The 144,179-nt window shown below is 44.9% G+C and overlaps 3 protein-coding genes across 5 annotated transcripts in view; all 3 read right to left on the bottom strand.

Annotated features, from left to right (window-relative positions):
• Window positions 1-9,236: 9,236 nt before the first annotated feature.
• Window positions 9,237-34,146, bottom strand: LOC137523060 (uncharacterized). The gene is made up of 3 exons (XM_068243254.1): window positions 33,795-34,146; window positions 15,362-15,646; window positions 9,237-9,620 (listed from the first exon to the last, which is right to left on the bottom strand). The coding sequence occupies exons 1-3, from the start codon at window positions 34,123-34,125 to the stop codon at window positions 9,418-9,420; spliced, it is 819 nt and encodes a 272-aa protein (XP_068099355.1). The 5' UTR covers window positions 34,126-34,146; the 3' UTR covers window positions 9,237-9,417.
• Window positions 34,147-65,621: 31,475 nt separating this feature from the next.
• LOC137521940 (uncharacterized) lies at window positions 65,622-116,072 on the bottom strand. 3 transcript variants are annotated; one of them, XM_068241892.1, is made up of 5 exons: window positions 115,947-116,072; window positions 111,388-111,447; window positions 109,938-110,315; window positions 107,907-108,179; window positions 65,622-66,383 (listed from the first exon to the last, which is right to left on the bottom strand). In XM_068241892.1, the coding sequence occupies exons 3-5, from the start codon at window positions 110,272-110,274 to the stop codon at window positions 66,193-66,195; spliced, it is 801 nt and encodes a 266-aa protein (XP_068097993.1). In that variant the 5' UTR covers window positions 110,275-110,315; window positions 111,388-111,447; window positions 115,947-116,072; the 3' UTR covers window positions 65,622-66,192. The 3 variants fall into 3 exon arrangements, with proteins under 3 accessions (XP_068097993.1, XP_068097992.1, XP_068097994.1); XM_068241891.1 differs by having other exon boundaries at window positions 111,366-111,447; XM_068241893.1 differs by lacking the exons at window positions 111,388-111,447; window positions 115,947-116,072 and adding an exon at window positions 110,757-110,827.
• Window positions 116,073-125,516: 9,444 nt separating this feature from the next.
• The window catches only part of LOC137523061 (uncharacterized), a 22,469-nt gene continuing 3,806 nt past the window's right edge, over window positions 125,517-144,179 (bottom strand). The window contains exons 2-5 of the mRNA XM_068243255.1: window positions 139,564-139,642; window positions 136,137-136,502; window positions 130,694-130,966; window positions 125,517-126,387 (exon numbers count right to left, since the gene is read on the bottom strand). Of these exons, the coding sequence (XP_068099356.1) occupies window positions 126,206-126,387; window positions 130,694-130,966; window positions 136,137-136,502; window positions 139,564-139,612 (870 nt within the window). The 5' untranslated portion in view covers window positions 139,613-139,642 and the 3' untranslated portion in view covers window positions 125,517-126,205. The remainder of the gene's footprint in view (window positions 126,388-130,693; window positions 130,967-136,136; window positions 136,503-139,563; window positions 139,643-144,179) is intronic.

The following is a 144,179-nucleotide window of genomic DNA, read 5'->3' on the forward strand; positions in this document are numbered from 1 at the left end:
AACAATACCAATTGCCTGGTAATCCTGCTGATCTCTCTGCTCAGTAGTTTCTGAATCATACACCTGAAACAAGCATGCAGCTAATCCTGTCATATTTGGGTGAGAGTGATATGCAAGGCCGGTTCAAGCAACAATGGGGCTCTGGGGCAAAATTACCTTGGGGGCCAACCTGACTCTCCCTCCTACAGCATGTTCACCCCCCTGGGCACCTGACCTGAGTCAACTGCCGCCCTTCCCCCAGATCTGCCCCCTCAACTCTTCTGTACAACTGGGGCCCCTGCATCGTTTTTGTCAGCATAGCGACTCACCAGTCCCAAGTGCGCTGCTACATTGGTCCAAGCACTCTCGTCTTCATCCTCACAGGGCCACCTCTTCTCAGTGACCTGGCGCATGTTATTGCCTAATGACCTGTGATAGGTCATGGAGAAGAGGAAGTGGTCAGGAATGAAGACGTGGAGAACGGATGGAGCAGCATACCAGGGCAGTGAGCTGCTATGCTGGCCAAAGGGCCCTGGGGAGCACTAGTCATGGGGAGACTTGGGGGCCCAGCAGCTCTTAGGGGCCCTGGGGCAATTGCCCCCTTTGCCTCTATGGTAGCGCCGGCCCTGGTGATATGAAGGCTGTCATGTTTATTTTCTTTGAAATAATGCAAGTTGCCTGGCTGTCCCCCTGATTGTGTCTCTGATACGTTTAGCCATAGCCCCTGAACAAGCATGCTGATGAGGGTCTCTGACTCAAGTCTGACTGTCCTCGGAGGCTCCGAGTCACTCTGGTGAGATAAATGTCACTGATCTCACCAAAGTGTTACAGCGCCACCCTGTGGATGGAGTTAAAATTGCAGCACTGGAGCCCAGAGAGTGAGTGAGTGAGTTTAGGGTCTGAAATGTTCAGAAAAGACCCTAAAATCTGGAAATAATCAGACCGCCAGGGAGGTTAAAATCAGCTGCCATTTCTGGAAATATTGTACGTTGCTACAGAGTGAAGTGTAAAGGTAATTTTTAATAATAACATTAAATTACATAATAGCATATATAGTATATACATTTTTCACAGAACACTTAGCACTTAATGAAAAAAGATCAGAGGTACCGAAATCTGATTGAATTTTTAATTTTTATCCATATATTACAATTGGGAGCGGCTGTTTTTTTTCTGATCAAATTTTATCAAAATCGAATGGTGTTGGATAGATTGTCAAAGTTTTCAATGTTTTTTTTCCTAATTGGGGACAAATACATGTGTAATAAAGTGGCCCCACACACAATACAATTTCTTTTTTCAATTTGAGAATTGCAATACATTTTCTTCTGATGGATTGTGGCGTTTGAAAAATCTGACCAATGTAACACACATGTGTACATTTTTTTCCCTATTATGGAAAAAAAAGAATGAAAACTCAAAAAAAATTGCTTAGTCTATAAATCAAGAAATTGACATCTAGCCTACACCATTTCATTTTCATATTTTGTTGTTTTTTTTTATACCATGTGGTTTATTTTATGTTTAAAAATTTACAAAAACTTTGCAAAGTAGACATTTTCAAATCACTAGCGCTTAGAAAAGACTGCTAGTGGGTTTCTGGCCTTAAAGGGATACTGTAGGGGGGGTCGGGGGAAAATGAGCTGAACTTACCCGGGGCTTCTAATGGTCCCCCGCAGACATCCTGTGTTGGCGCAGCCACTCCCCAATGCTCTGGCCCCGCCTCCGGTTCACTTCTGGAATTTCTGACTTTAAAGTCAGAAAACCACTGCGCCTGCGTTGCCGTGTCCTCGCTCCCGCTGATGTCACCAGGAGTGTACTGCGCAGACACAGACCATACTGGGCCTGCGCTGTGCACTCTTGATTACATCAGCAGGATCGAGGACACGGCAACGCAGGCGCAGTGGTTTTCTGACTTTAAAGTCAGAAATTCCAGAAGTGAACCGGAGGCGGGGCCGGAGCATCGGTGAGCGGCTGCGCGGGTACAGGGTGTCTGCGGGGGACCATTAGAAGTCCCGGGTAAGTTCAGCTCATTTTCCCCCGACCCCCCCTACAGTATCCCTTTAACCACTTGCCGACCGCCCACAGCCCATGGGCGGCGGCAAAGTGGATGCCTTAAGGACCGCAATACGCCTTAGGGCGTTGCGTCCTTTTCCTATGCCGGGGGAGCGATCGCGTCATTGATGACGCGCGCTTCCCCCGGCAACCGGCTCCGCCCACCCGCCGTAACATCCCGCCGGCCATACGGAAGCGCCGGCGGGATGTTAACCCCGCGATCGCCGCTACAAAGTGTATAATACACTTTGTAATGTATACAAAGTGTATTATACAGGCTGCCTCCTGCCCTGGTGGTCCCAGTGTCGGAGGGACCACCAGGGCAGGCTGCAGCCACCCTAGTCTGCACCCAAACACACTGATCTGCCCCCCCCCGCCCACTGATCGCCCACAGCACCCCTCAGACCCCCCCCTGCCCACCCCCCAGACCCCTGTTTGCACCCAATCACCCCCCTAATAACCCATCAATCACTCCCTGTCACTATCTATCAACGCTATTTTTTTTTTATCTCCCCCCCTGCCCCCTGCCCCCTCCTGATCACCCCCCCACCCCTCAGATTCTCCCCAGGACCCCCCCCCAGACCCCCCCCCCTGTGTACTGTATGCATCTATCCCCCCTGATAACCTGTCAATCACCCATCAATCACCCCCTGTCACTGCCACCCAACAATCAGCCCCTAACCTGCCCCTTGCGGGCAATCTGATCACCCACCCACACCAATAGATCGCCCGCAGATCCGACATCAGATCACCTCCCAAATCCATTGTTTACATCTATTCTCTCCTCTAAACACCCACTAATTACCCATCAATCACCCCCTATCACCACCTGTCACTGTTACCTATCAGATCAGACCCTAATCCCAATCACCCGCCAACACGCTCAGATTGCCCTCTGACCCCCCCTTATCAATTTGCCAGTGCATTAATTACATCTGTTCTTCCCTGTAATAACCCACTGATCACCTGTCAATCACCTGCCAATCACCTATCACCCATCAATCACCCCCTGTCACTGCCACCCATCAATCAGCCCCTAACCTGCCCCTTGCGGGCAATTTGATCACCCACCCACACCAATAGATCGCCCGCAGATCCGACATCAGATCACCTCCCAAATCCATTGTTTACATCTATTCTCTCCTCTAAACACCCACTAATTACCCATCAATCACCCCCTATCACCACCTGTCACTTTTACCTATCAGATCAGACCCTAATCTGCCCCTTGCGGGCACCCAATCACCCGCCAACACGCTCAGATTGCCCTCTGACCCCCCCTTATCAATTCGCCAGTGCATTAATTACATCTGTTCTTCCCTGTAATAACCCACTGATCACCTGTCAATCACCTGCCAATCACCTATCACCCATCAATCACCCCCTGTCACCCCCTGTCACTGCCACCCATCAATCAGCCCCTAACCTGCCCCTTGCGGGCAATCTGATCACCCACCCACACCATCCGATCGCCTGCAGACCCGCAGTCAGATCACCTCCCAAGTGCATTGCATCTGTTCTCTCCTCTAAACACCCACTAATTACCCATCAATCACCCCCTGTCACTGCTACCCATCAGATTAGACCCCCATCTGCCCCTAGGGCACCCAATCACCCGCCCACACCCTCAGACCCCAGCCCTGATCACCTCGCCATTGCATTTACTTGCATCTATTCCCCCCACTAATCACACCTTGAGACACCCATCAATCACCTCCTGTCACTACCTGTCACCCCCTAGCACACCTACCCATCAGATCAGGCCCTAATTTGCCCCGTGTGGGCTCCTGATCACTCGGCCAAACCCTCAGATCCCCCTCAGACCCCCTTCTGATCACCTCCCCAGTGCATTGAGTGCATCTATTTTCCCCTCTAATCACCCCCTGAGACACCCATCAATCACCTCCTGTCACCCCCCTAGCACTCCTATCCATCAGATCAGGCCCAATACAACCTGTCATCTAAAAGGCCACCCTGCTTATGACCGGTTCCACAAAATTCGGCCCCTCATAGACCACCTGTCATCAAAATTTGCAGATGCTTATACCCCTGAACAGTCATTTTGAGACATTTGGTTTCCAGACTACTCACGGTTTTGGGCCCGTAAAATGCCAGGGCGGTATAGGAACCCCACAAGTGACCCCATTTTAGAAAAAAGACACCCCAAGGTATTCTGTTAGGTGTATGACGAGTTCATAGAATATTTTATTTTTTGTCAAAAGTTAGCGGAAATTGATTTTTATTGGGTTTTTTTCACAGAGTGTCATTTTTCACTAACTTGTGACTAAAAATAAAATCTTTGATGACCTTGCCATACACCTAATGGAATACCTTGGGGTGTCTTCTTTCTAAAATGGGGTCACTTGTGGGGTTCCTATACTGCCCTGGCATTTTAGGGGCCCTAAACCGTGAGGAGTAGTCTAGAAAACAAATGCCTCAAAATGACCTGTGAATAGGACGTTGGGCCCCTTAGCGCACCTAGGCTGCAAAAAGGTGTCACACATGTGGTATCGCCGTACTCAGGAGAAGTAGTATAATGTGTTTTGGGGTGTATTTTTACACATACCCATGCTGGGTGGGAGAAATATCTCTGTAAATGGACAATTGTGTGTAAAAAAAAATCAAACAATTGTCATGTACAGAGATATTTCTCCCACCCAGCATGGGTATGTGTAAAAATACACCACAAAACACATTATACTACTTCTCCTGAGTACGGCGGTACCACATGTGTGGCACTTTTTTTACACCCTAAGTGCGCTAAGGGGCCCAAAGTCCAATGAGTACCTTTAGGATTTCACAGGTCATTTTGCGACATTTAGTTTCAAGACTACTCCTCGCGGTTTAGGGCCCCTAAAATGCCAGGGCAGTATAGGAACCCCACAAATGACCCCATTCTAGAAAGGAGACACCCAAAGGTATTCCGTTAGGAGTATGGTGAGTTCATAGAAGATTTTATTTTTTGTCACAAGTTAGCGGAATATGACACTTTGTGAAGAAAAACAATTCAAATCAATTTCCGCTAACTTGTGGCAAAAAATAAAATCTTCTATGAACTCACCATACTCCTAACGGAATACCTTGGGGTGTCTTCTTTGTAAAATGGGGTCATTAGTGGGGTTCCTATACTGCCCTGGCATTTTAGGGGCCCTAAACCGTGAGGAGTAGTCTTGAAACAAAAATGACCTGTGACATCCTAAAGGTACTCATTGGACTTTGGGCCCTTTAGCGCAGTTAGGGTGCAAAAAAGTGCCACACATGTGGTATTGCCGTACTCGGGAGAAGTAGTATAATGTGTTTTGGGGTGTATTTTTACACATACCCATGCTGGGTGGGAGAAATACCTCTGTAAATGACAATCTTTTGATTTTTTTACACACAATTGTCCATTTACAGAGTTATTTCTCCCACCCAGCATGGATATGTGTAAAAATACACCCCAAAACACATTGTACTACTTCTCCCGAGTACGGCGATACCACATGTGTGGCACTTTTTTGCACCCTAACTGCGCTAAAGGGCCCAAAGTCCAATGAGTACCTTTAGGATTTCACAGGTCATTTTGAGAAATTTCGTTTCAAGACTACTCCTCACGGTTTAGGGCCCCTTAAATGCCAGGGCAGTATAGGAACCCCACAAATGACCCCATTTTAGAAAGAAGACACCCCAAGGTATTCCGTTAGTAGTATGGCGAGTTCTTAGAAGATTTTATTTTTTGTCACATGTTAGCGGAAATTGATTTTAATTGTGTTTTTTTACAAAGTGTCATTTTCCGCTAACTTTTGACAAAAAATAAAATCTTCTATGAACTCACCATACTCCTAACGGAATACCTTGGGGTGTCTTCTTTCTAAAATGGGGTCATTTGTGGGGTTCCTATACTGCCCTGGCATTTTAGGGGCCCTAAACCGTGAGGAGTAGTCTTGAAACGAAATTTCTCAAAATGACCTGTGAAATCCTAAAGGTACTCATTGGACTTTGGGCCCTTTAGCGCAGTTAGGGTGCAAAAAAGTGCCACACATATGGTATCGCCTTACTCAGGAGAAGTAGTATAATGTGTTTTGTGGTGTATTTTTACACATACCCATGCTGAGTGGGAGAAAGATCTCTGTAAATGGACAATTGTGTGTAAAAAAAATTAACAAATTGTCATTTACAGAGATATTTCTCCCACCCAGCATGGGTATGTGTAAAAATACACCCCAAAACACATTATACTACTTCTCTTGAGTACGGCAATACCACATGTGTGGCACTTTTTTGCAGCCTAACTGCGCTAAGGGGTCCAAAGTCCAATGAGCACCTTTAGGCTTTACAGGGGTGCTTACAATTTAGCACCCCCCAAAATGTCAGGACAGTAAACACACCCCACAAATGACCCCATTTTGGAAAGTAGACCCTTCAAGGTATTCAGAGAGGGGCATGGTGAGTCCGTGGCAGATTTCATTTTTTTTTTGTCGCAAGTTAGAAGAAATGGAAACTTTTTTTTTTTTTTTTTTTTCCTCACAAAGTGTCATTTTCCGCTTACTTGTGACAAAAAATAATATCTTCTATGAACTCACTATGCCTCTCAGTGAATACTTTGGGATGTCTTCTTTCCAAAATGGGGTCATTTGGGGGGTATTTATACTATCCTGGAATTCTAGCCCCTCATGAAACATGACAGGGGGTCAGAAAAGTCAGAGATGCTTGAAAATGGGAAAATTCACTTTTTGCACCATAGTTTGTAAACGCTATAACTTTTACCCAAACCAATAAATATACACTGAATGGGGTTTTTTTTAATCAAAAACATGTTTGTCCACATTTTTCGCGCTGCATGTATACAGAAATTTTACTTTATTTGAAAAATGTCAGCACAGAAAGTTAAAAAAATCATTTTTTTGCCAAAATTCATGTCTTTTTTGATGAATATAATAAAAAGTAAAAATCGCAGGAGCAATCAAATAGCACCAAAAGAAAGCTTTATTAGTGACAAGAAAAGGAGCCAAAATTCATTTAGGTGGTAGGTTGTATGAGCGAGCAATAAACCGTGAAAGCTGCAGTGGTCTGAATGGAAAAAAAGTGGCCGGTCCTTAAGGGGTAGAAAGCCCTAGGTCCTCAAGTGGTTAAGGCTCATACACACATCAGACCATAGTCTTTGGAAAATGAAAGATCACAGACCAATTTTACCCCCTTCCATGTAGTATGAGAGCCATACTCTACACAGTCTATTCTATGGAACTGAACTCCCCATCAGATAAAAAATCGTTGCAAGATGCTGCACACACAGATGCTGTACAGACACAAAAGATCAGTATCTGCAAAAGATCTGTTCCTGCCAAAGATCAGTTCCTGCAAATTGCATTCATAGTCTATGAGATCTGCAGATCCTCATACACACCTTGTTTAACCTTCCTGGCGGTATATGCCGCGCAGGAAGCTATATCAGCATCTGGTGGGGCGATTTGGCCCATTTAAAGTGCTGTACGCGCAGCTAGCACTTTGCTAGCCGCGCGTACAGCTTGATCGCCGCCGCTCTGCTGCCCCTGCCAGAGCCCTGTGCTGCCCGGACCAATGAGTTCCAGGCAGCACTATGGGCTGGATCGGAGGCGTCTGACGTCAGGACGTCGGCTGACGTCCATGACGTCATTCCGATCGTCGCCATGGCGACAGGAGAAGCCAAACAGGGGAGCGCATTATATACGCGTTCCCCTGTTTGTTATTGATGCCGGCGACGATCGCACTAGAGGGACACATGCGCCCTCTAGTGGTGTTTCATGTAGCTACCACTCTGGTAGCTTTACATGAAACACAAAATTAAAAAAAAAAAAAAAGGATTTCTGCTTGTTTGGCAGAAAAATTAAACCGCCAGGAAGGTTAACTGACATTCATCTGCAGATCAGATCCACCCGGATGGATTTTCAGATCTGCAGATGATTGTCTGATCTGCAGATGATTGTCCATTAACCACTTAACATCTCAGTCGTTTTCAGCTTATGCATCCGAGCAATGTTCACCTCCCATTCATTAGCCTATAACTTTATCACTACTTATCACAATGAACTGATCTATATCTTGTTTTTTCCGCCACCAATTAGGCTTTCTTTGGGGGGTACATTTTGCTAAGAGCCACTTTACTGTAAATGCATTTTAACAGGAAGAATAAGAAAAAAAATGAAAAAATTCATTATTTGTCAGTTTTCGGCCATTATAGTTTTAAAATAATACATGCCTCCATAATTAAAACCCACGTATTGTTATTGCCCATTTGTCACGGTTATTTCACCATTTAAATTATGTCCCTATCACAATGTATCGCGACAATATTTTATTTGGAAATAAAAGAGCATTTTTTCCGTTTTGCATCCATCACTATTTACAAGCTTATAAAAAAAAAAATAGAGAGAAATATTTCATCTTTACATAGATATTTAAAAAGTTTAGACCCTTAGGTAAATATTTATGTGTTTTGTTTTTTTTATAGTAATGTTTTTTTGTTTTTTTTTATTAAACATTTTATGTGGGCATTTTTGGGAGGGTGGGATATAAAAGTGTTTTATTTGGGGAAATATTGGTGTATTGTAATGTTTTTGGGCATTTACTTGTAGTTTTACTTTTTGGCCACAAGATGGCAATCTCGATTTTTTTTACATGACGTCACTCTAAGCGTACAATGTACGCTTAGAGGGACACAGCTTCAGAAAGAGCGAAGCTTCCGAGAGAAGCTGTCGCTTTTTCAGCGGGGGAGAGGAATCAATGATAGGGCTTCATAGCCCGATACATTGATTCCGTGGCTACCGACTCCGCGGCCGGGAGTGCGCGTGCACGCGCGCGATCGGCCGCGGGAGCGCGCCTGTCCTCCTTGACGTTTTTATACGTCAAAGAGGACAAAGTGGTTAAACAAGGTGTGTATGATGATCTGCAGATATCATAGACTATGAATACAATTTGCAGGAACGGATCTTTTGCAGGAACAGATCTTTTGCAGATACTGATCTGTTGAATGTGTACAGCATCTGTGTGTGCAGCATCTTGCAGCATCTTGCAAAGATTTCTAACTGCCTAACTGTCCACCCCCCTGCACAAATTCCCTTCCTAATGCCTAACCCTAATTGTGCCGCCCCCTGCACACACCCTCTGCCTGACGCTTAACCCTAACCACCACCCCCATGCACAAAATACAGAAGAAAATCCAGCAAAAATGGTAATTTCTCTTGTCGCCAGTCTCACCGGCTCAAAAATAGAGAAAACACCCTGCAAAAAACAATACTTTTCGGGCATCCCCTGGCTCCCGAAATTTCCCTTTTGGCTCCAGCTTGCTGATATTTTCAAGTAAAGTTGATGGCCACGCCCGATTTGTCCAGAAGCTGCATGCGCACTATTTGCCTGATACCGCCGATGCTATCCTTTGCAGCTTGGTTTCAGTATGCCAAATCTTGCATTGCTCGGAACATTGGTGTACACAGCAGTTTCTATTTCTGTATTCTTTAGCTTCTGTTTCCTTAAACTCCACACAAGGATTAATATTATTAACAGCAACAGTATTAGTACCGCTCCAAAAATCCAGCCGTAGAGATGTATTGTCTGTGAGTCAGTCAAAGGACCTGTACGGGAAAAAGCATAAGTGTAATTATAGAAGGAAATACTGTAAATCAGATTAAATTGCTTGCTCATGAATAATACAAATATAATTTATTATAAGGTGGAGCCTGAATGTTATTCCGAAATCCTTTTCACCGGAAACTTTCAAAAAGACGGGGATATACACAAGATACTTTTTTTTCAAAAATGAGAAACTTATTCGAAATGCATCTTCTCACGGCCCCTGACTTCAGGGCAGGGTCGGGCCGAGGCAGAGGCGAGAGAGGCTCCAACCTCAGGGCGCAGTGTAGGAGGGGGTGCACAACTCACTCGACTATCATTCCCCTATTGTGTCTGAAGCAGAGAGAAATAAGAAAAGGGGATACATGGCAGTGTGGCTGGGTATTCAGCAAAAACATGTTTTTTTGGATGCCAATATATTTTCGTTATCAATGCTAAAATGTGTTTTATTCCGCCCGTATGTTTTTGTGTATACAGTATTCCCATCTATGTGAAAATTACACATTTTTTGTGACAAATATGGCAAACCTCATCAATGGAAACTACCATACCTCCCCCTGGCATACTGCAGACAAGAGGCACCCAGGAATGGTAAAAGGTAATAAAAACAATAAAAAATATTCAGCAAATAGTATTTGCACTATGGCAACATGTTTTGTGAGTAGGACTAACTTCCTCAGGCCAAAAATCAGCACCTAGGAAGTGAATTGAAACGCGTTGCAGTAGTGCAAATAAAAATTCCTGATTACTCATTTATCATTGTGTCATCCTTTGGTAAGCCACCTCCCACTTATTATTTTAATTGTTTTCAACTAAAACGATCCGTCGTGCAGGACAGACGTTCGGAATACACCAGTGGGTGCTGCAGGGGGCAGTGGTGCATGTGCAGGCGCCAATGGTCTGGCGGGGAAGTGGTTGATACATTTTACTATTCCTGGGTGCCTCTTTTCCCCGTTCTATCTTTCACCTCCATTGGAGGACGGTATTCCTGCTGGCACACTTTGTTGCCATATACATGTTTCCCCCAAATGTTCCCAAGAGAGTGACCTCACTTACAAAGACCCGGGTACCAAAGTGGAGATGGTTGTATTTTCTGCCTGCCTGATTGGTTGGTAGCCCTGAATTGCAACTTCATTCTGTGAGTATCATTCTCATATTTCCTGTAGCCCAGTATATGTCAAATACTACCTACACCATCCGGGCTCCCGTTGTCTCTGCGTTCTTCTGAAGGTTCAGTTTGACTGTATCATTCCTACCAAATCTCCCAGTATGCATTGCACAGCTGGTGACATTCTGCAAAGGGGGGATAGAAGATGGAGGCTTCCATATGGGCACGCCCTCCCTCTCCGTAAAGACCTGCTGCATCGCAAAAGCCACACAATTAATGAGTCTCCCTGAGGCCTTATTCACATTGTGTTCCGTTCCTGTGTTTATCCACGTTTGGTGTCTTTTGACGTGTTTTTTGTTTCCGATTCCCGGTGATTACCTGCGCGCTGTTTTTTTTTTATTTTTGTGAACTACTTTTCTAAGCGGTTTTGCTGAGCAATTGTGTTTTTCACTTCTTTGATCCGGAAAAGAATAAATACTATCTATTTATTCTTAAAAACACGAAAGCAATCAATGCACAAAGCGATTTTGTCAACATTTGTGTTTTTCCTATACCTTCCATTGAGGCAAAATTGCCTAAAAATTGGCCCACGCACCACTTTTCGGAGCGGATTGGATACGAACCGCTCATATGTGAACTGTCTCATAGAGATTAATGGTGTAAGCGCTTTCAGGGCGTTTTTGAAAAAACGCCCGCGCTTAAAATTGGCCAAATATGCCTCTAGTGTGAATGAGCCCTTAGGGAGAGGATCGTTTAAAATGTTTTTCAAAATGTACTGCTCAAATGCCTTTAACCACTTAAGCCTAACTGGATGAATATATTTGTCCAGTGTATTTTTGGAGAGTGCACCATCAGTTTGTTACTAAATGAGGCATATGTGTTATCATTTTAACCGTGAAGACTTATAGAATAGAATACAGTTGTAGAATACATTTTGGTGTGTCTTAAAGCTTGGACTCACGTCACATAAAAAAATGGGTAGGGACAAACTCATTCTAACATAAAAAAGTAATTTTCAAAATTATGATCAAGCTTGGGAAAGTCTTAGCAAAACTACAAGAGACATGTGTGGTAACATTTTAACCCTGATAAGTTGTAGAATAGCCGGTTCAGCGCCGCAGTGCCGAAAATCTCATGCATCCGAGCAACGTTCACCTCCCATTCATTCGCCTATAACTTTATTGCTACTTATCACAATGAATTGATCTATAGCTTGTTTTTTCCGCCACCAATTAGGCTTTCTGTGGGTGATACATTTTGCTAAGAGCCACTTTACTGTAAATGCATTTTAACAGGAAGAATAAGAAAAAAACGGAAAAAATTCATTATTTCTCAGTTTTTGGCCATTATAGTTTGAAATTAATATACGCTACCGTAATTAAAACGCATGTATTTTATTTGCCCATCTGTCCCGGTTATTACACCATGTAAGCGATGTCCCTATCACAATTTATGGTGCCGATATTTCATTTAGAAATAAAGGTGCATTTTTTCAATTTGCGTCCATCACTATTTAGAAGCTTATAATTTTAAATAATATAATAACATATTCTCTTGACATGCATATTTAAAAAGTTCAGACCCTTGGGTAACTATTTATGTTGTTTTTTTTTTTTTTTTTAACTGTTTTTTTTTTTTTAATAAAAAAAGTGTATGTGGGTAATTTTTGGTGTGGGAGGGAAACTGCTAATTTTAAATGTAAAATAATGTTTTTTTTTAATCAAAAATGTATGTGGGTGCAGTTTACTATTTGGCCACAAGATGGCCACAGTGAAAAAAGTCCTAGATGCGAACCAGCTCGCATCTAGGAACTAAAATGCTGAGGAGTTGTTTCCTGGGGGCAGAAATACCGCGCTCTCTGGAGAGAAAGCGTCGGTATTTCTGCGGGGAAGTTAGATCGGTGAATGGGAATTATATTCCCATTCACTGATCGGGGGGCTAGCGGCGGGCAGCGGGAGCGCGCGCGGGGGCGCGCCCGATCGCGCGCACGAGCCGGCGGCAGCACCAGTGCCTATCTGGACGAGGAAGCTCGTCCAGATAGGCCGAACTGGATAGAGTTTAGAGAGTTTTAGGGTTGAGGCCCATGTCTGATGTATTCTTTTTAATCACAAACTGAAACAAAAGCAATTAAGTTTTCGCATATTTTATACCAAAATAAAAGACTTGTAAAATGAAAACAAAGTGACAGAATATAAAAGAAAACACATGTATTGTTACCTTAGGAACTTCACTTTTTAAATATGTATACCATGAAGGTATATTACTATTATTTTTGCAAATAAGGTCTCATAAACATGGATAGTGTACAATGAGAAATCAAAAAACAAAAACACACCTTTATTTCCAAATACAATATTGTTACCATACATTGTGCTAGAAACATAATCTAAATGTTGTAATAACCAGGATGGATAAGCAATTAACATTTGTGGGTTTAACTTATACTTAGCACTGTTTATTGTAAAGCTACTGTATATTGGATGTAAATGGAAAAATAGTGTATTTTTTCTTTTTTATATACCTTAATTTCCCTTTAAAATGCATAGAAAATAAGGTAATTACTAAACAAAAATTTCATACACTAAAAGCCTAATTTGCCCTGAAAAAAAAAACAATATACAGATAATTTAGGTGTGATTAGTAGTAATAAAGTTATTGACAAATGAATGGGAGCAGTACTGATATGTGAAAATTGCTCTCGTCCTGAAGTGGTTAATATGTGTGAGCAGTAGCAGTCTCATGCCATGTTCTCATAGGTCTTCCAGAGGGTTATATCAGCAATGCATTGTGGTTCTTTTACTGATCAGAGGACAGTTTGGGGACTTCTTTGACGTGTTTATTAGGGATGGTCAAGGAGAGGCAAATAATTCTGAGTAGATACAAGATGCTGTACATTGTGTAGGCAAATTTATGAAGCTTGAAAATGGACCAATCAAATTACACCTTGGCAGGATTTGATTGTCTCATTCTCAGCCTGCCTACATTCGCATACACACTTTGCATAATCTTGCATCAACTTAGAATCAATTGCATCGCATTGACCATCCCTAGTGTTTATGTAATAAGCATAGTTATCCCTTCAAAAGACATGTGAAACTAAAGTGCTATCATGGGGGAGTGGCCTTGGCACCTACTTCTGCATTCCATTCCGGTCAAGAGGTGCATCTAATACTGCATCCAGGGAGGGGAGGGGGGGTGCTGGTCACGTAATACTGCTTTATGGGTGGGGTGGGGGCATGTTCCCCATGTTTGCCAGGGCACCATTTTAGCTACAAATGGCCATTTGCTTAGCATAGGGTCCCATTAAAGGAAAACTTAAAGTGAACCGAGCATCATTTTTAACACCCAGTGCAGCTCTATAGCAAATTAAAAATGCATTCTAAAAATGTGGTTTATTATTAAAACAACCTTTTGTTTTACCTCATCTTTTTACATTTAAGGGTTAAATTACACACTTCTTGCGTCCCGTGAAAGGACCTGCAGACGGAGATCAACAGATGATGGAAGGCTGATAAGAAATCACCTCATTAGACTTAATTGACCACAAACAAACCCTGAGCCTTCCCCATTGTACTTCAAACAGAAAACATAAGATGCACTTGAAGAATTTCACACCTAGCCTGGATAAGACATTGTAAAAGCAGCAGGAGTTTTTGAACTCCTGAAACATGGCAGCCCTTTCAGCTATTTGAAGCCAGGAGCTGCTTAAAATCACTTTAAGTGTAAAATAAAAAATGATATTTACTCACCCGGGGCATCCCTCAGCCCACCCAAGCTGGATGGCGCCCTCGCAGCCCCACTCCGATCGTCCTGTCCCCGCCGGCGGCTACTTCCGGGTTCGGCGACAGCCGCCGACAGGCTGGGAACGCGGCTGATTCGCCGCGCTCCCAGCCGCTATTATCACCCTCTATGGTGCTATAGCGTATATATATATACGCTATAGCAGCATAGAGGGTGATATAGCGGCTGGGAACGCGGAAAATCAGCCGCGTTCCTAGCCTGTCGGCGGCTGTCGCCGAACCCAGAAGTAGCCGCCGGCGGGGACAGGACGATCGGAGTGGGGCTGCGAGGGCGCCATCCAGCTTCAGGGGGCTGAGGGATGCTCCGGGTGAGTAAATATCATTTTTTATTTTACACTTAAGTATCCCTTTAAGCTCAATTCATTGGATTGGTTTGGATTTGATAGGGAAAATAGGTGCAATAGTATTCTTTTTTTTTTCTCTCTGACCTGGGAGTCAAACTCATGACCTCATGCTTCACAGTCAGGGTCAGTTCCTTTGGACATTCTCAGCTGACTACAATAGTATTCTATGATGAGTAGGTGGAAGGTTACAGTTTATATGAATAGGGAGCAGTAATTTATCTTCAAAGTAATTGCTAGAACATCGATGTGGATTATGTTTGCTATGTTGGGGTGAGGGTGGGATCCTTGGATATTGATGGGTGGCTGATAGTCAGATGTTGCCAATATTCACAGTACGAAGCACTAGACAATCAGCCCTGGCGCCAAAACCAGCAGTGCTGAGATGTCAGTAGACTGGAGGAGTTGTCTGCCTCCTGTGTGAGTCAGCCTGCAGTGCGGTGTTACCTGATACTGAAGTAGCAGAGGGGACTGCAGTAGTCCTGGTCACTCACCTTTGGTACTTGGACAGGGGACCTGTATGCTCTTGTTCATCAGACTATGTCCCATGTAATGGAGTAGGCAGACAGCAGTCACATTCTGCTGGTCAGGGCACTTGTTGGCCCCCATGTCGAGGGGGTTACTTATCCAGAATAAACGTTGTTTTTTTTGGTGGAACCCCGACTTGCTGGTCCCACACGACTCCCCATCACACTCCCAGGCCAAAATGACATTTTCCACTTCTTTTACTCTTGTGCTGCAGATTAGATTGCTGTTGCTGGTGGATATGTTGATTTGTTCTTTAATAAAAATAAAAGAAAAATAATGTTAAAGAGGAACTCCAGTGAAAATAATGTAATGAAAAAGTGCTTCATTTTTACAATAATTATGTATAAATGATTTAGTCAGTGTTTGCCCATTGTAACAGCTTTCCTCTCCCTGATTTGCACTCTGACATTTATCACATGGTGACATTTTTACTGCTGGAAGGTGATATCAGTGGGAGTAGCCGCTGCTTTCTTTTTTGGCAGTTGGAAACAGCTGTAAACAGCTATTTCCCACAATGCAACGAGATTCACAGACAGGAAACTGCCAGGACCATGGTCCTGACATCACACTGTGGGAGGGGTTTCACCACAATATCAGCCATACAGAGCCCCCTGATGATCCGTTTGTGAAAAGGAATCAATTTCTCATGGGAAAGGGGGTATCAGCTACTGATTGGGATGAAGTTCAATTATTGGTTATGGTATCTATTTAAGGGCACATATACATCTTAGAAAGGGGATTTAAAGGAAACCTAACCCAAAGTAAACCTAATGTGGCTAGTTTAAATGTACCTGGGGCTTCTTCCAGCCCCTCCCAACAGGGACGGATCTAGGGGGGGTCTCTTGCCCCAGGCGCAGTTTGTTGAATTGTTAAAAAGGCGGCAAAATTTGGATGGGGAATGGCAGTTTAGGCGCCAAAACCTGACCTTTAGGCACCAAAACCTGACCTTTAGGCGCCAAAACTGGATGGGGAATGGCAGTTTAGGTGCCAAAAACGGACCTTTAGGTGCCAAAATTGAATGGGGAATGGCAGTTTAGGTGCCAAAACCTGACCTTTAGGCGCCAAAACATGACCTTGCCCCAGGCGCAAATTGGTCTAGATCCGTCCCTGCCTCCCACCCCCGTAGTCCTTCTGTGCCCTCACATACATCCCTTGCTGATACAACAAGGGTGAAAAGGCGCCCTGGACGGAAACTTATTTTGAAGGACCCCCAAAGTGAAAATAAACTAATGAAATAAACAATTGAACTGTATCTATCTTCCTTCTCCTAAAAATGACTTTTTAAAATATTCCACAGTATTTATTTTATGCTTAAATCTACTTTTTAAGTTTTAAAAGTTCTATTCTGTTTTTGCTCAATGACACATTCATAGCAGTATGCCAGAGCTAAAAATCTATGAACTATTGACCCTTTTTATCTCTTTCCTGCTCTCAGAAGCCATTTTCTGCTAGGAAAGTGTTTTAAAGTTGGAATTTCTTATCAGTGAGGGTCACACGGTAGTCACTTCCTGTCTGAGTCAGGACTGAGTCAGCCACTTACATACCTGATATTTAACTCTTTCAGGCAGAGAAAGAAAAAAACGAACACAGCATAGTTATTTGTGTACTTGGCACTATACATACACATGTCTATCTCATCATGTCACATGTCACCTCGGGAATCCTTTAAAGCAGGATAAAATAGAAAAAGATAGAGGTGGCTTACCTCTCAAACAACATAATCAATATGCAAGTTACATGAAATTACGGATGCTTATTACATTTACAAACTAAATTAATTAAAAAAAATTTCCTGAAATTTCACATTACGATTTTGCATCTTAACTGCAAATTGCAATGCAAAATTATGATTATGCCTCATGGCAAAATTAGTGTGCAAACTTACAAAAAACTTGCCTTGAATGATGAGCGGATTTACGCCCATACGTAATTACACATCGTAATACGCAATTGCGCATCGTGATGCCAAAATTCGGTGGCATAGCTTAATTCATTTCGTAAGTAATTGTTACCATTTGTAATTACACATGAATTTACGCGTAATTTACGGGTAATTTCGTGCCGATTTGGCGGTGAATAGCAAAGTCCCATACATGCTATTGCTACCACAATTGCTCCATATGTTAAGCAGAATAGTGGGTACAAGTAACAAAAAAGAATTGTTCAAAAAGACCTTGTACTTTTTGATAAAATCGATTTTAAATATACAAAAAGAAATGGTTTATAAACTTTCATTTTTCTGTGTTTAAAAAACATTTTTCTTTGCATTTTTAAAATCGATTTTCTCAAAAACTACAAGGTCTTTTTGAAAAATTATTTTTTTCACTTGTACCCACTACTCTCCTTAATATATATAGCAATTTCGTTAGCAATAGCATTGTAAGGATTGATCATGCAGATCGTGGTCGTGACTAGAACCAGACTGGCAGATCCACGATCTCTGCATGGCAATCCTTTAGGTTCAAACAAAACCGGAAGATCACACTGAAATACAGACGTCTGTACAACGGAGTAGGAATGATAAATGTGTTTATTAACAATTATGCAATGTGTACTAACACAGATCACCAAACACATACAATCTATATACAACCTACACGTGGTGCACCACAACTAACTGAACCTATAATTTATCTATACAGAATATATACAAAACATACAATGATACATATCACACACTATTTACAGGAGCATATAACCAAATCAGCATACCAGAAAATAGTCAGACAGGCAGTAATCAAACCAGGCAATCAGAATACACGGTAATACAGACGGCAGGCATATTATAAACTGTTATAAATCACCTTTTTTCCGGCACCAGCAAACTCATCAGCAAGAGTTGCACACACGACTCATCACAGCAAGCAGGAGATAGACTTTCTCAGGCTTCTTCAATATTCACGTTATTTATTCAGAAAACAGATATACAGATAGATACAGTTCATCATATCCTAGCCACGCCAATCTTCATGTTGCGTTACAGCTTCTTGATTACCTTCCTAGTGACTGTAATCAGGTCTTCTTAGATCTATTCTAAGTTACATCTAGACTACCTATGTACAGCATACATCATATCAGATTACATATAGAATGGAAATACTTAGAGGTCCCAGTCAGCATAGCGGGAAAGTAGGAAGCAGAGCAGGAATCAGAATGCCCTCTGTCCGCCCATCCCGGGTCTTTAATACCAACTAGGAAAGTGTTAAATGTGACCTCATCTTCGCCATCCCCCAGACCAGACTATTGGCTGAGCCCCCTCGTGGTGTCATAATACCCACCTACTCGAATTAATATTTATTGATGCTTTTGCCTTACTTACAAGAATTTGGTATTTAGAAAACATGGCCCATGTTTACTGTTCTTGTGGTGTACATGTTGAGGTCAGTGTGGGCCTGTGGCCTTCTTTCAGGAACAGCTTCTTGTTATGTTCTAGTTCTGCTGACAGAACTGTAGATTTTCTCTCTAAAGAGAAAATCCCCTTAAAGGGCAGATCTGCACCCCAAGCCTTTTTGACTAACTCAGTCCAAATAACTGAGGCCTACTTAAATTATAACAGATACATATCACACACTATTTACAGGAGCATATAACCAAATCAGCATACCAGAGAATAGTCAGACAGGCAGTAATCAAACCAGGCAATCAGAATACACGGTAATACAGACGGCAGGCAAAAAATAGTCGGATAAGCAAGGGTCAATATCAGGAGTACAGAGTACAGGTTCACGGAACACAGGAAGTTTGGCCAGAGTCACAACACTGCAAGGAAACACACAAAATGATCTAGCAATGTACGGCTAGGAAGTCCGGCCTTAAATATGCAGCACATTGATCAGGTGACTGGCCAGAATTACTTCACAGTCCATCTGCTGGTGAGCCGAGGAGTTGCACAGCTCCCTGCATATGAGAGCCATCTGCTGGTAGACAGCGGAAGTCCACATCAAGTTCCTCAGTGCTGCCACCAGCAGGATGACAAAGGCACCGATCATAACAAGCATATATGGAGGCTTTGCACTTCACCACCAAAATTGACACAAAATTACGCGTAAATTCATGCGTAATTACGAATGATTATACAAAGTCAATTGAATTACGAATTTGCAATTATGTATAGGCGTAATTGCGAAAATGTACGCGTAATTTCGCGTAATCGTAATTAGCATATTTCGATCATCACTACAGTGAAATCCACCTGCTCATCCTTAGAGCAAAACAGGACATGTATGCTTTGTATGCAACCATGGGAGTAAATGCAAATATTGCTTATATTGTAAATGCAAAAAGGTCCTGACATAAAGAGGCAGAGTTTAAAAAAGGCAATATGTACAAACATGGAAACACATCTTAAAGAGGAGCTGTCAGCCATACTATCTCAGAAAAAGCACACACATATGTAAGTAGATAAATACTTGCTCTACTTACATAACATGTATTGCACTGTCATGTATTGATTATAATTATTTTTCTATTGTAAAAAAAGAGAAAATCCTTCTTAGGTTTCTCCGTTTTAACTGTGCCTATCTTGAAGCCAATCCTGATGTAATTTCCTCCCTTACTCTCCTCTGCCTGATTGTGTATGCATTGCCGCCCTCCTCCCATTCTTCAGACACTCCCACCCAGCTCTGCAGTAGAAAGTGCATTGTCTCAATATGAGAAATATTCAATCAGAGAGGAACAGAGGTGTGGGAGGGGAAAACAGGAGGTAAAGAGGCAATTAAAGGGCCAGTGCTCCTGAAGTATGTGATAACTCCAAACTAGTGTTGGGCGAACAGTGTTCGCCACTGTTCGGGTTCTGCAGAACATCACCCTGACGCGTACCATCGTATGCGTCATCACGTAGAGGACGTGAGGTCAGAGAAAGGGCGGAAGTACCACAAGGGTACTACCGCTGAACCGCCCGCTGCCTGGCCTCAACGCGTCATACTCGGACTCCTCCTCCTAGTCCTCACTCACACCACTGCCAGCCAGCCACTGCAGCAGCCACCACCGGTAATATTTAACTTTACGCCAACTTTTTTATGGGGAAGCGGGCAGAGGGGGGAGCGCTAGCGGAGGGGGTGGGGGGAATTTCCGACCCCCCCCCCCCCCCCGCGATCGGGGCATGCTCCCCCCTTATTCAATCGATAGAAGAAGGCACTCCACAGGCTCCAAACTTGCGTTTGACTTGTTTATTGAGCAACAGCACACACTACATGTTACGGGTACACTGACCCTTCATCATGCCTGCGACCCCATAGGGGGGCCTTATTGCGGCATGTTCGGGTCCCCATTGACTTGCATTGAGTTTGGGGTTCGGGCCGAACATGCCGAACATCTGGCCCATGTTCGGCCTGTTCGGCCCGAACCCGAACATCCAGGTGTTCGCCCATCACTACTCCAAACCATAACAGCAGAAAACATTTTGAAAGTTTTGAATTCAGGATTAGCATCTTTATCACTTAATACACTCAGACCAGTTGCTGTTTTTTTTAATAATTTGATTTTATGGTGACAATCCCACTTTAAAGGACAACTATAGTGAGAAGAATATGAGTCAGACTGGATTAGCTGCATGCTTGTTTTTCAGGTGTGTGATTCAGCCAGTACTGCAGCCAAAGAGATCAGCAGGACTGCCAGGCAACTAGTATTGTTTAAAAGGAAACATCCATATCCCTCTCAGTTAAAGGGACTCCGAGCACCTCTCATGGGCATGCCTTTAAGCCAGACGACTTCCAACAAAGTTGTGCTATGACCCCTCTGGAGGAGCCTCTTGCAATGGCCATGCGTGTCACTTCCTCTTCCTGCTTCATTCAGTGATGCACTTCTCTAACAGAGAAGACAGGGGTGACCCGGAAGTTATAACATAGCCAAGATGGCATTTTTAAATTGAAATCGAACGAAAACTATTTGTGTAGAATCGCGATTTAGGCATAAAATGAAAGAGGAGAGTCTTAAAGGCATGCCCAAGAGAGGTGCTTGGAGTCCCTTTAAGGTTCCCTTTAAAAAGGAATAAATATGGCAGCCTCCATATCCCTCTAACTTTAGTTGTCCTTTAAGAAAGTCAGGATGCTGAAGCTCTCCTAAGCTACGGTGGCCTCAACCCATTGAGAAAGGAGTCTTCTCTCTGAAACAAGTCTGAGTAATACAGATAGGTGGCTATTCCTCCACCTGCTCTGTTTGTTTTCACAGTAAATCACAATAGTACAGTTGAAAAGTTTGGGGTCCTTTAGAAAAGTCCCTGATTTCTAAAAAAACATATCTGCATGCTTGTTTCTGGTGTAATTCAGACACTACTGCAGCCAAATAGAACAGTAGGCTAGCCAGGCAACTGGTATCGTTTAAAAGTAAATAAATATGGCATCCTCCATATACCTCTTTGTTCAGGTGTCCTTTAAGTACAGTTTTTTTTCTATGCAACTTCCTTGCCAGCTTCCCATAGTCTCCACTTTACTGTAGATATTAAGTTTGAACTTTTGTAGTTCCGGTTGTGGATTCTGTTCATTGCAGCTGTCAGTTCAGGACTTGTTTGGTTAGGTTCACAGTGATCAGTAGCATAACTCACACGTTACAATGACTGTGAACTGCAATGGAGACTGAACATGGACTTTAGTACAAAGCTTGCATGCAACGAGTTAGAATAACGCGATCCGTTACTGTGAACAGCCCCATAGGATTGTATGGGCAGTGAATTGACATGCAAAATTATTCTGCAAAACAACTGACCACTGTGAACAAGGCCTCAGACTTCTGCTTTTCACACTCTCATATATTTCTTCTCTTTCAGTTGAGCATCGACTACTGTCCTATCAATTGTGGTTAAAGCCAGCACCAAGGCAGAGGCGAGAGAGGCTCCAGCCTCAGGGCGCAGTGTAGGAGGGGGCGCAGAACAAGGGGCGGGCCGAGGCAGAGGCGAGAGAGGCTCCAGCCTCAGGGCACTCTCCTTGTGGAAACACAGTACCAGAAGGGATGGATCACATCAGAAACCAAGGGATACCTCTTATGTGAATACCCACAAACCCCGGTCATTTATGGACTCCCGAAACTACATAAAGGTGTGGCTCCTCTGAAATATAGACCTATTATCTCGGGGTCTGAATCTGCCACACAACCTATGGCTAGGTATGTAGATTTTTATTTGCAGCCCATGGTCAAGCAATTACCAGCACACTTAAGGGACACGGATGACTTTTTGAGCAAGCTGGGGAGATTCCGTGGGGAGATTGACTCTCTAGTATTGTGCTCTATGGACATTTCAGCACTATACACGAGCATCCCTATTGATATTGGGTTAAGGGCTGTTAACCATTTTTTGTTACAGGTTGATGACAACTCGGTGCCTGTAGAATTCATCAGTGAATGTTTATTGACTGTACTGACTAACAATTTTTTTCGTTTTGAAAATACTTGGTACGAACAGATTAAAGGAACTGCCATGGGCAGCTCTGCAGCCCCGTCTTTTGCAAACCTCTTTATGGGGTACTTGGAGGAGACACTTGTTTATCCGAATGTACTGTTTAAAGAGAAACTCCAACCTAGAATTGAACTTTATACCAATCAGTAGCTGATACCCCCTTTTACATGAGAAATATAATGCTTTTCACAAACAGACCATCAGGGGGCGCTGTATGACTGATTTTGTGCTGAAACCCCTCCCACAAGAAGCTCTGGGACCGTACGGTACTTTTGGCAGTTTGTTACAATGTAACAAGGCTCACAGACAGGAATTAGCTGTTTACAGCTGTCTCTAACAGCCAGAACAGCTAGAAACCGCTACATAACCTGCCCACAGTAAAAATGTCACCATGTAATAAATGTCAGAATGTAAATCGGGGAGAGGAAAGATTTTGCAATGAGCAAACACTGACTAAATCATTTATACATAATTATGGTAAAAAATGAAGCACTTTTTTACTACATTATTTTCACTGGAGTTCCTCTTTAAAGAAGAGACCAAGTTATGGCTGAGGTTTATAGACGATGTCTTTCTCATTTGGGGTGGCAAGGTTGACACGTTGCAGGAGTTTGTTGCATTCCTCAACACAATGACAGAGGGCATTATTTTTAACCCCGTGATCTCTGAGGAAAGCATCACCTTCCTTGATGTTAAGATCAGTAAGGGGATGGGGGTATTTAACACCACTTTATTCCAAAAACCTACCAACCATAACAGTCTGTTGCGAGCTGAAAGCTACCATCCTCCACACTTCCTTAGAGTTCTGCAAATTTGCAACACTGACGAGGAGAGGAACAACCAGATTGAATGTATGAGAAACAGGTTTCTGGAACGGGGGTACTCTGAACCCATTCTTTCCCAGGCACTAAGTAAGGCATGGGAGAGGCTGGACGGTGAGACTAAACCGGATCGAGTACGCGACCGCATACCCTTTGTACAAACGTTCGGACCTCTAGCGGAACAAATCAAGGGGTCATTTAATAAAAACAATGTCATCCTGCAGGCCTATAAAAAATTGGCCACAGTGGTGAGAGAGAAACCACTTTTTGCATATAAACAGGGAACATCCGGAACACTTTGGTTCAGGCTAACCCGTGGCAAAAATATATGCAGAAACCGTTCAAGTTTTCTGAACGCACTGGATGTTACAGGTGTTACAAATGTAACATCTGTAACTCCCTGATCACGGGCAATGCTTTTTCTCACCCACATAGTGGGAGGAAATATGTAATCAATGATTACGTGAATTGTGATACGGACCACGTGGTCTATATGCTCAAATGCCCATGTGAAATGGCCTACGTGGGCAAGACCACAGGTCCGTTCAAAAACCGGTTCCAGAGACACCGGAGTGAGCTACGAACGATGTATCGCGCAGTAGAGAAAGGGGAGACCCCGGATTCCACTAAGCCTGTGGCTCTTTATTTTTTGGAAAACAAACATCAGGTTTATTCTCTGAGGGGCATGGTTATAGAGTGGGTTCAAGTGCCCAGAAGGGGCGGTGACCGCAAACGTTTGTTATTACAGAGGGAGGCCTACTGGATCTATACATTGAATATAGTGGCCCCCGCAGGATTGAATAGTCACAATGGTCTAGTCCAGTGGTTCCCAACCTGGGGGCGATCGCCCCCAGGTGGGCGATTTGGGTTCTAAGGGGGGCGGTAAATTTGTGGGGGGCGATCAATATGAAAAGGCAGAAAAAATAAAGTGTCGCAGTGTCACTCGTTTTTAAGAAAATTATGGGCAAAAAATATGATCTGTATAAAATATGCAAGTGTGCATGATAGAGTTGCGTAATTCCTCAGGGCTCGTTGGTCACGTGCCGGTGTAATGTCAGATATTGCAGCCCGGAAGCAGCCTTCCTCACTGAGTATCGCGCATGCTCAGTAGAGTTGGGCCGAACGGTTCGCCTGCGAACGGTTCCATGCGAACTTCAGTGGTTCGCGTTCGCGTCCCGCAGGCGAACTTTTGCGGAAGTTCGGTTCGCCCCATAATGCACATGGAGGGTCAACTTTGACCCTCTACATCACAGTCAGCAGGCCCAGTGTAGCCAATTAGGCTACACTAGCCCCTGGAGACCCACCCCTCCTTATATAAGGCAGGCAGCGGCGGCCATTACGGTCACTCGTGTGCTGCCTGCGTTAGTGAGAGTAGGGCGAGCTGCTGCAGACTGTCTCTCAGGGAAAGATTAGTTAGGCTTAACTTGTTCCTGTCTGGCTGCATACCTGTTCTGTGAACCCACCACTGCATACCTGTGCTGTGAACCCACCACTGCATACCTGTGCTGTGAACCCACCACTGCATACCTGTTCTGTGAACCCACCACTGCATACCTGTGCTGTGAACCCACCACTGCATACCTGTTCAGTGAACCCACCACTGCATACCTGTGCTGTGAACCCACCACTGCATACCTGTTCAGTGAACCTGCCACTGCATACCTGTTCTGTTCAGTGGACCCGCCACTGTATACCTGTTCATTGAACCCACCACTGCATACCTGTGCTGTGAACTCACCACTGCATACCTGTTCTGTGAACCCACCACTGCATACCTGTTCAGTGAACCCGCCACTGCATACCTGTTCTGTTCAGTGGACCCGCCACTGTATACCTGTTCAGTGAACCCACCACTGCATACCTGTGCTGTGAACCCACCACTGCATACCTGTTCTGTGAACCCACCACTGCATACCTGTTCACTGAACCTGCCACTGCATACCTGTTCTGTTCAGTGGACCCGCCACTGTATACCTGTTCATTGAACCCACCACTGCATACCTGTGCTGTGAACCCACCACTGCATACCTGTTCTGTGAACCCACCACTGCATACCTGTTCAGTGAACCCGCCACTGCATACCTGTTCTGTTCAGTGGACCCGCCACTGTATACCTGTTCAGTGAACCCACCACTGCATACCTGTGCTGTGAACCCACCACTGCATACCTGTGCTGTGAACCCACCACTGCATACCTGTTCTGTGAACCCACCACTGCATACCTGTTCAGTGAACCCACCACTGCATACCTGTTGTGTTCAGTGAACCCGCCACTGCATACCTGTTCTGTTCAGTGGACCCGCCACTGTATACCTGTTTAGTGACCCCGCCACTGCATACCTGTTGTGTTCAGTGAACCCGCCACTGCATACCTGTTGTGTTCAGTGAACCTGCCACTACATACCTGTTCTGTGAACCCGCCACTGTATACCTGTTCTGTTTAGTGAACCCGCCACTGCATACCTGTTCTGTTCAGTGGACCCGCCACTGTATACCTGTTCAGTGAACCCGCCACTGCATACCTGTTCTGTTCAGTGGACCCGCCACTGTATACCTGTTCAGTGAACCCACCACTGCATACCTGTGCTGTGAACCCACCACTGCATACCTGTGCTGTGAACCCACCACTGCATACCTGTGCTGTGAACCCACCACTGCATACCTGTTCTGTGAACCCACCACTGCATACCTGTTCAGTGAACCCACCACTGCATACCTGTTGTGTTCAGTGAACCCGCCACTGCATACCTGTTCTGTTCAGTGGACCCGCCACTGTATACCTGTTCAGTGAACCCGCCACTGCATACCTGTTCTGTTCAGTGGACCCGCCACTGTATACCTGTTTAGTGACCCCGCCACTGCATACCTGTTGTGTTCAGTGAACCCGCCACTGCATACCTGTTCTGTTCAGTGAACCCACCGCATCAGTGCGCATACCTGTGCAGTTAAGTGAACCCACCTACCTACGTGAGTGCACGCAGTGTGATATACCACTCCGTGCATACCCGATATGGACAAAACAGGTAGAGGAAGAGGTAGTGCCAGAGCCAGAGGAAGGCCACCCGGCAGGTCTGCGCGAGGTCGTGTAAATGTAATTTCGTGTGGACCTGGCCCACAGTACAGTGCTCGGAAGAAGGCACGTCCCATCACCTCCCAAGATTGTCAGGACGTGGTTGAGTATCACCTCATCTTGCTCAGCCACCAGCGCTACTACTAGCACCACTTCCGCTGCATTTGACACTTCGCAAGAATTATTTAGTGGTGAAATCACTGATGCACAGCCATTGTTGTTACAGCCAGATGAATTTTAACCAGCTCATATGTCTGAGTTACGCGGCAACACTATGGATGTAACGTGTCAGGAGGATGAAGGACCTACTGATGGTGCAAGTTTGGATTTGTCTGAGGCAAGCGAAGCTGGGCAGGATGACTACGATGATGACGGTAATAGGGATCCTCTGTATGTTCCCAATAGAGGAGATGAAGAGGGGGACAGTTCAGAGGGGGAGTCAGAGAGTAGTAGGAGGAGGAGGAGAGAAGTTGCTGAAAGAAGCTGGGCAGCTCTTCGTCAGAAACAGCTGGTTGCAGAGTCCGGCACCATGTATCGCCACCTATGTACAGCCAGCCAACTTGCCCTTCAGCATCAGCTGCTGAGGTCCCCATACTGCCCACATCCCAGGGTGGCTCAGCGGTGTGGAATTTTTTTAATGTGTGTGCCTCAGATCGGACCAAAGCCATCTGTTCGCTCTGCCAACAAAAATTGAGCCGTGGAAAGGCCAACACTCACGTAGGGACAAGTGCCTTACGAAGGCACCTGGAGAAAAGGCACAAACAGCAATGGGATGGCCACCTGAGCAAAAGCAGCAGCAGCACACAAAAGCAAAGCCACCCTCCTTCTCCTCTTCCTCCTCAATCAGGTGCATTATCTGCTTCTGCCGCTTTCTCCCTTCCACCTTCACAGGCACCCTCCTCCACTCCGCCTCTGCCCTTGAGCAGTTCCTGCTCCTCTGCCCACAGCAGCAGTCAGGTGTCCGAGAAGGAAATGTTTGAGCGGAAGAAGCCAATTTCGGCCAGTCACCCCCTTGCCCGGCGTCTGACAGCTGGCGTGGCGGAACTGTTAGCTCGGCAGCTGTTACCATACCGACTGGTGGACTCTGAGACCTTCCGTAAATTTGTGGCCATCGGAACACCGCAGTGGAAGATGCCAAGCCGCACTTATTTTTCGAGAGAGGCCATACCCCAACTGCACCGTGAAGTTGAGAGGCAAGTGGTGTCATCTCTTGTGAAGAGCGTTGGGTCAAGGGTACACCTGACCACGGATGCCTGGTCTGCCAAGCACGGGCAGGGCCGCTACATTACGTACACAGCCCATTGGGTGAACCTGGTGGTGAACGATGGCAAGCAGGGCGCAGCGGACCAAATTGTGACACCTCCACGGCTTGCAGGCAGGCCTCCTGCCACCTCCTCTCCTCCTGCTACATGCTCTTCGCTGTCCTCCTCCTCCTTGGCTGAGTGGCAGTTCTCCTCTCCAGCTACACAACCCCAGCTCCGCAGGGCCTATGCTGCATGCCAGGTAAGACGGTGTCACGCCATCTTAGACATGTCTTGTCTCAAAGCGGAGAGTCACACTGGAGCAGCTCTCCTGGCTGCTCTTAAGAAACAGGTGGATGAGTGGCTGACCCCGCACCACCTGGAGATAGGCAACGTGGTGTGCGACAACGGCAGCAATCTGCTTGCCGCTTTGCATATGGGGAAGCTGACACACATACCCTGCATGGCACATGTCATGAATCTAGTGGTTCAAAGATTTGTGGCAAAGTACCCTGGCTTAGCGAATGTCCTGAAGCAGGCCAGGAAGTTCTGTGGGCATTTGAGGCGGTCTTACACAGCCATGGCACGCTTTGCGGAAATTCAGCGCAAAAACAACATGCCGGTGAGACGCCTCATTTGCGATAGCCCGACTCCCTGGAACTCGACCCTGCTCATGTTCTGCCGCCTGCTAGAAAAGAAGAAAGCTGTGACCCACTACCTCTACAACTACAGTAGAATGAAACAGTCTGGGAAGATGGGGATGTTCTGGCCCGACAACTGGACACTGATGAAAAATGCATGCAGGCTCATGCGGCCGTTTGAGGAGGTGACCAACCTGGTGAGCCGCAGTGAGGGCACCATCAGCGACTTAATTCCCTACGCTTACTTCTTGGAGCGTGCTGTGCGTAGAGTGGCAGATGAAGCTGTGAATGAGCGTGACCAGGAACCGTTACGACAGGAACAGGCATGGGACCAATTTTCATCAGACCCAGCTGTTTCCTCAACACCTGCGGCAGCACAGAGGGGGGAGGAGGAGGAAGAAGAGAAGTCGTGTGCAGAAGACGAGTTAGACTCAGAGGATGATGAGCAAGGTGTTTCTTTGGGGGAGGAGGAGGAGGAGGAGGGGACAGCGGCAGGAGAACAACCTCAGCAGGCATCGTAAGGGGCTTGTGCTGCTCAACCTTCCCGTGGTATTGTTCGCGGCTGGGGGGAGGAGGTTGACTTACCTGACGTCACTGAGGAAGAGCAAGAGGAGATGGAGGGTACTGGATCCGACTTTGTGCAGATGTCGTCTTTTATGCTGTCCTGCCTGTTGAGGGACCCCCGTATAAAAAACCTCAAGGGGAATGACCTGTACTGGGTGGCCACACTACTAGACCCTCGGTACAGGCACAAAGTGGCGGACCTGTTACCAACTCACCGGAAGGTGGAAAGGATGCAGCACATGCAGAACCAGCTGTCAACTATGCTTTACAATGCCTTTAAGGGTGATGTGACGGCACAACGCCAGCAAGGTACCACTGCCACTAATCCTCCTTCCGTGTCCACGCAGTCAAAGACAGGACGCTCCAGCGATCTCATGGTGATGTCGGACATGCGGACGTTCTTTAGTCCAACGCCTCGCCGTAGCCCTTCCGGATCCACCCTCCACCAACGCCTGGAACGGCAGGTAGCCGACTACCTGGCCTTAAGTGTGGATGTAGACACTGCTGTGAACAGCGATGAGGAACCCTTGAACTACTGGGTGCGCAGGCTTGACCTGTGGCCAGAGCTGTCCCAATTTGCCATCCAACTTCTCTCCTGCCCTGCCGCAAGCGTCCTGTCAGAAAGGACCTTCAGCGCAGCTGGAGGCATTGTCACAGAGAAGAGAAGTCGCCTAAGTCACAAAAGTGTTAAGTACCTCACCTTTATCAAAATGAATGAGGCATGGATCCCGGAGGGCTGCTGCCCGCCCCAAGACTAAGTCAGTCCCCGCACACACAGCATCTCTGCCTGCACGCCGTGTGACTGGCTGCCTGGCCTGCCCCAAGAAGACTAAGTCGCTCCCAGTCCCTCCACACAGCATGTCTGCCTGCAGGCCGCTTGACTACCTTCTCCGCCACCACCAACAGGGTCCGGGACTCCAGGCGGATTGCTGAATTTTTTAGGCCGCTGCTAGCAGCGGCCGCTGTAATAATTTTTCTGGTGCGTGTACATGACTGCCTAATTTTTCTGGCTGCACTGCGGGCAGCTGCAACAACAAAAGAAAAGGCATGTACATGCGCCCATTCCCCTTCGTGATCATTACCTTGCCGTGGTGAAGGGGCTTGCCGTAATGAAGCAATGACCGGCGCCTAGATGAATGTCTCGGGGGGCACACCCACGATAATAAGGTCGTTGCCTCATTGTGGTCAGACCAAATTTGATCAGCTGGACAGTCACTGTTCTGTCATTCAGCTACATCAGCCAGGCGACCATATGGGCTGTAAAGCCACCAAAACCTGCACTCTCGCCATGGTGCGCACCAGTCCAGCACGGCCGTCACTACACAAACAGCTGTTTGCGGTGCGTTACACGGTGAGTTTGGTGTGTCAGTGTGAAGCAGTACCTTAATTACACTACCTGATTGATGTATACACATGCAAGATGTTTGAAAGCACTTTAGGCCTGTCATTTAGCATTCAATGTGATTTCTGCCCTTAAAACGCTGCTTTGCGTCAAATCCAGATTTTTCCCGGGGACTTTTGGCATGTATCCCACTCCGCCATGCCCCCCTCCAGGTGTTAGACCCCTTGAAACATCTTTTCCATCACTTTTGTGGCCAGCATAATTATTTTTTTTTTTTCAAAGTTCGCATCCCCATTGAAGTCTATTGCGGTTCGCGAACTTTAACGCGAACCAAACCTTCCGCGGAAGTTCGCGAACCTAAAATCGGAGGTTCGGCCCAACTCTAATGCTCAGTGGGAAGTTAGATATTATTTACCTGAAACCTGCAACACGGGAGAGGCGGGAGTTCCGCCCAATGCTACTCGCAGTGACAATTAGGACATTCTATCCAGAAGGGGCAACGACACTGGAAACTCATGACAGGTATGGCAAGACCAGTACACGGCACAGTTACTGTAGGCATTATGTACATTAAGGAGCAATGTGATGTTTGTGGTTCACAGTTTTTCATTGTGTTTACATATGCAGTTAGGCCATATTTAAATTTGAGGGGGAAGGATTCTGGAATTGTCTGATTGCTTATAAGGTGAATGGATTGTCTTAACACTGTTACCATTCTGTATTTCATTACTTTGACAAAGGGGACCCTACGGGGCCCGAAACGACTCGTTGGTGAATGGAGTAGATTTGTGCCACGATACTTGAATAAAATCTGGAACTTGGTTCATTGAGTGTGCGGACCTCTTGGATTCTACTGTGTAGGAGGGGGCGTACAACTCACTCAGCTATCAGTCTCAAATTGTGTTTTAAAGGGGCACTACGGTGAAAAATTGTAAAATTTAAAATATGTGCAAACATATACAAATAAGAAGTACGTTTTTCCAGAGTAAAATGTGCTATCAATTACTTTTCTCCTATGTCGCTGTCACTTACAGTAGGTAGTAGAAATCTGACAGAAGCGACAGGTTTTGGACTAGTCCATCTCTTCATAGGGGATTCTCAGGGATTTATTTTCAAAAGTACTTAATGAATGGCAGTTGCTTTGTCCAACTGCCAAAAAAAACTGTGTAGCGAGCAGGGAAGTGGCCAGCATCATTGTTTAAATTCGTTTTAGGGAATATCTTTATAAAGAATAAAAGTCTTGCTGACAATCCCCTATGAAGAGATGGACTAGTCCAAAACCTGTCACTTTTGTTAGATTTCTACTACCTACTGTAAGTCACAGCAACATAGGAGAAAAGTAATTTGTGGCTCATTTTACTCTGGAAAAAACATACTTCTTATTTGTCTATGTTTGCATATATTTTTAATTTTACAATTTTTCGCCATAGTGTCCCTTTAAGTGCAGAGAAATAAGAAAAAGGGATACTGTAATGATCTGCTCTGCTGTCTGCATAGGCAGGCAGCTTTTTGACCATTTTTCAGGTCTGTTTGCTGCAGGTCCCTGGAAAGGAGACCTGTCTTCACTCTGCAAGTTCCAGAGTTGCTGTTCTGGTGAGGGATTTGCATTCACTTATCTGGCTATTGATAGCTCTGCCTCTCTTGAAGGCTTGCAGTATAAATACCATTTCCTCTCAGAATTCCCTGCTGGTCATAAAGGTTTGGTTCTGCTGGACTTACCTTGAGTTACAGCCCCTCTGCCATTGTTTGCTAAATATTGTCTTAGAGTAGTTATCCTTGGGATTGCACTAGCATTCCTTCTAGCGCAGTCAGGTTGTTTATTATCTGTATTGCCTAGTTCTGTCTTATCTGTTGCGATTGCACTTTCTCCAACGGCGGCTGACAGTGAATCGCTCTGTCTGTTTGGATCGCATTCGCCCTAGCGTTAGAGGCGGTGGATCTCTCTGTATTCTGTCTTGGAGTGTAAGCCAGAGCTGCGATTGCTACTGGTTACTCCTTCTGTCTGTCTTGTCTGGTCCGTGCAATGGTACTGTTGCCAGCGGTGGCTGACAGTGAATCGTTCTGTCCTGTTCCTAAATCGCATTCGCCCTAGCGTTAGAGGCGTTGGATCTCTCTTGTCTGTACCTTGGAGTTTAACCTTAGCTGTGGTTGCTACTGGTTACTCCTTCTGTTTGTCTTGTCTGGGACGAATGCTTGCTGTTGTATGGGTGAGGCAACTGATTAGCAAGCGTTCGCGTTCTCTGTTTGTTTTCATTTTTCGTGTTTCATTTGTTAGTCAGGGTTGGTATGCTTTGTTGCTGTTGCGCTTAACGTGCGGTGACCGTGCTTGCACGCGCTTTGTCGCTATTGCGCTTAACGTGTGGTGACCGCGTGTAGCTAGTCCTGTCTGCTCCTACGTGTTGGATTACAGTTTGTTATTGGTTCTGTCTTTATTCTTCCTATGATCTGTCTTTACTCAGTCTTGTGTCTCTATTAGCAATCGCCACTCTTGCGATTGCTTTCCCACTTGGTCTTCGCTGTTGTGTGTCCACCGTCACCAGGTAGCGACTAGATTGGTGAACATACATACATTCTGTCTCTGTGCTCACTCTCTCTCTCTCGAGAGAGAGGCTATCTGTAGTGCTGTAGTGCTTCACTTCGCCCTGTAGTGCTTCACTTCGTACAATTTTTATCTGACATCTGTGGAAGTGCAGAGGGTTTATTCCTCTGCACTCCACAGCTCTATCTGCCGGTTGGAATTCCTCTCTACAGGTGCATTTGCACCAAAGCTGGGTTCCCTTTTCCAAGCGCTTGTGGAGGGTTTCCGCAGTGTCAGCGCACATGTTGTGCGCTGACCACAGAGATAATTCCACATTCGTTACAGATACATGGCAGTGACTGCAAGCCAGATAACTAGAGATTAAGGTATTGGGGTGTTGGGGGCCCTGGGGCACCTCTTAGTCTAATAGCAATCAGTGTGTGATGGCTGGGGTGGGAGGGATGGAGAGGCGCACTTTGGTGTCTCAGCCTTGGGTGCTGGAGGACCTTGTCCTGGCTCTTAGAGCAAATTTCTGCTGCCCTGTGAAACAAATATTATTATGAAACGTTGTGTGTGATCTGCAGTTCCTAAATGACCCCAAACTTTAGAAGGGTAGTGTCTATAACAGGCATGGGCAAACTTGGCCCTCCAGCTGTTAAGGAATTACAAGTCCCACAATGCATTGCAGGAGTCTTACAGCCACACTCATAACTCATAAAGGCAAATGCATTGTGGGACTCGTAGTTCCTTAACAGCTGGAGGGCCAAGCTTGCTCATGCCTGGTCTATAATATATGGTTCATTCATACTTACCATAAACCAGAAGGGAGGTACCATTCCCAGATCTTTGTGTTTTGTTTTGGTTGATGCGCAGTGAAGTGTAGCACACATAAGTACCCGTGTGGAAGAGGCTTACATTAGTGACAGTCAGTGACATGTCTGTTTTGTGGTTTGGGTTAGTCTGGAAAGATGAGTTTTTCTTGAAGATGGAGGTGAGTTGTGAAGAGACACCCGGATAAAATATCCATGCGTCGTTTTCTAGCACACCAGGCATGTACCAGTACAGGTTTATCTCGCTTACATTCTTTGAGCCTGCTTCAAGGTGGCACCTAAAGTTGACGTTTGAGCCAACCATGGCGGCCATAGTTGGGGGCTGTTCCAGAGTTATGCCACAACTTCTGCTACCTGCAAAATATGTCAGCATGTAAATGTTAAAGTGTAACCGCAGGAACAAAAATGGAACAATTTATTTTTCTATGTGGCCAGGCTTATGTCATTTCTTGTTATGGCATGTCATTGTGTTCTTTAGAGCCTACAATTATTTTCCAGAAACATCCCTATAGTTATGTTGTTTGTTCCTAAAACATACCATAGTCCATAGACATAAAACATGAACATATATCAAAAAAACTAAACTGGATTTCCTATTTTGGAATGTTTGAAAACAGAGATTCAGCCACAATCACCTATTGGTCCTCCAGTCCACACTAGCAGTGGTAGACAGTAGTTCGTACAATTGAAACATGAAGGACGGCACCAACTGTAAAGCCATGATATGTAGTTGTACCATCCTAGGACTTGTACTCAAACCTTTGTGCTCTCAGTTAAAAGGAATCCACACATTTGAAGATGAAACAACTTGGTGTTGAACGACATCCCAATGTTTATTCAGGTCAAATGACAAGCAGGCCCGCTCCGCCCATGATGCCAAGTGAGGCGACTTCCTCATGCGGCAGAAGTCTGGGGACAGCACCAGGCAGAAACAGGAAGTGAAGAGAGTGCCTGGCTAGTGGCTTACCTATACTGGGGGTAACTGTATCTGGCTAACCTATACTGGGCGGAACTGTACCTAGCTACCCACACTGGGGGCACCAATAACTGGCTACCTGCCTATACTGAGGGTGTTTTTGGGGGGCTCACCACGGCTATAACGTGCGGTGCAAATTGTCGGGTGCTGTGCGATCATTCCAATTCAAACTATGGGTCATCAGACCTGCAAGCAGGGCAGCCGTTCTTACGACAGCCTGTACTCATGTGGAACTGTCGTCGGTACGACCGCGTGGGTGGGTCTGACGACCCGTAGTTTGAAAAATGTGTACGCACCTTTAGCCTAACTACAGGGATTGTTTTTGTTTAGCTACAGTAACAAGCTTATCTCAAACAAATAACAGAAAGCTGCTTATTTTGGATAAGACAAGGAAACTATGACCAGACGGTAAATAAACCCCCCCTCCCTTTGGAAGATGTGTTCCCACTACAGCGGACACTGACTTTTTTTGTCCATTTTTCCGCATCGCAAATTTGCTATAGTGATCCCTATGCCAGTGGGTATACGTTTGAAGAGTAAGTTAGTTAAATTCAAAGTGTACCTTGGGGAAAATGACTATTTTATGTGATATGCTGCTACACAGCTGCTTCTTCCGGGCTGACGTAACTTCTGAACGGGTCCTTCTGCATGGTAAGCCTCCCACCTTCTCAGCCTCTTCACGGCCTCCTATTGTGCACCTCATCAGCGGTCTTCTCCGCCACTGTTCTGTTCACCGCTCACTTCCATCCTACTCTGGTCTGCCTTTTCCAGCTCAGTCTTTGCACTATACCTTCATCTTGGCACACAGCCTCATTACTTTTCATCTTTTCTTCCCCCCCAGGGGGTCACTCATCCCTTTCCTAGTCAACTTTCATTGGCTCCATTTCTCCATTGATCTTTACACACTCTGTGCTATATTCAGTATTTGCATATTGGAGGGCTCAGCACTTTTAACAGCTGTAGAATCAATACATATTGATATTGTGTCATGTGCTCTTATATTATGGTTGCTGTGCACTTGTGCAGTTGATTACTGTTCAGATTACTCAATCAACATTCTGTTTTGATTTGACATTGTAGCATGCCACCCCATGTATGATTTTAAGTTTTTTCTTAATGGTTTTTATTGTAATTTTGGTACTTAAAGTGAACCTCCGGACTAAAAATCTACTCAGCAGAACTGAAAAGGCTTGGTGTTTCTTTAACAGCTTCACAGCATCAGAACTTTGTTTTTCATACCTCAGCCTCATTTTTAGCTGCATTTTTATCTAAGCTCCTCCCATCAAAGAAAACTGCCTGGGCTTTTTTCCCCTGATGCGGTGCAAAGCATGATGGGATTTCCTATGTTGTTGTTCACGTTGCCTAGCAACTGGGAGGGGTGATCAGGACACAGGACAGTTGGAACTGTGTCTCATGCTCCCTGTCACCTCCTTTCAACCAAAAAGATGGCTGCCCTCATGAAATGAAACATTCGCCTGTTCTTCTAAAACAGGGTGGGTAAGAGATTATATTACCTATCTATTTTAATTAACATAACTAATGTAACTTAATGACAGTATGTTTGTTTAGTTCCTCTTTAATAAAGATTGATCATTGCTAACTTTAGTTACTCTGAAGTGGTACGGTTTTGTGCAGGACTGCTGTCCATTGATTTTGTCTTGTGGGATGGGTCCTAAGGTCATGAAGGGCACCAAGGTGGTGCAAAGGAAAGGGTGTGGACAAAGTTTCACTTTGCTGTAAAAAGTTCTTACAAGAGTCATACTTACAGGAAGATAGGAGAATGAACAGGAAGGCCAGACATGGAAATGCCATGATTCACTTTTTGTGGAGGTGTTTTTTAACAAGAAGGGCTCCTGCAGAAGAGGAAAGGTAGATGAAAATCTTCAAACCACAACTTCTCTGTTTCTGCAGATAATTACTTTTTAAAAATTCCATGTTAAAAAAAATCCCCTTCCTTTGGCTGAAAGATGGTGAAAATTTTTTAAGGGCTGGTTCACACGGGCGCCGCCCTGCGTTTACTGCCGGCGTTCGGGACTCGGCGTTAAACACTACCATTCAAGTGAATGGGAAAGTTTGTACCGGGTTTTTATCGGTGTTTGCACGAACGCAGTGTTCCGATCCTGACTTTCCCTGGCGTTCGAGGGGACCCTGGCCACTACATGTAGCATCCTGGGACAGTTAACCGCTGCGGCTAATGTCCCCCTGTGGGGGAGAAAAACCCAGACTGCAACTGAATGCCAGGGAAAGCCTTTTGCTGTGCAAGTCAAATGAAACACTGCTGCTCTCCTACCTCCCCCTCCTCACTCACTGTCAGACTCCTCACACAGCACAACAAGCTGCTTTTCCCTAATGATGCTCTCCTGCCTCCCCCCTACTCACTCACTGTCAGACTCCTCACACAGCACAACAAGCTGCTTTTCCCCAATGATGCTCTCCTGCCTCCCCCCTCCTCACTCACTATCAGACTCCTCACACAGCACAACAAGCTGCTTTTCCCCAATGATGATCTCTTGTCCTCGCTCTCCTCGTGTCTTCTCCTACTCTGACTGCATGCTGTAAGTGTAAACACACAGTACAAACATGCCGCCCCTGTAATTTCTGTGCCTGATGCAAGTGTTTCACCTTGGTTTATGAGAGAACCGGCCCTGTGTTCAGTGCAGTAATGTTATACTGCAGGGGGTGTGTAAGGGTAATTTGCCGGACTCCAAATTACACCTCCTCCGAGTTGCGACAACTCGGAGGGGTAATAGCATTTAACGCCATGGGGGATTTGAGCTGAAGCAGGGGGGGCCATCATTCAGCACTGCTTCACAGCAGAGCACTCTCTGTTGCCCATTTGCTGGCTTTCAACAGGGCAGTTTCTAGGCTAAATTGCGCCCAGGGCCAGGATGTAAAAATTGTGCCCCTCCCCCCGCGGAGCCAGGTATACAGTAGGTGCCCCTAGTATAAGTTAGCCAGGTCTAGTTGCCCTCAGTATAGGTAGCCAGGCATAGTTGCCCCCAGTATAGATTAGGTAGGTAGGTGCCTCCAGTATAGGGTAGCCCATATAGTTGCCACCAGTATAGGTTAGATAGGTAGGAGCCCTAGTATAGGTTAGATAAGTAGGTGCCCCCAGTATATTTTAGATGGGTAGGTTCCCCCAGTATAGGTTAGATAGGTAGGTGACACCAGTATAGGTTAGATAGGTAGGCACCCCCAGTATAGGTTAGCTAGGTAGGTGCCTTCAATATAGATAGCCAGTATAGTTGCCACCAGTATAGGTTAGATAGGTAGGTGCCCCAGTATAGGTTAGATAAGTAGGTGCCCTCAGTATATTTTAAATGGGTAGGTTACCCCAGTATAGGTTAGATAGGTAGGTGACACCAGTATAGGTTAGATAGGTAGGTGCCCTCAGTATAGGTTAGCTAGGTAGGTGCCTTCAATATAGATAGCCAGTATAGTTGCCACCAGTTTAGGTTAGATAGGTAGGTGCCTCCAGTATAGGGTAGCCCATATAGTTGCCACCAGTGTAGGTTAGATAGGTAGGCGCCCCCAGTATAGGTTAGATAGGTAGGTTTACCCAGTATAGGGTAGATAGGTAGGTGCCCCCAGTATAGGTTAGATAGGTAGGTGCCCCGAGTATAGGTTAGATAGGTAGGTGTCCCCATGTAGGTTAGATAGGTAGCTGCTCCCCAGTATACTTTCGATAGATAGGTGCCTCCAGCGGTGGGGGGAGCGGGCATAGCGTAGGTACATCTCACCTCACTCACGTTATCCCCTGCAGCCTCTTTCTTCTTCCTGTTCCCGGCGTCTGTCGCGTTGGTAAGAGCTCCCTGCTGTGATAACTGGGGATGGCCCTGCTTAGGGGAACTCATGCAGAAGCATGTGATCAGTTTGATCAGCTGATAGATTTGTAAGGTTCTGATTTGCTGGTCCTGATCATGTGTTAAACCAGGAAGTCATCACAGCAAATCAGGACCTTACAAATCTATCAGCTGATCAAGCTGATCACATGCTTCTGCATGAGTTCTCATAAGCAGGGCCATCCCTAGTGATGACATGCGGTCACATCATCACAGGGAGCGCTGTTACCATCATGACGGATACCTGGGGCAGAAAGAAGAAATATGCTGCGGGGGATCACTTGAGTGAGGTGAGATGTAACCACTACACTATGCCCGTTCCCCACGCCCACCTCCTGTCGTTCAATCCGGTGCCCCTGGGCGATTGCACTATTTGCAAGCCTGTAGAAACAGCCCTGGCTCTCAATCATGTGACCCACATGGGGTGTGAGGATCAAGGGGGCCCCATGCTATCATTTTCGCAGGCGGCCCTATTAAAGGGGCACTATGGCAAACAATTGTACAATTTAAAATATGTGCAAACACATACAAATAAGAAATACGTTTTTTCCAGAGTAAAATGAGCCATAAATTACTTCTCTCCTATGTTGCTGTCACTTACAGTAGGTAGTAGAAATCTGACAGAAGCGAAAGGTTTTGGACTAGTCCATCTCTTCACGGGGAATTCTCAGGGATTTATTTATTTTTAAGAGCACTTAGTGAATGGCAGTTGCTCTGTCCAACTGCCAAAAAACTGTGTAGCGAGCTGGGAAGCTGGCCAGCATCATTGTATAAATACTTTATAGGGAATATCTTTATAAATAATAAAAGCCTTGCTGAGAATCCCCAATGAAAAGATGGACTAGCCCAAAACCTGTCACTTCTGTTAGATTTCTACTACCTACTGTAAGTGACAGCAACATAGGAGAAAAGTCATTTATGGTTCATTTTACTCTGGAAAAAACATACTTCTTATTCGTCTTTTTGCACATATTTTAAATTTTACAATTTTTTGCCATAGTGCCCCTTTAAGTCTAGTTACGCCCCTGATTATGTACTTTGCATTATACAGTGGAACCTTGGGTATCAAGCACTATTTGTTCCGGAAAAATGTTTGTAATCCAAAGCGCTCTTATATCAAAACAAATATCCCTATAAGGATTCATGGAAACTCAAATGATTTGTTCAACAATCCAAAAACAAAGAAAAATATTTAATACAAAGTACTTACTGTATAAAGTAAAAAAAACAAAACTATATATATATATATATATATATATATATATATATATATATATATATATACACATATATATATATATATATATATATATATATATATATATATATATATATATATATATATATATATATATATATATATATATATTGCTTTTTGCCTACTTTTGAGGCTTTCATGGAAATGTGACATTGTACACTCAGATTAAAGTGGACCTGACCTCTTGCACAGGACAGAAGGAAAACATAAAAATGCACCCTGTCTGTGTCTTTATAGAGTTTACCCTGTCTAATCCTCCCTCATCTGTGACAAATCACAACTGAAATTTGATCTCTCAACTGTGTCAGGTGACTCCCTTGGCAGAGCAGATAATTTGTAAATACAGGATGTTAACCCTATGGCCTTGATTCATCAAGATTTATCGAATCAATTACCAACAGCTCGGTAAAATATTGAACTCGATAAGTTGATTTTAGCATTTATCAAAGTTATCTACAGCTGTTAGCGAGCATTTGGTAATCATTCGGTAATGATGCGATAAAACGGAAGAAAGTGCTATTCATGAAAGTGGGCGTGGTTTAGCGTTACATTTAGGATTAGTTCTCTCCTTCACTGCTCTGTCGTTATTCCCGTCAGATCATTGCTGACAGAGAAGGTGGAGCCATTTGAAGTGGTTATGTATCAGCTGAGAGTGATTCAAAGGCGCAGAAGGGCAAGAATAAGGTCTAGAACTACATCAATTTGCAAGAGAATGGATTTATTTGCTATAACAGGACATCAGCATTTCTCTTGAATCATCTTGTAAGAGAACACAGGCAGTGCCAGGGTTAACTAATTTGCTAGCTGCACTACATTTTTTCAGAAAAGGCTCCTATCAAGCCGCAGCTGGCGAAATTGTGGGAGTGTCCCAAGCCACTTCCAGAATCCTTTTCCAGGTGTTAAGCCCTATTCAGAATGTTGCTACGTGGTGTTCAAAGGACTGCCTTTTACCCACAATTCCATTAGAATCTTATGGCCTTGTGATAAATTACTGCTGTAAAATGGAAATATCGACACGTAACCGAATGGTTACCGCATTGTTATTGATATTTTATCGAATTCACACCGAATGCGGAAAAACCTTGATGAATACAACTAGAAATCAATAAACTTCGAATTCGGTAATTTAACGAACTGGAAAAAGTTATCGCAAAGACAATGATGAATCGAGGCCTATGTCTGCTTTCGTCAATGCAGGAAGTAGACACACTACACATTTATTGCAGGATTTTTAAGGGCTGTAACAAAGAAATGTTTTTCTTTAAGGCCTCTTTCAAAGTAGGACATTGCGGTTTGATGCGACGTTAAAGTCGCAACGCAAACTAACAACGTAACGTCCCAAAAACTCACAGCGCAACTTAAAGAGACACTGAAGCGGAAAAAAAATATGATATAATGAGTTGGTTGTGTACTATGAATAATTACTAGAAGATTTGCAGCAAAGAAAATATTCTCATACTTTTATTTTCAGGTATATAGTGTTTTTTCTAACATTGCATCATTCTCTAATATGTGCAGATTACACAACACTCAGCATTCAAAATGATTCTTTCAGAGCAGTCTGTGAAGTAATGACCTCTCCTCTGCCAGAGAAAAAGACATTTGTTTACTTACAGTTGAGATGATAAAAGTCAGATAACAGCCCTCTCCACGACTTTGAAAGTCATAGAGCTTAATGGCTTGTTTGCATAGATATAACAACTGCAGTTTCTTAACTCTTCCTGTACTGGAAATAATTAGACTGATGTATCTGATCTTAATGTTTTATTTCTTAGCTGTACTACACATACAAATCATAATATCATAACTTTTTTTTCGCTTCAGTGTCTCTTTAATGCCCTGTTATCGTGGCATACAGTAGAGCATACAGGCAATGAAAAGTATGCTTCCAAGTTATTACAGAGCATGTGCAAACAGTCCAACACAGCTAATAACGTGTATAACGCACAGCATGCAGCACTTTCTAATAACACTACACCTTACACACAACGCAACGTGTGCACTGTGAATGTTGCACAGACTTAGTATAGCTGTGCGTTAGTCTGTGTTAAAACATTTTCTAACATGCGACTTTAATGTCCCACTGTGAAAGAGGCCTAAATGTTATTATGCTGTTGCTTATCTTTTAGAGCAGAGTGGAAGTTATGAGTTCAGTTTAGATTTAAAGGGACACTGTAGGGGGGTCGGGGGAAAATGAGTTGAACTTACCCGGGGCTTCTAATGGTCCCCCGCAGACATCCTGTGCTTGTGCAGCCACTCACCGATGCTCCGGCCCCGCCTCCGGTTCACTTCTGGAATTTCAGACTTTAAAGTCTGAAAACCACTGCGCCTGCGTTGCCATGGCCTCGCTCCAGCTGATGTCACCAGGAGCGTATGGCGCAGGCACAGACCATACTGGGCCTGCGCAGTATGCTCCTGGTGACATCAGCAGGAGCGAGGACACAGCAACGCAGGCGCAGTGGTTTTCAGACTATAAATTCGGAAATTCCAGAAGTGAACCGGAGGCAGGGCCGGAGCATCGGTGAGTGGCTGCGCGGGCACAGGGTGTCTGCGGGGGACCATTAGAAGTCCCGGGTAAGTTCAACTCCTTTTCCCCCGACCCCCTATAATGTCCCTTTAAGTACAGTCCTGAAACATCAAACAAAGAAGAACCATCGGCTCAGTTGCGATGACTTAACGCACGTTTACGTACTGTACATCAATTAAACATTTTATAAAAATGTTTGCATTTCTAGTAAAGCGCTCTTAAACCAAGTTCCTTGCAATCCAAGGGTTAGTGGAATTTTTTTTTTATAAAAAGGACTACCAGTACCAACTATGTTACACCTCCTGGTGGCACAAGAGTATTTGGGAAAACAACATGGATACATAGGATATTACGGCTGTATGGGGTGAGATTCAGAGGATTCTTTTTTGGCAATGGCATGATTTTTTTTGTGTGTAAATAACAGATTCTAGGCCCACTCAGAAGTTTGCATTTATAGCAGATACATTTTAACACATCTATTTTGCTGAAATACTTTGGTATCTTCAGCCACAGAGAATATAAAAAATTCTGTCGCAGATGAGGACAAAGACCCATTTTTTTCTGTAAACTCAGAATAAAAAATTACCCCAAATGAAACCTTCAGAGGCCACAATCTTACTCGTTCTCACCAGGGGCGTAGCAATAGGGGGTGCAGAAGTAACGACCGCATCGGGGCCCTTGGGCCAGAGGGCCCCCGAAGGGCCCTCCCTCAACTACCGTATTAGCTCTCTATTGGTCCTGTACTCATAATAATCACTTCTATAGATACTTTGAATAGTGGTAATCATTAACAAATGGTTCCCCATCCCCTTCTTGCACCTCTGACACTGTAGTTGCCATCGGCAGGTTTTAGTGCGCCATATCAATTGCTATGTATAGAGTGCTTGAGGTGGCCCCATTGTAAAATTTGCATCGGGGCCCACATCTCCTTAGCTACGCCACTGGTTCTCACCCTCCCAAAACTTTTGATTTCATATTTTGAAAATACAAGTAACGTAAAAAAAATAATAAAAATACTATACTTTATTAATAACATGTTCATAAGCTGTAAATGTAGGTGTACAACGCTGCTGAAAATTGCTCTTACCTAAGTAGTTCACACGCTGCTACTGACTTCTCGGATGTTTCAAGCTCTGAATGTGTGAAGTCTCAGAAGTTAGATAACAGTCTATTCAGTGACAGAGGAAGCCCACATAACTTTATTTGGTAGCAAATATAGACCAACTTTTTCCAGAAAACTAAAAGGAGGAAGTGTTACCGAGTACCTTGTGATGTCACTGAAATCCAGGACCTCTAGGATGTTTTAGATAGTCAGATGATTTGCATAGTCACCCACAATGCATATTGGTAGTAACTTAATGCTCACATGGAGCTGAATACTTTAAAATAATATCATATAATTATAAGAATGCAAACTTGTAATTGATTTGATTAGATTTTCTTTAAGTAGATGACATTTTTTGGTGTTTTTATCCTGCTACAAAAATAGTTTTAGATCTCCATGACTTGCGACAATACATGTACCCCTACAGTCCTGTAATTCAGTGTTTTTTTCAAAAGTATGTTTATTAAAATGAATATCTTGTAAGTGTTTAATAAATAAATAACAACAAAATATATATACTATATATATATATATATATATATATATATATATATATATATATTTGCATACTTTTGCATCATTTTGCATGTCAGCTCACTGCCCATACAATTCTATGGGCCTGTGCACAGTGCTGTGCTGTAAATGATTGTGTTACATAGTTACATAATTAGTTTAGTTGAAAAAAGGCATTTGTCCATCAAATCCAACCAGAAAAAAAATAAAAAAAATAAAACACCATCCTGCACCTATCCCAGTTGATCCAGGGGAAGACAAAAAACCTTACAAGGCCTGGGCCAATTAGCCTTAAAGAGACACTGAAGCGAAAAAAAAAATGATATAATGAATTGTTTGTGTACTATGAATAATTACTAGAACATTCGCATTAAAGAAAATATTCTCATATTTTTATTTTCAAGTATATAGTGTTTTTTTCTAACATTGCATCATTCTCTAATATGTGTAGATTACACAACACTCCGCATTGAAAATGATTTTTTCAGAGCAGTCTGTGAACTAATGAACTCTCCTCTGCCAGAGGAAAAGTAAATTGTTAACTAACAGTTGAGATGATAAAAGTCAGAAAACAGCCCTCTCCACGACTTTTGAAAGTCGTAGAGATAATGACTTTTTTGTATAGAGATAACAACTGGAGTTGCTTAACTCTTCCTGTACTGGAAACAATTAGACTGATGTATCTGATCTTAATGTTTTATTTCTTAGCTGTACTACACATATAAATCATAATATCATAGGTTTTTTTTTCGCTTCAGTGTCTCTTTAAAAGGGTAAAAAATTCCTTCCCGACTCCAGATGACAGTCAGATAAATCCCTGGATCAATTCTTCCAGGAATTACCTAGTAATTATAGCCGTGGATGCCCTTTAATGCAAGGAAAGCATCCAAGCCCTCTTTAAATGCAGATATCGAGTTTGCAATAACTACTTCCTGAGATGTTCCAGATTTTAACCACTCTTTCTGTGAAGGACCCCTTTCTAAATACTGGTATATGGCAAAAACTTTTTTCCTCAACCCGCACATCATGTCCCTGTGTCCGTCGTGTAATCCTACGGATAAAAGGCTCATCTGCCAAGCTTTTTAGTGTTATTCTAACTCGCTGCATGCAGACCTTGTATTAAAGTCCATGTCCAGTCTCCATTGCAGGTCACACTCATTTTAGATTTACAGTGATAGTTGTATGGCGTTCCCTGTAACAGCAGGAATGCAACGTAACTGAAATGTGGCGCTGAACATTACGCTTCACTGTACTGGTAACACAGTGTGTCATGATACCACACTCCATCAGACTACAACGCAATGGCCGCACTGTGAACTCCACAATGCTTTTGTATCGCAGTGCTATGTTCTATGTTATAATGCAGCCGTTACGACACATCATAATGGCTCACTGTAAACCTAGCTTTAGGAAATAAAGGCAAATATCCTGCAGAGCAGGTGCCCTCTGTGATTGTGACAATTATGGGAACAGTACAAAAATATACTTTTTTTATCTAACAGTCTACATAATTACAAAAAATTACACATATATTCACTTATTAACCACTTGAGTCTACTATAGACCAACTATACAGTAGTCATCCTGATAGAAGCTCCAAAAGTCTAACTGGATGCATATTCACATCCAGTTCCTTGTTCCCAGCGTCATTTACGTGGCGGTGATTGGTGAAGAGGAACAGGTGTTCCCCGAGCCAACCATTATGTCTGGAATGAATGGATACGACCCCAGGGGCTATGTCCATGGCTATGTCTCCCGGCCCGCGGTTTCGTTAGCCAGGCAATCAGTGAATCGGGCTATGGTGCCCGATCACTGAATCCTCTCCCCCGCAGAAAAATTGACAGCTTCTCTTGGAAGCTTCGCTTTTTCTGGCTTCATGCGTCCCTCTCAGCATTTGTTACGCTTAGAGTGACGTCATGTAAACAAACGCATGGCTGCCATCTTGTGGCCAAAATGTAAAACTACAACTAAATGTAAAAAAAAAAAATGCATATATATTTACCCCAAACAAATACTATTTACATCACACCCTCCCAAAAATACCCAAATAAAATGTTTAACCCCTTTAGGATCCTTGGTATGCATATCCACGCCCCTTTAAACGTCACGTGTGGATCAGGGGCGTATATATGCGTACCTTACCGTCGCATTCACGATCCCCGCACTGTTTTCCGCCGATCCACCGTCGCAGCCCCCTCCATCTGTGATCAGGATGTGAGAATCTTTTGATTCTCAATCCCGATCACCGTTCCCGTGTCTTCGCAGAGCTTGTTAACGTCACATAAGCTCTGAGACCTGACACTTCCATGTTCGGCTGTGTTCTATTAATAGAAACACGGTCTCAATAGCACCATCTTGTGGCCAAAAAGTAAAATACACCTATTTATGTCACTATACTGTTTTCCATAGCAAGTTTATTATTATTATTTTTTTTATTTTATTACTTTTAACCCCTTCCATCCCTGCCCCACAGATACAGAAATAACACACTTGTTAAAAAAAAATTACATCATTTAATTTTTTTTACATAAATAGTTACCTTAGGGACTTTTTTTAATACGGATGTCATGAGTATATTTTTTCAAAAAAAGTTCTTGTAATAAGTGAAAAAGTATTAAAAATCCCTAAATGGAAAAATGCTCCTTCATTTCCAGTTAAAATATTATCACCATACATTGTACTAGGGACACAATTTAAACGTTGTAATAAACCGGACAAATGGGCAAATAAGATGTGTGGGTTTTATGTACCAAAGCACCTTTTATTTTAAAACTATAATGGCTGAAAACTGAGAAATAATCTTTTTTTTTTTTTCATTTTTCCTTATTATTCCCTTTACAATGCATATAAAATAAAATAATTCAGAGCAAAAACTACCACCCAAAGAAAGCATAATTTGTGGCGAAAAAAACAATATATATAGATCATTTCAGTGTGATAAGTAACAAGAAAGTATTCGCTGAATGAATGGGAGGAGCGCTGAAATGTGAAAGTTGTTTTGGTTTTTAAGGGGAAAAACCTGTGATCCTGAAGTGGTTAATATAAAAAAAATAAAACATTACAATTAAAAAAAAAAAAAACATGTAAATATTTACCTAAGGGTCTAAACTTTTTAAATATCAATGTAAAGATGAAATAGTTGTATTTTTTTTTTTACTTTTAAACTTGTAAATAGTGATGAATGCAAAATGGAAAAAATGCACCTTTATTTCCAAATAAAATATTGTCGCCATTCATTGTGATAGGGACATAATTTAAACGGTGTAATAACCGGGACAGATGGGCAAATACAATACGTGAGTTTTAATTATGAAGGCATGTATCATTTTGAATTATTATTTTAACTATAATGGCTGAAAACTGAGAAATAATGATTTTTTTTCCGTTTTTTTCTTATTCTTCCTGTTAAAATGCATTTGCAGTAAAGTGGCTCTTAGCAAAATGTACCACCCAAAGAAAGCCTAATTGGTTGCAGAAAAAACAAGGTATGGATCAGTTCATTGTGATAAGTAGTGATAAAGTTATAGGCTAATGAATGGGAGGTGAACATTGCTCGGATGCATAAAGTGAAAACGACTGAAGGCTAAACTGGTTAAACACTTCCTGGTAACCCAGGATAGTGTTTGCAGTGCTACCTAGAGGCAAAAAATAAAAATGCAGTAAGGTATTTTTTTAACACATAATAAAAATAATCCCTTCTAAGACCCCCACCACCCCTCCCCCTAGTTAAAATTTAACAGTTTAAAATAAATGCATAGGCTCCTTACGGACTCAAGGTTTTTTAAAATATGTATGTCATGAGGGTATAATACTGTTATTTTGGTAAATAAGGGCTTACAATTGTTGACCACATAAAAAAAATTGAAATAAGTGGACTGTTGCATGATATTTTAGTAATTTAACTTAATAGGTGAATCAAATATATGAAATGGACTAATTACAAGCAAAGTGAGATAATTCAAGCCTTTATTTGTTACTAGCTGATTGCCCGGCATTGCCCGGGTATGTATTTGACTGGTGTTGGCTTTTCCTAAACCTAACACACAATTACTCAATGACCAAGTGTGGTGAAACGCGGAAAAGCCGCTGCCTCTCAAGGTTGATCTTCCCGCCAGCATGCGTGAGGTAAGGTCCTTCCACGTATCCCTGCTTAAGCCAGCAGTCCATGTGGGTCCCACTCCTCCTCCTCCCGTGGTGGTAGATGACCAACCTGAGTACGAGGTTGAAAAGATTTTAGATTCACGCTTTGTACAAAACTCGGTACAATATCTCGTACATTGGAAGGGGTACGGCATTGAGGAGAGACAATGGGTACCAGGGAGTCGCATGCATGCAGACGAATTAAGGAAGGAGTTTCATGCCTTACACCCCGAGAAACCCGGTAGGAGTTGTCCGGAGTCCACTCCTCGGGGGGGTACTGTGATGAAACGCGGAAAAGCTGCTGCCTCTCAAGGTGAGGCGGCTGTTTCCGCGTCCAGCAGGGCGTCACAACGCGGAAAAAACGCTGCATGCCGCATAGGCAGAGCGGCGGAATCCGCATTGGGAACGGCGGAATCCGCATTGGTAACGGCGGAATCCGCATTAGAGGCGGCTCCCGCACTCAGTTCACTGGATACATTGCAAAACAGTACGGGTGTGGCTGGGACTGATAGTCCACCTAGATTCAGAGTGACACGCGCGCGCGCACAGAGGCATAGCTTAAATAACAGCCAGAAGGGAGTCAGCTGACCAGGCGGGTCAGCTGAAATTTTCCACTACTCTCATTGGTCCAGCAATTAGGGAGGTCCTGGAGAGGTCCTTGTGTATATATACTGCTGGCTGTTCACTTGCTCTTTGTCTGGCGTTGCAAACACATACGTGGGAGCACTCAGACCTGTAGTCAGATCCTTAAGTGTGCCGGGACCAGCTGGAGCTGTAATCCTACACTTAGCTAGATTCTGTTGATAGCTTAAAGTACTAGTTTGATTGTGAATATCTGTTATGACTCTTTGCCTGCCTGACTATCCTCCTGAACTCTGATCTTGTACCTTGCCATTCTGATACTCTGTTGCCGAACCCCGGCTCGTCCTTAGACTCTGCTTCTGCCTCCTGATCTTGTACCTCGATATTTCTGATACCCTGTTGCCGAACCCTGCCTGTACGTAGACTCCGCCTCTGCCTTCTGATTCTGTACTTTATCTGTCCGTGTGTTACAACCTGGCTTGTCCGACCTCGAGAACCGACCTTACTATTGGAGGCGGTTCCCCGTCCTGTTAGTGACACTACCTCCTGAGTGTCACTTTCAGACTAACCTTCCTACTGTCAGCCTGACTCCTCCCGCCTTGGAGAGTTCAGGTCTTCGGAAGGAAGCCATGCAGTACTCCTCACTGCACTGAGGCCAGTCCTCTAAGTGTTACTGTTACACCAAACACTACACTCTACTCAGGTGAACCGAGGTTAGCTGGTATATCGGATTATCGGTGATACTGCAGATCACTTATAATCTGGTATACATCTGTATTCCCAGTGATACTGCAGATCACCGGTAATCAGATCCTCTCTGTGCTTCACCGTTCGTTACAGAACGCCAGACCAAAAGACAGATGGACGCATGCGCTGACCCCCTGAATGTGCTTGCCCACTTCGGTGGATAACATCCATCAAGCACTGGGCCAGCACAAAGCCTTAATTGATGCACTAACAGGCTCTGTGCAAACCCTCCAGACGTCAGTTGATTCGGTGCGATCACCTCCTAGTGATGACATACGTATGTCCGTACCTGATAAATTTTCCGGCCACAAATCTGACTTTCGAAATTTTAAGAGTAGAGTGTTGTCATATTTTGAGTTGAGACCCCGATCCTTGGGAACTGAGACCCAACGGGTCATTTTTATTAAGACTTTGTTGACTGGCGACTCCCAGTCCTGGGCATACAACCTGCCCCCCACAGATACAGCTCTGACCTCAGTAGAGGAATTCTTTAAAGCCATGGCAGTAATATACGACGATCCAGACCTCGCTGCAACCTCTGAGCGGAAGCTCAAGCTTTTGCGGCAAGGCAAGGGATCGGTCGAAGATTACGCGGCAGAATTTCGTAGGTGGTCAGTTACGGCCAGGTTTGATACCTATGCTTTGTTAGATTATTTCCTGTCTGGGCTGTCGGATGAGGTCTCCGACCTAATGTTAAGCCAACCCGAGCCCAAAACAGTCGATGAGGCCATCTCATTGGCCATTCGAATCGACCGTAGGCTACGTTATCAACATCTTATGCAGCTCCTCCCGTAGCACCCCTGGTAACTCCATCTCCTTCGGTCTCATCATCTCCAGTCGTGCCTCCATCTGAGCCGATGCAGATCGGTCGGTCTAAGCTGACCCAAGTGGAGAGAAGACGGAGAATGATTGAACAGTTATGTTTATACTGTGGTGAAGGGGGACATAGGGTACGAAACTGTCCCATTAAGCCGGATAAGAATAAGCCGGGAAACGCTATCGCCTAGGAGTTGTAAGGGGTGACACCCTAGGCGCCCAACTCACGCCCCTAAAAGAAAGACGGTTGCTTCTTCCCTGTACAATTTCCTGGGAAGATAATACCGAGGTCACGGAAGCCTTTATTGATTCAGGCTCCACGGCAAATTTCATGGATTTCGAGTTCGCTAAGAAATTGGGGCTTCCGCTCACACCGGTGGATCCACCCTTGCAGGTTACGGCAGTGGATGATTCTCCTCTGCAGAGGAATCATTCCCTGACTCTAACACCAGAGGTCAGAGTTACCATAGGGGTATTACATTGGCAGACGTTACAGTTTTTTGTGTTACATATGGCCACCTCCACAATTATACTCGGCATGCCATGGCTACACCTACACTCCCCACACATTGATTGGGCCTCTGGTCAATTAATTTCCTGGTCAGATCGTTGTTTTCAGCACTGTTTAGGGAGGGTGACTTTGGGCCAAACCAGGGTTCAGGTGGAGGGGGTTCCTGAACAGTATATGGAATATGCTGATGTATTTTGCCCCAAGGCAGCGGATAAGTTACCTCCACATCGCCCTTTCGACTGTCCCATCGATCTCCGTTCAGGTTGTGTGCCCCCCCGGGGCCATTTGTACAATTTGTCGGGGCCCGAAAAATTGGCCATGCAAGATTACATTCGTGAGAATTTGGCCAAGGGTTTCATTCGCCCGTCCCGGTCGCCTGCTGGGGCAGGTTTCTTTTTCGTTAAAAAAAAGGACGGAGGCCTGCGGCCCTGCATTGATTACCGGGGACTTAATAAGATTACGGTGAAGAATCGCTATCCGCTGCCTCTGATAGACGATTTATTCACACAGATCACTGACGCTAAGATCTTTTCTAAGTTGGATTTGCGGGGCGCGTATAACCTGATACGCATAAGAAAGGGCGATGAGTGGAAAACATGCAGCATGCGGCCTTTAATACTCCGGACGGGCATTACGAGTACTTGGTAATGCCCTTCGGGCTGTGTAATGCCCCGGCCGTTTTCCAGGAACTCATCAAAGAGGTCTTCAGGGAGGTGTTGGGGAGATTTGTTCTAGTCTACCTAGATGATATACTTATTTTCTCCAACAACCTCTCTGAGCATAGGACCCATGTAAAATTTGTTTTGAATAAACTGAGGCAAAACTCGTTGTACGCTAAACTTGAAAAATGTATTTTTGAAGAAACGTCTGTCGCCTTCCTGGGGTACATAATTTCCACCACAGGCCTGTCTATGGACCCTGCCAAGGTCTCCGCTGTTCTGGAATGGCCTCAGCCAGTTGGGCCGAAGTCTCTTCAGCGGTTTCTCGGCTTTGCTAACTATTACAGGTGGTTCATAAAGGGGTACTCCACGGTCATTTCTCCACTTACCAGTCTCACTAAGAAAGGGGCAGATACTACTCACTGGTCTCCTGAGGCTCTACATGCTTTTTCCACCCTGAAGGATCTATTCTGTTCGGCACCCATCCTCAGACATGTGGATACTTCTTTCCCATTTATTGTTGAGTTAGATGCTTCAGAGGTCGGAGTGGGGGCTGTGCTGTCTCAGCGATCAGGCTTGCAGGGTAGAATGCACCCGTGTGCTTACTTCTCTCGTAGATTCTCCCCGGCAGAGAGGAACTACGATATAGGCAACAGGGAGCTCCTGGCCATTAAGTTGGCTTTCGAGGAATGGCGACATTGGTTAGAGGGAGCAGAGCATACGATCACGGTTTACACTGATCACAAGAACTTGGAATACATCGAGGGGGCTAAGAGGTTGAGCCCCCGTCAGGCTCGATGGTCATTATTTTTCTGTAGGTTCAGCTTCATTATTACATACACTCCGGGTAGCAAAAATGTTAAAGCAGATGCTTTATCCAGGTACTTCGAGCCAGAGACAGCACAGCCCTCCGTTCCAGAGACCATTGTTCCTCAGAGGTTGGTACTAGCAGCAACTGGAACTTGGGAAGATTTGAAGGAGACTTTGGTTCCCTTCCAACAAGACATCCCGGAAGGGAAGCCCGCAGGGGTTATGTTCATTCCCCTACCTTTTCGTCTCCGGGTTTTAGAGATGTTCCATGCGCACAAGAATGCTGGGCATCCTGGGGCATCTAGAACACAATATCTGGTAGGCAGATGTGCCTGGTGGCCTTCCTTGGCAGCGGATTGCAAGGAATATGTTAGGGAGTGTGCGATATGTGCGAAAAGCAAACCCTCCCGGCTGGCACCTGTCGGTACCTTGCAGCCTTTGCCCACCCCGAGTGAGCCGTGGACCCACCTGTCCATGGATTTTGTGGGTGAGCTTCCCGGATCTGAAGGCATGTCAGTCATTTGGGTGGTGGTCGACCGCTTTAGCAAAATGGCCCACTTTGTGCCCTTAAAAGGACTCCCCTCAGCTCAGGAATTGACCGAATTATTCATTGTTCACATTTTCCGTTTACACGGCATTCCAGAAAACATAGTTTCAGACAGGGGAGTCCAATTTGTTTCCAGATTTTGAAAAGCTTTTTGCCATCTAATGGGCATGAAGCTGTCATTCTCGTCGGGCTACCACCTACAGACAAATGGCCAGACTGAGAGGATAAATCAGTCCTTAGAACAATTTTTGAGATGTTATGTTGCGGAGGCGCAAGACGACTGGGTCCGATTCTTGCCCTTCGCAGAATTTGCTCAAAATAATTTGAGAAATTCCTCCTCCGGATTTTCTCCTTTTCAGGTGGTGACGGGGAGATCGCCCAAATTCTCTCCCTTGCCAGTTGCCTCTTCTCCGTTTCCAACCCTGGAAACCTGGCACAGGGCATTTAAAGATATCTGGGGGACGGTGAAGAGTAATCTGGAAAGGGCATTCCAGAGTCAAAAGGGTCAGGCTGACAAAAGACGCTCATTGGAGTGGAAGTTCCAGCCAGGAGACTTGGTCTGGGTGTCCACTCGTCACTTGACCCTGAGACAGCCCTCGGATAAACTGGGCCCCAGGTTTGTGGGTCCATTTTCAGTAGCCAAGAAGATCAACAACGTTACTTACTCTGTTGATCTTCCCGCCAGCATGCGTGAGGTAAGGTCCTTCCACGTATCCCTGCTTAAGCCAGCAGTCCATGTGGGTCCCACTCCTCCTCCTCCCGTGGTGGTAGATGACCAACCTGAGTACGAGGTTGAAAAGATTTTAGATTCACGCTTTGTACAAAACTCGGTACAATATCTCGTACATTGGAAGGGGTACGGCATTGAGGAGAGACAATGGGTACCGGGGAGTCGCATGCATGCGGACAAATTAAGGAAGGAGTTTCATGCCTTACACCCCGAGAAACCCGGTAGGAGTTGTCCGGAGTCCACTCCTCGGGGGGGGGGGGGGGGGAAGGTACTGTGATGAAACGCGGAAAAGCCGCTGCCTCTCAAGGTGAGGCGGCTGTTTCCGCGTCCAGCAAGGCGTCACAACGCGGAAAAAACACTACACTCTACTCAGGTGAACCGAGGTTAGCTGGTATATCGGATTATCGGTGATACTGCAGATCACTTATAATCTGGTATACATCTGTATTCCCAGTGATACTGCAGATCACCGGTAATCAGATCCTCTCTGTGCTTCACCGTTCGTTACACCAAGTTTGTGAACTTTGCCATTTTGGCATCAATAATTTGCATGAAAATGAAAAAATCTGATTGGCTGTTTGTGGCTCCACCCCCTTTTCTGAATTTGAACACCAGTCGCCCAATGACCAACTGTAGCAGGTTTGAGGCTTTTGCCATTGACAGTGCAAAAATGGAAGCAATTAAATATTCCACTTGAAAAGCAATAGGCGAATTTCGATTGACTTTTGTAGGCTCCACCCACTTTTCTGAATATTAATCTCAGTCACCCAGTGACCAACTGTGCAAAGTTTAAGAACCCTGCCATTAACAGTGTAAGAATGGCTGCAGTTTACATTTTCCCAGTGAAATTTGTATTTGTCTCCACCCACTGATGACCCGGCGTTGTCCGTGTATGTATTTGACTGGTTTTGGCTCCGCCCACTTTTTCTAATCATAACACACAATTATTCAAAGACCAAGTTTGTGTGTTTTAGGGTCCTTTGCATCAATCATTTGTATTTTCCCAGTGAAATGAAACAAATCTGATTGACTGTTTGTGGCTCTGTCCTCTTTTCTGAATTTGAACCCCAGTGACCCAATGACCAACTGTACCAGGTTTGAGGCTTGTGCCATTAACAGTGCAAGAATGGCAGCTTTTTTTGACTCCACCCACTTTTTGTAACCTTGAGTCATTACTCAATGACCAAGTTTGTGAGCTTTCGGGTTCCTGGCATCAAAAGTGTGCTAATGGAAGCAGTTTATCCAGTTAAGAAATATGACTGTTAGTGGCTCCGCCCCTTTAGCAAATTTGAACCCCAGTCACTTAACGACCGACTGTAGCAGGTTTGAGGCCTCTGCCATTAACCGTGTAAGAATGGCAGCAGTTTCAATATTCCCCTTGAAAAGCAATAAGTGAATTTTCCAAATATTGAGTTACGTTTGAGAACCCTGCCATTAACAGTGTAAGAATAGCTACAGTTTATATTTTCCCATGTAAAAAATTTGTGGTTTTTGGCACCACCCACTTTTTCTAACCTTGACATACAGTCACTCAATGACCAAGTTTATGAGCTGTGGGGTCTTTGCCATCAATAAGTTGCATTTTACCATTGAAATTAAACAAATCTGATTGTCTGTTTTTGGCCCGCTCTCTTTTCAGAATTTAAACCCCAGTCTCCCAGTCACTGACTGTACCAGATTTAAGGCCTCTGCCATTAAGAGAGTATGAATGGCAGCAATGTAAATATTCCCCTTGAAAAACAAAAGGTGAATTTTGATTGGCTGCTGTAGGCTTCACCCACTTTCCTGAATATTAATCCTAGTCACCTAGTGGCCAACTGTGTCAAGTTTGAGAACCCTGCCAATAACAGAATGGCTGAAATCAATTTAACAAATCTGATTAGCTGTTTGTGGCTCCACCCCCTTTAGTGAATTTGGACCCCAGTCACCCAATGACTGACTGTATCAGGTTTGAGGCCATTGCCATTAACAGTGTAAGAATGTTAGCAATGTAAATATTCCCCTTGAAAATCAATTGGTGAATTTTGAGTGGCTGTTGTAGGCTCCACCTACATTTCTGAATGTTAATCCTAGTCACCCAGTAGCCAATTGTGTCAAGTTTGGGAACCCTGCCATGTAAAAAAGTTGTTGGCGCCGCCCACTTTTTCTAACCTTGACATACAGTCACTCAGTTATCAAGTTTATCAGCTTTGGGGTCCTTGGTATCAATACTTTGTATATTTCTATTGAAAAATAAACAAATTTGATTGGCTGTTTGTGGCTCCGCCCCTTTCTGAATTTGAACCCTAGTCGTTTGAGGCATCTGCTATTAACAGTATAAGAATGGTAGCAGCTTAAATTTTCCCTTTGAAAATCAAAAGGTGAATTTTAATTGGCTGTTGGAGGCTTCACCCACTTTCCAAAATCTTAATCTCATTCACCTAGTGACAGTGGCGTTCCTACTGTAGTGCGCAGGGGAGCGTGGCGCACCGGGTGACAGACAGCCAGGGGGGTGTCGCCATGACCCCCCACAGCAGCAGAGCAGGAGGGGGAAGCAGCGCTAGAAGGAGGGGTGACAGGGATAGCGGCGGGGAGGGGGGAAATATCCCCTCCCCTCCCTCACCTGGGACCCCTCCTTCTGCCTCTCTCCCCCTCCATTTAGCGGTGGCAAGTGCGGGCTCGGCGGCGGGGAGACAAGCGGAGAATTACTCACCACTTCCGCGATCCAAGCGCTGGTGGCGTCATGACGTCACAGATCTCCGCCTTCAAAGCCGCCCACTGTGCTTCCTGATAAGCGGAAGCACAGTGGGCGGCATTGAAGGCGGAGATCTGTGATGACATGACGCTGCCAGCGCTTGGAACGTGGAAGTGGTGAGTAATTCTGCGCATGTCTCCCCGCCGCCGAGCCCGCACTTGCCACCGCTAAATGGAGGGGGAGAGAGGCAGAAGGAGGGGTCCCAGGTGAGGGAGGGGGGGGGGGGTATTTCCCCCCTCCCCACCGCTGCCCCCACTGCCCCTCCTTCTAGCGCTGCTTTCCCCCTCCTGGGGCATCTATACTGGGGGCAACTGTACTAGCTTTACTGGGGGCAACTAAACTAGCTATACTGGGGGCAACTAAACTACCTACACTGGGGGCAACTAAACTAGCTATACTGGGGGCAACTAAACTAGCTATACTGGGGCAACTATACTAGCTATACCGGGGGCAACTAAACTACCTACACTGGGGGCAACTAAACTAGGGATGAGCGTAATGACCTAATTACGAATTTCCGAAATTTCGCGAAATTACTACAATTACGATTTTAGCAGTAATCGAAATTTCGTAATTTTCGCAAATTACGCAAATTTTCGTAATTACGATTACGAAATTTAGTATTTTAAAGTTTGCAAAGGTTTCTATCCCTCTAGATGCCTAAAATGAATAACCAACCAACTCCTCCTCCTCCTCCTCCTCCTCCTCTCTCTCTCTCTCTCTCTCTCTCTCCAGAGATCTGTAGTATTTCAAAACCATACTCACATTCATGACATGTCCAGGGATCAAACCCAGGCCAACCACATGGAAGACAGCTATGCTCACCACCATACCACCAAACACACACTAAATAGACTGCTAACCTAAATCTTACTTGTAGACAGTCATATGAGACACATGCTGGGTGCAGGGCTTTGTGATTGGACCATGCGATAGAGTGAGGTGCAAAAATGAAATCATGCCTAGCAGAGGATGGTTTCACAATGCTAAATGCTAGGCTGGCTGTGGTGCAATTGGTTAGTGTGTCTGGCTGGTAACAGCAAGGTTACAGGTTCAATTCCATCCAGGCATGTCTTTTCCTTTTGCGTTCAACAGTTGTCCAAACAGAGCCAACAGAGCCCCAGATAGCCATGTAGAGTTAGGTCACAGCTAGCCTGGCTGTGGTGCAATTGGTTAGTGTGTCTGGCTGGTAACAGCAAGGTTACAGGTTCGATTCCATCCAGGCATGTCTTTTCCTTTTGCGTTCAACAGTTGTCCAAACAGAGCCAACAGAGCCCCAGATAGCCACGTAGAGTTAGGTCACAGCTAGCCTGGCTGTGGTGCAATTGGTTAGTGTGTCTGGCTGGTAACAGCAAGGTTACAGGTTCGATTCCATCCAGGCATGTCTTTTCCTTTTGCGTTCAACAGTTGTCCAAACAGAGCCAACAGAGCCCCAGATAGCCATGTAGAGTTAGGTCACAGCTAGCCTGGCTGTGGTGCAATTGGTTAGTGTGTCTGGCTGGTAACAGCAAGGTTACAGGTTCGATTCCATCCAGGCATGTCTTTTCCTTTTGCGTTCAACAGTTGTCCAAACAGAGCCAACAGAGCCCCAGATAGCCATGTAGAGTTAGGTCACAGCTAGCCTGGCTGTGGTGCAATTGGTTAGTGTGTCTGGCTGGTAACAGCAAGGTTACAGGTTTGATTCCATCCAGGCATGTCTTTTCCTTTTGCGTGCGCGCGCTGCGCCATTGAACCCCATGGGGTATTTTGCGTGCGTAAAACTTTACGCATGCAAAACTTTGTGCTCGGTGTTTGGACAACTGTTGAACGCAAAAGGAAAAGACATGCCTGGATGGAATCGAACCTGTAACCTTGCTGTTACCAGCCAGACACACTAACCAATTGCACCACAGCCAGGCTAGCTGTGACCTAACTCTACATGGCTATCTGGGGCTCTGTTGGCTCTGTTTGGACAACTGTTGAACGCAAAAGGAAAAGACATGCCTGGATGGAATCGAACCTGTAACCTTGCTGTTACCAGCCAGACGCACTAACCAATTGCACCACAGCCAGCCTAGCATTTAGCATTGTGAAACCATCCTCTGCTAGGCATGATTTCATTTTTGCACCTCACTCTATCGCATGGTCCATGGTCCAATCACAAAGCCCTGCACCCAGCATGTGTCTCATATGACTGTCTACAAGTAAGATTTAGGTTAGCAGTCTATTTAGTGTGTGCTTGGTGGTATGGTGGTGAGCATAGCTGTCTTCCATGTGGTTGGCCTGGGTTTGATCCCTGGACATGTCATGAATGTGAGTATGGTTTTGAAATACTACAGATCTCTGGAGAGAGAGAGAGAGAGAGAGAGAGAGAGAGAGAGAGAGAGAGAGAGAGAGAGAGAGAGAGAGAGAGAGAGAGAAAGGAGGAGGAGGAGGAGTAACCAGTTACAGAGGCGCATTGCCACTATTGGACCTTTTTGAGCTTGCACTCCTTGCCTGATGAAGCGGGTTATACCTGCGAAACGCGTTGCGGAGTGCCAAAATAAATTGTTATTTGCGATTTGAACAATCTCGATTGTCCATCATTTCAGGAGGTAAGTCCACCTGTACTCCTCCTTTTTAGTTGTTTTTAGATCATTTTAACCTGCCTGGCGCCTCTGTCCAAATTTGCACACTATACTGGGGGGCAGCTATCCTGGGGGCAACTATACCAGCTATACTGGGGGCAACTATACTAGCTATACTGGGGGCAACTATACTAACTTCATTGGGGGCAACTAGCTTCACTGGGGGCAGCTATACTGGGGAAAACTACTAGCTATACTGGGGCAACTATACTAGCTAATACTTTAAATTACAGTTAGCTCCGGTCATGACCACGCCCATTTTTGCCGCGAAGCACGCCGCAGGTTGTGGCCACGCCCTTTTTATTAGGGGGGGGTGTCTTTTAATACCCAGCACCGTGTGCCAAATGCCCTAGGTACGCCACTGCCTAGTGACCAACTGTGCAATGTTTGAGATCCCTGCCATTAACAGTGTAAGAATGGTTGCAGTTCATATTTTCCCAGTAAAATTTGTTTTTGGCGCCGCCCACTTTTTGTAAACTGAACACACAGACACTCGATGACCAAGTTTGTGAGCTTTCAGGTTCCTGGCTTCAAAAATGTGTGATTGGAAGGAGTTTGTCCACCAAGGAAATCTGATTGGCTGTATGTGGCCCCACCCCTTTAGTGAATTTTGAGCCCCAGTCACCCAATGACCGACTGTAGCAAGCTTGAAGCCTCTGCCATTAACAGTGTAAGAATAGCAGCAGTTTAAATATTCAGCTTGAAAATCAACAGGTGAATTTTAATTGGCTGTTGTAGGCTCCACCCACTTTCTTGAATCTTAATGTCATTCACCCAGTGACCAAGTTCGAAAATCCTGCGATTAACAGTGTAAGAATGGCTGCAGTTTACATTTTCTCGTTTAAAATAAATGGCTGAAATTTGATTGGCTGTTTTATGCTCCACCCACTTTTCCTGGATTTGCAACCTCGGTCACCAATGGACCAACAGTGCCAAGTGTGGGGACTCTGGCTTGATTACTGTGAGAATGGCAGCCTTTTACATTTTTTCCATTGACATGAATGGGTGGAATCTGATTTGCTGTTTGTAGCTCCGCCCAGGTGTGCAGGGGGGACACGAGACCCCCAGAGCATATCATCCCAGATAGTAAGGGATCTGTATACCAAGCTTCATGCAAATCGGTCAAGTCGTTTTCGAGTGATCGTGGCACACACGCACACACACACACGATTTTATATATATTTAGATAAGTCGGGGGAGGATTGCGGGGTGCTTCGGGGGAGCCAGCGCTGGACTGCCTGCAGCTACAGGGATGGGGAAGCCTCGTTGGGACCCTAAGGCTTCCCCCTCCCAAAGTGAGTACCCCCCAGGGGATGTTTTTTTTTGTACAGGTTTTCTATAAATGTTTTGATGGCTGGGATAAACGGGCAAATAAAATGGGTGGGTTTTATTTATAGTAGCATTCAGAGCAGGGACAAGGTCCTCCAGCACCCAAGGCTGAGACACCAAAGTGCGCCCCTCCATCCCTTCCACCCCAGCCATCACACACTGATTGCTATTAGACTAAGAGGCGCCGCAGGGCCCACAACCTCCCCAACACCTTAATATCTAGTTATCTGACTTGCAGTCACTGCTATGTATTCCATTTTCTTATTTCTTTCTGCTTCATACACAATTAGGAATTACAGCTGAATGAATTGTGCTCCCCCTCCTACACTGCGCCCTGAGGCTGGAGCCTCTCCAGACTATGCCTCGGCCCGGCCCTGGTAGCATTGCTTATTTTAAAAGTATAGAGGATGGAATTGGAGAAATAGTGTATTTAAAAATTTTTTTTCCCTTATTTGTTTTTAAGACATTCACACTACGGGCTTGATTCCCAAAAGAGTGCTAACTGATAGCACAGCTGTTTTCGCGCTGTTTTTCATATTGCGCATGATCGCGAATTTTCACACTAAACGATAACATTTTCGCGCATAAACGCGCATTTTCACGCACAAACCATATCGGTTTCGCACGAAAAGTTGCGTTTTCACGTGAAAACCGTTATTGATTCGCGCAAAAATTTGCAATCGCGCACAATGCGAAAATTTGCGCGGAAACGGCTGTGCTATCAGTTAGCACTCTTTTCTGAATCAAACCTACATGTAAAACTTTCAATGTAAACCACAGGATTGCGTGAATATACACAAAATATATATTTTTTTTATGATGCAGGTTACAAATACAAAACATCCAGTATCTTTACATAAAATGAAGCAGTGCAAAGAGCAATAATCGGGCCACCATCAAAATATTCTGGGCCCAACCTTTTAATTCATTCTTCATTTATTTTATCTACAGACGAGCTGAATATTTGTTGTAGCCAGTTGTTAAAAAGGAACTTCTACTGAATGCACTGTATTTCTCGGCATATAAGATGTTCCGGACTAAAAGACGCACCTAGGTTTAGAGGGCAAAAACTAAAAATATACCAAAGCTGGTGTGTCCATAGTCCAAGAGCATCTTGTAGATGTTCTCCCCCCAATTATTGTACCCCCCTTGTACCTCATGTGCCCTTTGGGTAACCTGTGTCTTCCATGTGTCCCCATCTGTTCCCTTCCATGTGTCCCTGTGTGTCCCCTTCTGCCCCCGTGTGCCACCTTCTGTCCCCCTTGTGTTCCCTTCTGTCCACTGTGTGTCCCCTTCAGCCCCACCCCGTGTCCCCAGAGTGTCCCCTCCTGTCCCTCATGTGTCCCCTTCTGCCCCCCCATGTGCCCCCTACTGTCCCCATGTGTCCCCTTCTGCCCCCGTGTGCCACCTTCTGTCCCCCTTGTGTTCCCTTCTGTCCACTGTGTGTCCCCTTCAGCCCCACGCCGTGTCCCCAGAGTGTCCCCTCCTGTCCCTCATGTGTCCCCTTCTGCCCCCCATGTGTCCCCTACTGTCCCCATGTGTCCCCCCTCCCCTTGAACAAATGAAGCAGCAGCACCATGGCACACCTCTTCCATCAGAGCCCGCAGCGATCAGAAACCTATATTCTTCTGCACAGCTCCCCCTAGTGCCGGGTTTTGCTGATCGCGTCAGACACAATGCGGGGAGTCTCCAACATCGCGGCTGGTCATCAGTTCCTATCGGCAGACGTTCATAAGTCGGGGACTCCCTGTATTTGGATTATAAGACGCAGTGAATTTTTCTCCTCACTTTTGAGGGAGAAAATGTGCATCTTCTATTCGAAAAAATACGGTAATTGTAATGAATAAATTGTTCCAATTTGACAATCTTCATTTATAAACCATTCTGTCGAGGTCTGACCATTGTAAAATCTTTTCTCATCCTGATTTACATACTTAAAGAGAACCCGAGGTGGGTCCCTCTATGGGAACCCAATACCTCCGTCCCTCTTTCTCCCTCATTTGTCCCTCTTTCAGGATTGATGTACAGATTTATGTAAATATATGTATTTTTCTACTGAAAATTGTGTTTAATTGATTCCAAACTTTATTCCCATCTTTTAAATTGATATATTTCTTATTTTCAAATGTTAATATGTAGGAAAACGACCCAGGATAGAAAGGACCAGCGTGGTTTGAATTATAAAACAAAATATTTTGCTTATGACATCTTTATAGTATGCGGTACTTGAGGGGTGTGTCAGGGGCGTGGTTAGAGGTGTGGCAGGGGTGTGGTTTAAGTGTCCCTCTTTCTGATCTCAAAAAGTTGGGAGGTATGGCTAGCAAATGCGGAAAGGCACTGGCAATAGCAATATATGCTACCATTCAGATGGAAAACATAAAAAGTAGACCCTGAACTGTTGGTTGGTGGAAATTTTTTTATCCAGTGAGAATGGGACAACTTTTCACTTTCAAAACTTCTTTTTCAGTTCCTAAATGTTTACAGAGTGTTTTCAAAATTACACAAACGCTGGTGCACATGGCAGGGGCCCTGAGCTCTGCCACTGCCCGGGACCCCCGAATCCCCAGGAAACACCAATAGGGAGTGCAGGTGAGCCCCGGTGCTGCCACCACCAGGGGATTCACCCATACTGCCTCTATATAATGCTGAATGCAAAACACACAACAGCTCGTCAGCCAATCAAGTGCAATGGTATACACCCGTGCCTGCAGTACCAAATCTAGCAGGAATTGCATAAGTTCCTAAATGTTTACAGAGCTTTTTAACCACTTTTTCCACCACTACAGTATATCTACATCCTCTGTGACTTCATCTAAGCCACGAATCAGTAGATATACGTCTTGTAGCAGAAGCAGTGCTGTGCAGGATTGGGCTTGCTCCTGTACACACCCCTGGCACTATCTGAAGCAGCACTAATTGGTGAACGGGAATATATGTTCGCAGATGTAACGCAACGTGTGCACTGTGAACAGCACAATTGATTTTACAGTGCTGTGAGTTAGGCTGCGTTACTGGCTGCTGTAATGTGCGCCTGTAACGTCCCACTGTGAAACCAGCCTTAGAGTCAGACTTTTATTCTGAGAAAATACAAAACATGCAGTAAAATGGGAAACTCCCTAAGCAACACTTGGGTACTGGATGATTCTTTAATTTTTTTAACCTTTGATTGTCTAAATTATGTACAGAATTTAGTTGTCAGTGCAATGCTACTGTGTTTTCCCCAAAATAAGACAATGGGCCTGATTCACAAAGCGGTGCTAACAGTTAGCACGCTAGTGAAAAGCCCTTTATCACGCCTAAACTCAGTTTAGGCATGATAAGTTTAGGTGTGATAAGTTTAGGCGTGATAAGTTTAGGTGTGATAAGTTTAGGTGTGATAAGTTTAGGTGTGATAAGTTTAGGCGTGATAAGTTTAAGCACCAACTGGGTTAGCACCGCAGTGCACAGCTGATCAAAAGTTTTGCGCTAGCAAAGTCTGGTGCACTTTGCATTGAGTTTAATGGCGCTGCTTTGCGTGCGGGACTTTGCCCGCGATCTAAACTTATCTAAACTTATCATGCCTAAACTTATCATGCCTAAACTTATCATGCCTAAACTTATCATGCCTAAACTGAGTTTAGTCATGATAAAATGGTTATCACGCCTAAAGTCTTTAACTGGGTTATCACCGCTTTGTGAATCGAGCCCAATGTCTTATATTCATTTTTGCTCTAAAAGATGTGCTAGGGCTTATTTTCAGAGGATGTCTTATTTTTGGGCAAACACTGGTAGTTTTCCTACACAAAATGTATATACTGTACGCCATGCTGAAACACAAGCAGCATGCACAGAGCTTGTGTTTTGCAGATATTGGGTTTGATTCAGTAAACCGTGCTAAGTGTTAGCACGCCTGTGAAAAGCCCAATATCATGCCTAAAGTTAGTTTAGGAGTGATAAATTCACATCGCGCGCAAAACTTTGCATGGTGCGACGTTAAGGTCGCACCCAATGCGACCTTATAGGCGCATCGGGTGCACCATTTTTGTCGCACCGTGATGCAGCATTTACTAAATTCACATCGCACGCAAAGTCCCGTGCGCAAAACTTTGCGCGCACACAGCGTTGTGCACGCGCAAAGATTTGCGCACGGGACTTTGCGCGCGATGTGAATTTAGTAAACGGTGCTAACCCAGCTAGCACCCTAGCTATTACGCCCTAAGTCTTTAGGCGTGCTAACTGGGTTAGCACCGTTTACTGAATCAAGCCCATTGGCTGTCACTTACAAGAAATTGATTCTGCTGATCATGTGGGTAAGGCCCAGTGCACACCAAAACCGCTAGCAGATCCGCAATACGCTAGCGGTTTTGGGAGCTGATTTCAGAGCGATTCTAGGTATGTTTAGAGAGGTTTTCTAAACATACCTAGCGGTTTTGGGTGCGTTTTTGTGTAGCAGATTACACATATTGTTACAGTAAAAGCTGTTACTGAACAGCTTCTGTAACAAAAATGCCTGGCAAACCGCTCTGAAGTAGCGTTTTTCAGAGCGGTTTGCGTTTTTCCTATACTTTACATTGAGCATGAAACGCTTCCGAAAACCGCAAACGCGCAGCAGGAGGCACGTTTGCGGCTTGGCAAAAACCTCAAACCGCCGGTGTGCACCATCCCATTGCAATACATTAGCCAAGCGTTTTTCCAGGCGGATGCGGCCGGCGGATCGCTCCAAAAACCGCTCGGTGTGCACTAGGCCTTAGAGTCTATTTCTTGTAGGCAGAGAACTCTGTCAGGCTCCCCAGAGCATAGGATAAGCTGTCAGGAGGGCTGGCTCTAACAAAAACACAAATTGCCTGACACATATACAGGACTGTGTAGAACTCACATTATACTGCTGCTCTCTTGTATCCAGGCTTTGTATTCAGCGTGACTTGCTGGTGTCATGTGGGCTGCTAGTTAGGGGCTTAAAGGGAACCAGAGACGAACTGTATTAAAAAAATGAAAAAGCTTTTATACATACCTGGATCTTCCTCCAGCCCCATAAGCCTGGATCGCTCCAACGCCACCGTCCTCCGCTGCCTCTATCGCCGCTACCGGGTCCCGTCACTTCCGGCGGACGCGGCAAATTGTACGCAAGAGCAGGGACTCCCTCTATAGCCTTACGCATGCGCCTGCGTGGTATGGAGGTGCATGCGTAAAGATATGGAGGGAGTCCCTGTTCTTGCATACAATTGGCCGCGTCTGCCGGCAGTGACGCACAGCGCTTGCGTTGACTGGCTCAACTGGACGAAAGTACGGGACCCAGTACCGGCTGATAGAGGCAGCGGAGGATGGCGGTGTGGGATCGATCCAGGTTTATGGGGCTGGAGGAAGCCCCAGGTATGTATAAAATCTTTTGTCCAACGTCTCTGGTTCTCTTTAAATTGTTTATGTCTTACATTTCAAGCATTCTTGAAATTCCTGCTAGGTCTTATTCTCAGGGGATGTCTTACTTTAGGGGAAACACAGTATATATTAGAACTCTGTAAATGTAAACCGAGATATGAGTGGAAGTACAGCACAAACCACAAAGTAAAAAGTGTAATGTACGTATACAATAAGCATGTATGGCTACCCCTTCTACAGACATAATAAATTACATGTTATACATTGATACAATGATGAACATATAAGATAATTTACAGTAAACTCATCTCACACATTTTTTGGGGTACATTTGCATTTGAAGGCATTTAAATGTTTCATTTTTTTTCTTTGACCATCGTTTGATTTGCCTTTGAATGGTGTTTGGTATCAGCCAAGGCAGCTGAGAAAGGACTTCAAACACGGGATAAAAGGAAAGACCATGTTTGGAACAATGGAACACAAAACAAAGTTCAATATGTCTTGGCTGTCTGCGTCCCTGCTGAGATGGTGCTACTTTTTTGAGAGACAGGGTCACGGGAAACAGGAAGTGAGATGAAATCTTGTGTAATCACCTACATATTGACACCTTTTTTAAATTTAGCGAGGTTCATGTAAGGGGTGTCAGTGGAGCCTTTTCTATGGCGACGCCTCCTTCTTATCCAAACAAGAAGAATGATGATGAGGATCAGAACGTTGCAGGCAAAGATTAGGCCATATAGATGCAGCGGATGAGGGGGGTCATGAGGGGGTTCTTGAGGGGGTCCTGTACAAAAGATAAAACATAAGATAAGGTTCAGCACAACTTTTCAACATGGACAATTGGGTTTATTCTTCCTAAACTTGCCCTCAGCTTCAGCAATGCCTTAAAGGGAATCTGAAGTGGAAATAAACGTATGATATAATGACTTGTATGTGTAGTACAGCTAAGAAATAAAGCATTAGCAGCACAGATATGAATCTCATATTGTTTCCAGTACAGGAAGAGTTAAGAAACTCCAGTTGTTATCTATATAGTTACATAGTTACATAGTTATTTGGGTTGAAAAAAGACATACGTCCATCGAGTTCAACCAGTACAAAGTACAACACCAGCCTGCTCCCTCACATATCCCTGCTGATCCAGAGGAAGGCGAAAAAACCCTTACAAGGCATGGTCCAATTAGCCCCAAAAGGGAAAAATTCCTTCCCGACTCCAGATGGCAATCAGATAAAATCCCTGGATCAACATCATTAGGCATCTATGAAAAATAACTTGTCTGATCTCTCTGACTTTAACAGTTGCAGAGAGCTCTGTCTTCTGAAGCTTATTATCTCAAGTGTCTGTCACTGTATTTTTTTTTTTCTGCAGAGGGAAGTTCAAAAAGTCATTAGCCTACTCTGTGAAATCATTTAAAATGCTGAGTGTAGTGTGTAAACTGCAAATATTACAGAATGATGCAATGCTACAAAAACAAAGCAAAGCAAAAAACTATAAAACTGAAAATAAAAATATGAAACTGTTTTCTTTGCTACTAAAGTTCTATTAATTATCCGTACTACACATACAATTCATTATATCATATATTTTTTTCACTTCAGTGTCACTTTAAAGTAACCCAGAAATAAAACTGGGCAATATAAACAAAGCATCTTCAGATACATAACCGTACATAACCCGTGGTTGAAGAGACACAGTCGGAGCTACGGAGGAGCTACGGAGGTTTGGGCACCACCACAGGCACCCATTGTAACACCCAAGATCAGCGGCTGCAGTGAATTTGGGCAACAGTGGCGGACCGAAAAAAAAAAAAAATAGCAGGTGACAGAGAAATAGCCACTATGACGGGCTACTACAAATAAGAAAAGAGGCTACTAATATAGATACTATGAAAAATGTTGGCTACAAATAAGCACTGGAGGGAAGAAAATGGCAAGGGAGCGGGTTTACATAGATTAGGTAGTTTAGTGTTAGGCATAGATAGGGTAGGGTTAGTGGTAGGACTAAGTTGGGCGAGGTTAGCATTAGGAGTAGGTAAGAGGAGGTTAGGCCTCGTTCAGACTATACGCGCTGCCGTGCGCATTTTGGCAGCGCGTATAGTGTGCGACACGCAAGAACGGTAGAAGGGCATAGACAGCCCTTCTACCGTTCCCATCATATGCGCTGCGTGGCAGCGCGATTGCGCTATCGCGTACTGCACGCATTTTTGGGAATCGCAGCACAGATCCCATTCATTGTAATGAATTGGATCTGCAGCGCAGCGCATAGGAGCGCAGATGGCGTGCGATCGGACGCGTTGCGTTCCAATCGCACAGCCATCTGCGCTAAATGATGTGAACGAGTGTTAGCACTAAGGGGGGGAGGTTGATGTTAACCACCTTAGCGGTATTGACGAGCTCAGCTCGTCCATTACCGCAGCGGTGGATTGCTCAGCCTCTTGTGGGTCTTTTTTGACAATTTTTTTTAAAACACGCAGCTAGCACTTTGCTAGCTGCGTGTTTCACTCCATCGCCGCCGCTACGCGCCGCAAAAGAGGGCCTCCCCAGGCCTAGTGTTGGGCGAACATCTAGATGTTCGGGTTCGGGCCGAACAGGCCGAACATGGCCGCGATGTTCGGGTGTTCGACCCGAACTCCGAACATAATGGAAGTCAATGGGGACCCGAACTTTTGTGCTTTGTAAAGCCTCCTTACATGCTACATACCCCAAATTTACAGGGTATGTGCACCTTGGGAGTGGGTACAAGAGGGAAAAAAATTTAGCAAAAAGAGCTTATAGTTTTTGAGAAAATCGATTTTAAAGTTTCAAAGGGAAAACTGTCTTTTAAATGCGGGAAATGTCTGTTTTCTTTGCACAGGTAACATGCTTTTTGTCGGCATGCAGTCATAAATGTAATACATATAAGAGGTTCCAGGAAAAGGGACCGGTAACGCTAACCCAGCAGCAGCACACGTGATGGAACAAGAGGAGGGTGGCGCAGGAGGAGAAGGCCACGCTTTGAGACACAACAACCCAGGCCTTGCATGAGGACAAGAAGCGTGCGGATAGCAATTTGCATTTTGTCGCCATGCAGTCATAAATGTAATACAGATGAGAGGTTCAATAAACAGGGACCGGAAACGCTAACCCATCACAGATGTTCATTGTTCATGTTACTTGGTTGGGGTCCGGGAGTGTTGCGTAGTCATTTCCAATCCAGGATTGATTCATTTTAATTTGAGTCAGACGGTCTGCATTTTCTGTGGAGAGGCGGATACGCCGCCGATCTGTGACGATGCCTCCGGCAGCACTGAAACAGCGTTCCGACATAACGCTGGCTGCCGGGCAAGCCAGCACCTCTATTGCGTACATTGCCAGTTTGTGCCAGGTGTCTAGCTTCGATACCCAATAGTTGAAGGGTGCAGATGGATTGTTCAACACAGCTACGCCATCTGACATGTAGTCCTTGACCATCTTCTCCAGGCGATCGGTGTTGGAGGTGGATCTGCACGCTTGCTGTTCTGTGTGCTGCTGCATGGGTGTCAGAAAATTTTCCCACTCCAAGGACACTGCCGATACCATTCCCTTTTGGGCACTAGCTGCGGCTTGTGTTGTTTGCTGCCCTCCTGGTCGTCCTGGGTTTGCGGAAGTCAGTCTGTCGGCGTACAACTGGCTAGAGGAGGGGGAAGATGTCAATCTCCTCTCTAAAGTCTCCACAAGGGCCTGCTGGTATTCTTCCATTTTGACCTGTCTGGCTCTTTCTTCAAGCAGTTTTGGAACATTGTGTTTGTACCGTGGATCCAGAAGGGTATAAACCCAGTAATTGGTGTTGTCCAGAATGCGCACAATGCGTGGGTCGCGTTCAATGCAGTCCTAGGCCGAAGAGGTCATAGCCTAGGGTCACAAAACCTGTTTATTTGGCAATTTCAATGGTGGCGAGTCTGACGTACATAAATCGCAGCAATGGCCGTTAGCAACGTCTGAATCTCACGAAATGTCTCATGCAGGTAGAAGACATATTGTTAGACTTGGGCTCCAAAGATGGGTTCCCTACATCTCTGCAAACCAGAGTTACAGGGCTCCAAATTTGGTAAAATCCCCCATAGGCTTTCTTTTTTTTTTTTTTTTTTTTAAATAATTTTTATTGGCAGAAAACATTTATTACAGTCATTGTAATGAGACATATAGATATTGTTTAACATTGGAACAATAAAAGAGCAAGCAAGAAAAACATTCTGAGAAGAGTTACAATGTCCATTACTTATTGTTAGAGAATTAAGTATTATATTAATAGTACAGTTTTCTAACCATTTTCTTTTTTTTTTTTTTTAACCCACAGTCAAAGCTTAACAAAAGCCGTCAAAGCTGTATTTTTAGGTTTGAGAGCAGGGAAACTCAACAGTCTGTTCCTAGAGGAATACGAATTCTGGACAAACGAGGCAACCCCCTCCCCGGAGGGAGAAATCCTCTGTGACTATAGAACAGCCTTGACACTGATGATAAGTAACTTGAAAAAAAAAAAAAAAATAAAAAAAAAATAACTAACTAAACATAAAGTGAGACTATAGCTGACACTTACACATATCCTCGTATTCTTGTCGTTGACAAGAGTGTATTATGAATTTATGTCTGTATCTATCCATCCAATTTGCGCAAAGTAAGAGTAGGACTGAAAAATAGAGAGAGGAAAGGCGAGAAGGTAAACGAAAATATAAAAAAGATGGGAGGTCAATCACAGAGATGAGTCAGAAGCAAATTTAAGTTTACATTTACAGTAGTGTAAAAGTACAACAGAATCTCAGGTGACATTTCTGATCAGGAATAGACCTTAGATTCCAACGTCCAGACAACCCAGGTCTCCAGCAATGTGTTTAGATAGGTACCACTTGGTATATTTAAATGGGTCCATAATATTCAATAGATTCGTTCTAGGGACATAACTTTTTATATATGGAGTCCATAGTTTAAAAAATTTAGCTGTATTTTTTGACTTACATTGCTCGGCGTCAAATTTATTGATATACATTAATTTATTCATGGTATCTATTAGTTGTCTGGAAGTTGGAGGGGAGGAATAGACCCATTGTGTCAATATACACTTCTTGGCTGCAAGAAGAACTAGGTGTTCGAGTGGCTTCAATGAGGCCTGATTAATGGTTGATGTGGAGGGTTTTATGATATGAAAAAGCGCATCCCATGGATTATTGTCTCTCTTAACAGATGTCAGTCTCAGGCACATGTCCCTTGCTTTTAGCCAAAATTTTTGGATATAGGGGCAGGACCAGAGTAAGTGAAATAAGTCTGGGTAGTCCTGCATACATTTGGGACAGGAGGTTAGATAATCAGTTTTCCCTGAGGGTTGTTTGAAATTAAATGCATAATATCCTTTATAAATAATTTTTATCTGCATTTCACGCCACGTTTCTGCTACGATATTCGAACATATCTCGGCCCATCCCCTCTCCACTAAAGGTCCCAATACTTCGACATTAGTCTGAAGTGCCTTTGCCCAAAAAGAAAGATGACTGAAAGAGGCAGATTTGAGTTTAAAGGATCGAAGTTCCCCGTATAGCTCTGAAATAGATTTTTTTTCTGACAAATCACCTAGGATCTTATTGAACTTTTCATGGGAGGGGAGGGACATCTTTGGACCTATCGTGGAGTTTACGTAATGTTTCAGTTGGTAGTATCCCAGGACTGAATTTGTAGGGAGTTTAAATTTTTTCTGCAATAGGGAGAAGCTCAATAGCCGAGCGCCTGAGTCAAGTACATCTGCCAAGGTTATGATTCCTTTGTTTTCCCATATCTTTGATATTATTGTACCCTGTCCCCCTGGGAAATCAGGAGAAGACCATAGCGGCATTAAAGGAGAGATGTGACCTGGGAGAGAAAGATATTTGCGAAACTCTCTAAATGCGAGGCAGGTATCACGTAGTAGTATATTCTTCTTTATTTTATCAGGAAGCGAAATAATTTTAGAGTGTAGGATTCCTGCCAAGGACCATGGTGTGCATAATTCCTGTTCCAAATTAGTGTTTGTAAAGAAGCTCGTTTGGCCTAGCCAATCTCTAGCGTGCCTGATAATAGAAACTAAATTATAGGCACGTATATTAGGGAAATTAACCCCAATTGCCTCTCTTGGGTTCTGTAAAAGCCTCAATGGGATTCTGGCTCTCTTACCTTTCCATAGGAAAGCTTTAAATGCCTGAGTTAGAGTCTGAACATCCTTGTGTTTTAGTAGCAGTGGCAAGGTCTGTAGGGGGTATAAAAGTCTGCCAAAGCTAATCATTTTGATAAGGTGGCATTTCCCCAGAAGAGAGAGGGGTAAGTTTCTCCAGTGTTGTAATTCATTAATTACTTTTAGAATGATGGGTGTATAGTTTAGGTGGTAAAGTTTTGTCGCGTCCCTGGGTATCTTTATTCCTAGGTAGTAAATGTAATCACTAGCTAACTGAATTCCTGCACTTTGTATTAGCTGTCTAATGTTTTGGTTAGAGAAGTGAGGATCTAAAAATAGAATCTCAGATTTGGATTTATTTATATGTAATCCTGAGAACCCCCCAAAATGATCTAAAGAATTAAAAATCTTAGACAGGTCATGCTTAGGGTTGCCTGCAAAAAGCAGGATATCGTCGGCAAATAAAGAGCAGTGAATGAATGTTTTGCCTAGGGCGATACCTTGAAAAACTGTTCCTGATCTAAATAGTTCTGCTAGTGGTTCGATAGCCAAATTAAACAATAAAGGGGAGAGGGGGCAACCCTGACGAGTGCCTTTGCAGAGATGTATAATAGGAGATGCTACCCCTTCCACTATTATCCTAGCCGATGGGGAATCGTACAGTGAATGTATGTATGCCAAAAAGGTGCCTTCAAATCCCATTTTTACCATGACCATATCCAACCAGTCCCATCTTATACTGTCAAAGGCCTTCTCGGCATCCAGGGACAAAATGGCCCCCGGACACCGAGAGGGCCCCCCCAGCCTAGCATGTTCCAAAACTGCCATGACTCTTCTAATGTTTAAAACTGCCGACCTTCCCTGTACGAAACCCACCTGGGAGTCCTTTACTAGGTTAGGAAGAAGAAATGCCAGACGCTGTGCCATAATCTTAGATAGCAGCTTGATGTCACAATTAAGCAGCGAAATGGGTCTATAAGATCCGGGGTCAAGCAAATCTTTATTTTTTTTAGGGAGGACCCTGATAAAAGCTTCTTGAGCTGTGGGTGGAAATTGTTCTTTCTTTAAAATATGATTGAATAGCTTGCCCATGTATGGGGTAATGTCTTTTTTAATGCTCTTAAAGAACCCAAATGAAAAGCCGTCAGGTCCTGGTGCCTTATCATTGGAACCAGACTTTATGGCCTCCAATATCTCTTGGTCTATTATCGGTGCATTTAGCAATTCCCTATCTTCCTCAGAGAGTCGAGGTAATGGTAGCTTATCTAGAAACTCAGGCGCACCCGCGCCGATGGCTGGGGGTGGTTCATATAAGTTCTGGTAGAATTTATGAAAGACTTTAGCAATGCCAGCAGGTTCAGTATGTAGTGTGCCTGTTTGGTCTTTGATATGAGTAATATGTTGGATTTTGCGTTTACCGCGTGCTATGTTCGCTAAGAGTTTGCCTGCTTTGTTTCCAAATTTAAAGAAATTCCAATCAGTTTGTGATCTCCAGAACATAGCATATCTATTGTATATTAGGTCCAAGGTTTGTTTAGCATCAAGCCATTTACGTCTAAAAAATTCAGACATGTATTTAATATAATCGTTGTATGCCTGTCTAGCTGAAGTGGATGCTTTAGTGTATTCATCAAATGTTTTTTTCCTTCGCCTGCTGACATATGCCAAAATCTCACCCCGGACAACCGCTTTTCCCGCTTCCCAGAATAATATCGGATCTTTGGCATGGCTAGCATTATTTCGAGCATAGTCGAGCCACCACATCTGCAGTTGGTTTAGGAAATCTTCATCTTTAAGCAGATGGGATGGAAACCTCCATTGCTTGAACATAGAGTTACTACGTCCTGTCAGGGATATTTGTAGAGAGATGGGGGAGTGATCTGATATGGTAATTTCAGCGATAGAGGCCTTAGAAATTGACCGCATTGTATGCGGGTTCACCAGGAACAAGTCAATACGAGAAAGTGATTTATGCACTGGGGAATAAAAAGAGAAGTCGCGGTGCAATGGATTCAGAAAACACCATGCATCTATCAAATTTAGGGACTCTGCAAAGGTGTTGACTCTTCTATCGTTTTCATTTGCTTCTCTGGAGAAGGGGTATTTTTCTGTCTGTTTCCTATCCTCAGTCGCATTCAAAACAGCATTCCAGTCTCCTCCGAGTATGCATAAAGAAGAGGGGTCTATAGCAGACACCAAAGATGTAATTTCCGAAAGAAAAGGCCCGTTACCTGTGTTAGGCCCATATAAGTTAAATATAGAGAGTTGGGAGCCCCTAATGTCTAGATCCAACTGAATCCACCTCCCTTCTTTCATGTCCGATTTATGATGGAGAATTTGACATTGTAGTGATTTATTAATTAGAATTAGTGTTCCTGATTTCCTTCCGTTAGCGGGGGCCCCTATGACTGTACCAACCCATAATTTTTGCATCATCTTATACTCATCTGGCGTTAAGTGAGTTTCCTGGAGCAAGGCGATGTCAGCCTTCAATCTATGTAGATGTCTTAAAACTTTCACTCTTTTCTCCCCAGTCCTCAAACCCTTCACGTTCCAAGAGACAATGTTTCCCATAGGCTTTCATTGGGCCTCCTATTTACAGTTCCAAAATCTCACATCTTTTCAAAGGGCAATTACTCAGCAGTGGCAAATTTTCTAGAATTGTAGGGACCCTTAGGGGGAACATGACTGGTGAGTTTCGGGCCCCTAGGCCGAAGAGGTCATAGCCTAGGGTCACAAAAACCTGTTTATTGGGGCTATTTCAATGGTAGTGATGGTGGCGTACATAAATCTCAGCCATGGCCGTTAGCAACGTCTGAATCTCACGAAATGTCTCATGCAGGTAGAAGACATATTGTTAGACTTAGATTCCAAAGATGGGGTCCCTACATCTCTGCAAACCAGAGTTACAGGGGTCCAAAATTGGTAAAATCCCCCATAGGATTTCATTGGCTCCCTATTTCACTTTCCAAAATCTCACATCTTTTCAAAGGGCAATGGCTCAGCAGTACCAAATTTTCTAGCATTGTAGGGACCCTTAGGGGGAACATGACTGGTGAGTTTCGGGCCCCTAGGCCGAAGAGGTCATAGCCTAGGGTCACAAAAACCTGTTTATTGGGGCTATTTCAATGGTAGTGATGGTGACGTACATAAATCGCAGCAATGGCCGTTAGCAAAGTCTGAATCTCACGAAATGTCTCATGCAGGTAGAAGACATATTGTTAGACTTGGATTCCAAAGATGGGGTCCCTACATCTCTGCAAACCAGAGTTACAGGGGTCCAAAATTGGTAAAATCCCCCATAGGATTTCATTGGCTCCCTATTTCACTTTCCAAAATCTCACATCTTTTCAAAGGGCAATGGCTCAGCAGTACCAAATTTTCTAGCATTGTAGGGACCCTTAGGGGGAACATGACTGGTGAGTTTCGGGCCCCTAGGCCGAAGAGGTCATAGCCTAGGGTCACAAAAACCTGTTTATTGGGGCTATTTCAATGGTAGTGATGGTGACGTACATAAATCGCAGCAATGGCCGTTAGCAAAGTCTGAATCTCACGAAATGTCTCATGCAGGTAGAAGACATATTGTTAGACTTAGATTCCAAAGATGGGGTCCCTACATCTCTGCAAACCAGAGTTACAGGGGTCCAAAATTGGTAAAATCCCCCATAGGCTTTCATTGGGCCTCCTATTTACCGTTCCAAAATCTCACACCATTTCAAAGGGCAATGGCTCAGCAGTGGCAAAACTCACCAGTCATGTTCCCCCTATGGGTCCCTACAATGCTAGAAAATTTGGTACTGCTGAGCCATTGCCCTTTGAAAAGATGTGAGATTTTGGAAAGTGAAATAGGGAGCCAATGAAATCCTATGGGGGATTTTACCAATTTTGGACCCCTGTAACTCTGGTTTGCAGAGATGTAGGGACCCCATCTTTGGAATCCAAGTCTAACAATATGTCTTCTACCTGCATGAGACATTTCGTGAGATTCAGACTTTGCTAACGGCCATTGCTGCGATTTATGTACGTCACCATCACTACCATTGAAATAGCCCCAATAAACAGGTTTTTGTGACCCTAGGCTATGACCTCTTCGGCCTAGGGGCCCGAAACTCACCAGCCATGTTCCCCCTAAGGGTCCCTACAATGCTAGAAAATTTGCCACTGCTGAGTAATTGCCCTTTGAAAAGATGTGAGATTTTGGAACTGTAAATAGGAGGCCCAATGAAAGCCTATGGGGGATTTTACCAAATTTGGAGCCCTGTAACTCTGGTTTGCAGAGATGTAGGGAACCCATCTTTGGAGCCCAAGTCTAACAATATGTCTTCTACCTGCATGAGACATTTCGTGAGATTCAGACGTTGCTAACGGCCATTGCTGCGATTTATGTACGTCAGACTCGCCACCATTGAAATTGCCCAATAAACAGGTTTTGTGACCCTAGGCTATGACCTCTTCGGCCTAGGACTGCATTGAACGCGACCCACGCATTGTGCGCATTCTGGACAACACCAGTTACTGGGTTTATACCCTTCTGGATCCACGGTACAAACACAATGTTCCAAAACTGCTTGAAGAAAGAGCCAGACAGGTCAAAATGGAAGAATACCAGCAGGCCCTTGTGGAGACTTTAGAGAGGAGATTGACATCCTCCCCCTCCTCTAGCCAGTTGTACGCCGACAGACTGACTTCCGCAAACCCAGGACGACCAGGAGGGCAGCAAACAACACAAGCCGCAGCTAGTGCCCAAAAGGGAATGGTATCGGCAGTGTCCTTGGAGTGGGAAAATTTTCTGACACCCATGCAGCAGCACACAGAACAGCAAGCGTGCAGATCCACCTCCAACACCGATCGCCTGGAGAAGATGGTCAAGGACTACATGTCAGATGGCGTAGCTGTGTTGAACAATCCATCTGCACCCTTCAACTATTGGGTATCGAAGCTAGACACCTGGCACAAACTGGCAATGTACGCAATAGAGGTGCTGGCTTGCCCGGCAGCCAGCGTTATGTCGGAACGCTGTTTCAGTGCTGCCGGAGGCATCGTCACAGATCGGCGGCGTATCCGCCTCTCCACAGAAAATGCAGACCGTCTGACTCAAATTAAAATGAATCAATCCTGGATTGGAAACGACTACGCAACACTCCCGGACCCCAACCAAGTAACATGAACAATGAACATCTGTGATGGGTTAGCGTTTCCGGTCCCTGTTTATTGAACCTCTCATCTGTATTACATTTATGACTGCATGGCGACAAAATGCAAATTGCTATCCGCACGCTTCTTGTCCTCATGCAAGGCCTGGGTTGTTGTGTCTCAAAGCGTGGCCTTCTCCTCCTGCGCCACCCTCCTCTTGTTCCATCACGTGTGCTGCTGCTGGGTTAGCGTTACCGGTCCCTTTTCCTGGAACCTCTTATATGTATTACATTTATGACTGCATGCCGACAAAAAGCATGTTACCTGTGCAAAGAAAACAGACATTTCCCGCATTTAAAAGACAGTTTTCCCTTTGAAACTTTAAAATCGATTTTCTCAAAAACTATAAGCTCTTTTTGCTAATTTTTTTTTCCTCTTGTACCCACTCCCAAGGTGCACATACCCTGTAAATTTGGGGTATGTAGCATGTAAGGAGGCTTTACAAAGCACGAAAGTTCGGGTCCCCATTGACTTCCATTATGTTCGGAGTTCGGCCATGTTCGGCCCGAACCCGAACATCTAGATGTTCGCCCAACACTACACGTGACCCGTTCGGCCAATCACAGCGCTAGCCGAACGTTCAGGTAACGTTCGGCCATGCGCTCTTAGTTCGGCCATATGGCCGAACAGTTTGGCCGAACACCATCAGGTGTTCGGCCGAACCCGAACATCACCCGAACAGGGTGATGTTCTGCAGAACCCGAACAGTGGCGAACACTGTTCGCCCAACACTACCCAGGCCCATTGCGCAGCCTGGCCAATCACCGCCAGGCTGCGCTAAGGGGTGGACCGGGACTCCCCCTGACATCGATGACATCGATGACATCATTCCGATCGTCGTCATGGCGACGAGGGAAGCCCTAACAGGACATCCCGTTCAGAGCGGGATTTCCTGTTGGGTATGATCGCCGGCGGCGATCGGAGGGGTGGGAGGGATGCCGCAGGGAGGGGGGAATCATGTAGCTAGTGCTCAGCTAGCTACATGATGAAAAAAAAAAAACGTGAAAAAAACCCACCCGTGGCCGAGCGCCACAAAACAATCAAACGCCAGGGGTGCTATGGCAAAAAATTGTAAAATTTAAAATATGTGCAAACATAAACAAATATGAAGTACATATCTCCCAGAGTAAAATGAGCCATAAATTACTTCTCTCCTATGCTGTCACTTACAGTAGGTAGTAGAAATCTGACAGAAGTTACAGGTTTTGGACTAGTCCATCTCTTCATAGGGGATTCTCAGCAAGGCTTTTATTCTTTATAACGATATTCCCTAAAAAGGTTTTAAACAATGATGCTGGTCAGCTTCCCTGCTTGCTACACAGTTTTGGGCATTTGCCATCCACTGAGTGCTTTTGAAAATAAATAAATCCCTGAGAATCCCCTATGAAGAGATGAACTAGTCCAAAACCTGTCGGTAATGTCAGATTTCTACTACCTACTGTAAGTGACAGCAACATAGGAGAGAAGTAATTTATGGCTCATTTTACTCTGGAAAAAATGTACTTCTTATTTGTCTATGTTTGCAAATATTTTACATTTTATAATTTTTGGCCATAGAGCCCCTTTAAGGGTAAGGAGAGGGGAAGTTAGTGTTAGAAATAAGGGGGAAGGTTAGTGTTAGAAATAAGGAGGAAGACTAGTGTTAGGAGCAAGGGGGGATGGTTAGTGGTAGGAGTAAATGGGGATTAGTGTTAGACTAGGGAGTAGGAGGTTAGTGTTAGGACTAGGTATGGGGTGGTTAGTGTTAGGACTAGGTGGAGGAAGTTGGTATAAGGAGTAGATAGGGCGAGGTTAGTGTTAGGAGTGGGGGGTTAGTGATTATTTTTACTTGGATTATTAGTGTTAGCAGTAAGTCGGGAAGGTTAGTGTTAGGAGTAAATGGGGAGGTTAGCGTTAGGAGTAGGTTGGGGAGGTTAGTGTAACTTAGAAGTAAGTGGGAGGGATAGTGTTAATAGTAAAGGGGGGGGGGGGGTTATGTTAAGTGTAGGTGAGAGCTGGTTAGTGTAAGGAGTAGGTGGGGAGAGGTTAATGTTAGGACTAAGTGGGGGGAGGTTAGTGTTAAAGCGGAACTGAAGATCTTAAAATACCAAAGAGTTTCACTTAACTGGGGCTTCTGCCAGCCCCTTGCAGCCTTCCCGTCCCACGCCGGTCCTCCACGATCCTCCGTTCTCCCGCCGCTAGCTAATTTCATTACCGTTACCGCAACTGTACCTGCGCACCCCAGGGCCCAGGCCACGTGTAGCTTTCTTCGCGTTCCAGCCCGCAATAGCGTACTGCACTTGTACAGTTGCCTAGCTAAACAGTACTATACCCCACTCTATATACATACCATGAACTCTGTATTAAATAGTAAAATTGAATTGAAAGTATATTAACCTCGGGAGAGCCATGGAATCCAGTCTTCAAGCACAGCAGAGCCCACAAACAGCAGAAGAAGTTGGCCATCACCACTGCAAGTACTGCCTGTGATCTTTGCTGGTTGGTTGAGACTGCTAAATCAAAGGGACTCTATATGTTATTTATCCACTAGCGTGTTATTACACAAAAAAGGGATCCATTGGGCTTCATTGTTTTTAGTTTTATAGTTACTTTTAGTTAAGGGAGGATAGAGGAACATATGGGAGGTTTGTAACACAGTATGCCTTCTGCCCCCCCCCCCCCCCCCCCCCGTGAATGTCACCATCACTGCCTGCAGCTGGCCGCCCAACCATCTGCATTGTGCAATGCAGCCCCTTGTAGGTAAGCAACAGCGCTCCCCCAGCCCCACTGTGTTATGAACCTTTGTTACGGGGAGGTTCTTTGTAAAAAAAAAAAAAAAAAGTTCACGGTGCTCAGTGCCCTTTAAGTATGTCCTGCTGTCCTCGTATTTATATCTTGTTGGTGCACCCATTACATGACAATGCCTCCCAACTATTCGAGATCAGAAAGAAGGACACTTAAGCCAAACCATTGCCACACCTCTAACCACGCCCACAGCACAGCCCTAGTCATGGCCCTAGTCACGCATACCATAAAGATTTCATAAGAAAAATATGTTGTTTTATCAATCAAACCACACTGGTCCTTTCTATCCTGGGTCATTTTCTTTCATATTAACACTTAAAAAAATATATCAATGTAAAGGATGGAAATAAAGTTTAGAGACAATTAAACACATTTTTCTGTACCAAAATACTTATATTTACATAGATCTGTAGATCAGTCCTGAAAGAGGGACAAATGAGTGAGAAAGAGGGACAGAGGGACGGTGTTTTTAAAGCGGGACTGACCCTCCAAACGAGGGTTAATTGGGGGCATGACCCAAACACTAACTGTGGGAGCTGGATGTGAGAGCTGGCTGGCTTGAGAGTGACATAGACATGAGAAGAGAGGCATCATAAAACAAAGTACTGTTATGGGAGGGGAAGGGCTGTACTATAGGACCACTGACATAGGCGCCTCCTGGCTGCAGGGGTCCCCAAAAATGTGTGTGTGTTAAGGGGATCATTAGGAATTTTTTGTTATGGGATCCCACAGAGGCGTAGCTAGAGATTACAGGTGCCCATAGAAGATTTTTGATGAGCCTATCAGACCAAGACACGCGAAAGCAATGCCACCTACCCCTATTCTATGGGATATAAGTATAAGTTGACTGGCTAATGTTCATTCCTATGTTATGTACACTGCCCTGAGATAAAGTGAGACCATGGAAAAAAACAGGAAAATAAATAGTGAACACATTACCGCTTGGGCCCTCTTTGCTCCAGGGCCCCATAGTGGTTGCTATGGCTATTGCTACGCCCCTGGGACCCCATGATTTGCAGTCACAGACCTGGCTGCACCACTGCTGCCTCTGCCTGTCTCTTGTGCCCTCTTCTCTCATCAACTAGCCATTAGCCAATCTACGAGGAGGCAAGAGAGTGACCCATATGGCCCATACTCACGGGCTACAATTGTCGCCCGTGAGTATGCGCCGTTGCATGGGCGCGCACCCCGAACCGTCGCCCGTCGCTGATGTCGCCAGGCGATTGGCGCGGTCAATCGCCTGGCGACAGTCGCCGCCGCAACTCCGCCGCAACTGTCGCTAGTCCGCGTGAGTACGCGGACTAGCGACAGCAACCTCCATTGAAGTCTACGGAGCTTCCGGCGGGGGGAGGAGGAACGTCGGCGACAGCTTCCATCGCGCCGCTGGTCCCTCTTCCGTGTGTGTACGCGAAGGGACCTGGCGAGGAGCTGTCGCCGGCCTGTCGCCCACACGCTCACGTGTGCTGGCGACAGGCCACAAATGCTGCCCGTGAGTATAGCGGGAAGAACGAAACAACGCAGTAGTTTGTTTTTGTTGTTTTTGTTATCACGAGCATCAGCAGCAATTAGTGCGGTTTCCTGACCACAGCTTTAAGCTTCATTAGCTCGCTCTTTTGGTCTAGGAAGTTGGCTTGCATCATAGTTTGCTTGCGAAATAAAATTATACAAGTATTAGCCACTAGCTAGGAGTAAAAACATACAGATGAATTGCAGAAGTAATGTAGCGTAGCTGCGTAGGCATTGATTGATGTTTACTCTGGAGGTAGAAGAGAGTATGATGGGGGGAGGGGGAATATGGCCAGTGGTGGGGGAGGGGAGGAAGCAGATAAGAGAGAGAAAAATATAGTGGTGTATTGTAGGTGGCATGAAAGGTATGCTAGCTGTTTTATTATCTACTAGCTGGTCGCCCGGCGTTGCCCGGGTATGTAATTGGCTAGTGTTAGCTCTGTCCACTTTTTCTAATCCTAACACACAATTACCTAGTTTGTGAGCTTTGCGGTCTTTGGCATCAATAATTGGCTGTGGCTCCACTACTTTGAAAATCAATAGGTGAATTTTGATTAGCTTTTGTAGGCTCCACCTACTTTTCTGAATATTAATTCCAATCACCCACTGTGCAAAGTTTAGGAACCCTGCCATTGACAGACAGTGTAAGATAGGCTGCAGTTTACATTCTGGCAGTTAAATTTTTATTTTTCTCCACCCACTGATGTCCTGATGTTTCCCGGGTATGTATTTGGCTGCTGTTGGCTGTAGCTAGTGTTGGGCGAACATCTAGATGTTCGGGTTCGGGCCGAACAGGCCGAACATGGCCGCGATGTTCGGGTGTTCGACCCGAACTCCGAACATAATGGAAGTCAATGGGGACCCGAACTTTTGTGCTTTGTAAAGCCTCCTTATATGCTACATACCCCAAATTTACAGGGTATGTGCACCTTGGGAGTGGGTACAAGAGGAAAAAAAAATTTAGCAAAAAGAGCTTATAGTTTTTGAGAAAATCGATTTTAAAGTTTCAAAGGGAAAACTGTCTTTTAAATGCGGGAAATGTCTGTTTTCTTTGCACAGGTAACATGCTTTTTGTCGGCATGCAGTCATAAATGTAATACATATAAGAGGTTCCAGGAAAAGGGACCGGTAATGCTAACCCAGCAGCAGCACACGTGATGGAACAGGAGGAGGGTGGCGCAGGAGGAGAAGGCCACGCTTTGAGACACAACAACCCAGGCCTTGCATGAGGACAAGAAGCGTGCGGATAGCATGCTTTGTACCACCATGCAGTCATAAATGTAATAAAGATAAGTGGTTCAATAAACAGGGACCACGCGGCAACGCTAACCCAGCAGCAGCACACGTGATGGAACAGGAGGAGGCGCAGGAGGAGAAGGCCACGCTTTGTGAGACACAACAACCCAGGCCTTGCATGAGGACAAAAAGCGTGCGGATAGCATGCTTTGTACCGCCATGTAGTCATAAATGTAATAAAGATAAGAGGTTCAATAAACAGGGACCACGCGGCAACGCTAACCCAGCAGCAGCAGCAGCAGCAGCACACGTGATGGAACAGGAGGAGGCGCAGGAGGAGAAGGCCACGCTTTGTGAGACACAACAACCCAGGCCTTGCATGAGGACAAAAAGCGTGCGGATAGCATGCTTTGTACCGCCATGTAGTCATAAATGTAATAAAGATAAGAGGTTCAATAAACAGTGACCACGCGGCAACGGTAACCCAGCAGCAGCAGCAGCACACGTGATGGAACAGGAGGAGGCGCAGGAGGAGAAGGCCACGCTTTGTGAGACACAACAACCCAGGCCTTGCATGAGGACAAAAAGCGTGCGGATAGCATGCTTTGTACCGCCATGTAGTCATAAATGTAATAAAGATAAGAGGTTCAATAAACAGGGACCACGCGGCAACGGTAACCCAGCAGCAGCAGCAGCAGCAGCAGCACACGTGATGGAACAGGAGGAGGCGCAGGAGGAGAAGGCCACGCTTTGTGAGACACAACAACCCAGGCCTTGCATGAGGACAAAAAGCGTGCGGATAGCATGCTTTGTACCGCCATGTAGTCATAAATGTAATAAAGATAAGAGGTTCAATAAACAGGGACCACGCGGCAACGGTAACCCAGCAGCAGCAGCAGCAGCACACGTGATGGAACAGGAGGAGGCGCAGGAGGAGAAGGCCACGCTTTGTGAGACACAACAACCCAGGCCTTGCATGAGGACAAAAAGCGTGCGGATAGCATGCTTTGTACCGCCATGTAGTCATAAATGTAATAAAGATAAGAGGTTCAATAAACAGGGACCACGCGGCAACGGTAACCCAGCAGCAGCAGCAGCACACGTGATGGAACAGGAGGAGGCGCAGGAGGAGAAGGCCACGCTTTGTGAGACACAACAACCCAGGCCTTGCATGAGGACAAAAAGCGTGCGGATATAGCAGCAATGCTTTTTGCCGCCATGCAGTCATAAATGTAATACAGATGAGAGGTTCAATAAACAGGGACCGGAAACGCTAAACCATCCCAGATGTTCATCGGTCATGTTACTTGGTTGGGGTCCAGGAGTGTTGCGTAGTCGTTTCCAATCCAGGATTGATTCATTTTAATTTGAGTCAGACGGTCTGCATTTTCTGTGGAGAGGCGGATACGCCGATCTGTGATGATGCCTCCGGCAGCACTGAAACAGCGTTCCGACATAACGCTGGCTGCCGGGCAAGCCAGCACCTCTATTGCGTACATTGCCAGTTCGTGCCAGGTGTCTAGCTTCATGCCCGGTTTCAGGTCCAGCGGTGCCAGCCACAAATCCGTCTGTTCCTTTATTCCCCTCCAAATTTCCTCCCCTGTGTGCTGCTTATCCCCAAGGCAGATCAGCTTCAGCAACGCTTGCTGACGCATGCCAACAGCTGTGCTGCACTGCTTCCACGATCCTACTGCTGCTGGTGCTGGGTTAGCATTTCCGGATGAGGTACAGCTTTGAGATGCGTTGGAGGAGAAGGAGTCAGAGAGGTAGGTGCTGCTGTTGTTATCCAGCTGTTTGCGGCGTGGGCAACACCCGCGCCGTAGCAGGTGAGGAATCGCTGCCAGGCTCCACAAGGTTCACCCAGTGCGCGGTAAGGGAGATGTATCGACCCTGGCCGAACGCACTCGTCCAGGTGTCAGTGGTGAGGTGAACCTTGCAGGCAACGGCATTCTTCAAGCTTCGGGTTATTTAGCTGACCACGTGCTCATGCAACTCAGGCACTGCAGAGCGCGCAAAGTGGTAGCGGCTGGGAACCACGTAACGTGGGATGGCCACTGACATCATGCCCTTGAAGCTGTTTGTCTCCACCACTCGATATGGCAGCATTTCGCAGGCCAGAAGCTTGGCTATGCTGGCTGGCTGTTACTGCCACGGCCCGGGGGTCATTTGCTGGCAATTTCCTCTTGTGCTCAAACATCTCAGAAACAGACAAGTCAACCGTAGCGCTGCACACCGAAGGGCTGTTGGTTGTTGTGTTTGATGAACACTGGGAGACCTCAAGAGCACTAGTCCGGAAAGTGACAGTGTCAGCATCGTCTGATGTTTGTGAATGTTGTGAACCACGCAATGGCTGGGCTACTGCTGCTGCTGAGGCGGGTCTGGTGGTGAGTCTGGTGAACCCAAGGGAGGCAGTGTTGCTGGTGGTACCCTGTCCTGCCGCGTTTGCCCACAGAGTGGGATGTTTGGATAGAATGTGGCGGCTCATGCTGGTGGTGGAGAGGTTGTTAATACTTTTCCCCCTGCTCAGGCGGGTCTTGCACACCTTGCAAATCGCCATGGTAACATCCTCAGTGCAGTCTTCAAAGAAAGCCCAGACTTTAACTGGCTGAGGACTCGGACCTCGTGCGTGATGTGCTGGTGCTGCTTAACCCACTGCTGGACGCTTGAGAGGTCATCCAAGTAATTATCTGGTCCTGTTCTTTTGGATCTGTGAGGGTTGTTGTCCTGGACAACATGGGCAGTATTGAGTGGGTTTTCTTGGGTGCTCCCCTGTGGCCTGTACGTGAACCGTCAGGGGAAACACCTCTTCCCTTGCCCCTCCCTCTTTCACCGGATTTCTTCCTCATTTCACTTATCCTTAAAGTACACGCTGACTGGCAGCAGTACAGTGGCAGTACAGAAATGCTATACAGTGGTGGGTGAGCGGTGTACCACTATTGTCAGCAGTGACACAGAGCACAATGCTATACAGTGGCGGGTGAGCGGTGTACTACTGTTCCCAGCAGACACAGAGTGGAAGTAAACACAATGCTATATAGTGTGGCTGAGCCGTGTACACAGAGTGGCATTAAACACAATGCTATATAGTCTGCTATATAGTCACCCCGAACAGGGTGATGTTCTGCAGAACCCGAACAGTGGCAAACACTGTTCGCCCAACACTACTGGGAGGGAACGCAGATTTTAGTACCTAAACACACGATACAACATGTTTTCCGGGGTCGGACTCTGAGGCACATACAGATGGTCCCGATCATCATCCTCATCATACAACTCTTCTCCTGAGTCTGACCCACCCACCACCTCTGCCACCCCAACATCCCCAGACACAGACCCCTCATCGTCCTCAACATTAACTTGGGATGCTGGCCTGAGCCAGACCTCCTCCTCCACATCAGGCCCCATCATCTCCTCAATGGCAGCCCTCATTAATCGCTCTGGCGACGGACTGATGGACACAACGTTCTCCTCCGGGGAGGGCTGCTGCTGACCACTGGCTGCTGGGGTGGATGTTATAGCTTGCGTGGGGCGTTGGCTGTTGCTGTTGTTGGGAGTGCTGCTCACAGCGGAGGTCTCTGGGGAACTCATGTTGAGCTCATATAGTGGTTGACGGTGAGTGGAGTATTACTGATCCCAGCAATATACACACTGACTGGCAGAGTACGCAATGCTATATAGTGTGGCTGAGCGGTGTACACAGAGTGGCAGTAAACACAATGCTATATAGTCTGGCTGAGCGAGCGGTGTACTACTGTTCCCAGCAGAATCAGAGTGGCAGTAAACAATGGTATATAGTCTGGCTGAGCGGTGTACATAGAGTGTCAGTAAACAATGGTATATAGTCTGGCTGAGCGAGCGGTGTACTACTGTTCCCAGCAGAATCAGAGTGGCAGTAAACAATGGTATATAGTCTGGCTGAGCGGTGTACACAGAGTGTCAGTAAACAATGGTATATAGTCTGGCTGAGCGGTGTACACACAATGCTATATAGTCTGCTATATAGTGTCAGTAAACAATGGTATATAGTCTGGCTGAGCGAGCGGTGTACTACTGTTCCCAGCAGAATCAGAGTGGCAGTAAACAATGGTATATAGTCTGGCTGAGCGGTGTACACAGAGTGTCAGTAAACAATGGTATATAGTGTGGCTGAGTGGTGTACACAGAGTGTCAGTAAACAATGGTATATAGTCTGGCTGAGCGGTGTACACAGAGTGTCAGTAAACAATGGTATATAGTCTGGCTGAGCGAGCGGTGTACTACTGTTCCCAGCAGAATCAGAGTGGCAGTAAACAATGGTATATAGTCTGGCTGAGCGGTGTACACAGAGTGTCAGTAAACAATGGTATATAGTGTGGCTGAGTGGTGTACACAGAGTGTCAGTAAACAATGGTATATAGTCTGGCTGAGCGGTGTACACAGAGTGGCAGTAAACACAATGCTATATACTCTGGCTGAGCGAGCGGTGTACTACTGTTCCCAGCAGACACAGAACAGTAAACAGAATGCTATATAGTGTGGCTGAGCGAGCGGTGTACCACTATTCCCAGCAGACACAGAACAGTGAACAGAATGCTATATAGTGTGGCTGAGCGAGCGGTGTACCACTATTCCCAGCAGACACAGAACAGTAAACAGAATGCTATATAGTGTGGCTGAGCGAGCGGTGTACCACTATTCCAAGCAGACACAGAACAGTGAACAGAATGCTATATAGTGTGGCTGAGCGAGCGGTGTACCACTATTCCCAGCAGACACAGAGTGGCAGTAAACAGAATGCTATATAGTGTGGCTGAGCGAGGTACACAGAGTGGCAGTAAACAGAATGCTATATAGTGTGGCTGAGCGAGCGGTGTACCACTATTCCCAGCAGACACAGAACAGTGAACAGAATGCTATATAGTGTGGCTGAGCGAGCGGTGTACCACTATTCCCAGCAGACACAGAACAGTGAACAGAATGCTATATAGTGTGGATGAGCGAGCGGTGTACCACTATTCCCAGCAGACACAGAACAGTAAACAGAATGCTATATAGTGTGGCTGAGCGAGCGGTGTACCACTATTCCCAGCAGACACAGAAAAGTGAACAGAATGCTATATAGTGTGGCTGAGCGAGCGGTGTACCACTATTCCCAGCAGACACAGAACAGTGAACAGAATGCTATATAGTGTGGCTGAGCGAGCGGTGTACTACTGTTCCCAGCAGACACAGAACAGTACACAGAATGCTATATAGTGTGGCTGAACGAGCGGTGTACTACTGTTCCCAGCAGACACAGAACAGTACACAGAATGCTATATAGTGTGGCTGAACGAGCGGTGTACCACTATTCCAAGCAGACACAGAACAGTGAACAGAATGCTATATAGTGTGGCTGAGCGAGCGGTGTACCACTATTCCCAGCAGACACAGAGTGGCAGTAAACAGAATGCTATATAGTGTGGCTGAGCGAGGTACACAGAGTGGCAGTAAACAGAATGCTATATAGTGTGGCTGTGCAAGCGGTGTACTACTATTCCCAGCAGACACAGAGTGGCAGTAAACAGAATGCTATATAGTGTGGCTGAGCGAGGTACACAGAGTGGCAGTAAACAGAATGCTGAGCGAGCGGTGTACTACTATTCCCAGCAGCGACACACAATGACTGGGGGGGACCCTGGCTAGCGTGGCTGGAGCGCGAACTACCCTGCCTGCCTACCCAAAGCTAAACCCACAGACAAATGGCGGAGATATGACGTGGTTCGGGTATTTATTTACCCGAACCACGTGACAGTTCGGCCAATCAGAGCGCGTTCGGGTCCGAACCACGTGACCCGTTCGGCCAATCACAGCGCTAGCCGAACGTTCGGGGAACGTTCGGCCATGCGCTCTTAGTTCGGCCATATGGCCGAACGGTTTGGCCGAGCACCGTCAGGTGTTCGGCCGAACTCGAACATCACCCGAACAGGGTGATGTTCTGCAGAACCCGAACAGTGGCGAACACTGTTCGCCCAACACTAGCTGTAGCCACTTTTTCTAACCCTAACACACAATTGTCAATAGTCAATGACCAAGTTTGTGAGATTTGTGGTCTTTGGCATGAATAATTTTCATTGAAATGAAACACATCTGATTCACTGTTTGTGGCCCCACCCCTTTTCTAAATATTTAACCCCAGTCACCCAATGATCAACTGTACCAGGTTTGAGGCTTGTGCCATTAACAGTGCAAAAATGGCAGCAATTAAATATTTGCCTTGAAAATCAATAGGTGAATTGTGATTGGTTTTTGTAGGCTCCACCAGGGGAGGACTGGGACCTTTTGGCCTGGGGGGGAAACATAGCCTAGAGGCCCTGTCTTAGCAGCCCCATTAAGGGGTTGTTTACACTATGATCGTTTGCATATTTTTTTTAAGCGGTGGAGAATTTAGAAATCGCCCTAAAAGTACTTGTGCAATGATTCCCTATGAGAGTGTTCACATATGAGCGGTTCGATTGTGATACGCTTCCAAAAGCGCTGCCTGTACCATTTGAGCACTTTGGCTTAATGGAAAGTATAGGGAAATTGCTAAGCGCTTGAAAAAGCGCTATGTATAGCGATTTCCCAAGCGCTTTTAAGAATAAATACATTGTATTTATTCTTCCCCAGGTCAAAGAGTTCACTGGCATCATGAAATGAAATATCTCAATCGCTCATCAAAAGCGCATACAAAAGCACTTACACAAAAGCGCCCAACGCTCAGAAAATGTCAGGTATCGCTTGAAAAAAATCAGCACAAAAACGCTCAATGTTTGCGATCCCGCTTGCGATTTATGTGAACAAAGCCGTATTGTACGCAAATATATATCATATTCTAAAACAATATGTTTGAGCTCTGATGTGCTTTAATGTGCCCATAAATACATCGATTTTTTTATTTGATTACCAAAAATGTCCAATTAATTTTGACAAAAAAAACCACAATTGAAAGTGTCAGACAGGACGGAAAATCTAGGTTGATTGGGGGCAGGGCAGAAGCGGCGGTAGGTCTACAGCCTAAAGTGCTGCACTATATCAAATACGGTAATATAATGCTGCAGATTATTGAAAATGTATGTGCTGTGTGTGGTATGTATTAATTCCTGAACCACCCCTCTGCACAGGTGAGTAATTTTTTTCTTCACTTCACTTTATACTTGCTTTACATTGCAACCAGGCAGCATGGTGGCGTAGTGGTCAGCTCTCTCGCCTGTGCCCCGGTTTGAATCCTAGCCAGGGCACTATCTGCATGGAGTTTGTATATTCTCCTCGTGTCTGCGTGGGTTTCCTCTGGGCACTCCAGTTTCCCCCCTCATCCCAAAAATATACAGATAAGTTAATTAGCTTCCTCCTAAATTGGCCCTAGACTATGATACATACACTACACGATATAAACAAACAAACACAGAACATTTATATCGCGCTTTTCACCGGGTGGACTCAAAGCGCCATACACTATGACTACGGTAGGATTAGATTGTGAGCTCCTCTGAGGAACAGTTAAGTGAAAAGACAATATACTCTGTACAGCGCTGCAGAAGATATTAGCACTATATAAATAATAACTGACTGCTGCATCAGTACTTCATCTATATGTGTTAAAGGAATCATCAGGCTACAAAAAAAAAAAAGCTTTACTAATCCGGGGCTTCCTCCAGCCCCTGGCAGCCGTCCTGTGCCCTCGCTGCAGCTCCAGGTCCCCTCCGGTGCAGATGCTGACCTTGCTAGGTCGGCATCCACTGCGCCTGCACGAGCACCGCTGTAAATCACTCTCACGTGGTCTCGTGTTCTGCGCAGGCACAGAGCTGCTATGCCTGCGCAGAACACTAAAGCCCACGTGTGAGTAGACCTGGACCTGTGAGTAGACCGGGAGCTGCGGCAAGGGCACAGGACGGCTGCCAAGGGCTGGAGGAAGCCCCGGATTAGTAAAGCTTTTTTTTTTCTTTAGCCTGATTCAGCCATAAGAGTTTGCGTCTGTCTGTCACTTGGCTTTGGCAGCTCCCCTCACAATAATAATAATAATAATAAAAAAACTCCCATAGTTTTCATTATTATTACTTCAGGGCTAGCTGCTCCTGGCTTCTATAGAATTTATCTGCTCGCTTTTACTGGTGTCCTGGCAATCAGATGGAGAGGTGGGGTGATCGTTTCTATTGTGGTCAGCACATCACCTCCAGCTCTCTTGTCTCCTCACATGCAGCCTTGCCAGGTGCCAGTGACCAGAGGTTTGTCCATTCCTTATCTATGGGGGAGGAAGCCCAGCACGAGTGGAAGCATGGTGCAGGCAGGGTCAGCAGTTCATGCAGACACTCAGACTGAAAGCCAGCTGAACAGTCTGTGTGTCTTCTGCTGTGCAAGATGACATTGCTCTGCATTTTGCCTGTCACATCCATGTCAGCTTCCTGCAGCAGCCCAGGCACCCTGTGATATACACACACACTTCTTCCATGACTTTCAGAGGGCTGACCTGGGCTCATCGCACACATTCAGGCAGCTGCTCTTCGTAGTCTGCAGTCTCTCTGATTCGGCTGATTGGTAGTGTTGTCCGGATCATGAACGATTCGGATCTTTGATCCGAATCTATTTTATGAGTCGATAATCCGAATCATCAAAATGAGTGATTCGGATCGCAAAAGGGGCGGGGCCAGGAGCGACACGCCCCCTCTCAGCGGGCAGGGGGGACCTGGAAGCAGAGCTGAGATGGATCGCTCTGTTGTATGGGAGGCAGCCTTGCAGGGAGACAGGTAGATGAGAGAGAGGGGACATGGGTGCCACTGCCAGATATGTGTAGAGCACACATACTGGCTATAACGTGCTGCCCATTATAGGCTGTCTGTTCCGTAGTGCTGCACAGTGAACACATTGGAAGCTTTTGGCTCAGCACAGCTCAGTAACTTTGCAGACAGTGTGATTGAAAGGCAATATAATCCTCCTGCACTCGGCACTAAACAGCTGCACTTATCTTCTGGGAATGCTTTCTTTCACTGTGCGACCTTTTCTTTCAAAGTGTACAGATGAACATATAGGTGAAATATATGTAAAGCATATGACTTCAGCATGTGGGTATTACGTGCAAACATTTCTGCTCTCTGCTCGTCCCTCCTCCCTTCTCTGTCCACTCCCTGCCCTCTGTCCATCTTCTCCCCTTCTCTGTGTGTCCACTCCCTCCCCTTCTCCTGTCCACAGACCTGTCCTGCTGTTCATTTAACCCCCAATGCTTCCGGTAGTAAAATGATCCGAGATTCGGATCAAAGATCCGGATCTCTTCAATGATCCGATTCGAATCATCCGGATCATTGAAAAGATCCGAACTTCCCATCTCTACTGATTGGCTCTAGAAAGTTGCTGGGTGGAGTTAACAAGTGCATCACCAGCACACAGCACTGCAGCCAATGGAGGAGAAGGACAAGAGAAAAGGGAGCCAATACAAAGCCCTGCAGTCTCTGGCTGCACCAACAGGACAGCCTGGGCTGGTAAGAGTGAGCTGTGGGCGTGGCTGAGTTCCCGGGCTGAGTTCCCTCACTACAGTAACCCGACTTCGGCCCTAATTGATTAACCACTTGCCGACCGCACACTCATAACGTGCGTCGGCAAAGTGGCAGCTGCAGGACCAGCGACGCAGTACTGCGTCGCCAGCTGCAGCCTAATTAATCAGGAAGCAGCCGCTCGTACGAGCGGCTGCTTCCTGTCAAATCACGGCGGGGGGCTCCGTGAATAGCCTGCGGGCCGCCGATGGCGGCTCGCAGGCTAGATGTAAACACAAGCGGAAATAATCCGCTTTGTTTACATTTGTACGGCGCTGCTGCGCAGCAGCGCCGTAAGGCAGATCGGCGATCCCCGGCCAATCAGCGGCTGGGGATCGCCGCCATGTGACAGGGGACGTCCTGTCACTGGCTGCACAGGACGGATAGCCGTCCTGTGCAGCCCCGATCACCGGGGGAGGCAGCAGGTAGGAGAGGGAGGGGGGAATTTCGCCGCGGAGGGGGGCTTTGAGGTGCCCCCTCTGCCACCCACAGCAGGCAGGAGAGATCAGACCCCCCCAGCACATCATCCCCATAGGGGGGAAAAAAGGGGGGCAATCTGATCTCCCTGCCTGCACCCTGATCTGTGCTGGGGGCTGCAGAGCCCACCCAGCACAGATCAATCAAACCAGCGCTGGTCCTTAAGGGGGGGTAAAGGGCGGGTCCTCAAGTGGTTAATGAGGAGGCGGCCCGGGGGGAAATTGCCACCCGTCCCCCCAGGCCAGTCCGCCTATGGGCTCCACCCACTTTTCTGAATATTAATCCCAGTCACCCAGTGACCAACTGTGCAAAGTTTTAGAACCCCACAATTAATAGTGTAAGAATGGCTGCAGTTTACATTTTCCCAGTGAAATTTGTGTTTGTCTCTGCCCACTAAAGACTCGGCATTGCCCAGGTATGTATTTGGCTGGTGCTAGCTCCGCCCACTTTTTCTAACCCAAACACAAAATTACTTAATGATCAAGTTTGTGAGCTTTGAGGTCTTTGGCATCAATAATTTGCATTGAAATAAAATAAATCTGATTGGCTGTGGCTCCACCCCGTTTCTGAATTTGGACCCAAATCACCCAATGGCAAACTGTACCAGGTACAGGTGATTAACAGTGCAAGAGGCTTGTGCCATTAACAGTGCAAGAATGGCATCAATTAAATATTCCCCTTAAAGATTAATAGGTGGATTTTGATTGGCTTTTGTAGGCTCCACCCACTTTTCTGAATATTAATCTCAGTCACCCAGTGACCAACTGTGCAAAGTTTGAGAACCCTACCATTAATAGTGTAAGAATTGCTTCAGTTTACATTTTCTCAGTGAAATTTGTATTTGTCTCCGCCTACTGATGACCCAGCATTGCCCGATTATGTATTTGGCTGGTGTTGGCTGCGCCCACTTTTCCTAACCCTAACACACAATTACTCAATTACTCAATGACCAAGTTTGTGAGCTTTGCGGTCTTTGGCATCAATAACCTGCATTAAAATGAAACAAATCAGATTGGCTGTTTGGGGCTCCACCCCCTTATATAAATTTAAACCCCAGGTTTGAGGCTTGTGCCATTAACAGTGCAAGAATGGCAGCAATGAAATATTCCCCTGAAAAATCAATAGGTAATTTTTGATTGTTTTTTGTAGGCTCCACCCACTTTTCTGAATATTAACCCCAGTCACCCAGTAACCAACTGTGCAAAGTTTGAGAACCCTACCATTAACAGTGTAAGAATGGCTGCTGTTTACATTTTCCCAGTAAATTTGTATTTGTCTCCGCCAACTTATGACCCGGCGTTGCCCGCTTATGTATTTGGCTGGTGTTGGCTGTGCCCACTTTCCTAACCCTAACACACAATTAATCAATTACTCAATTACCAAGTTTGTGAGCTTTGCGGTGTTTGGCAACAATAATTTGCATTGGAATGAAACAAATCTGATTGGCTATTTGTGGCTCCACCCCCTTTCTGAAATTGAACCCCAGTCACCCAATGATCAACTATACCAGGTTTGAGGCTTGTGCCATTAACAGTGCAAGAATGGCAGAAATGTAAATATTCCCCTTGAAAATCATTAGGTGAATTTTGATTGGCTTTTATAGGCTCCAACCACTTTTCTGAATAAGAATCCCAGTCACCCAACGACCAACTGTGCAAAGTTTGAGAACCCTACCATTAACAGTGTAAGAAAAACAAAAGTTTGCTTTCTTAAAACAGAAAGAATTTGCGATAATTCCGATAATTCAGGTTGGATTGAGCTTGAGATATCTCCCAGTACATCACTGCTGAAAATATGCTAATTAACCATTGTTACCCTTAGAAGCTAAACACACCTCCAGAACCGCTGGAATGCAATGATGTGGCAGCTTGTTAAATTGTATAGAGCTATAATAATCCAACACGCATACAGACTGTTTTGGATTGTTTGATCCTTATCAGTGCATGGCATAGATTAATTTGGCTCTGTAGTAGGGCTTGTAACACCGAGAGGGACATGCTACCCAGCAAACTCATGGTGACCCAGAACTCATTGGAGTGTGTAAGGGACTACAATGGTCCTAAAAGCCCCCTTACTAAGATGTTAAGAAAAACAAACGTTTGCTTTCTTAAAACAGAAAGAATTTGCCATAATTCAGGTTGGAGTGAGCTTGAGATGTCTCCCAGTGCATCACTGCTGAATATATGCAAATTAACCATTCTACCCTTAGAAGCTAAACACACCTCCAGTGTAACAGTGTATGGCTGCAGTTTACATTTTCCAGTGAAATTTGTATTTGTCTCTTTTTGGTTATGGGAATAAAAAGTATCCTATACTTTATTCCAGGTAATGTACTATGTGTGTGCCAAATTTCATTCAAATCCGTTCAGCCGTTTTTGCGTGATCGAGTAACACACATCCAAAGATCCGAACCTTCCCATTTATTATATTAGTAGGATTTCTGCATCATACTTTCGGTACTTCTTATATATGTGTAATCTGTTATGACCGTTCACTAAACAATGCCAGGGGACAATAATGCTATATCTTTACTTGGGACAATCATGAGCTACTGTCTTTAACCACTTCCCCACCACAAGTTATTTCCCCTTAAAAAGCAGAGCAATTTTCACACTTCATGTTCCTCCCATTCATTTGCCAATGACTTTATTGTTACTTATCACATCAAAATGATCTACAGTATACATAATTTATTTTTTTTTTGCCACAAATTTGGCCTTCTTTGAGTGGTACTTTTTTGCTAAGAATTTATGTGCATTTTAAAGGGAATAAGAAGGAAAAAAAATAATTAAGAAAATCATTATTTCTCAGTTATAAGCAGCTTTAAAATACGGCTTAACGCAGCTTTGTGAAAGCCGCAATTTGCAGCCAAAACTGTGCCTCATTGCGGTCACCACCATGCACCCAAATTTCCCCTTTATGATGCTAATTATGGCATTGATCATAGGCGCCTAGAGGGCACCCTTTCTTCTGTAAGTGCTCCTGTGACCTTTTTTCCCCGATTTGATGGCAGCCTCCAAGTAGCTCTTTTACAAAACAGTCAGTAGTGCTGCACTTAACCCTTCATATATACCACAGTAGATGCAATAATGCCAATCCTTATTTTCAGTGGATCACGCTGCTCATAGACTACCAGTCCGAATAAGTTCACACTATTTTTATAGCAGTTGCGATCACTCCTCAGTCGTCTTTGATTCCTGTCTCCAAGATAGCACTTAGAAGAAACACCTTAAAAAGACTCTGAAGCAGGGCCGGGCGAGGCATAGGCTGGAGAGGCTCCAGCCTCAGGGCGCAGTGTAGGAGGGGGCGCACAATTCATTCAGCTGTCATTCCTAATTGTGTATGAAGCAGAAAGAAATAAGAAAAGGGGATACATGCAGTGACTGCAAGACAGATAACTAGATATTAAGGCAGGGCCGGATTTACCACTAGGCACTGTAGGCACGTGCCTACAGGCGCCATGTGATCAGGGGCGGGAGAGTAGCAGCTGTGTACATGCCGCTGATGTCACTGGCCGCCCCGCTCTGCAGGACATCCGCCCCGACCATGCCAGTGAAGGAGCGATCGCATCTGCAGTCCTGTCTTGGCTTCCGCCCGCCTCAGGCCTGCTTCAGGATGTAGGAGGAGCTGAAGTGGAGGGCCAGGAAGCGGAGCAGAAGGGGGAAGTGCCGAACAGCCGGTGTGTGAGTACCATGTGGAAAGGAGACCGAAGAGATCGGCACAGAGTTCTAATGCAGATGCAGCCTGTGAGTACAAGCATCCACCAGCCAGAGAGAAGCTGCGAGTCTGACAGTGACTGCAGCGATCAGATTTGCCTACTGTTACTCTACAAGACTGCCGCTCCTCATGTGAAGTGACGTCCTGTAGAGTAACAGTAAGCAAACCCGGCCGCTGCAGTCTGAATCACAGCTTCTCTCTGGCTTGTGGATGCTCAGTCACATGCTGTATCTGTGTTAGAGCTCCGTGCCGTTCGTCTCCTCTCCTCTTACTGTGCACTGCCACTGCATTCTTTAAATGCCAACAGCTTTCCTGATAGCGTCCCTTGGAATCATCTTCTTTGCATGAAAGCACTGGCAATGCTTGGTTCATTCACTTACTTCCTGCTGTTTGGCTATATTCTGTTACTTCATTGCTGCACTGGTGTTTTTAAAAATTTTAGTACACTAATTTTTGTTCATGTTTTATGCACCTTATAACATGTTTTGTGCATCGTTTAAGGTTTCTGTCTAAGTTATGTATGGTAATGGTCGTCCACGCAGAATTTTTGTAGGGACTACTTTTAATTCATGGTACTAGTGGTATTTTCGACAGCGTTGTTCACTTTCATTATTAAAGATGCTCAGCTTTGCAAGGAGTTGCCAGATGCTGTATAAATGTGCCTAATTGGTATATTTATATATTTCCATGCCCTGGCACCATTGGTGACTTTTTTAATTGTTTTTACGTGGTGTATACTTTTTCCGTACAGACTAATTATGTAAGATTGTCCCTTAGATCCCTCTGATTGAATCTGATCAGAGAGGGATCTTTTCCTGCTCACACACTGCACACAGATTTCCAATTGATTTCAGCATGAAATGTATTGGAAATCACCTTGCTGCCCCCCCCAGTGTAAATGGTCCCCCCCCCCCACCCCCATGTGCAGTGTTAAAGGGGTCACCTATCACATTGCAGCACAAGTCCTGGCTTCCGCTGACTAGCATCACTGCAAGTGCCTGTACCACGTGACACCAGGTCCAGGAGCATGTAATTACATCATGCATGTGGTTTCAGGCAGGTAACGGTAACGAGGGACACTGGAGAAGGCCAGGATTTGTGACTGCATGACAGGTGAGACTTCAACACTGGCAAAGGGGGGCATATACATTTTAGGGGACTGTGGGTTGTCGGGATATTTCGATTGCCGTTTGTCATTACCGCCGTGCATGCAAATTGAGCCCCTGCAACCAAGATTTTCCAGCATGATCGATCCTTTTGACCGGAAACCGATGGGCTGACTGCATTGCGCTACAGATTCTGATTCTCCTTCGATCTGATAAATATATCGGATCTAAAAGCTGATCAGCACGCAAGATCAAATAGAGTATGGCACCCTTAGCTGAACTGATTTTTGGTTGATGGTGTTAGGTGAAAAAATAGTGTTTACAGGTGTACCCTAATGTCACTGACTTCTCCTCCAACAACAGATTGAAACTGGACCAATCAAATGCCATTGCAGCTGATTTTGATTGCTCCACTTTCAATCTGCAAACTTACTGACCATCCATATTACTGACCGCCACCTTCCTATCACTAAAATCTACTTCTTACTACCTGCCTGTGATTAGACACTATCACATTTTTTGTAATAATGGTATCATTTCCTAGTGATTTATATTCTCTGTTGCTTGTTGGTAATATTGGCCTAGGTTTGGTTAATTCTGCACACTGTCATTGACAATGTCTGCATACTGTTGGTATTCCATACTTGTCTTAGAAATATCTGCATTTCCTTGTGTGGTTTTATTTCATAAGAAAAGGGACTATAACAAGGGGGTGTGGCCTGTGCTGAGAGGCGGAGTTTAGGGCGCCAAAACTTTTGTGCCTATAGGCTCCTGAGCTGTAAATCCGTCCCTGTATTAAGGTGTTGGGGAGGTTGTGGGCCCTGTGGCCCTCTTAGTCTAATAGCAATACGTGTGTGACAGCCATAGGCGGACTGGCCTGGGGGGATGGGGGGCAGTTTCCCCCCGGGCCGCCTCCTGCCTCTGTGTTTTGGGCCGCTGGCTGGATGTCTGGCAAAAAAGGAAAGGGACGACTTATTTCCTCTTTAAGGCCTCTTGCACACTGCAAGCAATTCAGATTCAGATTCCGCTTTTTAATCAGTTTTTACCTCCGTTTCAGATTCAGATTTGCAGTGTGCAAGGAGCAAACTGCAAATCTGAATCTGAATCGGAAGTAAAAACAGATTAAAAAGCGGAATCTGAATCTGAATTGCTTGCAGTGTGCAAGAGGCCTAAAAAAGGTCCCCTCCTGCGCCCTGGTCAGTAGGCTGCGGTGATTAGTCTCACCAGCGGCTGGCCAGACAGAAGATCAGCTGAGCGGCCAGTGTGACGAGTACTGCAGGCAATACACATCACTGCTCTTCTCCTGCTACTGCTAGATGTGGCGCCCCGCCCCCTGTCTTAGCGGCGATTTTAAAGTGTGTCATCAGTGAATTCAGAGGTGAATGAAGAGAGAGCAGCGGGGAGCATCTCTATAAAACACATGTAGAAGGCAGCGGTGACAGGACAGTGTAAGTTGCAAACTCGGGAGATTAGATTGATTGCCAGCCTGACTTTCTGACCTCCCTTATCTTTTGTTCTGTCCAAGTGTGTGTCTCTTCTTCCCAGGCCCCCCTCCTCCCCTGCTATCTCCTCTCTCCCAAATGTTATGGCTTGTTTCATCAGCATGTCCTTCCCGAATGGGACAGAGATGGCTGCAGTCCTGTGTGATCTCTGCTGTAACTGTTCCTCTTTTCCTCCTGCTCTCTGTCTTCTTCTGTCTCCCTCACCATGCCCCCCATCTTTTTTACGTACTCCATTTCTCTTTCCCACATTCCTGTCCCTCTTGTCTAATTTTCATATATCTGTCCCTCTCTCCCACAAAATCTCTATTATACGCATGCATCCACCCACCCCTGGCATCTTCCACAGCACATACAGAGTACATAATCATGACACTGTTCTCATAGGAGCTCACAATCTAATCCTACCATAGTCATAGTCTAATGTCCTACCATATTATTATTATGTATTTATATAGCACTGACATCTTCTGCAGCACTGTACAGAGTACATAGTCATGTCACTGACTGTCCTCAGAGGAGCTCACACTCTAATCCTACCATAGTCATAGCCTAATGTCCTACCATATTATTATTATGTATTTATATAGCACTGACATCTTCTGCAGCACTGTACAGAGTACATAGTCATGTCACTGACTGTCCTCAGAGGAGCTCACACTCTAATCCCTACCATAGTCATAGTCTAGGCCCGGTTCACATTAGCGGTGGCTATCCGGAATAGCCGTGCCGGAGCCGCACCGCATGCTGGCCGGACGAAACGGACGCACGGCATAGCAATGTAAGTCTATGCCAGGGTTCACATGTGTCCGTTTCGTCCGGACCGGAGCCGGACCGGATCCGGACTCCGGTGTCCGTTCCAACATGCGCTATTTTTTGGTCCGGCTCCTCCGGCAGCCGTATCCGGGGCGGAGCCGGACTGCACCATCCGGCCAATGGAAACCAATGAGAACCGGAGAGCGCACAACACACTGGCAAAAAATCCGGATGTTCTACCCCACTTCCTATGAGGATTGTTGCGGCGATATTGTATCGGGGACACATGGGCAACCATTTTGGAGTGGAGCAGCACGAGCTGGAGATGTTGGCAGCATGTTGGAGGTGGAGGTGAGTGCTAAACAGCGGAGGGCCTGATTCCACAGGTCCCCCTTCTGCTGACCTCCCAGACCCCAACATTTTTTTTTGTTTTTATACAGGTTGTTATCTCTTTTAGAATCCGGATCCGGACCGCAACCGTGTTCATACCGCACGGAAACCGTATGCAACCGGACCGGATCCGGACAGGAACCGTACGGTTCAGGTCCGATCCGGCTCCGGTGCGGTCCGGACATCCGGTGCGGTTTTTGCAAAACCGCAAGTGTGAACCGGGCCTAATGTCCTACCATATTATTATTATGTATTTATATAACACTGACCGCTTCTGCAGCACATTACAGAGTACATAGTCATGTCACTGACTGTCCTCAGAGGAGTTCACACTCTAATCCCTACTATAGTTATAGTGTAATGTCCTACCATATTATTATGTATTTATATAGCACTGACATCTCCTGCAGCACATTACAGAGTACATAGTCATGTCACTGACTGTCCTCAGAGGAGCTCACAATCTAATCCTACCATAGTCATAGTCTAATGTCCTACCATATTATTATTATGTATTTATATAGCACTGACATCTTCTGCAGCACTGTACAGAGTACATAGTCATGTCACTGACTGTCCTCAGAGGAGCTCACACTCTAATCCCTACTATAGTTATAGTGTAATGTCCTACCATATTATTATGTATTTATATAGCACTGACATCTTCTGCAGCACTGTACAGAGTACATAGTCATGTCACTGACTGTCCTCAGAGGAGCTCACAATCTAATCCTACCATAGTCATAGTCTAATGTCCTGCCATATGATTATTATGTATTTATATAGCACTGACATCTTCTGCAGCACATTACAGAGTACATAGTCATGTCACTGACTGTCCTCAGAGGAGCTCACACTCTAATCCTACCATAGTCATAGTATAATGTCCTACCATATTATTATTATGTATTTATATAGCACTGACATCTTCTGCAGCACATTACAGAGTACATAGTCATGTCACTGACTGTCCTCAGAGCAACTCACAATCTAATCCTACCATAGTCATAGTATAATGTCCTACCATATTATTATTATGTATTTATATAGCACTGACATCTTCTGCAGCACATTACAGAGTACATAGTCATGTCACTGACTGTCCTCAGAGGAGCTCACAATCTAATCCTACCATAGTCATAGTATAATGTCCTACCATATTATTATTATGTATTTATATAGCACTGACATCTTCTGCAGCACATTACAGAGCACATAGTTATGTCACTGACTGTCCTCACAGGAGCTCACACTCTAATCCTACCATAGTCATAGTCTAATGTCCTACCATATTATTATTATGTATTTATATAGCACTGACATCTTCTGCAGCACATTACAGAGTACATAGTCATGTCACTGACTGTCCTCAGAGGAGCTCACACTCTAATCCTACCATAGTCATAGTCTAATGTCCTACCATATTATTATTATGTATTTATATAGCACTGACATCTTCTGCAGCACATTACAGAGCACATAGTTATGTCACTGACTGTCCTCACAGGAGCTCACAATCTAATCCTACCTACCTTTCCTAAAGGTGCGTAGACACGCACTACTTCCGCCAACGACGGGTCCCCCAGACCCTCCCGCTGGGTGGAAGTTCTGCCGACAGTAGTACGTGTGTACACACTGTCAGGAGACTGATAAGGCTGTTTCTGAACGATCCGCTCAGAGGATCGTTCAGAAACGGCCTTATCAGTCTGCCGACAGCGCGTACGCACGTGCTACTGTCGGCAGAACGTCCGCTCAGCGGGAGGGTCTGGGGGACCCGTCGTTGGCGGAAGTAGTGCGTGTCTACGCACCTTAACAGGCGGTAACATATTTGCATATCCCATAATGTGTGTGAAAAGGTATTCTGAAATGAAGACGGTCTTGCTTGATAATCTGATCCTGCAATGTGAAGGACATTATACCTGAAATTGTTCTGTGAGGCCATCACGTCGGAACTTATTTTGTAGGCAACGTAATACTGTAGCTGCTGATTTTTTTTTTAAGGTGCATGGTGGCTGCATATACTGCAGGGCATGTGGTTTATATCATATGGTTGGGTTCTATAGTGTGTGATTTTTGTTTTGCTTTTTTTTTTGGAAGGGGGGAGGTAACACAGGTTCCTTGCCTGGGGTGACAAAAGGCTAGTAACAGCCCTGTTTCTTGGGAAGAGGTTTCTGCAGCAGTGGGCAGGGGCGTAGCAATAGGGGTTGCAGAGGTTGCGACCGCATCGGGGCCCTTGGGCCAGAGGGGTCCCAAAGGGCCCTCCCTCAACTACAGTTTTAGCTCTCTATTGGTCCTGTGCTCATAATAATCCCCTCTATATATACTTTGAATAGGGGTAATCATTAACAAGCTGTTCCCCATCCCCTTCTTGCACCTCTGACACTGTAGTTGCCATTGGCAGGTTTTGGTGCGCCGTATCAGTTATGTATAGAGTGCTTGGGGGGCCCCATTGTAAAACTTGCATCGGGGCCCACAGCTCCTTAGCTATGCCACTGTGTTCATACGACTACAGTGATTCCTTCAGCTACTGAGTGGTAATAACAGATAGGGCACCCTTGATATTTACTCACTTAGGGCTGGTGCACACCAAAACCCGCTAGCAGATCCGCAAAACGCTAGCAGATTTTTAAACGCTTTTTTTTATTTTTATGAGGCGTTTTGCTAGCGTTTTGCGGATTGCTGCTGCGGTTTTCAGTATAGTAGATTTCATATATTGTTACAGTAAAGCTGTTACTGAACAGCTTCTGTAACAAAAACGCCTGCAAAACCGCTCTGAAGTGCCGTTTTTCAGAGCGGTTTGCGTTTTTCCTATACTTAACATTGAGGCAGAAACGCATCCGAAATCCAAAAAATGCCTCACCCAGGCATTTTTCGTTTCCGCAAAACGCCTCCCGCTCTGGTGTGCACCACCCCATTGAGATACATTGACCAAGCAGATCCGCAGCCGCAAGCGGATCTGAAAACGCCCAAAAAGCCGCCCGGTGTGCACCAGCCCTTATAGTTTGTTTACCACGCTCTCCCCTCAGCCCATATAATTTTAATTTCTTCCTTCGTAGGGAGAAACAGTACAGATAGAGGACGATCTGGGATGAGGAGTCAAGCTTTATGGGGCCTATTGACAGGATAACGTCACTCAGATGCTGCAGATTTTTCAGCTGCACATTTTGTTTCACTGTATCTCACTATCTTAAAGGTGCTCTATGTAGGTAATCTACAGTATGTATTTGCATGTAATGCTGTGCTGCTTTACACTTAATACGTTTGCTCACAAAAAATATATGGCTTTGGGCTGGGACTGCCGGGAAAGGGCCTCTAGGTTGTGTTTCCCCCCAGGCCAAAAGGTCCCAGTCCTCCCCTGGTGACAGGTGAGGTGGGAGGGATGGAGGGGCGCACTTTGGTGTCTCAGCCTTGGGTGCTGGAGGACCCTGTCCCTGCTCTGCTCTGAAGTATCTTTTTTTCCCCCTGCTTTTGTCATAAATTCCTGTTAAGCATGAATGCTCCCCTTGAATCGCTGCATTCCCACGGCAGATGGGTGATTTATTGCTGTGTAATTAACCTGCAAACTTCTACGACTTTGCAGGTCACAGATTATGCTGCCCTGACACACAGGGCTTCTCTTCCTGGAGAGGCTGAGCTTTAGGCTGTAGCTCTGCCTCTCCGCAATCAATCTCCGCGGGTGAAAGGAAGACTGAGAGGGGCGGGGAGAGGTGGCGATCCGCAGAGATTGATTGCAGAGGAGGCAGTGCTACAGCCTGAAGCTCTGCCTCATTGAGGAAGTAAAGCCCTGCGGGCTACGGAGCTCTGCAGGGCTATTAAACAGCAATAAATCACCCATCAGCCGCGGTGATGCGGCGATTCAACAGGGGCATTCATGCTGAACAGGAATTTATGTACAAAAAGAGACTTTAGAGTCTCTTTAAAGATAGGCAAAAAGAAATGCTCCCTTTAGTGACAGGCATAGGTTCCACAGACAGGGAGTGCATACATAGAAGGGGTCCATCACCTGCGGGCTCAGGTGCTCCCCCCCCCCCCATATGTCCCTGCTCACCAGATAGTTGCTTTAAATCAACAGCCAATGTCTGCCACCTTGGCTTTCCACACAGATATTTTCTGCAAGGGGTACACATGCTGAGTCTGTGAGGGAAAGGAGAAGCAAGATGCTGAGATTCTGTCCAGTCAAGGAAATGGGGATATGCAATGCTGTATCTTTTTAAAAAAAATGTACGGGCATTACTGATTTTAATCTAAGTATTTAAAAAAGTGGTTTTACACATGCTCAATTCTCTTTGAGTCTGCTTGCAGATAATATCTGTGTGGAAGGCCCAGGTGGCAGATATTGGCTGTTGGCTTAAAGAGAACCCGAGGCGGGGTTCTGAGAATAAAATCCCTATACAGAGTCTGGGTCTGTCTATAGAGCCCAGCCTCTGTTGCTATATAGATCGCCCCTAATCGCCCCCTGCGCTCTGTAATCCCCCCATAAAACACAGCCGCGCTGCCGACACTCAGCTTGTCAGAGCGCACTGTGTTTACCTCTCCTCTGTCAGTCTCGCCTATCCCCGCCTCCTGCATCGCTCCGGTCCCCACCCATCGCCGCTGATTGGAGGGAAGGGACGCGGGCAGGACCGGAGCGATGCAGGAGGCGGGGGAGCAGCCGAGACTGACAGAGGAGAAGTAAACACAGACGCACTGCGCAGCTTTGAGTTATGGGGTATTGCAGAGCGCAGGGGGGGCTTAGGAGCGATCTATATACCAACAGAGGCTGGGCTCTATAGACAGACCCAGCCTCTGTATGGGTATTTCATTCCCAGAACCCCGCCTCGGGTTCTCTTTAAAGCAACTATTCGGTGAGCAGGGACATATGGGGGGAGTGCCTCAGACTTTTCGTTTATAAAACAATATCAGGTCCTCTGTAATATCAGATTTTAACACTAGGTGGCAATGCAGGTTATAATCTGGGACTGAAGAATTTTTGTATCATTACTTTTTTCCCCCTATTTACAATTCTCGGTAGTATACTGTACATAGATTAAGGAGTCAGGACATGTTTGGTTTGAAACAAAAACATTCCCATCCTGGGACCCACAGATGCTTCCCAGTAGTGATGGGTCGTTCGCGAACGAGCCGGCTCTAAGAGGCGGCTCTTTGCTGCGAACGACAAGAGCCAGTTCTCAGTTTTGAAAGAGCCGATGCCTCAGCCGCCCCACAGAGCTCTGATTTGCTGTGTAATAAAGGGCGCTGAGGCATGTTGGGAGATGTAGTCCTCCTCTTGCAGCTTGTAGGAGTGTATGGGGCGGAGCAGAGCAGTAGCAGGAGGGATTGCCCCAGTCAGAGAAGCAGTCTGGAATTGTCATGGAGATGGGGGCGGGGCTTTTACTCCAATTCTGAGTGGTGTTTAGTGATATTTAATGAAGAGTCGATTCAGAGCCGTAAGAGCCGGCTCTTTAATGGGAGCCGATTCAGAAGAGCCGATTCTCTGAAAAGAGCCGGAATTCCCATCACTACTTCCCAGGACCCTCTTCTCCTCCTGGTCGCACTCCCATCCATGTACGAGTTTCTCTACAGTTTGCACATGCCCAGTAGAATGAAGCTGGTCGTGCTTGGAGGAAAAAGCTGTGCACCATTGGCTTTGTTCGCACTTGCACACGCGCAGTATGGAGAAGCTCATACTTGAACAGGAGAGTGGCCACAAGAAGCATTTTCAACAAGCTATTGTTGAGTATGCCTAGAGGGATCCAATTCTGGAGCGGTGCTTTGTGCAGGCTTAGGAGGACCTAATGAGGCAAACATAGGGGAGGGGTCTGGATAGTGTTTACACAAAGCTCATAAGTTTCCAAGAAAAAAGGAAAACTATCAAAGTTAACAAAAATTCTAAATGCCACATATATTTCCAGTAATTACTAGCAAATAGCAATACAAAGACTTTTCTTCTTTTTTTAATATCTTATGACAAGAAAATATGACATTTACAGAGATCAGTGTTCACTGTGGACATGACTATGGAGGACTGTGTCCAGCACATTCAGCATACAGAAACAATCTTCACTGGCTCTAAGTACTATGACTGAAATCCTTTCAGAAAGATATAAAGCAGAAATAAAGCATCAAATGCGTGTAAATAATTATGAGCTGCAGTTCTGTTTGTGTGCCATATCTAGAGGTGTACCGAACGGTTCGCCGGCGAACGGTTCCAGGCGAACATTGGGGGTTCGCGTTCGCCTGCGCCAGGCGAACTTTTCCGGAAGTTCGATTCGCCCCATAATGCACTATGAGGGTCAACTTTGACCCTCTGCATCACAGTCAGCAGGCACATTGTAGCCATTCAGGCTACAGTAAGCCCTGGAGCCCCACCCCCCCTTTATATAAGGCAGCCTCCGGCGGCCATTACAGTCACTCGTGTGCCTGCTAGAGAGAGGAAAGGGACAGCTGCTGCAGACTTTTTCTCTTAGGGACAGATTAGTTAGGTTCTAGGCTGCTTTGCTTGTTCCTGACTGATTAATATTGCTTTTAAAGCACCCAGCAACAGCTCTTTTCAGAGCTCAACCTGTACATTTTTTTTTCTGACACTTTTGTTGCATGCACAGCCTTGCTGTATTGTTATTTTTGATCACTACCTCGGGGCGGGCGTGCATGCCTACCTGCTGCCCTCCTTGGATGTGTAGTGGTAGCCGTTTCTCAGGCTCCACACCGGATTCCATCCCTCATTCCCCGGCCATTACCCGGGGTCACAAATGACAGACTTGCCCGCCTCCATATGATTCTCGTGAAAGGAATGTGGTGTCATCTTTGCCCGCCATAACTGGTTCTCGTTAAAGGATTTAAAGTACATTCATTTCAAATACACAGCAGGGCCTCGAAAGTCCTCCTCCTGTATTGTTATTTTTGGTCACTACCTCGGGGCGGGCGGGCGTGCATGCCTGCCCGCTGCCCTCCTTGGATGTGTAGTGGTAGCCGTTGCTCAGGCTCCACACCGGATTCAAACCTCTCATTCCCCGGCCATTACCCGGGGTCACAATGGCAGACTTGCCCGCCTCCACAGGATTCTCATTGTAGCGGTACTGAACAAGTACACAGCAAGTAGAAAATGTAAATTAAAAACAAAACGTAAGCTTTTTAACAATGCCATGGAAAGTTGAGAAGGAAGTCACACATTACCTGACATCACTGAGTGAGGAAGAGCAATCTCGCCATGTTGCGCAGTAGTCCAGCATGGCCGTCACTACACAAACAGCTGTTTGCGGTGCGTTACACAGTGAGTTTGGTGTGTCAGTGTGAAGCAGTACTCTAATTACACTACCTGATTGATGTATACACATGCAAGATGTTGTAAAGCACTTTATGCCTGCAATTTAGCATTCAATGTGATTTCTGCCCTTAAAACGCTGCTTTGCGTCACATCCAGATTTTTCACCGGGACTTTTGGCATGTATCCCACGCCGCCATGCCCCCCTCCAGGTGTTAGACCCTTTGAAACATCTTTTCCATCACTTTTGTGGCCAGCATAATTTTTTCTATTTTTCAAAGTTCGCCTCCCCATTGAAGTCTATTGCGGTTCGCGAATTTTTCCGCGAACCGAACCTTCTGCGGAAGTTCGCGAACCCGGTTCGCGAACCGAAAATCGGAGGTTCGCGACATCCCTAGCCATATCTTGTCTCTGTCTCTCTGCCACTCAGTGTAAAGTAAAGGTTACAGTTCAGCTCTGCCTGACTGCCTCCCCCTCCCCTCGACTCGATACAAATGTGTTATATTCAGCTGGTATAAAAAAGCTATTTTTTCATGCAGGCTGTGCTGAGAGCTAAAAGCTCTATAGGTGTATAGGGTTTTACAGAAAAACTCTTTCTTTGATACTTGTTCTTTTAGAAAGTTTGGCATTGAATTTGAATACATTGAATTGGGTTATGGTTACGTGGTTTGTACTGTTGTTTAAAATAAAGTGGAGTAAGGCTTGGAAACATAACATTAGTGCTGTACCTGTACACGGGACCTCCACGCTCTCGTTCATTAGAGTTCTCCCCATGTACTGCAGGCAGCAGCTGATGGTCACATTCTCGGTGGCCTGGCACTGGCTTGTCCAGTTGAGGAAGCGGTTGCTGATCCAGTATCCAGTCGGATTATTGCCCCATGTGTGGTCCCCATCTCTGAAATCTGTTCCATCGAATTGCCACAGCAGAGTGACATGTTGTACTTTTTGAACGTTTGTCCTGCACACGATATCGGAGCCATTGTGACCGACCTCTAGAGGTTCTGTCAGGGGTGAAGAGGAAAATGATGGCTTAACACGGAGCTGTAGTGAAAATAACATAATTACAGCATAGTCTCCGGTATCTGACCGGCACCAGCAGGGATTGCCTCATGCCGGATTCACGTGCTTGCCAGTTGTTTGAGCAACTGGCTGAAAAAGCACACACCTCCCTCCCTATTTTTTCATGGGTAAAATACCTCATGAGGTATTTCCTCTTTTTTTTAGCAATTCTGAAAGATTTTTCTCCATTTGCTAACATGAGGTAAAACATGAGGTAAACCATGAGGTAAATGCATAAAGTGAGGTAAAGCATGAGGTATTTCATTGTCTTCCATAAGTTAGGATAGTCTTTGGAAGATGTCTTTTTTTGGAAGGGGGAAGGTGTATTGGATTATGTAGCAACCTAGGAAAAGTATATTTATAGGCATCTCTTCTAAAAAAAATCCAGTAAATATTTGGAGTTTTATTTCTACTATTCTTTTCTATTACACAGCCTGAATTGAACTGCAAAATGCAAAAAAACAAAACAAAAACAAAAAAAACAAACAAACTGCAAAATGCACACAAACAGACTTTACCTCCAGGTACAGGCAGGTCTTAAAGGGGAACTGAAGAGAGAGGTATATGGAGGCTGTCATGTTTATTTCCTTTTAATCAATACCAGTTGCCTGGCAGCCCTGCTGGACTATTTCTCTGCAGTAGTATCTGATTAAAACCAGAAACAAGCATGCAGCTAGTCTTGTCAGATCAGACTTATAAGTCTGAACCACTGAAACACCTGATCTGCTGCATGCTTGTTCAGGGGCTATGGCTAATAGTATTAGAGGCAGAGGATCAGCAGTGCTGCCAGGCAACTGGTATTGTCTAAAAGGAAATAAACATGATAGCCTCCATATACCTCTCTCTTCAGTTCCCCTTTAAACTGATCTGTAAATGATGTGCTAACATGCCTCCTAATTTCCATGTGTATAGCTATTTTCGGTAAAATTAATGCAAATTGCCTCATGAATTACCTCATGAGGTAAAACATGACTAAAATCTACCAGAATTGCTAAATGTCATTACCTCATGAGGTAAATTGCCTCACATGAGGTAATTTGTTTGATAACCCTACCAGAATTGAGGGCAATTAATGGCTATCATTCATGAACAGGCTGTCGGTAAGGGGAACCCGTGCGGGAGAATACCGCCGTCGGTAGTTTATCCTTCTGGGTGGTCATTCATAAAGTTTGTGCCTGGTGCGGTAGCAGTGCGGAGGTTTTCTGGAGAATGGTGTCGGCAGGCGGGCGGTAGGCATGCGGAAACAGAAAAGCTGGCCGAGTCCCTCCATGCGGTGCTCTCTCTGCTGCTGTGTGGGAGGTCCGTCCCATTCACTTACATGTATTCCGCAAGCTTCCCGCTACATCCAGGGGATCGGTAATCCCCTTCCGCATACCGCTATGCGGAAATGTTTATGAATGAACATTTTGCTACTTTTTCTGGATACCTGCGTATCCACACTGCACAAGGCGGTACGTTGTCACTCTGCACGGGAATGTCAGCTCCGCATGCGGAAAGAGGCTTTATGAATGCACAACTTGCTCAGTGCTCGGTAAAGTCAGCGGTATTACGCATTTCCGCATGCGGGAATGCTTTATGAATGATAGCCAATGTCTCAACAGTCTCATGTGATGTAAAAATAAATTGACTAGTTGTAGTAAATCAACTCATAAACATCTTGAAATAGAAAATATATAGACGTATGGTTAAACTATACTCACCATGTAGCAGTAGGTAGGTACCAGTCCCAGAAATGCTCCTTTTCTTCTGGTTTTGTTTGGTGCGCAGTGAGGTGTGGCACACGTACGTCCCCGTGTGGGAGAGGCTTATGTTGGTGACAGTCAGTGACATGTCTGTTTTGCTGTTCTGATTACTTTGGACAGCTGAGTTTTTGTTGAAGATTTTGGAAATTTGAGGAGAGACGTCAGGATACAAAAACCACTGGGTGTTTTCTTTCTCTCCTGGCATGTACCAGTACAGGTTAGTCTCAGTTACTTCATCAGATCCTACTTCCAGGTGGCATCTTAGATTCACTTTGGAGCCAACCATGGCGGCCATTGCTGGGGGTTGCTCCAGGGTTTCGCCACCACTTCTGCTCCCTTCAAAAGAAGTCAGCATGTTCGGTTTATTTATCCACGCAAAAAGGGAATGATCTGCACCAATAACCCTACAGTGTGTAGGAAGCCTCGCAAGACCAAGGCCAATTCTCCAACAAATTGAGGGCAATAAAACAATATATCACAAAAAACATACAGCTTTATCATACATAATTCAATGGAACATATAAAAACACTTAAAAAGTCTTATTAGCTCCCAAGCTTGAACATATAAATATGAAAGACAACGTATACTTTGTGTGCATGAAAAAAGGGCGCCAGGGCGGCATGGGACATGTCAGCTGCAAGGGACTGGAGGAAGCTCCAGGTAAGTAGATGGGGGGGGGGGGGTAGTTAAAGAGGAACTCCAGCCCAAACAAACATACTGTCATTAAGTTACATTAGTTATGTTAATTAAAATAGATGGTTAATATAATCTCTTACCCACACTGTTTTAAAAGAACAGGCAAATGTTTGATTTCATGGGGGCAGCCATCTTTTTGGTTGAAAGGAGGTGACAGAGCCTGAGACACAGTTCCAACTGTCCTGTGTGCTGATCACCCCTCCCAGTTGCTAGGCAACGTAAATAACAACATAGGAAATCCCAGCATGCTCTGCACAGCATCAGAGAAAAAAAGCCTGCGCTTTTTTTCTTTGATGGGTGCTCCACCCATCAAAGAAACCTAAGCTCCTTAGGTAAAAATGCTGCTAAAAATGATGCTTTGGTAAGAAAAACAAAGTTCTGATGTTGTGAAACTGTTAAAGAAACACCAAGCCTCATCAGTTCTGCTGAGTAGATTTTTAGTCCGGAGGTTCACTTTAATGTTGCTTGATGACTCCTTTAATGCTAGGGGGCCCCTCTGTCTACCTAAAATTGGTGTGGGGGAGGGACACAAAGGTGCCTTATAATTTTTTATGGGGGGGGGGGGGCAGCCAAAACATTCCTAACATTCCCATGATTTCTAGCTACGCTCCTGGTTAGTTATTGTACTCTTTGCTGTGTGTAAGTAGAGGAGAAAAGACATACAAGTACTACTGGAAACTGTTACTTACAGGAAGTCATAAGTATACATACAAGCAGCAATATTCGCCTTGACATTGAATTGCTGTGGTCGAGTTTTCAGTAGAACAGCTCCTGTGTGAGGATAAAGGTAGTGAGAAGATTAACCACAAGCTGCTCTACTTCTGTCATTTCACATGAAAACAAACAAAAACTTCCGCCAGTCCTCCAGCTCAAGGCTAGTGGGTTTATTCTCCTGACCATTGTGTTACATCAGACTGGACGATCTACTGCGGATACCCAACAGGCAGCTGGGCCTGCAGATCGGCTAAGCAGACTCCAATCAATGTCTTGCGGCTAGTGGCATGTCATTTTGGCAGAGTGGTCTGTACACGCAGATAGGCACCCAGTATAACAAGTTAAAACTCTTTACATAAGACAAATATGCAGGGATACAACATACACCACCATCAGGAAAAGCAGCTTACTTAGAACAGAAAGGAACACACAGAGAATACAGGAAATAACAATACCATAAATATCATCACCACATTTTACACACAGTGACATCTTGTGGTTGTTTATCATACTGCAGTTTAGGTAATAATCCTGCTGATACAACATAAAACACTAAGCCTCATAGAAATATATAAAGGTACATGATATATAATACTAGTAGCAGTAGTCAAGATATCCAATAACAGCTTGGTCGCTAGCAAGTGAGGAGGAAGCGAACTCTTGTGTGCCAATATATTTGTCTAGGTATATTATGTTCACAATTAAAGTGAACCAGAGACAAAGTACCCGCATGTATTTTACCATATATATCAGTGGGAACCTTAGAGAAAACACCTACCCTGCTCTCTGTTTCATTCTTCTCTGCTCAGCCTGCTTGTTACAGCCCTGATAAAATCCCTGACTGAGCATTCAGTCTGGCTTTGCTCAGGAATCATTATAGCTGAGTAATTATAGCAGAGCCAGAAGGGGGCAGGCTTGGACTTGAAAAGACATCAGAGAAGACAGACTCAGTTATAATGATTCCTGAGCAAAGCCAGACTGAATGCTCAGTCGGGGATTTTAGCAGGACTGATAACCAACAGGATAAGCAGTGAAGGATGAAGCAGAGAGCAAGGTAGGTGTTTTCTCTAATGTCCCCACTGATATATATAGTAAAATACATGAAGGTGTTTCGTCTCTGGTTCACTTTAAGGATGAAATAAGGATAAAAACACTGTACACATGTGCAACAATCATTGAAGAGTAACACTTGAGTTAGGTGGAGAGGGTTATGTCTTACCCTTCCATCCATCCATCCATCCATCCATCCATCCATCCATCCCATATTAGATGACATTTTTGGATGCGACCCCTATGTGTATAAATGAACTTCTTGTACGCTTGGCCGTTGTCTTCCAGCCTTTTTTTTCCAGCAGTACAGTAGTGGAGAGTCAGCAGAAAGCCATTTTAGGGCCGGTTCTCTCATGAAGCAAGGTGCAACATTTGCATCAGGGGCAGAGATTACAGGGAAGCATTTTTGTACTGTGTGTTTACACTGACAGCAGGCATTCAGAGTAGGAGGAGAAGCGGGACTCACAGCCTGTCAGTGTGCAATTGTGTGGAGCTGCAGCATGTCATGTGAGAACATTATATGAAGCAGTGCTAATTGTCAGGTGCTGTGCGATCATTCCAAATCCTGTTTGTGTGTGTGTGTGTGTGTGGGGGGGGGGGGGGGCGGGGGAGTCACAGCTAGAGTAACCGCACAGCTCATTCCATCATAAAGTAAAGCCATAACTTGCTGCCAAAAGGCCCCAACTTGAGGACATCCCCAAAGTAAATGGAAGGAGGGGGAATCTGCACCGCATTTAGGGCAGGCGCTATTCGCAAATGAATTATACTTAGAATCCTATGTGAATCACCATCACTAATTGGTTTAACCAATGTTGTGCTTGTTCGACAGGGCTCGTGAATTCCACCACCTTTCATTGATCGAGCAAAGTGACCAACCCCACGACCAAGCGTTTACACTCAATATGTACAGCGGGAGTAATTGTACCCGAATGATCTATCTGCATGGATGTGCAGAGCTCCAGAAACTGGACAATATTACACAACTAGCACTCAAAGCGGGTATAACAAAGGAGGGTGTTAGCTTCAGTAAATCATCTGTGCACAGATTATTCCCTACTGGACTTCCCCACAGCGATGAAGGACCCTCACGGGGAAGACTTAGCCCCAGTAGGGCTCTGCATGCATCTGTTGGTTTTCATTTCAGGTGCAGCCTTGAGCACTGTCATTTGTCTGCCTGCTTGATTAAATGTGTATACCATTTATAATCAGCAGCACAAGGTAAAATTATGTTTTTATTGTTAGACTAGTGCTAGGTCTTCCCCGAGGGCGTCCGTCATCGCCGTGGGAAAGTCCAGTAGGACTGTGCACAAATTATTTACTGAAGCTAACACCCTCCTTTGTTATACCTGCTTTGAGTGCTAGTTGTGTAATGTTGTCCAGTTTCTGGAGCTCTGCACATCCATGTAGATAGATCATTCAGTTACAACCACTGTCTGAAAGCGCTGCCATGTCTTACACTGTACATATTGAATGTAAGTATACTTGTGGCTAGCTGCATTCATTGCTTTAATCTGTATTCAACATTTCTTAGATTAGAATTAGTACATAATTACATCTGTTTTGCATTCAAGGCATGTATTTAGCCCCAGAGGGGCTCTGCATGCCTCAGCTGGTTTTCATTTCAGGTGCAGCCTTGAGCGCTGTCATTTGTCTGCCAACTGTTGGCACTACTTGTATTTTTCGAGCGCAAACCCACTGAAAGTCCAACTCATTTGCATAATGCACGACAGGCAGAAATAGCTGATCCCAGTCGGGTCCGCTCTACTGCGCAGGCGCAGGGATCGGCTATTTACACCTGATCCCGAGCTGAGAGCCGCTACTGCGCTGGAGCTGGGGAGGGTAAATATTTAAATGCCCGCTGTTCGAGGACCGCTAGCGAGATCACCGTGGGACGGAGGAGGACGGGGGAAGCCTCAATTTGATCTAAATACTTCCCCCTCCTGAGGTCAGTATACCCCCAGGGGCCCTTTTTTTCAATACAGTTTTTTTTAATGCACAAAAAAGCGGTTATATTGCCATGCACAGATATTGCATGGCAATATTACCGTTACTACCAACCTGCAGTATCTGACTAGCAAGACCATTGCTATAGTAACGCACGTTAGTAGTGTGCGTCACCTTGGCAATGGCCACACTAGTCGAGTACCGCGGGCCACTCTAATAGCGTAACTCACATTACACAGTTCCGGTAGAAACGGTAATATTGCTGTGCGATTTCTGTGCTCTGCAATATTACCGTTCTTTTTTGCATCAGGCTCAAGGAGAGAGAAATCATGAGATAGATAGGCAAGGAAAAATAAATCATGAGTAAAGTTAGGTAACTGTCAGGACCTAGGTGCTGACATCACACTGTGGGAGGGGTTATGCCACAATATCAGCCATACAGAGCCCCCTGATGATCCGTTTGAGAAAAGATAAAGATTTCTCATGGGAAAGGGGGTATCAGCTACTGATTAGGATGAAGTTCAATGCTTGATCAAAACTGGACCCAATCGCAGTCCATAAGTGTTCGAATGTTCAGCTAACTTGTTGATTGAAATGCATGTCAGACAGCATGCATGCATATCAAGCAAAATAGACAACGCAATTTGCGACGCAAGTCAGCAGTGATGAATCGAGTGGACGGATAAACAGTTTAATGAAGCTGTAGCAAGCAGTGGTGGATAAGTGCCAATAGCATGTAATAATTACCGGACCAAAGCAGGTTATAGTCCATTATGGCTTCAAAATTGAAGTGGTCAGGTAAGCATGGCAAAGGGACTAGGAACACAGATAAGCCTTATTCAATTCCATTTTTCTCCTATTTTCTTGGTTGCTCGTGACTGAAAAGGCATTTTATATTTAGATGAGAAAATATTAACTAGGCAAAAACTGAATTGAATAAGAGCCATGGGCCCATATGCAAGTCACTTTTTCTTTTTGTGTTTTGTCCCAGGTGATATTATTACCACCTTGTCACAACAAAACACTCAAAATAATTTTAATAGTACTTTTTCAACAACTTTTAGGTATTTTTTTAATTGTAAAATGCTTAAAAGTTCTTTTAAAGAGAAGATGAAAATTATCTCTTGGAGAAAACTCTGGATAAAAATTAAAATGCACATGGACCCTGGTGAGATATTTCAAGAGAAAAGGTTTGTTAATTACCACCCAAGTGCCAAAAGAAGGACAAGAACAGCCACAGTGTGAGAGAGATATAAGCAGGGGGAGAAGGACAGCTCAGTGATAAACACTATTTATTGTATATACAGAAGTCAAGTGATCATTTACATTAAAGCATCAGTTAAGAACGAATTCAGGAGCTAAAGGGGGGCTCTAGACGGACCCTCAGGACCACGGTCCAGGTGCAGCCACAACCTCTGCAAAATTCCCCGAGTAGAACCCTCCGTGTCATCAGTCTTGCCCATTCTCACCCACACAAAAAAAAAGAATGATCTATCTTTTCTGAGGTTTGAGTATCTTGATGGCAAAAAATACAAATGTCTACAATTTAAAAAAAATCTCACCTGCTTTCAACTTTTGAGAGAAGCTCTAATTTTAGTCCGATAAGATCTCTAGAAGATGCACCCACTTAAGAGCAGCAGATGTAGATTGTTCAGAGGTTTCAGAGCCCTTTGATGCCGGAGAGAGAAGTTAGATAGACTCGAGAGTGTTGGAGGAAGTTTATATGACTGTGTGTGATATATAAAGTGAAACTGAATCCTCCTAAATAGCTTGCTCTGCAAACGCGCTCCACACCTGTTCAGTATCAAAATATTTGTATTCACAGTACAAAACCTTATGTGCGTAAGAACAGTATGAAAAACAAACATAGCTAATTAAAAATAGGTCAGAATAGAAGAAAAACATAAGGGTGTCACAAGGCTTCGCAAAAATACCCGTCTCTAACGCACAATAACAGGTTTCCAGATACATCCAGCGGATTCACTCAGACGATTGTTAGACAAATATATGGTGCAGTTGACTATGTGTGTACAATGTCGACTAAAAGACTAGGGGCCTGATTCGCAAAGCTTTTCTGTTAAATTATCTCACCTTACTTATTAACTCACAATTTATCTCTCCTTAAAGTGAACCTCCGGACTAAAAATCGACTCAGCAGCACTGAAAAGGCCTGGTGTTTCTTTAACAGTTTCACAGCATCAGAACTTTGTTTCTCTTATCCAAGCCTCATTTTTAGCTGCACAGAAGAAAACTGCCCGGGCTTTTTCCCCTGATGCTGTGCAAAGCATGATGGGATTTCTGATGTTGTTGCTCTTGTTCTGCTGTTTTGGTGCAAATTTTTTTTTTTACATTTTGAATTTGACATTTGAAGCCTAGCGTGTGCAGCTGGGAGGGGTTATCAGGACACAGGACAGTTGGAACTGTGTCTCCTGCTCCTTGTCACCTCCTTTCAACCAAAAAGATGGCTGCCCCATGACAAAGATGGCAGCCCCCATGAATCACAAACATTTGCCTGTTCTTTTAAAACAGGGTGGGTAAAAAATTATATTACCTATCTATTCTAATTAACATAACTAATGCAACTTAATGACAGTTTGTTTGTTTAGGCTGAAGTTCCCCTTTAACTGACTTAAAGAGAAACCATGACCAAGAATTGAACTTCATACCAATCAGTAGCTGAAACCCCCTTTCCCATGAGAAATCTATTCCTTTTCACAAACAGACCATCAGGGGGCGCTGTATGACTGATATTGTGGTGAAACCCCTCCCACAAGAAACTCTGAGGACTGAGGTACTCCTGGCAGTTTCCTGCCTGTGAACTTATTTTCATTGTGGGAAATAGCTGTTTACAGCTGTCTCCAACTGCCAAAACAGCAAGCAGCAGCTACATCACCAGCCAACAGTAAAAATGTCACCATGTGATAAATGTCAGAATGTAAATCAGGAATTTAAAAGATTTGACAATGGGTAAACACTGACTAAATCATTAATACATAATTATTGTAAAAATGAAGCACTTTTTTTATTACATTATTTTCACCGGAGTTCCTCTTTAACTCATGATTTAGCTCTCCTTAAAGGAATACTTAAGTCAAACTGAAAAAATGACTTTTACTCACCTGGGGTATCCCTCAGCCCCCTGAAGCTGGATGGTGCCCTCGCAGCCCCTCTCCGACAGTCCTGTCCCCGCCGGCAGCTACTTCCGGGTTCGGCGACAGCCGCCGACAGGCTGGGAACGCGGCTGATTCTCCGCGTTCCCAGCCGCTATATCACCCTCTATGCTGCTATAGCGTATATATATACGCTATAGCAGCATAGAGGGTGATAATAGTGGCAGGGAACGCGGAGAATCAGCCGCGTTCCCAGCCTGTCGCCGAACCCGGAAGTAGCCACCGGCGGGGACAGGTCGATCGCAGCTGGGCTGCGAGGGCACCATCCAGCTTCAGGGGGCTGAGGGATACCCCAGGTGAGTAAAAGTCATTTTTTCAGTTTGACTTAAGTATTCCTTTAACTGACTTAACTCTTTGTTTAGCTCTCCTTATCTAACTTAATTGACGATTTAGCTCTCCGTAACTGACTTAATTGACTTAATTCATTGTATAACTCTCCTTAACTAACTTAAATCATGGTTTAGCTCTCCTTATCTATTTATCTCTTGAATTATCTCTCCTTATTGGTTTATCTCCTGCATTAGCACTCCTTACAGTTAAGGTGAAAAATAAGTAATCTTTGTGAATCAACCCCCTTGGTTCTACAGAATGTGTGCATGTTGTGCATAATGTCACTTCCGCTTGCAAGTGCAGTATTTAAATGAGTTGGTCATTTGTCCGCACACTGATATTGCAATGTCATTGAAAAGACTGGTTGTCTTTGTCACCAGTAAAGTAATTTGACAGATATTTTTGGATAAAATGAGGAGCGAGGAAGAAAAACACTGCATTTCAGCATAAGAATCCCATCACAACACGGTGGTAGAAGGGTCCTGGTGTGACAAAAGCAAGGGAAGCTATGTTCATCCTATTGAGGGCCCAGGATTTAAAGGGGGATGTCATGATATAGCAGCTAGTTATGATGTTGGGATAATACAGAAGCATATTTTTTCATTTTTCTGTCTGCTGTGTACTACTTCAGATGTGTATGTATGTTAAGAGGCCAGTCTGGCAGCTGGAAGCTGCTAATTGGATTTGCTGTAGGCCAGTGTAAAGTACATTTGCATTTCAGTTTCCCCTGGACACCGTGGCCCCAGCAAGGAAACAGGTAATTAGATAACAACCCCCCTTTTGTCCGGCATCCTGGAAAGGTGTTGCATTGCTTTGAACTTTGTACTCGTGTAAACAGCTACCTGTTGACCAAATATACAATCCGGACTAACTGAGTCTGGACAGTTGGAAGCTAAAACAGGAACCTTTGAAGTTTGCATATCACAGCCAGAAAGGATATGACAAGCGTTCGGTGCAAACCTTCTGAGAAAGTTAAAGTATATTTGGACTTGTACCCCCGGACCACAAATCTGGCTATAAAACCTCAGCTAGGAAGATTTAGAGTTGTAGTTCCCTGGAGATAGCAAAGACGCTAGAACTGCCCTGACTACTGGTCAGACTGCGTTCTCCTGCAAACAGCATTCAACCGTCATGCTGGTAACGTTATTCCCATTTTATTTTTATGTAAACTGTCTTGTGTGTATCTTTGTTTCTTGTACTTTGTAATTTTTACTTTGTTTTTGTAAATCCTTTTGTATATATTCTTGTTTGCACTGTTCCACTTTTTGGAATATTAAATATTTATTTAATAAATTTGACTTCTGCTGTACTGAGGCAACGCCCATAGCCTAGAGAGAGTCTGCAGTGTAACATGTGTTACAAGTTCAGTGCCTGATTGTGCCTTGCTACTGTGTGTGCGTGGTGTTCCCGTATTTGGCCTAAAGCGCAAAGCTGACCCAAATACGAAAACGCGGACTGCATGCAGGTCACTCAACAGCAGAGTGGGAATTGTTGCTGTGTCTAGCAGCACCTAGTTGTGGCAGTGAGAAGTGTTTTGAGGGATTACAGCCTTGTGGTAGCTCGAATAAGGCTGCTTCCCCTCTCGATCTGGTCAAACCCGCGGTCGGGAACGGTATCTGCAGGCGTGTCGCGGGGCCGGTTCCTGGCAGGGGGAGAGGGTATTGAGGGAAGTGTTCAATTTACATATAAATAAACATTAACCCTGTGCACTCAAACACTCATAACAAGCTGGAACTCTAGTAATGATAAAACCAACTAGATGGCAAATTTGTATTTGATGAATTTATGGAGGCTATTCGCTTCCTAAATGTATTGTATGCAAAAGCATTCCGCACTAAGCTCTTTCACCAGCATTGAGGTTCCTTTGTAGAAAGGGTCCCTACTCTACCCACACTAGTCAGAAATTCAAGCAAACATTTTATGCTCTCGAACCTGAGAGTCATGCTCAGGCCTATCAGGTTCTACCATTCTAGGAGGAAACGCATGCACATAAATAAGTCAAAGATCTCCAGGCAGCAACAAACTGCACTAGTCACACCATAATATGACTGGGCAGTGCTGGTACATGAGCAGGGGAGCTATAGCCTGCAGACAGAGCACAGTGGTTGCTGAAATATACTACACAGACAAGCAAGGGGAGCTATGCTCATTTTGTTGATAGATCAGACCTTTAACCACTTCACAACTGAGGGGTTAAAGAGCGTGAGGGGGCGGAGCCTGTCACCGGCGGCTGATCGCATCACAAACGACGTGATTGCCGCATAACCACGTCCGCCGCCACCACCGCCGATGGGGGTATTGCGGTCGTTTGTGCCCAGTCCTTGCCGCCGCCCATCAAGTGGTTAAAGGACAACCGAGGTGACATGTGACATGATGAGATAGACAAGTGAATGCATAGTGCCTAGTACACAAATAACTACGCTGTGTTCCTTTTTTTCTTTCTTTGGCAGAAAAAGTTAAAAATCAGGTATACAAGTGACAGTTTCTGCCTGGGTCAGGACCGGGTCTGACTGGGTCATACTACAGCATAACCTTCACTGATAAGTAATTACAGCCATAAAACACTTTCCTGTCAGTAAATGGCTTCTGAGAGCAGGAAAAAGATAAAAAGGTTCAATAATTCATACATTCAAGCTCTGACATACTTCAATGAAGGTCATTGAGATGAGACAATGAAGCAGTAAAAACGTAAAAACTAGATTTCAATATAAAATAAGACTGTGGCATATCCAAAAAAAAGTCATTTTTAGGAGACTGAGGATAGATACAGTTGTTTTTCTCATCAATTTATTTTCACCTCAGATGTCCTTTAATGAAACAATAAGATATGAAATGTACCAATGAATTCTAAAGGAAAATATCAAGACATCTGTTTGTGAACAAAACCTCAAGAAACAGTGGGTCTTGCAGCAAGACAAGGATCCAAAACACACAGGTTGTTCTACCAAAGAATAGTTCAAGAAGAATAACGGCAATGTCCAATAATTAGTGATAAGCATGAATTTCACTAAAGCGTAATTTTGCATTGTAATTTACAAGTACAATGCAAAATTGTGATGCAAAATTTCAGGAAAAAAATCTTCATACATTTTTTTGTAAACTAAATCGGGAAGCGTAATTTTACCATTTCGTGTAATTTTCACATAAATGTGTGCTGTAATTTTTGTGCCAACTTTAATGGTTAATAGCAAAGCCCCTATATATTGTCACCAAAATAATTTTTTAAAAAGACCTTGTAGTTTTTGAAGTAATCAATTTTGAAAATGCAAAGGAAAAATGTTTTTTAAAGTGTCATTTTTCTGAGTTAAAAAACCATGTTTCCTATGCATTTTTAAAATCAATTTTCTCAAACTAGTTCTTTTTGATTTGTTCCCACTATTCCCCCCAACATATGTAGCAATATTGGTGATGATAGCATGTTTGGAGGCTTTGTTATAAACCGTACTGTCAGTACAAAATTATGCAAAATGTTACATAATTATGCAAAAATTCTGAACGGATTACGCGAAATCAATTTAATGTTCAAATCATAATTACGTATGGCGGGAATTGTGAAAAATGACACAAATAAAGTTTGTGTAATCGTAATTAGCAGACATCACTACCAAGAATTACCTTAACTACTTGCCGACCGCGTCACGCCAATGGGCGTGGCTGCGGCGGCAGCCTCAGGACCGCCTAATTTCGATCATCGTAAGGTCCTGCGGGCCTGTTTTGCAGGAGATCAAGCGCGCTGATCCACGCTCATCTCCACTTGCTAGATGGAGCTCCACCCTTCCTTCAGTCTCCCAGCGGCGATCACCACTAGGAGACTGTTAGACAGCAAAACCGCCGTCTTTTAACAAGGTACATCGCTGCGATCTATGACAGCGCTGTACAGGGGACAGCCCTGTGACACGGCTGTTCCCCTGGGCGAGACAGAAGTGGTCGGCTGTCATAGGCTGAAGCCTATGACAGCTGATCATGGGGATTGGCTGACAGAGGTAAGGAGTTTTTTTTTTAGTTTTGTGTCTATCACTATTTACAAGCCCATAATTTAAAAATTAACAGTAATATACCCTCCCAACATACATATTAAAAAATTTTTTTAAATGTAAGTGTGGGTCTTTTTATTAAAGGGTATTGCCTGTTAGTGTACTAATAGTACAGGAAGTAACGTATGGACATGTTACTTTGGAACAATGACGTAGGCATTTTATTTACAGTGTGACTTAGTTTAATGAATGGGAACGCAGTTGATCTCCCCGCTAACGGGAGGCGATGAGTACCCAAGTGGGAGCGAACACATAAGCGAGCTGTGGCTATTCGCCGCAATAGACGCATATCTATGGCCCTGGAACTTCAGATTAAAGGGAACCTAAACTGAGAGGGATATGGTTGTTTCCTTTTAAACAATACCAGTTCCTGGCCGTACCTGCTGATCTCTTTGCTGCAGTAGTTGCTGAATCACAGACCCTCAACAAGCATGCAGCTAATCCAGTCTGACTTCAGTCAGAGCACCTGATCTGCATGCTTGTTGAGGGGCTGTGGCTAAAAGTATTAGAGACACAGGATCAGCAGCAGAGTCGGGCAACTGGTATTATTTTAAAAGGAAAAATCCATATCCTTCTCAGTTTAGGTTCCCTTTAAGTCTGTGGGACGTAGATATACTACAGCAAATGCAGTAAGTAGTTAAAGTGGTCTGAAAGCCAGCATTTCTACTTAGCTCTAAAAAATTCCTTACAGCATTAAAGCTACTATCCCAGGAACAAATTCTAACAGAACATCACTGAAATGGATAAACAGAGCACTTTCTCCTGCTATTCAGCTTCAAATCTGCATCCAAACTGGAGATAACAGTATTTTTTTTTCTTGTTAAACACAAATGTATCAACACTGGAATGTAAACAAACACTCTCCGAGAAGCTCTCTCTGCTTCAGGCACACACACAGCTCAGAATAGCTCATTAAAAGATTTTAATTTATAATAAAAAGCAGTTATAATAGAAAAAGAATAAAATGCAATGGCAGCTTTCAGGGCAAGATAAACTACACTTTGGAAACTTGTAATTTGTAGACAGACAATATTACTTGTGCAGAAAAGCAAATATGATAACTGCATGAGTAATAAAAAGTAAGAAAACACATTTTAGTGAATGTTATGTCAGAGTTTCAGACCACCTTAAACAGCCAGTTCATTGCAATTTAATTGTTACATCTTCTTGTATGTTTGTGTAATATTTTATGTCAATTATAATAGTTTATTTATTTTATAAATGTACTGTTGTCTACAGGGGCTTAACTAGAGGGGAGGAGCACCTGCGATCGAAGGGGGGCCCAGAGTTGTGTGGGGGCCCCAACTATTAACCTTACCTTCCTCCGATACAGGGGACTATACTTCTCACGTGCTTCACCCCTCCTCTGGAATCCCATACAACTTTATGCCCTTGTACCTCTTGTGTCCCCCTTGTGTTCTCTTCTATGTACCTTTGTGTCCCAATCTGTCCTCCGTTTGTTCCCCTGTATCCTCCTCATGGACACAGAACAGGGAGTCCCCGACATTGTGGCAATTTGGAGGTTTTATTAATATTATATATTGTATTTATATAGCGCTAATATATGACGAAATTTAGGTGCCAAATTCCTCTATAAAAGACCTCCCCCAGCCAGTGTTCTGTGCTGTTCGTTCTGTGTTAGTGTGGAACTTGCCATTGATCTGTTTTCCTGTTGACGACCCGGCTTGCCTGACCACTCTTGATCTCTGCTCCTTTGGTTTGACTCGGAATGTTCCTGGATCTTCTCTGCCTGCTTCCTGCCCTGACCTCGGCCTGTACTTCGGATTCTTCTCTGCCTGCTGCCTGCCCTTACCTCGGCCTGTACTTCGGATTCTTCTCTGCCTGCTGCCTGCCCTGACCTCGGCCTGTTCTTCGAATTCTTCTCTGCCTGCTTCCTGCCCTGACCTCGGCCTGTACTTCGAATTCTTCTCTGCCTGCTGCCTGCCCTTACCTCGGCCTGTACTTCGAATTCTTCTCTGCCTGCTGCCTGCCCTGACCTCGGCCTGTACCTCGGATTCTTCTGTGTGTCTTCTGCCCAGACTTTGGCTTGTTGAACTACATTCCAGCATCATCTCTACATTGTGGTATCAGTTCTCTCAACACTAGTGAGGCGATCCCAGTTTGCGACCTGGTGGGCACTAGGCTGCGAAGTCCAGGGCGAGACCCTCGGGTCGTGTTTTGGTGAAGACCCATGGTCACTTAGACCCCGCATCTGGGTAAAACCTCGTTCCCTAGTGGAAGGGTCAACTAGCCACTGAACTACCAACCAGCATCATAACAGTAGTAGTCCCAATAATACAGGTTCACATCACGCCGGGTAGACTGCTCAATCAGGTATGATACACTAGAGGGTCATTAAACAGATTGCAAAGATTTTATTTATTTATTGTATTTAGAGAGTTTCTCCTTTCATTTACAAGATTTCAACTCTATGAAAAACAAAGAATCAAAAATAACAAAAATAAAAATAACACGATATTATAAAACAAATTTGTTCGATAACTGAATACAGTGCAAACAGCAAAAATCAGCTACACTGAGGCTGCCATCAGAATTTTCTGGACCCCATATAATTTTGTGCTAATATACAGTATATTGTAACACGAGGCATAGATAAGCAGGTGTATTTGCCTTTTGGGACAGGCACAGTGTATGGAATGATTGGAGACAGTATTTGAGTTGCATCATCATGTGCGTTGTTTGTGCTGTACAGGCTATTTACAATATGTATGGAAAATAAGTAATAAAATCACTGGATGGGTGACTACCCACAACTTAAAGATGAAAATCCTCTTTACTAGGAGCAAACCTACAGCTTGTCCCAAAATAAAGATAAAAAACACAGGGCATTATTTTACAGCATATAAATCTGGCTTTTTTTTGTCATTCTACTGGAGCCAAGTGGTTGCCAGAGCAGCACAGCTCAGACTGAGCCAATAGGTCTTTTCTTTATCACATGAGCAGGGGCGTTTTTAGGCATAGGCATTCCAGACCATTCCCTGATGTGCCATTGGTCCTGGGGGGCACCATGCCTCTGGATTAAACTCCACCTCCTGAATAAGTCTTGTGTTCTGTGTCCTGAGGAGCAACAGCATTGCAGGTCCCTGGAGAGTAGACATCACAAGATAGTATAATTTGCAGGCAGCTGCCATTGTTTCCCTCTGTGCCACCTCCCCCCCCCCCCTCCCCCATGCATCCTTCTGTCCCCTTTTGAGCCTTCTTCAGTCCTCCTTTGTGCATCCTTCTGTCTCCTTGTGCCTCCTTCTGCCCCCTGTGCCTCCTTCTGTCTCCATGTGCCTCCTTCAGTCCCCCTTGCTACCTCTGCCCCCCTGTGCCTCCTTCTGCCCCCTGTGCCTCCTTCTGTCTCCATGTGCCTCATTCAGTCCTCCTGTACCACCTCTGTCCCCCTGTGTCTCCCTCTGTGCCTCCTTCTGTCTCCCTGTGCTTCCTTCTGTCTTAATGTGCCGCCTTCTATTCCTCTGTGCCTCCTTCAGTCTCCTTCTGCCTCCTTCTGTCCCCCTGTGACTTCTGCAGCCGCCCCCCCCCCATTCATCTTTCTGTCCACCTTTGTGCCTCCTTCTGCCCCCTTTTGTGCCTCTGTCTGCCAATCTGTGCCTCCTTTTGTCCCTGTGCCTCTTTCTGTCTCTCTCTGTCTCTTTCAGTCCCCCTTTGTGCCTCATTCTGTCCTCTTTGTTCCTCCTTCTGTGCCTCCTTCTGTCACCCTTTGTAACTCCTTCTGTCCATTTTGCACCTCCTGTGCCCTTGTGCTATCTCTGCCCCCCATGCATCCCTTTGTCCCACTGTGCCTAGGCTCTTTCTGTCCCAGGCGGAAGCACAGCACTGGTGAGCGCACAGCTTCTGTTGCGCTATACTCTGCATTTACATACTAAGCTGGGGAATGGGATGTTCAACAAAATGCGACAAGGATCGGTGGGTTGTTTGTATCTTGGGGACTCCCTGTATTAAGCATCCACCTTATACACCACATGGTTCATATATTCTTTAGTATGTGCATGTTTTTTTTTTCATGGGGGGGGAGGGGTGACAGAGGACACTTGCCTGGAGTGACAAAATGGCTGGAAACGCCCCTGAGCATGAGCACCTGTCTCAGGGAGGGAGAACATGGGATCCCAGAGTGGACTTAAAATAGTGCAGAGGAAAATCAGAATTATAAAAACACACACAGAGGGATCCGAGATTCACTCCAGCATTTCATCTTTGAGAAAGAAGACTTTTTGGCACGTTTATTTTGAAGGTCGGCTTCAGTCATTGAGCATTCAGTTCCGCCTACATAGCGACACCTTTTCGGCCTTTGCTGGGTAGGTTGCTGTAAGGGGCGGTACTGGCGCCTCTTCTGCGGCTCCGCCTCCTCCTTCTTATCCAAACCAGCAGAATGATGGCGAGGATCAGAAAGTTGCAGCCAAAGATCAAGCTGTATAGATGCAGCGGAGATGGGGGGTCCCGGGGAGCTGCGTGCAAAACAAGGAAAACTTTTAAAAATAGAGTCAAAAGATGATTTGCGTGATGATTTGGGATTAGGCTAACAACTCTAAACGCAATATACAGCAAGGTTGGTGGCCCGCCATAAACCCTGAGGTCGCATTCACAGTGGGATGTTTTTGTCCTGCGTTATAAAGTCATAATAACGCAGGTTAACGCATTATAATGTTAAAGAGAAACTTCAGCCTAAACAAACATACTGTCATTAAGTTACATTAGTTGTGTTAATTAAAATAGATAGGTAATATAATCTCTTACCCACCCTGTTTTAAAAGAACAGGCAAATGTTTGTGATTTCATGGGGGCAGCCATCTTTTTGGTTGAAAGGAGGTGACAGGGAGCATGAGACACAGTTCCAACTGTCCTGATCACCTCTCCCCGTTGCTAGGCAACAAGAACAACAACATCAGAAATCCCATCATGCTTTGCATAGCATCAGGGGAAAAATGCCCGGGCAGTTTTCTTTGATGGGAGGAGCTTAGCTAAAAATCAGCTTAAAATGAGGCTTTGGTAAGAAAAACAAAGTTCTGATGCTGTGAAACTGTTAAAGAAACACTAAGCCTTTTCAGTGCTGCTGAGTAGATTTTTAGTGTGGAGGTTCACTTTAAGCCTATGTGACACTCACAGTGTGACATTAGTGTCGCATTGTAAATGTTGTTATGGTAACTCACTGCTTGCAGTGTGTTACCTCTAAATGCAGACGTTAAACAGATATAGAGAGGTATACTTTCCATTGCCTATATGCTCCACTGTATCTACTGTATGCCATGGTAACGCAGCGTTAATGTGCGTTAGAACCTTTTCTTTTGCGTTGCGTTGTAATGCTGTATTGTGAATTTAACGTCGCATCACAATGCAGCATCCCACTGTGAATGTAGCCTGAATAATCATGCAGATCAGGTGCTCTAAGAGCTTGTTCACATCTAGGGCATTTTCGCTACTTTTTCAGCGCCGGTGATTTTCAAAATCGGCCTAAAATCACTTGTGCAATGATTCCTTATGGCACTGTTCATATCAGTGCAATTTGTCTGCTTTCCGCTGACGAAAGCGATGCCTGCACCATTTTTGAGGCAGTTTTGCTACAATGGAAGGTATAGGAAAAGCCCAAAACGCTCACAAAATCGCTTTATGCGGCGATTGCGCTTGCGCTTTTTGTTCCACGGGTATTTAACCATTTCAGCCGCCCAGACGTGATCCTCACGTCCAGGCGGCTGCTCTGCTGCGGTGCCGCTCTTCGGCGCGCTCCCGCACGCGATCGCGGGCGTGCCCCCGTGTCCCCGTGCTGTCCCCCCCGTAGCCCTGGGATCAGTGAACGGGAACATGGTTCCCGATCACCGATCCGTGTCCCCAGCAGAAAAACTGATGTTCTCTTACCAGAGGTCGCAGTCTTTCTGCTGAAAATAGTTTCCCCGTCCTCCTTGTGCTTCCGGTTAGCGAGAAGCACAAGATAAAAAAAAAACCTCAAGGTGGTCATCTTGTGGCCAAATAGTAAAACTACAGCTACAAACAATTTTGAAGGGAATTTACACAGATTTTAACATTTAAAATTAACAGTTTATTTCCCACACCAAAATATTACCCAAATAAAATTTTTAATGGAAAAAAATTACAATTAAAAAAACAAAAAAAAAACATAAATAGTTACCTAAGGGTCTGAACTTTTTAAATATGCATGTGAAAACTGAGAAATAATTATTTTTTTCCATTTTTTTCTTATTAATCCTGTTAAAATGCATTTATAAAAAACAATTCTTAGCAAAATGTACCACCCAAAGAAAGCCTAATTAGTGGCGGAAAAAACAAGATATAGATCAATAAGTTGTGATAAGTAGTGATAAAGTTATTAGTGAATGAATGGGAGGTGAAAATTGCTCTGATGCATGAGGTGAAAAATCCCCGCGGGCTGAAATGGTTAAATGTGAAGTGTTTAGGTTTGGTCAAAAACTAGCTAAAAATCATAAATTGTACCCCAAAAAAGCGCTTGCAAAACGCCTGTCCAAAAACACAGGGTGTCGGTGAGCACCGGAAGGTGCTAAAAAAAAATCGTGCTAAAAAGCGCAAAACGTGGGTGTCAGCAATTTCGATTTTAGATGTGAAGAAAGCCTAACTGGATTAGCTGCATGCTTTCACCAGGTGTGTAGTGAGGATTGTAATCGGCTAATTACAATTACACAAAATTTTGCATACATTTTCCCAATTATGGCCATACGTGGTTACAATTTGGACTTTCAACTGATTTTGTGTAATCCATTTGTAATTTCGCATAATTTTTGCGTCATTTGATGCAGACTTGCATCAGACATGCTATCGTCACCAAAATTGCTACGTATGTTAAGAAGAAGGGTGGGAACGAGGCAAACAAATAATTTAAAAAAAAAAGATCTTGTGGTAAAAATTCAAAGAAAAAACATTTTTTTTAACTCAGAAAAAGTTTTTAAAAAAATGTTCCCTTTGCAATTTCTCAAAAACTACAAGGTATTTTTGATTTTTGAAAAAAAATGTTTTGCCTTGTTCCCACTATTAACCATTAACAAATGTAGCAATTTGGTGACAATAGCATGTAGCTTTGCTATTAACCGATAAAGTCAGCACAAAATTGCGTGAAATTAATGTTCCTGATTACGTTTACAAATTAAACTAATTACGATTTTACCCAAAACTTTGCATTACGATTTTGCATTATACCGGTAATTATGAATAACGATTATGCAAAATTTGTGCTCATCACTCATTAGCAAGACTGCCGGGCAACTGGTATTGCTTAAAAGGAAATAAATATATCAGCCCCTATATCTCTCAGGTGTACTTTAAAAGTGCAGTTCTTAGACTGAGGATAAAAATATGAGGCTCTGTTTTATGTTACTAGTGTTCTATGCAGTGGTGTAGCTAAGGAGCTATGGCCCCCGGGGCAATTTTTATATTGCCCCCCCCTCTCCCCCCCAAGCACTTTATACATACCAATTAATATGGCGCACGAAAACCTGCCAATGGCAACTTCAGTGTCAGAGGTGCCAGAAGGGGATGGGGAGAAGCTTGTTAATGATTACCACTATTCAAAGTATCTATAGAAGTGATTGTTATCAGCACAGGCCCAATAGAGAGCTAATACCATAGTTGAGGGAGGGCCCGTCAGAGTTCCTCTGGCCCAAGGGCCCTGATGCAGTCGATACCTCTGCAACCCCTTTTGCTACGCCACTGATTCTATGTATGGTTAGTACAGCACATACAATTAGTTATCTCATAGGCTTATTCTCAGTTCAGGTTTGTTTTATTATGGCAAAAAAGGAAAATCGCTGTTTGACTTAAAGGACAACTGAAGTGAGAGGTATATGAGGGCTGCCATATTTATTTCCTTTTAAACAATACCAGTTGCCTGGCAGCCCTGCTGATCTATTTGGCTGCAGCAGTGTCTGAATCACACAAGAAACAAGCATGCAGATAATCTTGTCAGATCTGAGAATGATGTCAGAAACACCTGATCTGCTGCATGCTTGTTCAGGGGCTGTGGCTAAAAGTATTAGAAGCAGATGATCAGCAGGGCTGCCAGGCAACTGGTATTGCTTAAAAGGAATTAAATATGGCAGCTTCCATAGCCATCTTGCTTCAGTTGCCTTCACAATTGAATTGCACACTTGACTATGCAGAAAAACAAGCGTTTTTTCTGCTGTGTACACTTGCGAATTACGACACAAAATTATGTTTAAACGAAATTTGCGCTCATCACTACTGGGAGGGTTGGGCTACACACCAATATACAGCAGTATAGATATAGGGAGTGCTTCTGATGCTGAAACTAGCAAAAATTAACATAAAAATAGGTATCCTGAATAATTTACTACATTCTTCTATCTGTCATTACAGGGCCTCTTTAAAAATGTTAGCAGGGGCGTAGCAATAGGGGTTGCAGATGTTGCGACTGCATCGGGGCCCTTGGGCCAGAGGGGCCCCGAAGGGCCCTCCCTCAACTACAGTATTAGCTCTCTATTGGTCCTGCGCTCATAATAATCACTTCTATAGATACTTTGAATAGTGGTAATCATTAACAAACTGTTCCCCATCCCCTCCTTGCACCTCTGACACAGTAGTTGCCATTGGCAGGTTTTGGTGCGCTGTATCAATTGTTACGTATAGAGTGCTTCAGGGGCCCCAATGTAAAACTTGCATCGGGGCCCACAGCTCCTTAGCTATGCCACTGAATGTTAGTACAGTTTTCTGTCTGCTTCAATGATGTGTCACTGCAGTATTGGGAAGTTAACTATAACATTAGTGCTGTACCTGTACACGGGACCTCCACGCTCTCGGTCACCAGAGTTCTCCCCATGTACTGCAGGCAGCAGCTGATGGTCACGTTCTCGGTGGCCTGGCACTGGCTTGTCCAGTTGAGGAAGCGGTTGCTGATCCAGTATCCGGTCGGATTATTGCCCCATGTGTGGTCCCCATCCCTGAAATCTGTCCCATCGAATTGCCACAGCAGAGTGACGTGTTGTACTTCTTGAATTTCTGTCCTACATGTGATATCAGCGCCATTGTGATCGACCTCTAGAGGTTCTGGCAGGGGTGAAGAGAGACAAAAATGACTAAATAATTCAAGATGCTTAGGTTACTTGTAATTATGCACAATATGGAGATAATAACACTTACAGTGTACCTGAGATGGTGCCAAAGGAAAAATGTATACATACCTGGGGCTTCCTCCAGCTCCCTTCGGCCTGATCGGTTACTCGCGGTCCACCTCCACTTCCTGGATCCTCCGCTAGGGCTCCTGGTAGTTTGGCCAGTCAGGGCCAGTTGCCGCAGGAGCAGTCCCATCGCGCTCCTGCGGCCAGGAGCGTTCTGCGCCTGCACAGTACTACCGCATAGGTGCAGAACGCTACTGGCCACAAGAGCTTGACGGGTCCTGCACACTATGCCTCGACTGGCCGGTGTGTCGAGAGCCGTAGCAGAGGATCCAGGAGGCAGAGGAGGACGACAAGGAACCAATCAGGCTAAAGGAAGCCCCAGGTATGTATACATTTTCCTTTGGCACCGTCTCAGATTCACTTTAAAGGACAACTTAAAGGGACTCCGAGCAGTGCAGAAACTATGGAAAGATGCATATCATTTTAAAGCTCTTTTTCTCCTCTTTCCAATGATATATAAACCGCCACCCTACGTCTTTTAGTTTTCGCTATTTTCGCGATTGAAATTGCAGCGACCGCGGCCATCAAGCCATAGTTATATTGTATTACACAGGACGACACTTTCCCCAGTGTCAGCAGCTCCATTCTGCTGAATGCAGCTGCTGACTTTGACAAAAAGTCGCCCTGTGTAATACAATATAACTATGGCTTGATGTATATCATTTTAAAGCTCTCTTTCTCCTCTTTCTGACGACACCTAAATCGTTGCCCTACGCCTTTTAGTTTTCTCTATTTTCACGATCGAAATCGCGACGGCGGCAATTTCAATCGCGAAAATAGTGAAAACTAAAAGGCGTAGGGTGGCGGTTTATATATCATTGGAAAGAGGAGAAAGAGAGCTTTAAAATGATGTGCATCCTTCCATAGTTTCTGCACTGCTCGGAGTCCCTTTAAGTGAGATGGATATAGAAGCTGCCATATTTATTTACTTTTAAAGTGAATTTGAGGTGGGCATTTTTGTAAAAAAAAAAAAACATGGTACCTGATCTGGGGGGCTAGCTGGATCAGATTGTCTCAATTCCTGCTGCTCTGTGCCGCTCCTGTGGTGGGGACAAGCGATGCATTAAAACGTCCTGGATCGGTTAAGAGACTCCAGTATCACATTTTAATGCAGCGGCTTGTCGATAAGACGGTAAAACTGCCGAACAAATATATCTAGCAGCTGAACAGATTGGTTAGATAAGAATAACCAGAAGAGGGAGAATGATGAAGAACGTCTGAAAAGTTCAAAATACCGTGTGTGACTGTGTCCAGCAAGCGGTAAAGTCTGGCCAAAGTATTGCCTTTTGGCCTGTGTCCTGCTGGCTTATCGATAGATTGAATTCGACAAAGATAATAGACACAGGACACGGAACCGGATCGCTGGGTTTTACTCACTCTGCAGCTGAGGTGTGGCCTTGTTGCAATCGGAACTGAGGGCAGTCCCCAATTCAAGGAGAAGAATCTGTCCGAATACCTTTTATGCCGATTCCTTAGTGTCCATTATTATTATTATTAATTGTATTTATAAAGCGTCAACATATTATGCAGCGCTGGACAATAAATAGGGATACATACATTGCAACAAGGGGTGACAGACAGAGAGGCAGCAAACAGTTATATAACACATAGCACAAGGTTATACATACAATCAGGGTATAAAATGCATTTTACAGAGACCCAGCAAAACAAGTCCAAGTTAGTCCATGAGAAGGGTGTAATTGCCAGGGTAGTAAAATTAAGAAGGACACACTAAGGGAGGGGGGAGGCCCTGCCAAGGCTTACAATCTAAAGGGTGGGGGGGGACATAAGGTAGGACTGTGGAATGGGTGATTGACAGAGAGTTAGAGTGTGGTAGATGTGGGGTAGGCTATTTTAAATAAATGTGTTTTGAGGGCTTGCTTGGAGGTATTGAAGGAAGGAGCGAGTCTGAGGGGGAGTGGAAGGGAGTTCCATAAGGTGGGGGCAGCTCTTGAGAAGTCTTGTAAGCGTGCATGGGAATGAGAAATGCGTGGGGAGGTCAGGCGGAGATCATTGGAGGACTGGAGGGGACGGGCAGGTATATATCTGTTGGGCAGGTCTTGGGCAGGTCTTGTGCACAGATTTGTAGGTAAGGCACAAAACCTTAAAACTGATCCTGAAGCTGATAGGGAGCCAGTGTAGGGCTTCGCAGAGAGGGGAAGTGGAAGCATAGTAGTGGGAAAATCTGATGAGTCTAGCTGCTGCATTCATGACTGATTGAAGGGGTTCAATGCGTTTTAAGGGGAGGCCAGATAGTACGGCATTGCAGTAGTCAAGGCGGGAGACGATGAGGGCATGGATGAAAAGTTTGGTAGTGTCTGGAGTCAGAAAGGGGCGGATTTTGGAGATGTTATGAAGGTGGAAGTTGCAGGTTCTGGTAACATTTTGGATATGTTGGCTGAAAGAGAGGGCAGAGTCTAGGGTGACGCCAGGCAGCGGGCCTGGGAGGTAGGGCGGATGGTAGTGCTGTTGATAGTGAAGTGAATATCTGGTAGGGGTGGTGCAGAGCGGTCCGGGAAAATTATGAGTTCAGTTTTATCCAGGTTAAGCTTCAGGAACCTAGCTGACATCCAGGAGGAGATGGTTGATAGGCAGGTGGAGACCTTGTCCATAGTGGAGGGGGAGAGATCGGGGGTGTGGAGATAGATTTGGGTATCATCGGCATATAGGTGGTATTTGAAGCCCATAAGTCATCAATAAATGGACTGCATATTTGCATTAACTAAGGCACAACGAATTCACACGTATGAAACATGAGTATTAAACATGAGTATTAAACTGTAAAGTACGACAGAGAATCTTTTTTAACTCAGGGTCTGGCTGTCCGCAGGGGTGCATCTAGCCATTTTATCACTCCGGGTGAGAAAACCTGTGACACCCCAAACCCCTTTACTGCGAAGGGAGGAGAGCGGTTCCCCTGGTAACAGCGCATATACAGGAGGTAACTACTTCCTGTATTGCGCCACTGCGGGAGATGCTCTCCTTCCTTCAGTGCAGCGCTGCGGGTCACTGCTGATCTGAGCTCTGTTGTGTATTTTCCAGTCAGGCGTCCAGGCCAAGCACCAGGCGGCTGAGGCGGACAGTGGTAAGTCGTGCGGCACCAGGCCAGACACACTCTTCTTTACTTCTTGTTTGTGCCTGGCTCATCCCCCACACTCTCACCGTCTGAGGAAGTCGCCTCACTTGGCATCATGGGTGGCCTAGGACTGGATAGTAGATGCGGCTAGTTATCATGACTGTGCTGTGGTCACCTGTGGTGCATGGCCTTACTTCTTCCGAGGCTAGTGCACGATTTTAGGCTAGTTAGGTAGGCCCAGTAATACAAGTATGAGGCAGTCATAGGAAAGTAGCACACGATCATGTAGCACAGAGCACTGAGGATTGCCAACAACCCCTCACACCCAGGCCATCTCCACCAGAACTACAAGGCATAGGATCTCCATTTTCTCCTTTGCTGTCAACCTCTTGAGCTACGAGGCATAAGAACTCCATTTTCCCCTTTGCTGTCAACCTCTTGAATTCTGTTCAGGCCCACCCCTCCCTCCCCTTGGCTGCGGCTGTCAGATCAATAATATTTCCTATATTTGTATAGCGCTTTTCACCTATCGGACGCAAACCACTTGCGAGGCAGCCACTAGAGCACACTCAGTAGGCAGTAGCAGTGTTGTTAGGGAGTCTCGCCCAAGAACGCCTACTGAACAGGTGCAGGCTTACTGAACAGGAAGAGCTGAGATTTGAACCCAGGTCTCTCCTATGTCAGAGGCAGAGCCCTTAACCAGTACACTATCCAGACTGTCTAGTGTGACACTGTGTTTATACTTACAACTTCTGTTTATGCTTATTGTATTATATTATTTCTTTTTTTTTTCACGTATAAAGGAGAAAAAAGAGAAGACAGTATTTAAAAAACAAGAAAAAACAAAGAAGAAACAGAAGCAATAGAAATGTGGAAAACTAAAAAAAAGATTATGGGACTAGCATACTGGTTTCTTTCCCTTTCTTTTTTTTTATTATCTTATTTCTTATTCCTTTGCTGAGCAATTGTATGTGCCAATTACACTGACACGCGCTAGATAGTATCACTGATTTATTAAAAGATAAAGACACAGTTTGGGAATACGTAATTTCAACCACTACTCATTTGTTCACACACTTCCATTACACATCCATACTCCAGAGAGGCCTCTCTGTTTTCTTAAACTACCCAAATCCACTACTCTATTAAAAATAAATATCCACTAAAAAAGAACTATTTTGATTTATTTCCCCGTTTCAGTCTCCTTATTGTAAAATCAAATTTCCTTATTTATATAATGAAAGGATATTGCAGTCTCTGCCGTTGTTCAAGACAACTTTTTTGATCAATCCGTGTTAAAAATAGTAGGGTCAAACTCACGGTTTACTTATTGCTTGTTGCACCGCTCGCTTTTAAAAGTCCTGGCTGGTTCCTTAATAAGGAGACTGAAACGGGGAAATAAATCAAAATAGTTCTTTTTTAGTGGATATTTATTTTTAATAGAGTAGTGGATTTGGGTAGTTTAAGAAAACAGAGAGGCCTCTCTGGAGTATGGATGTGTAATGGAAGTGTGTGAACAAATGAGTAGTGGTTGAAATTACGTATTCCCAAACTGTGTCTTTATCTTTTAATAAATCAGTGATACTATCTAGCGCGTGTCAGTGTAATATAAAATTGTAACCTGTGTAATTTTGAGGGTTGGGGGATCCCCTCTACAACACACGCAGCTCATTGTTTAGGTGATTTTCCAGCGCCAGAGAGTATTATCTACAGAATATATACAATTGTATGTGCCACCCAATTCTGGGCATGAACCAGTCATGCTTAGCGATTAAAATATTTCTGATTCTGAGAACACACTAGAGAAGGGAGGACCCTGCCAAAGGCTTAAAATCATTCCAAATACACCTCCCAAGACGATGCACATTTTAATGAATGTTGAGGAACTGCTCATGAATAATGATGGGATACTGTATTTCTTCTGGTATTTCCACCAGATGATGTGTGGCTCCAGCATACTCACCATGTACGAGAAGGTAGGTTCCATTTCCTGTGATAATACGGTCTCCAGAACCTAAGATCAAGGAGGTTTCGCAAAAGTAAGTATTAGTATTGGGCAGTCTTATATCGGTCACAACCACAGACATATCTGTTTCATGGCTGGAGCTGATGACATAGACAGAAAGCTTTTCGATTGTGTTGGCAGGATCTGCAGGGTGGATGTATTGCTTCTTTGTTTCATTCCGTCCGTGGCCATACCAGTACGGAACCACTCGTTTCAGACTTTCCTCGCCCAGCTGCAAGTGGCAGCTTAAAGTGACGTTGGAGCCAACCACGGCAGCCACGGCAGGGGGTTGCACCAGCATGAGAGCCCAAGACCTGTAGCAAGCTGTGCAAGGATGACACCAGTTAGTAGGGTTGTAATCGAAACGTAAAATAGACATTGTTTCTAAATGTGGAAAAAGGGAAATGATCCCTCTGGCAACAATGTAGAGAACGATGCTGTTCAAACACATCTTTATTTTCGAGGCTCGCATTGTGTTCCGTTGCTATGGAGGTGGTTGGAGGTACGACGTTCGGCAGACGACAGAGTGGCTTCAATCGGTTGATGGGGCTTGAAGATTGGATCCATCCGACAGGACGGATCCTTAACGATGCCCGAGCAAAATTGATCAGTGGCCGCTGTACACACATAATGATCGTCGGCTGAAACCGCATGTGTGTAGCTTAAAGTGGTCTAACACCCAACATTTCAACTTTGCTGTAAAAGATTGCTTACAGCTTAGAAACTATTATACCAGATTTTTGTTTTAGCAGAAATTCACTGAATGGATTAAACATGACATTTTAGTGCTGCATTTAGCTAGAAATCCTCCTCCATGCTGAGGTTATTGGATACAAATGTATCTATTTACAATGTAAATAAACAAACACCTCTCTAATGCTGGGGATACACAGTACGTTTCTGTACTGTGTATCGACCAGCTGATCCGGCCAGCTGATAATATTCAGCTGGCCCGATCATGCCGCTCGCCCCGCGCCCGCTCGATTCCCGCCGGCGGACAATGGCAGGGAATCGAGTGGTGATAAGGAAGCGCCGGCAGGGATGAGCGGACGAGCCGCTGGCTCGATCCGGCGCAGAAAACGAGCCGTGTATGCACGGCATAAGAGAGCACAGAGGGCTTCCCGCACTGGCTTTTCAGAGGTCTATTTGCATTCCAAACAAAGATACATTTGTATCTAAACCTCAGCACGGAGGTGGATTTCTAGCTAAATGCAAAACTAAAATGTCATGTTTAACCCATTCAGTGAATTTCTGCTTAAAAAAAATCTGGCATAATAGTTTCTATGCTGTAAGCAATATTTTAAAGCAAAGTTGTAATGCTGGGTGTTAGTTCGCTTTAAAGGGGTTCTGTATGGGGGTTTTGAAAAGAAAAACGGACACTTACCTGGGGCTTCTACCGCCCCTTGCAGCTATCATGTGCCTACGCCGTCTTCTACGATCCTCCGTTCCCCGTGGTCATCACAGGTCAATTATTCGTCCAACTAAACGAATACATCTGCGGCTGCTCAGCTGCGGCCACACACTTCCTCGCTCCCGTTCGCGTCTCCAGGAGCTTACTGCGCCTGAACAACCGCAGTTGTATTTGTCTAGTTAGACAAATAATTGAGCAGTAACGGCGGATCGTAGAGGACGGCATGGGCACATGACAGCTGCAGGGGGCCGATAGGAGCCCTAGGAAAGTGTCCATTTTTCTTTTCAAAACTGCCACAGAACCCCTTTAAGAATAGGGGTAAACCATCTTGGACATCAACCGTTTTGGACATGGCAATCAATCTTGCTTTCAGTAAAACCTCCTTCCCCCTTGTAAGGCAAAATTTTCATGATTCTTATGGTGATAAAAAAGATGGCAGCTCATTGTAATGTTATGGGGGGGGGGGGGGCTTTCAGAAAATAGAGGCGTGAGGAAAAATGGGCACCGGGTGAAGCCGATATAAGTCTAAATGATAAATACTGTTGCGAATTGGGTGTTAAATAAAAAACAAGAGAATATTTACAGTGGTAATGATGATAGTAAAACAATGGTAAATGTTACCAATATTTTACTACAACTAAACCTTACCCTGACCCCCCTTCCTGACGCCTAACCTTAAAACCCCTCTTTAAGTGTCCTGTCCCTACCCCTGCCGCAAATAACGTAAATACAAAAACCAATACATTTCAAAAATGACAAATTTCAAAAACAATACACTTTAAAATGATACATTTCACAGCAATAATTTTCAAAAACAAGACATTTTGGTTGGAAAGGCCTGGCGTGGCGCCCTCTATTTACCAGGCGCCCAAATCTCTACTTTTGGCGCCCAGATGCAGATACTTGTATTAGCGCTTACGGTGGCGCCCAAATTGTCCATTAGCTGCTAGCGCCAACATTTCTAGCTTCCGGAAAGACATCCTTATGGATTAAATTGAGGGATAATTCATTTTGAGGAGATGGATTCTACCATAACACCACCCCAAGCACAAAATGGAGATGAACTCCTTGTCCATAATACTAGAATAGCGTACTCTGAAAATGAAAAGGTGGGGTGGGGGTGGGGGGATTTTCCCTCCTTGTTTTCATATTTTTTTCCCCTTGTTATGGGCCATAGCTGAGGGGGCTGACCCCACCCTAACTGTGCTCCAAATTTCATGATGAATACTACCTTGCATGATGGGATTAATAGTGCCCAGAGGAGGTATGCCAGTGTAAGCTGTACCTATGCTAATAGTAAACTAGCTGCAGTGTGTGATGATCTCTGCTACCTCCAGTATGTGCAGTATATGCTGTTATTCTGTACTCTTATTGATAGCAATCTAACGGCAGTGTGTGCTGACCTCAGTTTGTTTTGTAAGTACCTGCACTGGTTATCATCTCTGTGTAAATGCTACCAGCACTTCAGCACCTGTTGACTATGCAGTAAAGGCTAGTGGTTACCGGCAGTCAACTTTAAATTGTAAATGGTGGAACTGGCAGGCTAATATTCTCAAACAGAGCTAAATTAGCAGTATTAGGTAGGAGGACTGTAATAACAGCGCAAGAGATTTGGAAGCAGTCGGCGGCACCATAGGCCGTAATAGGAATTCTGGCTATACGGGCACTCCGTGAGTAATTTAGGTGCCGTTAAAAGACAGAGCACAAATTTCTACAAAACCTCTGTAATTCAGCCGCCAGCAATAGCTGAAAGCCGAATTACATCTTTTCTCCACTATCCACGGTGACCTGGAGGGGGAAAAGTAATTATTGCCGCCTGGACTTGTGCAGGAGCAGGGTGAGCCTTCTAACGGCTTTCCCCTGCGGCCAAATCTCCCGGCGGCAGATTCATAGGCACGCGTCTAGGTATACTGATCAGAGACACATGTTGAAACATTTTATCCACACTTTAAAAATAAATGCTCTATTACTTACAGGAATGCAGAAGCAATACCAAGAGGTGCAGGAAGTGAAAGGCCTTCATTTCCCTCTGATTTCCTGTGTGGGCTGCGGCCTGGGGGATTGAGAAAGAGAGACAAGCTGTTACTATATATTAACTCTTTGCAAATACTCAGCTATACTCTTGTCATGATCACTCTTCCACTAAGATACACAGTAAATAAAAAGTAAATGTGAAATCGATAAAGACTTGATGAAATGGGAACTTTACTGAATGTAACTTAAAGGGAACCTGAGATGGGGCATTAAAAAGAAAATATACTGTATACATACCTGGTGCTTCCTCCAGTCCTCCGGTCTAGGGCCAACTGCGTATGCTTAGCCGTGCACGCTCCCGCCGCTCTCCCGTTGCCTGAAGCGGGCGGGGGGTGCGCTCCCTGGACTGTGCCTGCGTCAACTGACCGCAACTGGACAACCTACCGGAGCCATTTGTGGATTAAACAGGTGGCGACGGAGGATGACGAGGGAGCAATCAGGCCGGAGGGTGCTGGAGGAAGCCCCATGTATGTAAATGTAAATATACTGTGTGTATATATATACAGTATATACTGTATGAGATCCTGACGGCAGATTGTGTTGTCCTGTGGAACACTTGGGGCACTAAAAATGCACTGGAAACACATGCATATATTTAAATAATTAGACGTCTAAAAGCAATCTTTGTCCTACTAACTGATACAGATTCAGATAACCCTGCGGAACTGGATAGTATACTGGTTAAAGGGGAACTTCAGCCTAAACAAACATACTGTCATTAAGTTACATTAGTTATGTTAATTAGAATAGATAGGTAATATAATCTCTTACCCACCCTGTTTTAAAAGAACAGGCAAAGGTTTGTGATTTCATAGGGGCAGCCATCTTTTTGGTTAAAAAGGAGGTGACAGGGAGCATGAGACACAGTTCCAACTGTCCTGTGTCCTGATCACCCCTCCCAGCTGCACACGCTAGGCTTTAAATCTCAAATTATAAATAAAGAAAATAACAAAATTTGCACCAAAACAGCAGAACAAGAACAACATCAGAAATCCCATCATGCTTTGCACGGCATCAGGGGAAAATGCAGTTTTCTTCTGTGCAGCTAAAAATGAGGCTTGGGTAAGAAAAACAAAGTTCTGATGCTGTGAAAGTGCTAAATTAACACCAAGCCTCTTCAGTGCTGCTGAGCAGATTTTTAGTCTGGAGGTTCACTTTAAGGGCGCTGCGCTATACAAATGTTACGTTTATAGGATTATGTTAGGATTTTAGACCAATTCACACATACATTTCTGCAATGCATTCTGGCTGAACACAGGAAATATATGAGCTTGCAAGGCGTGTGCAGTCCACATGAATATTACATGTGTGTGGTCTGGTGGTTAACACCTCATTATAGGGAGGCACGCCTTTTGCATGATACTTCCTGGAAGAAACTCTAAGCTAGCATTACCCATAAGGCATTTAGCATAGTACTAGGCAGTGGAGAATGATGTTCAATAGGATAAAAATATTCCACATTTGCATGCAAATAATATGCAAATTCAAACTAAGCCAATTAACCATATGCAGATGGCAAAATCTTGCTGTGTGCATAGAGCTGAAGGTGAAAAAAAAACTGATGAGATAAATAATTGTATTACTCCTAAAAATGACTTCTTTAGATATCCCCTGGTTATATTTCATATTTAAACAACAGTTGTTTAGGTGATACCTTCAATGACTAACTGTACAAGATTCCTTTGCAAGCTTTCGAAACTTTAAGTTTCTTCTTCAGGAGTGTTTCTGATCCAGCTCTGAAACATGCCTGAAGAAGGAACTTAAAGCTTCGAAAGCTTGCAAAGGAATCTTGTACAGTTAGTCATTGAAGGTATCACCTAAACAACTTTTTGTTGTTAGGTCTTCGGATTCTCCCCATGACTAATACTGGACCACACACAACTGATAACACTTGTTAACACTTTGTGATTGTGTTTTCACACTGTTCTGTTTCTACTGTTCTCATTCACCTGCCTACATTATATAAAATGCCTCCACATCAGCACATCTGCAAGCACCCTGTATGAGTATATGCATAACTACTAATGGAGGACTCATTTCTACCATCTGAAAAAGGGCAGTTACAACTTTATACAAAGGAACTAGTGAGGTGTGATCTTGTGTTAATCATGCAGCAGATCGCCCACCTGACTGCTTTTTTCCTATTAAAGAGAACCGGTAACAACAGATAGTAGAATGCAGTAAATTGTTCAGGACACCAACTTTTACATACATTTTCCTGCTTTGACCAACACTTCCTATATCTATATATAGAGATGTCCCAAGCTGTTCGCCAGCGGACAGTTCCCGGCGATCATCGGCCATTTTGCCTGTTTGCCCAACGGCAAACACATGGCAAGTTAGATTCACGCCCATATGTATGCATGGAGCTAACATTTGACCCTTCTCCCCAGTCAGCAGGCACATGGCAGCCAAAGCGGTATCCCTCCCTCCTGGATCACCTCCCTGTATAAAAACGCCAGCCATTTCTGCATTTGGCGCAGAGGCGTGGCTAGGGTTTTCAGCGCCCGGGGACAAAGACCGGTTTAGCTTCCCCGTGGTAGGCCTGTATTGCTTGTAAAGCCCTCCTTTGACTGCTTGTGCCCTCCAGATGGTCTAGTCAAGACCTTTTACCCAGAACTAATGGCTGCCACATGCACAGTAGCTTTAATTTACATGGGTAGACAGCGCTGACCACACTCCCATCGGCTCTCGCTGCCAGCCACACATTCTCCTCACATCAATTTCTCCGATGGGGCGCGGGCTTCTTTCAGGCAGGGGGTGGGGTTTCTCCCAGTCCCAGCCAGGCATGCTCTCCTCCACTGCTGTATCTAGTTCTCTGGTGGGGCAGGCTGAAAGAGGCCGCAGTATAATTGTTCATTCTGTGCATTATGGTAGAGAGCCTGCCAGCAGCGCTGAGTGCCCCTAAATCACTGCGCCCAGGGACATATGTCCTCTCTTGCCCAGCCTTAGCTACGCTCCTGCTTCTGTGCTAGGTAGAGAGCAGGGAGAGCTGCGTTGTGCTGTGCTGCTGAGAGGGATAGTGTAGTTAGCTGCTGTTCTGTGTATCAAGTCTGCGACAGACTACCTGCAGACAATAGTAGCTAATGTGTCAACCGGATGTTGCGTAGACGTCTGTTGCTAGCAAGTCTGCTGTCTGTAGAAGACTTCCATACACATGTAAGGACAACGACAGACTCCGCGACAGTTCGTGTGACAGAAGTCATGAGCAATTCACCAGTTCTATCGCTCAAACAAGGCCGTTTCTGCAGACAGTCTGCTGACAGTCTTTGTCACTTGTCACGACCACATGCACGAACTGTCGCACGAACTGTTGGTCAACACGTGTCTCTACAGACATTTGTATGCCATGTGTATGGGCCTTATGTGTGAATCCATCCTTAAAGCGGATCTCGAGATGAAAAGCTAACTATAACAAGTAACTTGTCTATATATCTTAGCTAAAGTTTAGATAGTTTACACACCAAATATAGCTGCAAACAGCTTCAACAGTATATGATTATTTCTTCCTGTGATACAATGAGAGCAGCCATGTTCTGTTTGTCACATTACACACAGGCAAGCTGATAGCATCTCCAGCCCTCAGCCTGTGAAAACATCACTCCCCTCTTCTCCTCCATCCTCCCCTCTGCCTCTGAAATCTCTGGCTAGCAACCTCCTCCTCCTGCCCAGACTGAGCTCCCATAAGCCCTTGCTATATCGGACTGAGTGCCAAGGCACTCTGGAAAAACTGTGGGCGAGACTTGTTTAGTTAATAGGGAATTAGAGTATTAAGACAAAACAAAAAAAGTATTTGGCTTGATGAATGCCCTATAAACTATATGAAAGGGGCACAATTATGCAATGAGTAAAAGGTTATCTCGGATCCACTTTAAGGGACAACTGTAAAGAGAGGTATATTGAGGCTTCCATATTTATTTCCTTTTAAGCAATACTACTTGCTTGGCAGTCCTATCCTCTGTGTAACGATTGCGGAACTTTCTCCGTGATCAGCGCACAACGCGTGCGCTGGCACGGCGGAAATCCTCCACAAGCGTATATTTGCAGGCACCCAGCAAAAGGTGCTACGCACCTGTAGAGGGAAAATTCCTGTCGGCAGATGGCGCTGGGGAGTGCAGAGGAACCAATCCTCTGTACCTCCACAAATGCCAGACAGGAATTGTACGAAGCGCAGAATGCAATCGCAAGAGAGGCGATTGCGAATGAGACGAGCAAAGGGACAGGTTGTATGTGTGTGCGCCAACCTAGTCGCCACCCCGCGACAGTGCACACACAACAGCAGATATGAAACAGGAACGCGATCCCGAGAGGTGCGATCGCCAGACGTGACACAAGGCAGATCAGGACAGAATACGAGGTTAGCAAAGGCACAGCAAATAATACAATGAGGAGATGCGGAAAATAACAAACGCTAGCTAACCGCGAACACCGCACTCATTCGCAACAGTGCACGTGGTTATGCGCGGTCTCCACGTGATAAGCACAACAGAGACAAGCACGCCTAACTAACCCTCGACAGACAAACACGAAACAGAGGACGCGAACGCTTGCTTAAC

The sequence above is a fragment of the Hyperolius riggenbachi genome, chromosome 6 (assembly GCF_040937935.1).
Source record: "Hyperolius riggenbachi isolate aHypRig1 chromosome 6, aHypRig1.pri, whole genome shotgun sequence".
In the NCBI taxonomy this organism is placed as follows: Eukaryota; Metazoa; Chordata; class Amphibia; order Anura; family Hyperoliidae; genus Hyperolius; species Hyperolius riggenbachi.

Excerpts from the sequence above, each read along its gene's own strand:
- LOC137523060 (XM_068243254.1), bottom strand. The coding sequence starts at position 34,125 with ATGGCCGCCATGGTTGGCTCAAACGTCAACTTTAGGTGCCACCTTGAA. Across the intron at positions 15,647-33,794 it reads TACCTCCCTTCTGGTTTATG|AACAAATCAACATATCCACC; the intron begins GTAAGTATGAAT and ends TTTTTATTAAAG. Across the intron at positions 9,621-15,361 it reads CCCCTGTCCAAGTACCAAAG|GTCCTTTGACTGACTCACAG; the intron begins GTGAGTGACCAG and ends TTTCCCGTACAG.
- LOC137521940 (XM_068241891.1), bottom strand. The coding sequence starts at position 111,411 with ATGTCAAGGCGAATATTGCTGCTTGTATGTATACTTATGACTTCCT. Across the intron at positions 110,316-111,365 it reads ATGTATACTTATGACTTCCT|GGAGCAGAAGTGGTGGCGAA; the intron begins GTAAGTAACAGT and ends CTTCTTTTGAAG. Across the intron at positions 66,384-107,906 it reads CGTGGAGGTCCCGTGTACAG|GACCCCCTCAAGAACCCCCT; the intron begins GTACAGCACTAA and ends TCTTTTGTACAG.